This window comes from Diabrotica virgifera, chromosome 2, assembly GCF_917563875.1.
Source record: "Diabrotica virgifera virgifera chromosome 2, PGI_DIABVI_V3a".
Taxonomy (NCBI): Eukaryota; Metazoa; Arthropoda; class Insecta; order Coleoptera; family Chrysomelidae; genus Diabrotica; species Diabrotica virgifera.
In genome coordinates, this window is record NC_065444.1 from 29,246,925 (window position 1) to 29,391,103 (window position 144,179).

Below are 144,179 nucleotides of genomic sequence, written 5' to 3' on the forward strand. Positions count from 1 at the left end.
AGTTTTATTCCTTGATGACGTGTCACATCAGAGCTCTGATTGAATTCCATAATCCATTTGGTTCATTTGTAAGGCACTCACTAATACGCTAAATAAATCATCGTCGATAATACTGAGCAGATTGAATTATCTGAGCGGTATAAAACGATAGCAAAAAAAGCCGGTAAAATGCGGCCTTTTTACGAATAGCGGGAGCGTCGATAGATTAGAGATGATTCTCGTTAGGAAGCTTTTGACGATCTGCCCCGGCGAGGGGTTCAAATGCGAGTCTCAACAATAACCTGGAGTTTCCAGAAAGGTTACATAAATACTACTTGAATTTTAAGTAATCAGTAGTACAGGGGCGTAACTAATTATTTTAGTGAGCCGTGTATAATATATCTATTGTACATATTGCCGGGGGCGACAGGCGAGAGAGATGGCCTATATCACCTCGAAGAGAGGGGATTGGCAAAGATGTGCACAACGATAAGAAATGTTTGAAGAAATTAGAGTTTATATACACAAGGGGTAACAACGATAAAATGGAGGAAAACGATAAGTTTTCCCCCTAGGGATAGATTTTAATCTTCCAGGGGAATCACAGCGATTTTCGTAATACCACGAAGAAAATCACCGTGAGTAGTGTGAATCTTGACAGTACGAACTAGACCATCCTTACCAGGCAATACATCTATTACCCTGGCAGTTGGCCATAAGAGTGGAGGAGTACCATCCTCCTTCAACAGAACCAAATCCCCGATCTTGACAGGGTCAGTAGGGTCGGTCCATTTATTTCTTTGCTGCAGGAGGCAAAGATAGTCTTTTTTCCACAATTTCCAAAATTGCTGTTGAATTTTACTAATACGCTGAAAAAGATTCAACCTATTTTCAGGTATCTCTGAAACACTTGGTTCAGGGGGCGCGGTTAAACTTCTTTGAACTAAGAAGTGAGCTGGAGATAGGAAAGCGAAGTCATTGGCGTCAGACGACATCCTAGTGATGGGTCTCGAATTTAGAATAGCCTCGATTTGGCATAATACTGTGTTAAACACTTCAAAGGTGAAGTGGGAATTTCCTATAATTCGATAGAGGTGATACTTCACACTCTTTATTCCTACCTCATGGAGGCCGAATTGATGGGGGTTGCGGGGAACACCCATCTTGAAAGTTATGGAGTTTTGAGTACAGAATTCCTTAATCTGTTCCGAATTATTTTGATTTAAGAAAAAATCATAGAATTCGCGCATTTCATTTTTTGCCCCATGGAAATTTGTGGCATTGTCGCTCCAAATAATACTGGGCGTGGATCTTCTGGCAATAAACCTTTTCAGAGTAAGAATATAGGCTTCTGCGCTTAATCCTGTGACGAGTTCGATATGAACACATTTAGTGCTCATGCAAATGAAATAGGCTACGTATGCTTTGTAAAGCGGTGCCTTCCTCAAATGTGAGGACTTAATTAAGAAGAACCCCCCATAGTCCACTGAGACGACTTGGAAGGGTCTAGTGGGGAGTACACGATCGGGATGCATATCTGCCATCTGTTGAACAGAATTGGGTGTCATGAATCGGAAACAGTTTACACACTTACGAATTAAGCGTTTAATCTGTCTTAATCCGTCAATTGGCCAGTACTTCATTTTGACATACGAAAGTACTGTTTGCGCGCCTGAATGTAATAACTTATGATGAGCTTGAGTCAAGATTAGTTCTACAACTCGACATTTAGAAGGAAGTAGAATGGGGTGTTTTTGATTATACGATATGGGGGCGTGTCGGAGACGTCCTCCCACACGAATCAGCCCATCATTATGTTGTAGGAAGGGGTTGAGTTTACGAATGGCTTTATTGGTCACGAGTTTAGCATTTTTCAATTCAAGAATCTCTTTTTTAAAGTAGATACTTTGGATATACCTGATGATCGCGTGATCAGCGATCTCCATTTCGGGTGGCGTCAATATATCCGTATCTCGTGGAGAGTTATTTATTTTCTTTTTAATATTACTGATGAATCTAAAAAGATAAGCGACAATTCTTTGAATTTTACGAAAAGAAGAAGATTTAGCGAATAGATTTTCAAAGGTGTCGTTGAGTTCGTGATTTGTTGCTATGTTTGAGACAACTAACTTCCTTAATTCAGGAAGATCATCCTGAAAATGAGGAATTTGATGAAGAGAAAAATCGATGGGATTGTCTCTAATAAAGCTAGGTCCGCATAACCAGTCTTCGGTGGTCTGGGGATTATCAAAGACATTTATCCCTCTGGAAGCGGGGTCAGCGATGTTTTCGTGACTTCTGACGAAATGGAAATCACAAGGAAAAGTTTCCAACAAGGAATTGACCTTTTGAATTCTGTTTTGTACAAAAATGTTCCAAATGTGTTTTTTAGAAAGTATCCAAGACAAGGCAATTGTAGAGTCAGCAAAGAGATGAGATGAAGATATACTCAAATTTTTCTTGAAGATGTGAAAAAGTCTATGAGCCAGAGTGACTCCCAACACTATTCCACAAAGTTCCAATTTGGGGATGGTGAGTTTATTTTTTAGCGGAGAAATTTTGTTTTTAGAAGCGATAAGCCGCGACGATACAGAAAAGTCTGAGTATGTCGCTTTGAGATACACACAAGTGCTGTATATTTTTTCCGATGCGTCGGTGAAAATAATTAATTGAACATCAACAACTTTCTTTTGTAAAAGTAAGCATCGAGGTACCTTGACCTCTTCTATAGTTTTGAATGTCGATAAGAGGTTTTGCCAATTTTTCATAATGATGGGTGAGTCAATGGGTTGATCCCAGTCCAGTTTCTGGGACCATATTTCCTGTATCAAGAGCTTAGCGTTCACAAGGACAGGGGATAACCATCCTAGCGGGTCATACAAAGTAGCAATGTAGGAGAGAATAGTACGTTTAGTAACAACATTAGCCAATTTGAAGATAGGAGTTTTAAACGAAAAGTGGTCGCGTTCTGAATCCCAGAATATGCCTAAGACTTTATCAGATCCCGTGAAGTTAAGACTGACTTCAGAGACGGGATTTAAATTGTGTTGAGACAGAAATTCTGAAGAACTGCAGTTCCACTTGTGGAGGAGGAAACCATGGGTTTCTAGCAAAGAAGTTAATTGTTCGAAAAGACAACTTAATTCATGAAGACTGTCAGCACCGCTGATCAGGTCATCCATATAGATAGATTCTTGCAGAACACTAGTAGCAAGTTCGTGGGTATGTTTGTTGTTGTCAGCGATGTGCTTGATAACTCTTTGAGCGATAAATGGGCTACTTGGGAGCCCGAAGGGTAATCTTTGAAATTGATAGCACCGTAAAGGCTGCTGAATATTGTCCCTAAAGAGAAAATTTAACAGAAATGTTTCAGTGGGACAAATGGCGATTTGTAGGAACATAGCCTTGATGTCGCCTACTAGTGCGAATTTAAACTGACGAAACTTAGCGAGAATGTCAAAAAGTTCATGTTGGACGACATAACCTTTGTCTATGACGTCACTGAGGGAGATTCCCGTAGACGATTTATTGTTTGGATCGAAAACTATACGAGTGGAAGTAGTAGAGTTGGATTTGAAAACGGGAAAGTGAGGGAGAAAGTAATTAGGTTTACCTGAGTCATTTAGCATTTTTAACGGCACTTGAATTATTTGTCCGTTATTGAGATATTCCGATATAATGTCCTGATATTTTTCCAATAAATCAGGGTTGAGTTGAAAACGTTTCTCGAGACTGAGAAAACGTCTTTTTGCCGAGAGAAACGAATTTCCCATGTCTATATCTTCGATAGGGAGTTTGAGATTGAGTGTGGACTCATATCGTCCATTGGGGAGAACATTAACATGTTTTACAAAATTAATTTCAGCGGGGTGATCATTAATGAGATCGGTGTTCTGAGGAGCGGCTTCTTCCAGCTCCCAGAATTTTTGTAAATGATCGGATAGTTCCTCGTTGGACACTACCGGCTCATTTACGGCGGAAGGAGTGTTATGAGAACAACAAGTAACGAGAGAGTTTGAATAAAATTCCAAAGCCTTTTTAGTATTTTTCGACTTAAGAGCAAAGTCTGGAACTGACCCTGATATCGTGTACCCGAGTAGAGTGCGTTGAAGAACGGGAAGACCTTTTCCCAAACGAATTATTTCAGGTTGAATGATATCGTTATACAGGTCTGCACCGAGCAGGATACCAATTGGGGATGTTACATGGAACATCGGATCACCTAATGGTATCTCTGAGGGTATGTTTAGTTTGCTCGCCGAAATAGAAATTTGAGGAAGCGGATTTGTTATCTTTGGGAGTACAGAGCACGAGATGTCAAAAGGAACGTCGTTAGCGACAGCGAAAATTGTTGTATCTACAATAGATTGAGACGAGGATGAGGTGGAGTTAATTCCATTGATCCGTAATTTTCCATCTCTAGTGGTGAGTGACAGTTCCTTTACGAGGTCAGCACTAATAAATGAAACCTGTGAGGCCGAGTCTAAAAGTGCCTTTGCGAAGACCCTCTTGCCGCTAGGAGCGACAAGATAGACCTGGAGTGTGCTTAATAACACCAAATGATTATCAAGCGAGGCTGCAGATAGAGCCATTGAATGTGGAGTCGAATTTTGAAGATTAACTTCCGTTTCAGGAGCTCTAACATGTGAGGGCCCCTGTTGTGAATTACCCTGTGTATGGGAGTTATTTGAGATAGCGGTTTTATTATGATTATTTGAGTTGTGTTGGCCAACAGCCGCGGAAGGGTTACTATGACCCGTTTTGTCGAAATGGAGCAACGTGTGATGACGAGATTTACAAACTATGCAAGAGAATTTGGATTTACACTGATCGAGCATGTGAGACCCAAGACAATTAATACAAAATTTATTTTGTTTGACAAAACTAAAACGTTCTTTAGAATTCAACTGCTTGAACTGAGGACAAGAGTAGATCGAGTGAGAGTCGTTGCAATAGGAACATTTCTTAGGACCTAAGCGAGGCGAAAGGTTACTGGTAGAAGTGTCTGAGGCTAGGTGTAAAGAGTGTCTGGAAGTAGTAGTCGATTTTGGTTTTGATTGAGATTGAATATTCTCAAGATGAACAACGCGTGTCTCGATTTCCCCTAGAAAATGGACAAAATCAGGGGTAGCTTGGCTACCACCGGATTGGAACTCAAGAGCCCTAATGGTAGGTGCGTCGAGTTTCTGAGTAGCGATATGTATGAGAAGTAAATGCAAGAGATCTGAAGGGGGCCTATTCAAGTTCAATAGGGCCTTGAAATTATTTGACATGACCGTATGAAAATTTCTTAATTGTGAGTGATTTGCGTTTCCAGAAATAGGAGGCGCATCAAGAATTTGAGAGATGAGAGTTTTGATAAGCGATTTAGAGTTGGCGTACCTTTGTGTCAGGTTATCCCGGGCTATTTTGTAATTGTCACCTGTGAGTGGGATATGCTCGAGAAGCGTCAAAGGCTCGGAAGTTAGAAAACTTTTGAGGTAAATGAGTTTTTCCAGATCACTTAATGTAGTATCAGATCCTATTATTGTATCAAAGGTCTCAATGAATGAATTGTATTCAGTAACTAAGCCACTAAATGGTTTTAACTGAATACGAGGGAGGTTTACTGTTCGTTGCCTAGCCATAGACTGTGAGGTTAGAGAAGAATTAGGGTCAAATTGGAGGGAGGGGGTAGCAGTCACATTAGAACTTTCAATGACCTCTAACCTTTCTTCCAATAGAGAAATTGTATCCAAATATTTATCAAAAACCACAGAGGAATCAGTAGAGGGGGTAGGTTCCTCGGGGATCGTCTCCAGCACATTTTGAGCATCGCGGAAAAGTCCGTAAGAATGTTTGAGTTGTGAAATTATTTCACGAATTTTATATTTGTTTAGAGAATTAAGAGTTGTGGGAACCGAATCAGCCAACTTGGTTATATCAAGTTTTGCGGTGAGCCTCTGTCGGTTATATTTTGATCGGTCAGCCATGTTGCGAGAATGTGAGATTAGATAGATTATTTGCAAATGTCTAAACCTATAAATCGATGCGAAAATGAGAGAATATGTACAATATATTATATATTACACGTTTAATAGTGTGAGATTGGCTTAATAGTATCACCCTGTATGAGCGCAGATTAGTATATGAAATGCAAAACTATAAAATTTCAAAATATATGCAATTTTCCAAAATGGGTATTTTTCAGCAAGTGTGAGACACCCTTAACAAGTATTTAAATTAATTAAATTGAAGGAAAAAACAATTATTTATTTTCTATAGTTTTCTAGAAGTGTAAAATGAGCTTAAGCGAAGCTAAATGTAGCAAAAACTTACAATTTATGCAAGAAAACAAAATTATTTTTAATAATTTTTGTAACCTGTGAACCAGGCTTAATCGGATTCAAAATTATAAATTTAATTTAAATCAAAAGGTTGAACAAACAATGTTAAAATTATAACACCCGTACTATCAGCCAAGAAATGAGTACACTTTTTGTATACTATAAACAGAAAAATATATTTACGAAAATAAAATAATGTAATATATGCAAATATTTTTTCATACAAACAAAACGACTCCTTTATTTGAACAAAGCAAGTAGTTTCTGAAATTGCACGTGTAGACCGGGCTTAACAACCTACCAGCTATTGTAGAGACGTGCTGGGTTAAATACTGAGAATTTGAGTGCAGAAAGAGAGGAATATTTTATTTTTGTGCCGGGGCGGCGTGGCTTGGAAATTTCCAAATGCAACAGAAAGACACTATAAATGAAAAACCGTTATTCTCAGAATAGAGATTATCAAAATATGCAAATACGAAGGACCTTGAGGATTTAATTAATAAATAATTAATATGATACGGCTCGATGGAACAGAAATGTTTAGGCAATACGTAAAGTATCCTTAACAATAGTAACCTATACTTATTGTACGGTTATAGAGTATATTCCCATAGGTAAGCTGGTTAAGAGTAGATAACGATTTTTCATATGTAATTTAAAGTATTATCTGCATAAATGGCACAAAGAATATTTGCTACGAGAGGTATATGGTTCAAAATGCATACAGTATCACGACTAATAAGTTATGTTCACATACATGTAGAGTACTTACAGTTTTATTCCTTGATGACGTGTCACATCAGAGCTCTGATTGAATTCCATAATCCATTTGGTTCATTTGTAAGGCACTCACTAATACGCTAAATAAATCATCGTCGATAATACTGAGCAGATTGAATTATCTGAGCGGTATAAAACGATAGCAAAAAAAGCCGGTAAAATGCGGCCTTTTTACGAATAGCGGGAGCGTCGATAGATTAGAGATGATTCTCGTTAGGAAGCTTTTGACGATCTGCCCCGGCGAGGGGTTCAAATGCGAGTCTCAACAATAACCTGGAGTTTCCAGAAAGGTTACATAAATACTACTTGAATTTTAAGTAATCAGTAGTACAGGGGCGTAACTAATTATTTTAGTGAGCCGTGTATAATATATCTATTGTACAGTAGATATAAAAACATCGTTTTCTAATTTTACTGAACAAGCTTTGTAATTGGGTGATGAGAATTAATTGTTAGTTTCGATTACTGACGTTATACATCATTAACTTTTGATATCATTTCAGATTTATGTAAAACACTTAAAACCAGTATGTAATACATTATAACCAAAATAAAACTCATTCTAGGAAACTGACAAACTAATTTCCGGCACATCCAGGAATGATTCTATTTTCCGTATACTTTCCTTTCCTTTTCCTTACACAAAATCCGACAAATTTAGATTTGACAAACAGTCTAGTAAATTTAGGCATCGTTTCACTTTTTGCAAACATCCATTGTAACTTTACAAACGTCACATCTTTGCCATTTTATTTTTAAATATTTACTTTATTCTATTTTCTTTAAGATTTCAATTATTAATTATCTTCTGTTTGTTTTACCTGTTTTCTTCGTTAAAAACTCGTTGGCGCCCTCTTTTGTTATCCTCTATTTACTATATCTATTTTCATTTAACATCTATTTCAGCACACTGAACGTACTTCATATATCCTTACTCTCTAGATATCTGTCTTTAAATACGAAACATTATAGTGACAGCTTTGCGCTGTCATATTTCAATGACAGTTACAATAATGGAGAGAGGGCAAAATTAATTTATTTAAAGAGATGAGCTTTATAGACCGGGCAGTATCGTCGCCCCCGCTAGCGCAATTATTCCGATTCGATTTTTTTGCACAAACTTACTCAAAAAGAGGTCCTTGTAACATATCCACAGAGTAGAGTGCAAGTTATGTGATTTCCACATTGCATCTCTCATTTTAAAAATTATTTGCTCAGTCATTTGACAACCGATTTTAAAAATTTTTATATCGCTGGATAAATAACCGTTTTTTCAAGTTTTTAGGTAAATGACCATTTTTTATGTCGCTTTTAAATAAAAAATGGCGGATTTTTGAAAAAAAAAGTTGTTGACTTTTTTTATTAAAACACCCAGTATATTTTTTTGTGTCTTGAAAAAACGGCCATTTACCTATCCAGCGATATAAAAAATTTTAAAATCGGTTGCCAAATGACTGAGCAATTAATTTTTAAAATGAGAGATGCAATGTGGAAATCACATAACATAATATCATTTTGCTCAGTTATGTTATTTAGGTATGTGATATCCACGTTGCACCACTCATTTTAAAAATTAATTACTCAGTGATTTGACAAACGATTTTGAAAAACTTTATATCGCTGGATAGGTGAATGACCTTTCTTTTAATTTACAAAAAAATATACTGGGTGTTCCATTAAAAAAAAGTCAAAATTTTTTTTTTTCAAAAATCCGCCATTTTTTATTTCGTATTTAAAAGCGATATAAAAAATTCAATCTATTCAGACAAAACTTTTACTAAAATAAAACATTTCAGCGAAAACCGCATATTTCTATCTTGAACCGTTTAGAAGTTATAGGCAGTTAAAATGGGGGAAAATATAAGTGGACACCCGGTATAAGGCAATAATTGCGCAATAGTGAAATTCACAGAACGACAAAGGTACCTACAGATCACGATATATTTAAGAGCGTAGGCGCAAATATTCTACGGTCCCTACTTTTTCTTTCTTTACACAGCAATTACCTGTAGTAAATTCTCACTGGTATGGAGATGTAGACATTGGTAGACAATAACATTGTCAAGATTAACTTAGAAATGAGTAAAAGTGATTGTTTTAATAATACATTGTTAATATGGAACGCTTAGATAAATATTAAATCTACTATATACTCTTGTATATTATAAATATACAAGATCTTCAGACACTACTAAATCTAGTCAGTAAAGCAAGCTATCGGAGAGGCCTTAAAATCAACATTTCAAAAACAAAGTGGATGGTAGTTGGAAAGATTAATATAGATCAAGGTCAGCTTTCTCTTGATGGAGAGGAGTTAGAACGGGTAAATCATTTCAAGTACCTTGGCAGCTGGTTAAATGTAAATTGTGACTCTGATGAAGAGGTAATAACTAGGATCGAAATATCACGGAAGGCTTTTATGACCTGGAAACCAGTTTTATGTAATAGAAACCTGTCGATGAATATTCGAAAGAAGGTGCTGAAATGTTATGTGTTGTCTATCCTATTGTATGGTTGTGAGACATGGACGTTAAAAACCACAATGCTAAACAAAATAGAAGCATTCGAATTGTGGTGCTATCGACGAATCCTAAAGATATCGTGGGTTTCGCACACTTCCAATGAAGATGTTCTTCAAATGATGAATTCGGAACGTCTGCTCATAAGCATCATAAAGAGGAGAAAAACAGAATACTTCGGCCATATAATTAGAGGACCTAAATACCATCTGCTTCGCCTTATAATACAAGGAAAAGTGGAGGGAAAGAGATGGATTGGTCGAAAGAAACTTTCATGGCTGCGTAATATTAGACAATGGTGTGGCTGCACAGTAGAAGAATTATTTCGCGCAGCAGCCGATAGAGAGAGATGTCAGGAAATTGTAAACATGATGACGGCCAACGTCTGCATACAGACACGGCACCTAAAGAAGAAGAAGATAGATATTGAACATCTTTAACAATAAGATACTTGGATTACAGAATATATCCTGGTGTATTCTCTGCCGGGATCTTCCATAAATTATAATACATAATAAATAACTTTTTTGTTAATTTCACATCTTAAATCAATTAAGAACTCCAAATATTCCTGTTCAACTATTGAAATATTTAGTAACCTTGTTTGTCACTGTCTTGTAACCACATACTGTTCGACTTAATACGTATGACAAAGATAGCGTTGTATGACTTGGTGTCTATTTTTTTCGAATCCTGAAATAACTAATAAATATTTTTGAAAATGTTAAACGCAGAATGAAAAACTACTTTATTACGGAGGTTCGAAAGTTCCGTAAATTAAATAAAGTTTCTTTTGAATGAGATATTGGAAATTAAAAATCACACTATATTTTTTCTCTTTTTTTCAACCCTGTAACTTATTAAAATAAACATTAGGTATAGAAGTTTTCAGGACTTTCAGCCCTCAGTAATAACGTAAGCTTTCATTCTGCGTTTAAATTTTTAAAAAATACTTATTAGTTTTCTCAGGATTCGAAAAAAATGAATGCATTTAAAATGCATTTGACCCGAAATTTGCGCCTATCCCCTTAATTTCTAGTAAAATAATTCAATGCTAAAAAAATAATGAAATAACGACGCCACTGGAATTGTGGAATTTCCAACAGTTGACAGTTTTAAAATCAGTTCTTGCCAATAAATCACCCTTTCCAATACATTGTTGCACTATAAATACCTATTTAAATAATTTATTGTTTACTACCATTTTTAATAATATGTATCTTTTCTATTTTCTGTATGTTATAATTTGTTATAAATTTACTATAAATCAATATATCATATACCTCATTGCAATAATTATATTTACTTGGAATTGAAATTTTAAAAAAATTCATTGTAACGAAGTGTAATGAACACATTTAAATAGTTAATGGATGTAGTTAGTAGATCCAATGTCCATGATTCTTTGTCATTGACGGGTTTCAAACTAAGCTGTCTATAGATAGGGTTTTACACGGAACATGACATTCAGTGTTTTTTTTGCAATAATCAAAGTGTAATAAAAGCCTCCGATATGAGTAAATTAAATAATAGAGAATGTTATTTTAAAGGACTTTGAATTCCCTCGACCTTGTTAGAAAAATATACAAAAATGTTTGCACATGTCAATTATTTCAATATTGGACTATTTCAAGATTGGACTAGAATATGGTGCGGCTGTATTTTCGTTTTGCAACGAAATTGAAAATGGTTATTCATTTTTGATTTACATGTTTACTCTCATTGGAGTACGAAGGGAACCATTCTCGTTGGACCGTTACCGCCCTGACCAGATGGGACGTGAATTATAAATTGTAAAATTCCCTCATCTTCCTTAGTCTCAGCATCCGTATGGACTGCAAATTGTAGAAGCCTCGGAGGTGTAACCAGAGAAGGTTCCCATTGTTTTCAGTCTGGTGGGATGTAGGGTAACATTATGTTATTCTATATGCCATTAGACTGAAAACTTAGTCTTTTGCTAGCAGTTGCCGCTAGAGCATCTATGCTATTTCGTTCGTTGCAATCCGGGACTGCACGCCGGGGTTTGTTTTGGTTGGATCAGAGAGAGCAGCATATATGCCTCCTGATGAGAGACTAATAAGTTTCGAAACCGGTAGAGGTGCTTGCTGCACTCTCTGATTGGACTAGAATATAATGCTGCTGTATTTTCGTTTTGCAACGAAATTGAAAATGGTTATTCATTTTTTATTTCAATATCTTAAATGCTCTCCATAGAGACGAAATAATTGTATGATTACTAAAATACGTGCCAAACAATTCAGTTTTTCACTCCACTCCTACTTCTTCAAGTGCCATCTCCGTGACGGAGGTCGGCGGTCATCATAGCTACTCGGACTTTAGAGACGGCTGCTCTGAAAAGTTCATTTGATGTACATTCGTACCATTCTCTCCGGTTGCTTAGCCACGATACTCCGCGTCTCCCTGTGCTTCTTTTTTCTTGAATCTTTCCCTGAGTAATCAGTTCGAGCGTTTTTGGAGCAAATTGTGTCTCTCTCCACGTGTAATATGTCCACGAGATATTCCAATTTCTGGTTTTGATTGTATTTAAGACTTCCATTTCTTTATTCATCTTTCTCAGAACCCCTTTGTTTGTGACGTGTTCTGTCCATGATATTTTCAGAATTCTTCTATACTCTACTCGACTGATTCAAGTTTTTTCATTGATGCCGCATTCAGGGTTCAAGCTTCCATTCTGTAAAACAAAGTCGAGAAAACGTAGCACCTAGCCAACCTTACTCTTAGCTCTAACTTCAGATCTCTTGTGCAGAGCACTTTTCTCATTTTGTTAAAATTCCCTCTAGCCTTTCGTATTCTAATATTAATTTCCTGGAAGTAATCATTCGTGGAGTTGATCAATGTTCCAAGATATGCATATTGGTCTACTCGTTCGACACTGGCTCCGTCTATGAGGAGATTCTTGTTCTCTTTGCGTTTTAGATATTCTCATAAATTTTGTCTTCTTGACGTTCACTGTTAGACCGTATTCTTGACTATATATCGCTATTCTGTTCACCAGTCTCTGAAGATCTTCAATATTTTCGGCTAAGATGACAATGTCCTCCGCATATCTAATGTTGTTAATTGGAACTCCGTATACCTTTATTCCAGTTGTTTCACGAGCTTTTTAGGGTTTTTTCGAGTAGGCATTAAAAGAATTGGCAACAATACGCATCCCTGTCTCACCCCATGTCTACTCCACTTCAGGCCACTCCAAAAGAGAGCGTTCATGTGTGGTGTTTTTAACACATTCTTTCAATTAAAAGTTTATTTATGTTATAATATTAATAATGAGATTATCTAACAATAAAATACGGAAAATTTTTGTTTTAAATATTTTCAATATTTCACAATCTCCAGCAGGCAGCGTGGAACAACACACCTATAATCCAAAGAAAAACAGTAGGAAACAATTACCCCAAAGAAATTAGAGACTTGATACAGGAAAAAAGAAAGGCTCGGAAGGTATGGCAAAGAACTCGAATTACAGAAAATAGAAATATGCTAAATAGGCTCACACAACAGCTGCAAAGAGAAATCTCGAAAATTAAAAACGAATCAATCAATAAGTACCTGAGAGAACTAACTGATGATGAATGCACCGTTTACTCCCTCCGGAAGGCAGCCAAAAAGATAAATAAGCCAGTTCAGCATATACCTCCTTTACGAAAAGAAAACAGAAGATAGGCAAGAAATCCCAAAGAGAAAGTGGATGCGTTCACTGATTATTTAGAAAACATGTTTCAACCAAACCCTGGGGAAACTCATGTACTGATTCTGTTAACATACAACTGACTACTACAAAAGAAGTTCAAAAATTAATCAAGAACATCAATACAAAAAAAGCGCATGAGTTTGACCTGATCAATGGTGAGATACTAAAAAAATTACCTAGAAAAGCCATAGTAAACCTTACTACACTAATAAATGCATCCTTTAGGCTTAGATATGTTCCCATCCTTTGGAGAACTGCAGAGGTTATAATGATACCCAAAGTAGGACAAGATAACCATGAATTAACATCATACAGGCCAATCTCCTTACTATCCATAATCTCAAAGGTGTTTGAAAAATTACTACTACGAAGAATAAACCATATAATTGAACAAAAAAATATTATTCCAACACACCAATTTGGATTTCGTGATAAACACTCCACAATTAACCAGATCCATCGAATAGTAACTGAAACTGAAATAGAGAAAGCATTGGAAGGGGACAAAATTTGTTCAGCAGTATTCCTGGATACCGCAAAAGCATTTGACAAAGTATGGCACGACGGTATGTTAATGAAGCTAAAGAAAATATTTCCCATACAACTATTTAGAGTTAAAATGGAAAACGAGTACTCTGAGTTAAAGCAAATAAATGCAGGGGTTCCACAAGGTAGCGTTCTTGGACCAACACTATACCTTTTGTACACATCTGACATTCCGGAGAGGGAAAACATCCACCTGGCCACATTTGCTGATGATACAGCAGTCATGACAATAGGAGCAACTATAGAGGAATCTACGATTAACTTACAAAATGCAATTAACGGCATAGAAGGCTGGTCCAAAAAATGGCGTATAAAGTTTAATGAAGAGAAGTCAGTTCATATTAACTTCACTAACAAGAAAATCAATAATCTTCCAATTATCCTAAACAACAACGTTGTTCCTAATAAAAAAACAGCGAAATACCTGGGTTTAAATCTCGACGTCAAACTAAAATGGAAGGAGCACGTTAAAAAGAAAACTGAACAGTTGAAGATAAAGTACAAAAATATGTATTGACTAATAGGTAGGTACTCTCAACTTTCCATCCAGAACAAAGTACTAATTTACCAACAGATATTGAAACCGGTGTGGACCTATGGCCTACAATTATGGGGCTGTACCAAAAAAAGCAATTACCGAAATTTAGAAACGCTCCAGAACCGAATATTAAGGAATATTGTATGTGCTCCTTGGTATGTTCGGAATGACGATTTGCGTAGAGAGGCTCCATAAGCATCCCAACCATGAAGCACTTCAGCTTCTTGTCAACGAACCCCAGATGCGAAGGTTCAAGAGGACTAAACCGTTCGAGCTCGTGTAGTATGTGAAGTTGTGCCGGGCTTAGTTAGTGTTGTGCATTGTATTGTAGCCACAACAAAGACGTGAGTAATTAGTGAAAAGCAGAGTCAGTGCTGTGCTGTGTAGCCACAACAAAGAAGTGGGCATTTCATGTAAAAAAAGCTAGAATGGACCAGGTGACATCTAGTTTAACAAACATTTTTAGGGAAATTAGGTTAAAGAAAAAATACTGATTATTCTTGTAGATTAGGTGTATTTATATAGTTTAAATAAAAAAAATTTCACAAAATTGATTATAAATTAATGTCACTGCAGCTGTTTCGGCAGAGTGTCTTTCTCATGTGATTTGTTTTAACTATACGTCGACACTTTAAAGTCTCTAACTGAATAGGTTGAAGAGTGGGGAGCTGTTTTTATAATACTGATACCATCAATTTCATATTTTACACCTGATTAGTTCTTTACTGATTACTATTGTTTTAGTTTTCTGAGATGAAATTGTCATCTTAAATTCTTTTGCTCTTATGTTAAATCTGTGGACTAATCTTTGCATACTTTCTTCATCTTGGGTTATCAATATTGCGTTGTCTGCGTACCAGAGTATTTTTACTTCTTTGTTACGTATTCTGTATTCTCTTTCTTTAATGACGCTTTTGATAATTTCACCCGTGATTAAATTGAAGAGCAAAGAACTCAGTGAGTCCTCTTGTCTTATTCCGCTGCCTATGTCTGTTGGTTCTGTAAGTTGTCCGTCTATTCTGACTTTCATTTTGTTGTTTTGGTAGACGTTTTCAATAGTTTTTATGATATCTAGGGGGACTTCTCTATTATACAGAAGATGGATCACATCTTTGAGTCTTACTTTTCAAATGCTTTCTTCAAGTCAATCAGACATAGAAATGCTGGTCTATTATACTCTAGTGATTTCTCAGTAATTTGTTTAATTACGAATATTGGATCTGTACCGGGTGTCCCAATAAGAATGGCTCTCGGCCATACCTCAGGAACCGTTTGTAGTACAGCTTTGAGAAAAAAATATTTATAAAAAAGTTGTCTCGGGAACGCCTGGAAATTATTTTCATAATTGTAGGTTCACCGCTAGAGGGCGTAATTGAATATCAAAAATTAAAAAATCAAAATTTTACCAAATTTGCCTAACTAAAGGGCACTGGAAAGCCGATCATTGTATTCTTCATAAAATTCTGCGCATATTTTATTTCACAAGTTTAAGTCTACCTTTGCAAATAAGAGGTGGGGGTGAGTGGGAACCTTGGAATTGAACCATTCCTTGGGGAGGACTGAAAAAATGGCTGTAAGTCCGGTTCTGCTTAATCGAATGTTGCAAACTTGGTCTTGTTGAAAATAGTCTCTTTTTCGTCAATGTAAGAGTTATTATTTCGAAACAGCTTATTAAGTAACATGCCAGCTAGGAGGCGTTATTTAATTATTTTCAGAAATCTAGTTTTCTATGGAAAATATTAAATACAAGTATGCATTTTTAATCCTTTATTACAAAATTAGATTAAATTAGCAACAGAATAGAGAAAACCGCATGTCAATACCTTTTTTCTGTCTCGAGATATCTTAAGAAACGTGTAAATTTTAAATCTAACCGTTACTGTCACCTATCACCAGTAAACGAAGTTAAGGAAAGGTAGTGTGCTGTGGAAAAAACAAAGAAACATTTTCCAGATCGATCTCAACGTATATAATTAATTAAAACAGCAATAAGACAAACAACACTATAAATAATAACAAAGAAATAAAAACAACTACTTAGTGACGACTTAAATGTTCAAATTATTGCCCATCATTTTTGATTCAAGCAGTTACTCTTTCAAGAGTAGATTGAACAGCAATCTTAATTTCTGCTCTCGAAATGCTTTGAATGGGGTTTCGTATTCTCTGGATAAGTTTTTCTCGAGTAGGCTTAGCTGCAAAAACAAGGTCTTTAATCCGTCCCCATACCTAAATAAAAGTGAAATACCAAACCGTCCCCACAGTGGTAGTCAGGTAATTGGACCCTTTCTTTTCGATAATGCTATTATTGGTGAACGCTATCTAATTTTTTTAAGGAATGCATTGCCTCTTCTTCTGGAAGATGTACCGCTAGCAGTTCGTAGGTCCATGTTGTTTCAGCACGATGCGCGATGGTTGTCCCGCGCATTTTTCCAGAGTAGTAAGAGATTTTTTAGATGAGTTATTCGCTGATAGATGGATAGGACGTGGAAGCATATTTTTTGGCTAGCCAGATCACCAGATTTAACTGTTTTAGACTTTTATTTATGGGGGCGGATTAAAGACCTTGTTTTTGCCGCTAGACCCACTACTCGGGAAAACATGATCCAGAGAGTAGGAAACGCCATGCAAAGCATTGCGAGAGCAGAAATTGAGACTGCTGTTCAATATAATCTTAAATAGTAAATACTTGCATCGAAAATTATGGGTCATAATTTGAACATTTAAGTCGCCACTAAGTAGTTGCTTTTATTTCTTTGTTATATTTTATAGTGTTGTTTGTCCTATTGTTGTTTTAATTAATACACGTTGACATCTAAGAAATGTTTCTTTGTTTTTTCCACAGCACACTGTCTTTCCTTAACTTCGTTTACCGGTGACAATAACAGTTATGTTTAAAATTTACACGTTTGTTAAGGTATCTCGAGATAGAAAAAAGGTATCGACATGTGGTTTTCGCTATTCTGTTACTAATTTAATCTAATTTTGTAATAAAGGATTAAAAATGCATACTTGTATTTAATATTTTCCATAGAAAACTAGATTTCTGAAAATAATTAAATAACCCCTCCTAGCTGGCATGTTACTTAATAAGCTGTTTCGAAATAATAACTATTACATTGACGAAAAAGAGCTATTTTCAACAAGACCAAGTTTGCAACATTCGATTAAAAAGAACCGGACTTACAGCCATTTTTTCAGTCCTCCCCAAGGAATGGTTCAATTCCAAGGTTCCCACTCACCCCACCTCTTATTTGCAAAGGTAGACTTTAAACTTGTGAAATAAAATATGCGCAGAATTTTATGAAGAATACAATGATCGGTTTTCCAGTGCCCTTTCGTTAGGCAAATTTTGTAAAATTTTGATTTTTTAATTTTTGTTATTCAATTACGGCCTCTAGCGGTGAACCTACAATTATTATGAAAATAATTTCCAGGCTTTTCCCGAGGCAACTTTTGTTATAAATATTTTTTTCTCAAGGCTGTACAATAAACGGTTCCTGAGATATGGCCGAGAGCCATTCTTATTGGGACACCCGGTACATGATCTTCCAGTATGAAAACCCTGCTGTTCTTCTGCCACTTCTTATATCGTTTTCATATACCAGATCAATGAATTAAAAAAAATATCTGTTAGTAAAACTACCACACATTTTTGGAAGAGTGTATTTTTAATTTAAAAACATAATAATTATCAATAACATTCTTGATCACAGTATACTTTTATAAAAAATATATTTACAAATTATTGTTGAGCTAATGTTTATTTGCTGCTCTCGGCTTTATTTAAACACAGACTTAAATAAGAAACATAGAGCAGGGCACTTAGCACAAAATAAATCGATTTTTAAATACAGCACATAGAGACTTGCAACTTTTTGCATTGTGTTCAGGATAATGCTAGGAAAAAAGTCTACTATAAAAAAATGGGAGGAAATACATACAAGTTGAGTCCGCGAGTCTTTACCCGTGCGTCATCATTTAAAGCATACGAAATAAGTCGGAAATTTACTAAACGCAACGGCACGTGGATATTATTCCGATCACGGGTTATAGTATAAAATTTGACGTTGTCAAATAAATAGAATGTCAAATTTAAGTTTTGCTTTAAAATTTTGGTGCATAATTACAGCTACATTTGAAGTAGCTTAATAAATTATTTTATTATCACTGATTAATAAATAAATAAACAATTTATAAAAAAAATCGATAACATATTTTCTTTTTGTTATTTTATTCACTTTGGCGGAACCTTAAACACAAGCATTCAACTGTGTCAACAATGCGGTTAGATTTGTACGTTGTCAAAATTTATCCTAAAATAACATAAACTTATTACAAAATTTCTAACTCCAATATAAAATTAGTGGTGAATACAACTGTTTGTATACTATAAAAAACTTCAAAATGCAAAAATTCGACAAAATAACAGCAAAAAATTCAACAAGCTGACAGCCACAAAAGTAAACAAACCAAAACGTCAGAAATTGTACTTAAAATATGTGAAAACATCCCCAATCGTCTTTCTTTGTACCTATCTCTTTTCAATGCACTGAGTCTAAATCGTTCATAAAAATAACATGTGTCTTTACTTAATAACAGGCGGCAGCTGGTTTGTCATTAATTTCATGCGTGGAAGAGAATGATTCTAAATAAAAAGTATGTGTTTTATCTCGCCAGGTATTATATAATACCTGGTAATATATAAGGTTTATATATAATGACGCACGGGTAAAGACTCGCGGACTCAACTGTAGTTACATTTTAAAGTGCATACAACGCATCTAAAAGTTCATAAACATGTCAAAATAAGTGTACCTATTAAGGTCCAGATTTTGTTACTCGGCGGTTTTTGGGTTCGCTGAAGACGAGTACATCATCAGAAGAGACTACCGGAGTACCTGGTGCCCAAGCTCACTGCTAAAGCACGTCAAATGAAGTTTCGAAGGTTTTCAGCATTAAATTGATGAAAACAGATTACTCGGGGGTTTTTGGCGTTGTATGACGTTGTACGACAAAGATAGCGAATTTTCGATTTGGAAAATATCACCACGGACATGGTGTCCATTTTTTTGAATCCTGAAAGCACATATGTAACCACGATGATGCTAAGGGGAGGGGGGTTACAACTACTTGATCGCTTCTGGGGGGTATGGAATAGTAATGGTGTTAAGCTCAATAGAGCTCAAAGTACATTCAAATGGGGGATATAACCCTCAAATTCCCCCCCCCCGGTTACGCCTATGCCTGAAAGAACTAATAAATATTTTTGAAAAATTTAAACGCAGGATGAAAGACATTATTAACGAAGGCCGAGAGTTCCTTAATAAACAAAAAGTTTCTTTTGAATGAGATATTTGAAATTAAAAATCACACTACATTTTCTCTTTTTTTTTACCCCTGTAACTTATTAAAATAAACATTATAGAAGTTTTCAGGACTTCCATCCCTCAGTAATAATGTAATCTTTCATTCTGCGTTTAAGTTTAAAAAAAATACTTATTAGTTTTCTCAGGATTCGAAAAAAAAATGAATGTATTTAAAATGCATTTGACCCGAAATTTGCGCCTATCCCCTTAGTTTCTAGTAAAATAATTCAACGCTAAAAAAATAATGAAATAACGACGCCACTGGAATTGTGGAATTTCCAACAGTTGACAGTTGTAAAATCAGTTCTTTCCAATAAATCATCCTCTCTAATACATTGTTGCACTACAAGTACCTATTTAAATAATTTATTATTTACTATGATTATTTATGTCTTTTCTATTTTCTGTATGTTGTAATTTGTTATTTTACTATAAATCAACGCCGACTACCGGAGTACCTGGTGCCCAAGATCACTGCTAAAGCACGTCACCTGAAGTTTCGAGGATTTTCGGCATTAAATTGATGCAAACAGATTACTCGGGGGTTTTTGGGGTCACTGAATAAGAATATGTCATCAGAACCGATCCTCGGTGTAACTGATGTCCAAAAATCCTCCAAAATCCAGAAGATAACATGTCTTAGCAGTGACCTTGGACACCAGGTGCTCCGGGGGTAAGTTCTGATGGCAAATTCGTGTTCAGTAACCCCTAAAATCCCACGTGTAATTTGTTTGCATTTTACTGGCAAAATCGCTCGAAACTCTAGAAGACGGCGTGGCACTAGACACCAGGTGCTCAGGGTGTCAGTTCTGATGGCGTATTCGTGTTCAGCGACTCCAAAATCCTCCAAGTAATCTATTTGCATCAATTTAGTGCCGATAACCCTCGAACCTTCAGATGACTTGCCTTAACAGTGACCCTGATCACTAGGTGCTCGGGAGATTGGTTCTGATGGCGTAGTCATGTTCAGAGACCCCAAAAATCCCCGAGTAACAAAATTTGACCCTTAATATGCTTATTTTGACGTTTTTTGCACTTTTGGTGCATTTTATGCACTTTAAAATGGAATTATGCATTTTAACCCATTTTTCAGAGAAGAACATCTAACAGAAAAGAAAGATATAAGAAAAAGTTGGATGAATGACAATATACTACAACTTATGGAAGAAAGAAGAAAATCAAAAAACGACAAAATAATGTACAACACGATTCAGAGACAAATAAGAACTGAAATACGAAAGTCCAAAGAAAATTGGTTAAAATCACAGTGCGAAGAGATAGAGTCGTTAGAACAAAAACATAATACGTTTTACATGCATAAAAAGGTGAAACAAGCAGCTGGTCTTTAGAAATCCAACACAGCTAGCAAATTGCGATACCAACAGGGGAATATCACCACAGACAGAAATCAAGAAATCTGCATATGGACAAAATACATACAGGAACTCTTTGATGATACTAGATCTGAACAACCTCCATCCTACATATGTGATGACCACTTACCAATCACATCAGATGAAGTGGAAAGAGCAATATCACAACTAAAAGATGGCAAAGCTCCTGGACCTGACAATGCATATGCTGAACTTATAAAACTATTTAACACCTACTGTACTCAACGCCTAACCGAAGTATTTAACGACATATATTTAAGCGGAGTAATACCAAGAGCATGGTTTAAGTCTACGTTTATTGCTTTACCAAAGAAAACAAAAACTGTATACTGCAGTGATTTCCGAACCATCGCATCAGCTTAATGCGCCACATATTACAATTATTTCTAAAAATTATACATCAAAGGATATAATATAGACTGTGCGAAGAAAAAATCAGCCGAACACAGTTTGGTTTTCGAAATGCAGTGGGTACAAGAGAGGCTCTATTTAGTATACAAGTGCTATTTCAACGATGTAGAGACGAAAAATTCCAATATTTATGCATGTTTCATTGATTACCGTAAAGCGAACGATACAGTAAAGCACGACAAGCTGATGGAGATATTAACCAATATTGGAATAAACACCTGTGATTTAAGGATTATCAGCAATCTGTACTGGAATCAAACATCATCTAGCCGAACACAGTTTGGTTTTCGAAATGCAGTGGGTACAAGAGAGGCTCTATTTAGTATACAAGTGCTATTTCAACGATGTAGAGACGAAAAATTCCAATATTTATGCATGTTTCATTGATTACCGTAAAGCGAACGATACAGTAAAGCACGACAAGCTGATGGAGATATTAACCAATATTGGAATAAACACCTGTGATTTAAGGATTATCAGCAATCTGTACTGGAATCAAACATCATCTATCCGGACAGAGGCAGGAGAATCCGACGATATCAAAATCAAACGTGGGGTCCGTCAGGGATGTATACTATCCCCACTGCTGTTTAACATCTACTCTGAGGAAATCTTTCAAGAAGCAGTTTCAAGCAGCATGAAGTTGAAGCCGGAATTCGAATTAACGGAGAATGTATCAATAACATAAGATACGCAGACGACACTGTGGTATTCGCTGACAGTTCTGAAGCCCTCCAGGAGTTACTGAACAGAATCGCAGAAGTCAGTCAGAGATACGGACTTTCACTAAACACTAAGAAAACAAAATGTATGATGATCTCTAAGAATGAACAGCACTTTGCACGAATCATTGTAAATGGTCAACAAATAGAAAGAGTAAAAACATACACCTACCTTGATGCGAACGTCAATGAAAATTGGGACCATTCCATAGAAATTGAATGTAGGATAGAGAAAGCAAGATCTGCATTTCAAAAAATGGCAAAATTATTCAAATGTTATGATTTGTCGATACCCATAAAAGTCAGATTAATTCGATGTTATATCTTTTCTATACTTTTGTACGGAGTTGAGTCGTGGACTCTCACAAACGCCACCTGCAAGAAAATTGAAGCTTTTGAAATGTGGCTTTATCGTCGAATCTTGAAGATATCTTATACCGACCACATTACTAATGAGGGTGTTTTGATGAGAATGCAAAAAGAAAAAGAGCTGTTAATCAAAATAAAAACAGCCAAAATCGAATACCTCGGTGACATCATGAGGAACAGTGAAAGATATGGACTGCTGCAACTAATCTTGCAGGGAAAAGTAGAAGGAAAGCGAGGACCAGGAAGACGAAGGATTTCCTGGATGAAAAATCTACGTACGTAGTTCAACACAACCACTACAAATCTTTTTTTTTACAACATCCGAAACGGATAGGCTACAAGAAGAAGAACCCATTTTTCTATAGTATACTTTTTTCTTGGCATCATCCTGAACACAATGCAAACAGTTGCAAGTCTCTAAGATTTATTCCGGTGTTTTTAGTGCTAAATGTCCTGAGTAAAAAGAGTAAAGTTTAAAAAGTTATGTTGCCATTTCGTATGAATTATTTGATTTTACACGGAGATACATTTCAGTAAATGAGTAATTACTTCAATATTTTTCAGACTTTCTTTCTTTAATCAAGATGATGTATAGAGCAGTGTCCGAGCATTTTCTCTTTGAAAGATTGTTTCTGTAAATCTCTTTATTAGAATATTTACGTCTGTTATTTTAAAATTACTCAACAGTTTTTGAAAGTCAAATGAAATCATATCCGAAAACTTTTATCTGTACTCAATTTGATTGAATAAATTATGCTGCATTCTAAAATGCAATTGAATGCGTTCTTATTAAAATTAGCGAATGGCAAATAAGCCTGGATCCCACGTACCAAAAAAAGTTTATTAATAGCAAGCTGAAAATTTGTCAATAGCTTAACGGTGTCTACTCGGACAATCTTTGATGTACGAGAACACTGGAACAGGAGAAGTTTTAATTGTGGAACAGGTTATAGGTGTCGAACGTCAGATTACCAAAATAGTCTAGTAAAATAAAATTACACTACATGTAAATCAAAATGTAAATTCGTACAGGTTGAAACAAATTTTATATCAAAGTTTAGGTGGGTACAAAAGATATTTTCAAGAAAGTATCCAAATCATACAAGGGGATCATTATTTAAATAATTAAAAAGGGGTCATTTTTGCAAAAGAAATATTTTTTTAACTGCTGAGGTCATTCAATTACCAATGAAGATCTATGGGACTTTTTCCTCCGAAGTTGAAGAGCAAGTCTTTCACATAAGTCTTACTAAATTAAATTTGACCCCCTATTTATTTAAAAAATTGTATATAAATCTTTAAAAACAAATTTTCAAAAAATTATTTTTAGCGTTTTAAATAAGCACTATAAAATATCTTATTTTACAGACTAAGTTGCACTATGTTATCAGTATTAAGCAAAAAAAAAATTGGTCCAAAAATATTTAATATTTTTTGAGATATTGAATTTGTTTATTAAATGTTACTCTATTTTCTATTGCAAAAACGCGGTTGTTGCCAAAGAAATATTCACCTGTATTAAATCTTATTATTTTTATTTTTATGTATATTTTTGATAAATGTATTGATAAATTCAAATTTAATGTGGCTACTTAAATAAAATGTGGCTACTTACTGAGTTGCAGGGTGTTTTATTTCAAAATTTAAAAATTATTTTTACCAATTACTTTCAAACTATTTGACGTATCCTTATCATACTTGGCAGAAAGTGTATGTACTATACAGTCTACTAAATTGTGATAAATAAAAGTTTCTAGCTACTACCAGAGGCGTACGACAGGGGATAGTTAATGGTTGACCCTTCCCAAATTCTACGCCACTGAGGGAATTACTATTTTAGCGAAATTTTTCGATTAGTACTTTCTGTGTAAATAATATACTCTTTACTGGTAACGATTAAGACATTAGTTTTCGAGATATTGGACGTTAAAAATGAAACGGCATAGTTATTTTGATTCATTCATTCATTCATTTTAAACTTCCAATATCTCCCAAACTGATGGCTTTATCAATACCAATAAAGTTATTTACATACAAAATATTGGAGAATCGAAAAATTTCGCTAAAATAGTAATTCACTCAGTGGCGTAGAATTTGGGAAGGGTCAATCATTCACTATCCCCTGTTGTACGCCTTTGGCACTAGCTAGAAACGTTTATTAATCACAATTTAGTAGGGTGTATAATAGCCACATTTTCTGCAAAGTATGATAAGGATACGTCAAATAGTTTTAAAGTACTTCGTAACAATAATTTTTAAATTTTTAAATAAAACACCCTGTAACTCAGTAAGTAGCCACATTTTATTTAAGAGATTTTAGTTAAATCTTAATATTTTTAGGTCTAGAATCTACAGCTCAGAGATTTAATATTCTTAATAAAATTTAACCCTAAAAGGGCCCGTAGTAATGTAACTCCAAGAAAAAAAAGAAGAAGAAAAAACGACAAAAAAATTTTGTTATTTAGTAAGAAATTCCCAGGAACTTAATTATCGAAACGACATTTCAAAATACTTAATCCCCGCGACGTTATTACAAAAAAAAATTATAAACAAATTTGAATAATTTTCAAATGACATTTTAGGGGGGAGTTTAATTGAAATTTGAATTAATCAATACATTTATCGAAAATATATTTATTTGGAAACAACCGCGTTTTTGCAATATAAAATATAGTAACATTTAAAAACAAATTCATTATCTCAAAAAATATTAAATATTTTTGGACCAATTTTTTTTTGCTTAATACTGATAACATAGCGCAACTTAGTCTGTAAAATAAGATATTTTATAGTGCTTATTTAAAACGCTAAAAATAATTTTTTGCAAATTTGTTTTTAAAGTTTTATGTACAATTATTTAAATAAATAGGGGGTCAAATTTAATTTAGTAAGTCTTATGTGAAAGATTTACCCTTCAACTTTGCAGAAAAAAATCCCATAGACCTTCATTAATAAGTGAATTACCTCAGCAGTTAAAAAAGTATATTTTTTGCAAAAATTACCCCTTTTTAATTTTTTAAACAATGATCCCCTTGTATGATTTGGATACTTTCTTGAAAATATCTTTTGTACCCACCTAAACTTTGATATAACATTTGTTTTAACCTGTACGAATTTACTTTTTGACTTTTTTTAATTTTATTATGTTAAAACGTCCCATGTATTTTGTCGGACAGAACTTCCAATTGATTTGTTAGCCTTTCATTAAACTCTCATGCAAAAATCGGACTGCTATTTACCACCAATATAGTTCCTGTCATTTAACATATTCTACATGTCGGACTTATCAAAATGCCCAAATTTGTCGGACAACATTTTTTCATATTATGTATTTAGTACCTACATTATTTCACGGTTTTTGCTGTAAATTTTAAAAAACCGCTTGGATTGGCATGACATTTGGCACACGCATAACTAACATGTCAAAGAAAAAAAGTGATATGGTGCCGATGTGTGCTTTTGCCCTGTGGGTGAGTTTCACCCCATCTCGGGGGTGAAAAAATATATGTCCAAGATAAGTCCCGAAATGGATAAATTGACTAATTTTAAGCAACTTTTCCTCTAGAGTTTTTTCACAAAATCAATACTTTTCGAGTTATTTACAAGTGAATATGTTCATTTTTCAACAAAATAACCACGTTTTTAGACGGTTTTTAGCAAATAATTCAAACAATAAGCATTATGTCGAAAAAATATTCTTAGCAAAAAAAAACGTTGATATAGGGTGAGGCAGCTAAAGGGCCTATTAGAAATATCTCGAGAACTAAAGTAAAGAAAATTATGAAAATTGGAATATAGGAGTTTTGAGGTGTGAACTATTTACTGAAAATATTTTGGTATCTTTGCTACTTCCAGTTATACCGGAAGTTGATTGTAACTTCGTTTTTTTAAATGGGACACCCTATATATTTTTACGTTTTTGGATTCTCCTCGATTTCTTATTTCTTAAAATATAAGGTTTTGTAATATTATATAGAGTAGATTAAAAGATAATTACGTTTTTTTATTAATTTCGTAGCAAAATTTACACCCTGTAGAATTGTAGTAGTTTTTTATCAAAATCCCCTTATATGTTCAAATGATTTTTAATATGGTCTACTATTGTTACCAATTATTAGTATAGCTAAATTTTGAATTTTAGTATACAGGGTGGGTCGAAACTCGGAATGTGTATTTTCTGAGTTTTCTTAAATGGAACACACTATATTTTAGTATTGTAATGAAATGGTATTTTATGGTACTTTTTAATTTCTTAAGCATTCCCTATACCCAACTGCTTTAATTTGTGCTTAATTGTTAATCGCACCAACAATCTTAACTACGTAGATATTTTGATAGCTCAACCATTATTGGCAATTTTAAGTATCAGTCTCAATTAGTATGTATTTATTTCCGAAAAATTATTTGTGATTGAATATTTTTACGGCCAACCTAATACAATTTTAGGTATTTTGTGTTGCAATTCCTGTTTGGCTTGAATCACCAATAACTCACAAATTGAAGCAGCTAGGTATAGGGATTGCTTAAGAAATTAAAAAGTATCCTAAAATAACATTTCATTACAATGCTAACATACAGGGTGTTCCATTTAAGAAAAATTCAGAAAATACTCATTCTGAGTTTCGACCAACCCTGTATACAAAAAAGGAAAAATTTAACTATACCAATAATTCTTAACATAGTAGACAATATTAAAAATCATTTGAATATAAACAGAGTTTATTATGTCAAACTACTACAATTCTACAGGGTGTGCATTTTTCTACGAAATTAATAAAAAAACGTAATTATCTTTTAGCCACCCCTGTATAATATTACAAAAACTTATATTTTAAGAAAAAAGAAATCAAGGAGAATCCAAAAATGTAAAAATATACAGGGTGTCCCATTAAAAAAAACGAAGTTACAACCAACTTCCGGTATAACCGGAAGTAGCAAAGAGACCGAAATATTTTCATTAAATAGTTCACACCTCAAAACCCCTGTTTTCCGATTTTCATAATTTTCTTACTTTGAGTTCTCGAGATATTTCTAATAGGCCCTTTATCTGCTCCACCCTGTATATTAGGTCTCTATACCTAGCAAAAACAGAGTTATAGCTAATGAAAAATAGGTTCATATTCGAAAAATTCCAAATAGAATAATTCAATGTGAAATATCCAAATAATGAAGCATTCTTGGGGAAAACATATTACAACTTTCTTAAAGTGTTTAAAAAAAGCTTTATTTCTGTTTTTATAAAAAAATTCTAGCATCAAAAATGTAAGCAAGTTACGCTCAAAATAAAGTTGGTCCCTTTTTTTTTGGCAAAAAAAATCAGGAAGATCACCCCTAATTAGCAACTTAAATGAAATTAATCGATACCGCTTCACAAATTACTTTACTTATGTTGTGTTTATATGATCTGTAAGTTTTATCGATTCAATGTGCTTATTTTTGAAAAAATTTGGTTTTAAAATAAAATTTTGAAAAATTTTAATTTTGAAAAAAAATGGTTTTTTCAAAATACTTTAAAAATTGTTAGAGATACAAAAAACCTTAAACAAAGAAAAGTCGTCTTTACTTTTCTGAATATTTTGTATTTTTTTGTTTTTCTGTAAAACAAAAATTGGTTAAGATTCGGTGTTTCCAAATTTGCATACACTCATGATAAGTGACTCGTTCAAGCCCTTTTAACTACAGCTCTTTCAAAAATAAGGACTTTGAACCGATGAAACTTACAGATCATATGATCAATATATACGAGATTAAAACACTTGTGAAGTGGTAACAATTAAGTTCATTTGAAATGCTAATTAGGGGGTAATTTTCTTGATTTCTTACCCAAAAAAGGGACCAACTTTATTTTGAGCACAACTTGTTTACTTTTGATGCTAAAAAATTTAAAAAAAAACAAAAATAAGCATTTTTTAAACACTATCAAAAAGTTAAAATGAGTTTTCCCCAAAAAAGTGCTTCGTTTTTTGGTTATGGCACGTTAAAATATTCGATTTGGAATTTGACGAATATTAACCTATTTTTCATTAGCTATAACTCTGCTTCTTCTAGGTATAGTGACCTAAAATATACACCATGTTTTTCACATTTTTACGTGCTATATTTTTGATAAGAATTTTTTTTTTTCGACCAAATACTTACTTTTTGAGTTATTTGCGAAAAGCCGTCTGAAAACGTGGTTATTTTGTAGAAAAATTAACATATTCACCCGCAAATAACTCGAAAAGTATTAACTTGGTGAAAAAACGTTACAAAAAACTCACCACTAGGGCAAAAGCACACATCGGCACAACATCACTTTTTTTCTTTGACTTGTTAGCTATGTGTATGCCAAATTTAATGTCAATGCAAGCGGTTGTTTAAAATTTAGAGGTTTTGCAATATTTTACCTTTAAAAAACGTACTAATTATAAAAAGTTTGCTATTGAATAAACTTAAAAACAACCTGCTAATGTTCACGATCATAAACTTGTCAGGATGACACGTTCCACAATTAAAACTTTCCCTGTTCCAGTGTTCTCGTGCAACCATCCCTGTTCCAGTGTTCTCGTGCAACCAAGTTTGTCCGACTAGACACCGTTAAGCTATTAATACATTTTCAGCTTGCTATTAATCAACTTTTCGTTGGTACGCGGGATCCAGGCCTAAAAACTCTTATACAAAATTTTTTAACTTAGTACTTAATAAAAAACATTATTTTAGTAATACATATGACTAAAGTCGGTTGTTCTCTCTTTCCATAGCTTTGGTGTTTCTCACTAATGATGTAATTGTGGGAATATGTACGTCATCCCCTGTGAATACCACGTTGTCGTGTCCAGTTAAGTTCTTTGGTGGAGTGGGTTCCGGTTTCTTTGGTCCTTCCATAAGGAACGTCGTAAGAAGGAACAAAATTGAACCTAAACAGTATAAATATTTATCAAAAAACTATGGTCAAATAATATGTAAACCTACAAGAGATTAACTGAATATTTGAACAGAGGCCGTCAGAGAGCAGTGAGCGTATGCAGTGAACGGAAAACCTATGTCGAACAGTGGACGTTGGAGCTTGTTTCGTATGTGTAGACATTTAGGTATTTATATTCTATTCGTTTAATCCTATCACGTGATATGTAGCACACCTCAGTGCGTTAAGCAGTTTTATTGCTATTATTTTAAGGCATTATCACAAGCAGTCATGTTTCATTTATCTCTACCATCGTATTATATTTGTTAATACTCTGGGCTAATTAGCAAAATACAAGGAAAAGTTATTTACCGGCAATTTTATTGCTGGAATCGAATCTTATTATTGTATATATTAATAATATAGATATGCAAAGTCCGCAGATAGTGTGCTACTTTTTTTATAAACAAAATGGCGCCCGAAAATCGTGTTTTTTCAATTTTTGCTCTATAACTCCAAAGATTTTAACTTTAGACCAAAAACACTCAAATAAAAATTCACCGCAATTAAATTCTGCATAGAGACGTGTTTTTTTCGATTTACTTCGACGAAAACTTTCCCCGGAAAAAGCGGGTTTTTCCAACAAAATCTTTAATTTTCAACTAAACTTTTAGATAAGTAGTTGTTAATCAATAATTAAATAACTTGGTAACGTAAAAGCCCTTTCCGTATATATTATAATTCCAGAAGTCTATGGAAATTGAATGAACAGTTTAGCAACAATTAAAATGTTAATTAAAAATTTACGGTCACTATAATAACGACAATAATTATGATGCATAATAATAACTATGATTTTTTCATAAAAAGACACTATACCTATCTAATGCACTTTACAGAATTGAAATTGGAATATTTAAGCGGCCTCAGGAATATTTTAAAATTATAAACAATTTTTTGGTTTATAAACAAATAGAATATTTGGGGAAATATTAAACTAAATTAAATTGTGAAAACGGTATTCGAAAGACAGTGGCAGGACGCTTCTTTTAAAAGAAAAAACGTTTAATTGTGACGAGTGGTTCCTGAGATACAACCGGTAAAATTTGACAGGAATTTACGGCAAAGATATAAACAATAGGATCATAATTTTCAAACCATCACCTTTTTATTTTTGTCCTCTTTCTCCACACGAATTTTCATATCTTTAAAATCCTCATAACATATATTATTATAATAAAAACTATCGATAATACGTGTGAAAATTGCCAAAAATAGCAAAATTCCAATCAAAAATTAGGTTGAAGAAAATGTAACCCTCAAAGTTCAAAATCGGTATACGTTAACAAAATGCATTTTATCGGCTTCCCATGGAGCAATTTCCTTCATTCTTTTTTTGTTCCCTAAAAACTCGAGTAGAGCCATCGAACCAACGCATTATTAAATGTCAAACTTGCTTTTGTTTTGTTATAATAGATTAATTTATTTGTAAGAACAGAAAATTACATATTTTTTCCAGTTGTAGGCTTTTTTTAGATAAACTTACTACAAGTGTACCTTTTAAAGTTAAAAACATAAATATTCTCATTTGAAAGCTGTATAATAATTTAAACAATTTTTATTTAAACAAATTAAAATATTGTGTTATAATAAATAAATTAATTTATTATAACAAAAGAAAAGCAAGTTTGACATTTAATAATGCGTTAGTTCGATGGCTCTACTCGAGTTACTTGGGAACAAAAAAGAATGAAACTGTTCCATGGGAAGCCGAGAAAATGCATTTTTTTAACGTATACCGATTTTGAACTTTGAGGGTTACATTTTCTCCAACCTAATTTTTGATTGGAATTTTGCTATTTTTGGCAATTTTCACACGTATTATCGATAGTTTTTATTATAATAATATATGTTATGAGGATTTTAAAGATATGAAACTTGGTGTGGAGAAAGAGGATAAAAATAAAACGGTGATGGTTTGAAAATTATGATCCTATTGTTTATATCTTTGCCGTAAATTTCGGTCAACTTTGACCGGTTGTATCTCAGGAACTACTCGTCATAATTAAAAGTTTTTTCTTTTAAAAGAAGCGTCCTGTCACTGTCTTTCGAATACCGTTTTCACAATTTAATTTAGTTTAATATTTCCCGAAATATTCTATTTGTTTATAAACCAAAAAATTGTTTATAATTTTAAAATATTCCTGAGGCCGCTTAAACAGTCCAATTTCAATTCTGTAAAGTGCATTAGATAGGTATAGTGTCTTTTTATGAAAAAATCATAGTTATTCTTATGTATCATAATTATTGTCGTTATTATAACGACCGTAAATTTTTAATTTAACATTTCAATTTTTGCTAAACTGTTCATTCAATTTCCATCGGCTTCTGGAATATAATATATACGGAAAGGGCTTTTACGATACCAAGTTATTTAATTGTTGATAAAGAATTACTTATCTAAAAGTTTAGTTGAAAATTAAAGATTTTGTTGGAAAACCCCGCTCTTTCCGGGGAAATTTTTCGTCGAAGTAAACCGGAAAAAACACGTCTCTATGCAGAATTTAATTGCGGTGAATTTTTATTTGGGTGTTTTTTGTCTAAAGTTAAAATCTTTGGAGGTATAGAGCAAAAATTGAAAAAAACACGATTTTCGGGCGCCATTTTGTTTATAAAAAAAGTAGCACACTATCTGCGGACTTTGCATATCTATATTATTAATATATACAATCATAAGATTCGATTCCAGCAATAAAATTGCTGGTAAATAACTTTTTCCAAAAATGTCCTATTCTCCGATAATCAGCCCAGACTATAAATCCTATTATTTGAGGCGCCGCGCTGTACGTCATGATTGGACTAATAATAGAGAAGATACGCAACTAAGACCCTTTTTGCATACTGCTGTATTTGATTTTTATACATCATTGTATCCAATCATCGTTATTTACCAGTTATTTCCATCTTCTTCTGTTTTGCACCTCTGCTATCCAATTAGTCCCATCGCGTTGGGGAGCTTCACTTCGCTTGTCTGTCCGTAGTCTCCACTCAAGCAACTTTTTTATCCATCTGTCGTCTGTCATTCTTGCAACATGTCTCGCCCATCTCAATTTTTGCCTTGTAATACGTTCGAAAATATCTTCCACTCCGGTTCGTTTATGAACTTCCTTGTTTCTTACTCTATTTCTTAAGCTTATTCCAAACACTGATCTTTGCATGTTTTTATGAGAGTTAAGGTTTTTGCCCCATATATGAGGACTGGTAAAGAGCACTGGTTAAAAGCTCTCCTTTTTAAATGGATTGGGATGTTTCTTTTAACCCGCCAGTGGTCGCTATATGAGATTTTATCTCACGGTTTCAGAAAATTGCGCACAACTTTTTTTCTGGGAAATTATACGCGCTGTAGTTCCTTCTAGTCTCCTAACTATCCTCCCTCGACAATCTAATAGACTCGTCCGCTCAGACAGTGACTCGGTTTTCTTAGTATCACCATATTGTTGAGTCAGTGCGCTTCATGTGAGAGATTCTCTCATCAAGTCACCACCGGCGTCACCAACTGTGTATAAAAAATAATTTTATTTTTCCCCTTAAAACCTAAAATAATATGCTTTTTTGATGTAATAAAAGGCGCCGTGGATGTGGTCGATGATATGAAAATCTTATATTCTCTTGCACGGGTTAGTTTTAGATGGTCACTTACCATATATTTTTCAATGTTAAATATTGGCGGTATCAATAGTCACATTTTATATAAAGATAATAATAATAAAACAGGAAAACGTCGTGTCTTTTTAAAGCAAATGGCTTTATCGTTGAAGAAACTTCATCTTTTTTGTTAAATTTTGTAAAGGCAAAAGTTGGATATGTGAGAGAAAATCTCACGCGCGACCACTCGCGCAACAACCTGCCTAGCGACCATTGCCGGGTTAAATACGCCTTCCAGTTTTCTGAATGCAGCCCAACTTAAACTTATTCTTCTGAGTATTTCATATGTTTCGTTGTCTCGTGTTACATATTTTTTCACAAGTTCTATGGGTAATGTGTCGATTTATATTAGCTCACTGGAGACGATTTTTCTTCTTCTTCTTCAGGTGCCATCTCCGCTACGGAGGTTGGCAATCATCATAGCTATTTTAATTTTTGAGGCAGTAGCTCTAAATAGTTGTTTTGAGCTGCATCCAAACCGTTCTCTCAGGTTCTTCAACCATGAAATTCGTCTTCTTCCGATGCTTCTTCTGCCATCTATCTTTCCTTGTATTATGAGTAGCAGGATGCCATACTTGTAGAGATACTGTAGTTTCCTTTCTTTAATTGTAAGTTCAACTTCGTTCTCTTTACCTATTCTTCTCAGTACTTCATTGTTCGTCACTCTATCTGCCCAGGAAACCCTCATAATTCTTTTATAGGTCCATATTTCAAAGGCGTTAAGTCGTCTCATTCTCTCTACATTTAACGTCCATGATTTCACTCCATAGTATAGTACACTGTATACGTAACATTTTGTTAGGCGTACTTTAAGAGCTAATGTTAAATCTTTGCTACATAGGACCTTTTTCATTTTCATAAAATTAGAACTTGCTTTTTCGATTCTGACTTTGATTTCTGCAGTGTAGTCATTATTTTCTGTTATAAGTGTTCCTAGGTAAGTGTACTTTTTTACTCTTTCGATCTGTTGGCCCTCTACTGTCAAGATATCGTTAGTATTATGGTTGTTTTTACTAATTTTCATAAACTTTGTCTTTTTGATATTGAGAGAGAGTCCGTACCTACTCCCTACTACACCTTACTATTTTACTCATGAGTCTTTGCAGTTCTTGTAAACTATCGGCTATTATTACTCTATCATTTGCATATCTGATATTGTTAACTAAGACTCCATTTACTCTTATGCCGACTGTTTCATCTTCCAGAGTTTCTCGCATTACCTCTTCAGAATAAGCGTTAAATAATAGAGGTGATAGTATGAAGTCTTGCCTGACTCCTCTCTTTATTTCCATTTTTTCAGATGTTTCTTTTTCAATTCTTACTATTGCTCGCTGATTGTAATAGAGGTGTGTTATTAGTTTTTAGTTTTTAGAATTTCCATGAGTCGATCATGTTTTACTTTATCAAACGCTTTATTGTAGTCTATAAAACAGACGTAAAGAGGACGGTTAACATCGAAAGTTCTCTGTGTCAGTACGTTGAAGGAGAATAATGCATCTATGGTACTCATACCATTGCGGAACCCATATTGAGTGTCACTAAAATCTAGCTCCAGTTTAGCGTGTATTCTGGAGTGGATAATTTTCAGCAGAATTTTCAAGGTATGTGACGAGATTGATCATCATTTTTCTTCTTCCATAATTTATCTTTAAACTGACTCTCTGTGTAACTTGCTGTAGTTGTTGCACCATAACTCTAGCTCTCTAACTTCTCCTAATAGGTACGTCTGTTCTGAGAATAATGTTATCGACATATCGAGATGATTTGGGCATGGAATCATACATGCCCATTAAACCGGCGCATTAAGCACAGAGTCATCTTCTCTCTCGCTCATGCATTTTTCTACCCAGAAAAACGATTATTGTGAGAAAAGGATAACTATTTTTAACATAAAGTGATAGTCCAATTATTGTCATTGTTTATGACTTTGTGTTGACGTTGATAAGTGAGAATTTATATTTTGATACTAGTTGGGAAGTTATTGGATACTTACTGAAGGCGTAGGCTCCAACGTAGAACACGAATAGACTCTCCCTATATCCTATAGATTTAGAAACAGGTTCCACCGCAATAGGAAGATTTCCTCCAATGTTATTCATGACGAAAAGGAATACTCCAATAGTCGTTGATCTTACATGTAACGGAACAATCTCTACGACCATGGCAAAAAGAATTCCAAACCACATTTCAGCTGAAAAGTATTTATTAATAAAATAAATTTAAATGTTTGAAAATTAAAGACAGTTAATATTTTTTCCTACGAGAGTGCAAAAAAGTCTACTTTTCCGCATTGATTTTCCGCATTACTTTTCCGCACTGAATTTACATACATATTTTTCCGGTAACAGATCAAGATTATTGATAACGTCGAGAATAGATGGGGGTAGTTCTTCGTCACTTGATGCCATCTAAATCACTTAATTATTTTAAAATTCGTAATGATAGGGGAGCCCAAGCGGGGATTTTTGCAGTTACTCGAGCGCATCAGATTAGCATATGGGGAGAAACCTGGTACCCTACAGATGTACCTCTACCATATATTGGCTCTTAACACAGGGGAGTTCGTTGAGGGAGACGCGAAAAAAAATCTATCCTTAAAAAAACTCGAAATTGTCAGATTAAGATAAGGTAAGTTAAGTACATGCAAGAGAGTGTATATCAAAAATCTGACGATTTCAGCCGGGCGTAAGGAAATGGGCGAGTCCCAAAATTTCACAAGAAAAAAGCGAATATTTCGCGAAATTAATGACAGATCGAAAAACTAAAAAATACGTGCTCAATATTTTTTAAAAATCTATCGAATGATACCAAACACGACTTTCCACGGAGAGAAGTGGGGGGTAAATTTAATAAAGTAAAAACTGTAAAATACACTTATTCAATATTTTTGAAAAATCTATCGAATGGCACCAAACACGACCCCCCACGGAGTTGGGGTGGGGGGTTACTTTAAAATCTTAAATAGGAGCCCCATTTTTTATTGCACATTTGGATTTCTTACGTAAAAATAAGTAACTTTTATTCGAAACATTTTTTGAATTATAGATAGATGGCGTTATAATCGGAAAAAACGATTGTTGTAAATGAAAAATTAAATTAAAAAAGGCAAGCGCCCACCAAAATGGAATACTTTACTTAAATTTTTTTGGTTTTAGGACCTACTCTTCACAACCCAATAGGTCCCCATAACGCTCGAGTGACTGCACATTTAGCATACTTTGCTCCCCTACTATAAGAAAAGATGCGTGGAAATTTTAAAGTGTGTGACGTGCTTTTTGACAATAATTGCTTTGTTTGACATCGTTGCTAATAGTCCAGAAAGCCACTGCGCATCCGCTAGGAAAAATATTCTAATTCGGATTTTTTGCACAATTTTACTCAAAAAGGACCCCTTTTAACAAATTTGCATGTTGCCAGGACCAAAAGTTGGTCAAACATTTTTTAAACGTTTTTTTTGTTTGTGTCCTAAAATTATTTTTTTGCATGGAACAATTTTTTTTTAGGTTTTTTGGATCATTCCAAACAGAAAAGGTCTTTAGTAACTTTTCTCTTAAGTTGATAATTTTTGACATATAAGCGATTAAAAATTGAAAAATTGCGAAATCGGCCATTTTTAACCCTCAAAAACTATGTGAAAAACTGAAAATTTGAATGTTACCAAGGTAGGTAGATATTACTTAAACATCGATTGATGAAATCCCGAAGAGTTTTTTGCAATACAATATTCAAAACTCCTTTGTTTTTTAATTGCTAATCAAGCGTGCGCGACACTATTTTCCACCGTTGCATGTGTAAGCAGTATGGTGCAAATAAAAGGATTAAATTCGTTATTTCGTAAACCGGCAACTTTAAGGAAAAATTCCGAAACAGGTCGATTTTCATTTTTAAGTTATGATATTGTGACATATTATATGGTATACTAGTGACGTCATCAATCTGGGCGTGATGACGTAATCGATGATTTTTTTAAATGAGAATACGGGTCGTGTGCTGGCTCATTTGAAAGGTTCTTCAATTCTCTATTCAGTAATATAAACATGTACACAATTATTTATACAGGGTGTACAAAAAATTTTTAATAAATTAAATCATTTGGCAAATTGCCAAAAAAATTAAATTATTGGACACCCTGTATAAATAATTATGTAAATGTTTATATTCCTAAATAGAATTGAAGAACCTTTCAAATGAGCTAGCACACGACCCCAATTCTCATTTAAAAACATCATCGATTACGTCATCACGCACAGAGTGATGATGTCACTAGTATACCATATATATCACAATATCATAACTTAAAAATAAAAATCGACCTGTTTCGGGATTTTTCCTTAAAGTCGCCCGTTTACGAAATAACGAATTTATTCCTTTCATTTGCACCATACTGCATACACATGCAACGGTGGAAAATAGTGTCGCGCACGCTTGATAAGCAATTAAAAAACAAAGGAGTTTTGAATATTGTATTGCAAAAAACTCTTCGGGATTTCATCAATCGATGTTTAACGAATATCTACCTACATTGGCAGCATTCAAATTTTCAGTTTTTCACATAGTTTTTGAGGGTTAAAAATGGCCGATTTCGCAATTTTTCAGTTTTTAATCGCTTATATATCAAAAACTATTAACTTTAGAGAAAAGTCACTAAAGACCTTTTCTTTTTGGAATGATCAAGAAAAGCTAAAAAACATTTATTTCATGCAAAAAAAAATAATTTTAGGAAAAAAACAAAAAAAACGTTTAAAAATTTTTTGACCAACTTTTGGTCCTGGCAACATGCAAATTTGTTAAAAGGGGTCCTTTTTGAATAAGATTGTGCAAAAAATCCGAATTAGAATATTTTTCCTAGCGGATGCGCAGTGGCCTTCTGGACTATAAGACTTTAAAATATTTAAACCTGTATTGATATACACCATTCATTACTGCACAACAGGTATTTAGGCACCGCATTGACTTTAATTCGGGATTATTATAACTTATTAGCGTTATATTTCAATTCAATTAATTGATTAAGATTTGGTCATTTTTTAAAAGCTCGTAGAAAAAATATTGTTCCCAACTCTTGCGGAAAGTCTCTTTTCCGCACTCGATTGCTTGCCGAACTCCGCTTCGCGGCGTTCGGCAAACTGCAATCGCGTGCGGAAAAGTATGACTTTCCGCACTAGTTAGGAAAATAACTATATTTTGTTTCAGAGACAACCACCATGCGTTTACGTACGTTTCATCCTATTGGGATCTTCAGAACGACCACGGTCTGCTCTGAATCAAAACAAAAACCAACGGTCTAGTAAGCAAAATTCCACGAAATAATTTTGAATTTTGGTTCCAACGTTAGAAGTTTTAGATCTTCGGTTTTTTAGACTTCTCGTTGTTTTAATTGTTTCAATTATAATTTACTTACCGAAAAAGTAGGAAATGCCTAGAGTAATCATAGCTCCAACCGGAGTACAGTAGACACTGCCAAAGGCAAAAGGTGTAGCTACGATTTGACTAACTGCCAAAACTACACATCTTGAACGGATGCCCATTTTGGCGACAATTTTATCCGATACTACTCCACCAACCACGACACCAATGGAACCTATGACAATTGTTACAGCAAACAACCACCAACCTAAACAGAAACAAAACAAACTTAACAAAAAAATTTGACAATACTAATATCAATAGATAACTATATAATTTACGGGTGTCCTACAGTCCACCTCCACCTACACGATCTCCACCTTTTCGGTCGGTCCATTTCTCAGCATTTATGACTATATATGTGATTATTCCTCTGATTCCTTCTCCCCATTCCGATTCTGGTCCTACTCTTCTCCTTATATATAGTATTACTTCTCCATAAAATATAGTTGAAGGCCTATTCTGGCCATCGTTCATTCTTTTGGTCATCATATTTCTTCGCATTACATGCTCGTAGGTACTATAAAAGTTATTCGGATTCTATTGTATCTACAGTATTGTAAATCCTTCCTATTCTTCTTCTTATTTCGTCATTTGGGATGTGCTTAAGTCTGGATAACTGACATGCTCTTCTTAGATGGTCCATTTCTACTACTTCCAGTTTTTTTTTTCTTTTTCATCGTCATTTGCCAACATTCAAATCTTTACCTCAAAACTGGTTCTAAAACTGACTTGTAGATTGTCATATCTTTTTTCATTCTCAATTCTAAGATATTCCGGTTGTTAATGTTGATGGTGAACCCCCAGTCTTCGTATTCTCGATTAACTTTCGAATCATATAATTCATGTCTTCCTCGTCATTGGTCATAATCAGTTCACCGTCTGCGAAAAAAATATTTGTTAAGTACTTGTCCCAAGTTCTATTCCCATCCTTGTGCATTTTATTCTTCAGCCGTTTAATGCTTTCTGAGTTGGAGATAAAGAATATCCTTGTCTTAATCCTTTTGTGCTGCTCAATCATAGGTATACTTTATACATGCTCTAATATATTATAAAAAATATCAGTATATAGGTCCTCTCATGATATGACCGAAGTACTGAACCTTTCTTATTTTTATGATGTTAATCAGTTGTCGCTCTTTTTGAATGGTCTCCAGCACACGTTTGTTAGATATATGTGCTGTCCACGGGATTCTGAGCATGCGACGGTAACACCACAACTCGAACGCTTCTAATTTAATAAGATTTTTTATTTGTGATGTCCAGGTTTCACATTCATAGAACAAAACGGACCAGACGTAGCACTTCAATACTCTAATAGTCCAAGTAATGAAGCTTACAATAGGACAAAACCTCGCAATTTTTACAGAATGGATCGATTTGCTTGAAAATTTGAGAATAAGTAGTGGATAGTCCAAGGATCAAAATCTATATCATGCTGAAAGGCGCTTTTACCATGGGGGTGGTTACCACCCCATCTCGGGGGTGGAAATTTTTAATTATATTTTAATCACAAAAGTTGGTTAAAACGTTCATTTTAAGCAAAAAACGTTCTATACATTTTTTTGATAAAATTGATGGTTTTCGATTTATTGGCTTTCGAAAGTGTTAATTTTTTATCGAAAAAATCAATGATTTTAATAAGCTTTCTGCTAATAACTCCAAAAGTGTTCGTTTTATCTAAACAATTTCACTTAACAAAAATGTACCTTTTGAAAAAATACACAAAACCGTTTTTTAAAATTTTCTTTAATACCAATAGTAATCGAGCTATACTTTACTATATGTTGGCCTTTCTTCGTTAAATGCTAAATATGGTAGTTTCAAAGTCAAAAGACTGGAAAACTATGCATTTTTCAAGGACAACTTATTCAAACTAATTTAAAGTACTTAAAAATATCTATCTCCAGAAATAAAAAAAAAGTATCTGGCTCAAAAATTAAGTGACTTATAATGAAAAGAATGTCAGTCCCTATTTTTTTCAGCAAAAAAGTGATCGCAAGCAACCCCCCAATCACCACCCTAATTAGAATTAGTCATTGACCTTATTTGGTCTTTTTTATATATGTTTATTAATAGTTTCTAGAAGTTTGACAGGCTTAGAATGATTAGTTTTTAAAAAATGGAGTTAAAAGCGAATAACGAATTTTTGTAGTTTGGAAAACAATGGCCTTTTCTTCGGAATACCAAGATAAGCATCAGATATTCGAAAAAATGTTTAAATATGAAATTGTAGCTGATTAAATTCCCAAGAACTTGGTTTTGAAAAAATTTTTTCTACGGCAAAAATTGAGTGAGCTATTGAAAATTAAAACTTGTAATAACATGAAAAAACCACCTTGACCAACCCTATCAAAGTCACCTCTTTTTGCGACTGAGAACTTTAAAAATATCTAGTATTAATAGGCTTATAGATCCTGTAAAAACCTACAAAATTATTTTTTAAGCAACTTTCTAGGATAAAAAATAAAAAGTTACGGTTAAAAAATCAACATATTTTTTTTTTGAAAAAAACAAGGAGAAATCCAATTGGAAGCATAATAATGTAAGTTAGTTGTGTTTTTGGCCATTGGCCTTATTCATTCTTATTTACTCGTATTTATGTATTATTAATAGATTTTAGAAGTTTGACGGGCTTAGAATGATTAGTTTTTAAAAAACTTAAATTAAAAGCGAATAACGAATTTTTGTTGTTTGGTAAAAAATGCCATTTTCTTCAGAATAGAAAGATTAGCATGAAAAATACGAAAAAATGTTTCGATATAAAATTCTAGGTTATTTAATTCCTAAGAACCTGGTTTGAAAAAAATTTTTCTACGGCAAAAATTGAGTGAATCGTAAATGAGTATATCGAAAAACGTTGATTTCTTCTATACAAAACTAACACTTTCGATATCGAATAAATCGAAGACTATTAATTTTTATCAAAAAAATGTATAGAACATTTTTTGCTTAGAATGGATGTTTTTATCAACTTTTGCGGTTAAAATATAATAAAAAATTTCCACCTCCGACATCATATAGATTTTGATCGTTGGACTATCCACTACTTATTCTTAAATTTTCAGGCAAATCGATCCATTCTGTAAAAATTGCGAGGTGAAAATACAATACAATACAGAGCGCCAGTTAATTAAGCTTTCTCGTTAAAGTTCTCTTCTGGTCAAAATTTCCTCATCACTTTCAACCCTGCAGTAAATCCCGCTACCCAAATATCTAAAGTGTTCCTCCCTTTCCAGGATTTTGTTATCTAATTTTAGTATTGAGTCTTCGATATTAATTTTTCCGACCACCATCCATTTTGTTTTCTTAGCGTTGATTGTTAAGCCCTTTGAAGTACATTCGTTGTTTACAGCGTCCAACAGGGTTTGAAGGTCTTCTAGACTTTCTGCTATTATGGCGGTGTCATCTGCGTATCTGATCTTATTAATAATTTTAGCACCGATTTTAACACCTTCGTGACCGTTATTTACCGCTTTCTCAAAAATTGTTTCGGGGTAGGTATTGACCAATATCGGTTACACAACACATCCCTGTCTAACATCACGCTTAATAGAATCTTTAGCTGAACTTTTGGATTCATCTTAATACAAGTGCTCTAATTATTGTAGTAAAGGTTTATGAGCAATTTAATGTCGTACGTGTCCAAACCAATTAAGTCGAAGCATTGAAATAGTGAGGAAGTAATCATGAAAAGAGTAAAACTAAATAATAATGAATGTTTACCTAAGTCATAATCCGGAAAATAAGTTTGGTAATAAAGATCGCAATTATATGCAAAACACATTCCTCCACAATGTCTAATAGAAGCTGCCAGACATAACAATATAACTCTTGGATCTGCAATAACATTCCATATCGTTATCTTCTTGGCGTCTCCATTTTGATTTGCATCTTCCCCAATAGACGTACGTGAGGGTTCTTTTAATGTGAACCAAGTTAGTACAGCCAAAATTAACGCTACTATTCCAGCACCGTAGTAGGTCACTCTCCATCCTAAACCCCAAGTGTTCATTGGTGGAACATATCGTCCAACGGGAAAAGCGATGCCTAAAACATGTTTTCAATTAGATAAATAGATAAATACTCCAGTCGTCAGGAGCAAAAATACCACTGAACCTCTAAAAATCATACGAACAAAAAACAGCTAAATTCTGCTCACAATGTCAATTTTGGGACCCAAAAAATGATGCAAATCGGTTTGCCCCAACCCACTCTAAATAATACCAAACTCGAGTAAATTAATCAAATTGTTTACCTTGGATATGAGCTAATTTGGCTCTTCTTCTTATACTTGTTGTAGATCTGTCGATCTGTTAATTCCGACGTTGAAGTATTTCTTGAGAGGTCAAAGAGGCCAAATATCTTTTTGGTGATCTCCCCGGTGGACGCTTGCCAGCTGGTTTTCCTTCTAGCGCAATTCTTGGTAGTCTGTGCTCCTCCATTCTTTTCACATGACTGAACCATTCCCTTTGTCTTTACCCCCATATTGCTGATATGGGGTAGGTAAATATATTCCCTGATGATGTTGTTTCGTATTCTATCCCTTCTTATCTTCACTGCTATTGCTCTTAGTGTCTTCATTTCGGCTGTTCGCAGTATGCTTTTGGTTTTATTGGTGTTTTCTCTTGATTCAATACCATAGATCATAACAGGTCTGATGCAAGTTTTATAAATTTTAACTTTGCTGTCAATTCTCATATATGGGTTATTCCGGACCCCATCTCTTAAACATCCAGACATGACTGCGGCCTTGTTTATTTGTCCTCTTAGGTCTCTGGCTGGGTCATGATAACTTGATAAATTTAAGCCTAGATATTTCATTGGTTAAGCTGTTCTATGGGTTTCCCTTCTACCACGAGCGTGCATCTAATTGGACTTTTAGCAATGGTAATGCATTTTGTTTTCTGCGTGGATATGTTCATGTTAAGTCGTCGACATGCCTGGTAGAATCAATAAAATTGCCTTTGTAGATCATCCTCTTCCTCTGCAATCAAGGCTGCATCATCGTCATAGCACACTATACTGATTCTACTGTGACCCAGTCTGTATCCTAGTTGTAGCGATTATACATCTTCTATTATTTCGTCCATTAGCATATTAAATAGAAATGGTCTGAGGCTGTCTCCCTGCTTGATTCCCCTTGGTGTCGGTATGTTGGCCATAGTGGTGTCGTTAGTTTTAATTTTTGTCGTGTTTGTTATTGTTCATTTGTTTTATGACTTCCACAATGTTTGCCGGTGTCCTTTTTTGCTTAATTTTCTGCAATATATTGCTAAGTCTGACTCTGTCAAATGGTTTTCTTAGGTTTATGAAGCAAATATATGAGGGTTTGTTATATGCTATCGACTATTTTTTCACTTGTTTTATGACAAATATTGCGTCCGTCATCGAGATGTCTTTTCTAAATCCTTGCTGTTCTTTTCTGTTATCTGTAATTCCAATTATTTATCCCTGAGTATGCCTATGAATAACGTCATTGTCGTATTTAAGAGAGTTATTCCTTTGTAGTTGTCCAGACATGTTTTTGCCCTTTCTTAAAAATCGGTATTGTGATACTGGTGTGCCAATTTTGTGGTAATTCTGCTCTGTCTAAGATTTAACAATATTGTGAGACAGTTAGTGAGTTCCTAACCGCCGTATTTTAGCAGTTTGTTCGGTATTCTATCAGTACCTGGCGATCGTCTATTTTATAAGATCTTCATTCTCGCTGCTACTTCAGTTTCTTTAGTGATATAAAGTCTTCTGATACCAGTTAATTGTAACGCAGAGAATCACGATGAAATTGATCACGTACAGATTCTTGATAATCGATATTTTCCGTTTACCCCTTCGAGGGGTGGTTTTAGGGAAAAGTCCAGGGCAGAAACGGCAAACTTTTTTGGATCGTATTTGGGGTCCCAAAATTGACTTTATCAGCAAAATTCATGCGTGTTCGTGTGACTTTTAGAGATAAAATGTCTTGTGACTGAACTAAAGTTAAAACAAATATTCTAAATATCTTACCATATCCTCCGTAAATACCCCAATTAAAAACGGACATTACTAAAGCTCTTTTTTCTTCGGGAAATATATCAGAAAGTATACCAGTAGCTAAAGGATTGCATCCTGATTCTCCGGCTGCCATAACCATACGAAGAAGAACTAGTTGCCAAAACTCGTTAACGCTTCCACTGAGTATGATAGCGATACCAAAGACCACCGTACAAATTGCTAATAGTCTTACCCTGCAACAGACAACAGGTAATTTTATGTAAGCTGCCACATTAGATTTTTTATATTATCAACATGAACCAATTTAAGATATGGCCGATAAGTTTTGTGCCAAATATTCAACAGTCCTGCTTCTTTTGGCATACCCTGTATCTATTCTATCTCTATTTGATTCATGACATGAAACGATACTCAACGTTAAAATAGACAAAATGCCCTCACTGCCAGAATTCAATTTTTTCATTTTACTACGTTATGTGTGATTAAAAAATACGAGCAATTTTAACTCTCCCCGCCCGCTCCCCTCCCCTTCACTTTTCCTCCAAAACGTCATATATTTTCAGTAGTAATTGCACAAGAGCTCTAAAATTATTGAATTTTTCCCGAATGTCACTTTGGCAGTTTTAATTTCACGAGCCGAAGGCGAGTGAAATTATGTCAAAGTGTCACGAGGGCAAAAATTCTATATTAATTTTAGAGTTCGAGTGCAATTTGTTGCGATTATTTCATGAATAAAACTGTGCAAAACCAAAATTTTATTGTAATTTATATATGTAAGTGCCAATTAGTGAAATTAAACACACAGTTGTTATAAATATGTATTTGACGGTTGAAAGTCATCACTTTTATAATTTTTAAAACATTTGTCATTAATGTCACTGAATGTATTTTTTCGTAGCAACGAAGGGCATCTGACGTAATATGCTTAACGACGGGAGATTATCAAAAATTATCACCTTAATTTGCATGTCTGTAGCTTTCTATTGGTCAGAATCTCCTATGAATGAAATAATCGTTTTAATTTGTTTTTTGCTGATGTGCGGCAGTTTCGTGCAAATTTATAAGAATTGTGGATTTAATGATAGAAGCATATATTATAGTATAGTATAGTTGATCCAAAAGATGGCATAACCCAGACATCCAAAGTGAAAGATATCCTTCAACACCAAATTTTTCTATATGGTCCACACAATGTCCAGAAAAAAGTCACGCCATTTTGAGCATCGGGTTTGGGGGGGAGAGGGGGGGAGAAATCTGTAAATTCGTAGCTTTTTACGTTTTTCGTCAATATTTCTAAAACTATGCGGTTTAGCATGAACAACATTCTATACAAAATTGTTCTACATTAAATTTGAAATAAAAAAGGTCCTATGCATAATCTTTCTAAAATGCATGGTTCCAAAGTTACGGAGGTAGTATAGTATAACTGGTTCAAAAAAAGGCCTAACCCAAACATTCAAAGTAAAAGTTTTACTCCAACACCAAATTGTTCTGTATGGTCCACATATTGTTCAGTAAAAAGTTACACCATTTTGAGCGTCCGGTTTGGGGGGCAGATGGGGGAGAAGTCGGTAAATTAGTAGTTTTTTACGTTTTTCGTCAATATTTCTAAAACTATGCTTTAGCGTACACAATGTTGTATACAAAAATGTTCTACATGAAATTTAAAACAAAAAATTTTGTATACATAATTGTTATAACATCAACGGTTCCAGAGTTACGGAGGGTGAAAAGTCGAGGTTTTCGATACTTTTTATATTTTTGGGCAATGTATGGTATAACTATACCAAAAACCCAGACATCCAAAGTGAAAGTTATCCTCCAACACCAAATTGTTCTATATGGTCCACATAATGTCAAAATGTTTAGAAAAAAGTCACATCATTTTGAGCGTCGGGTTTGGGGGGGAGAGGGGGGAGAAATCGGTAAATATAAAAAGTATCGAAAACCTCCACTTTTCACCCTCCGTAACTCTGGAACCGTTGATTTTATAACAATTATGTATAGAACCTTTTTTTGTTTTTAATTTTATGTTGAACATTTTTCTATAGAACATTCTTTACACTAAAGCATAGTTTTAGAAATATTGACGAAAAACGTAGAAAAACTACTAATTTACCGATTTCTCCCCCATCTCCCCCCCAAACCGGACGCTCAAAATGGTGTAACTTTTTACTGAACAATATGTGGACCATACAGAACAATTTTATATTGGAGTAAAACTTTTACTTTGGATGTCTGGGTTAGGCCTTTTTTTTGGACCAATATACTATACTACCTCCGTAACTTTGGAACCGTTCATTTTAGAAGGGTTATGCATAGGGCCTTTTTTATTTTAAATTTAATGTAGAACAATTTTGTATAGAGGGATGTTCATGATAAACCGCATAGTTTTAGAAATATTGACGAAAAACGTAAAAAACTACGAATTTACCGATTTCTCCCCCCCTCTCTCCCTCAAACCCGACGCTCAAAATGGTGTGACTTTTTCTGAACATTATATGGACCATGTAGAACAATTTGGTGTTGGAGGATAACTTTCACTTTGGATGTCTGGGTTTGGGTGTAACTATATCATACTAATAATTTGGACGACATATACTACACATACAAAGGTTCAAATTTAGATATGAGGCCATCTCAGATTTTGCCTTTTACAAAAATGGCGGACATTCAAAAGGGCGACTATACATATGTGATTAATAGCACGATAACTTTAGAAGTAAAAGTCCGATTTCAACCAAATTTGGTATATAGGTTCTTTTTTTAATGTATAAGATCGAGATCTTGAACCGGGAGAATCGGTTTACCACAAGTTGTGTTTTTCCTGATTTTTTATGTAAAAATATGTTGTTTTTTTTAATTCTTTTACCCTGTATACATTACTTACTTACTTACTTAGTCCTAAGCCTTTCTACCTTTAGGTGTAAGGCTGGTGGAGTTGAGTTTGGCATTGTAGTCTCCATGCTTTCCGATCTTGCGCTAGGTTTCTTGCACTTTCCAATGTCAATCCCTTCTTCTCGACTTCTTTCCTGATTTCATCTACCCACATAACTCTTGGTCTCCCTCTTTTGTTTTTCCCCTGCACTCTCGTTTCGAACACTCGTTTTGTTAGGCTCTCGTTCGACATTCTACACACGTGCCCGAACCATCTAAGTTGTCCTTCTACTATTTTTTCATTGATTGGTTCTAGTTTTAGGTTTTGTCTAATTGTTTCGTTTCGTATTTTGTCTGTCCTTTTTCTGTTTGCTATTTTCCTCAGGAACCTCATTTCCATAGCATTGACTCTGGATTTTTGTCTCCCCGTCAATGTCCATGTCTCGCTGCTATACATGATTGTTGGTCTAACTACTGATTTAACGACTGCCGTTTTTACTTTTTCCGGTATCCCTTTTTTCCCAAAAAATGTTGTTTTCATAGTGTTAAATAAGCTTCCTGTTCGTCCCATTCTCTCGTTTATTTCCATGTCTTGTTTACCATTTGATTCGATTATTACTCCTAGGTATTTAAAATATTCCACTTGCTCTAGTTGTTTCCCGTCTAATTCTATTGCGTGTGTCTTCCTCGTATTTGAAATTATCATTGTTTTTGTTTTCTCTGTATTAATTTTCATATTTATGTTTGATAGTTCTTGTTCTAGGATTTCAAGATTGTTCTGTAAGTCTTCTCTGTTTTCTGCTATCAATACCATGTCGTCTGCAAATAGTAGCTCCGATAGTTGAGTCTGTTTCATTTGCCAGTATCCTAATGTTAGTTTTCTCATTCTTCTCTTGGCTTTCTTTATCGCTTCATCCAGTACCACTGAGAATAGCAGTGGACTCAGCACGCATCCCTGTTTGACGCCTTGACTTGTAGAAAATTCTCTGGATTCCTCGTTATTGGTTCTTACTGTATTTGTATTATTTTTGTACATATCCTTTATTACTTCTATTATGTGTCTGTCGACTCCCCTTTCTGTTAGTGTCTTCCAAACGTCCTTTCTTCGGATTCTGTCAAACGCCTTTTCCAGGTCAATGAAGCACATATGTATCTCTCTATTTTTCTTGATTACCTTCTCACTTACTTGTCTTAATGTGAATATTAGGTCTTGCGTGCTTCTGTCCTTCCTGAATCCACACTGTGTGTCTTCCATAGTTGTTTCTATTTGTGTTTTTATTCTTGTCTCTAGTATTCTTGCTAATACCTTCCCAGGGATACTTGATATGGTGATACCTCGGTAATTATTACAGTTTCTCTTGTCTCCCTTTTTGTGTATTGGTAATATAATGTCTTTCTTCCAGTCCTTTGGTAATTCTGCTCTATTTATGATATCATTCATTAGTTCTTTCATGCTATCCATTCCCTCTGTCCCCATGAATTTTATCATTTCCGGGGTGATATGATCCTTGCCTGGTGCTTTGCCCAGTTTTACTCTTTCTATTGCTTTCTCTAATTCCTCTCTTGTTATGGATTCCACTTGTTGTTCTTCATTCCTTTCTTGTATCTCCCCTATGTTGTCCTTGTCTACATGAGTTAGCTCTTTGAAATGTTCTCTCCATCTTTCCATTATTTGTTTTTCTTCTGTTAGTACGTTTCCATTCTTGTCTTTTATATTCGGCATCGTGTGCTCTTTCTTTTGTCTGAGTTGTTTTAATGCGCCGTAGAAGAGTTTTTGGTTTTCCCTATAATTTTTTGTCATTTTTTGTCCAAATATCTCCCATGACCTTTCCTTTCCTGCTTTCACCGCTATTTTAACCTCTTTCCTTTTTTCTTTATATGCTTCGTAATCTTCCGGGTGTTTTGTGCTTAGGTATCTTTTCCATTTGTCTTTTTTGTTCTTTATTTTCTCTCGTATTTCTTCCGTCCACCATTCTGTTCTCCTCATGTTAGTGTTTGCTATTTTTGCTTTCCCGCAAGTTTCCTCAGCTGCTTTGATTATGCTGGTTTTTAGATATTCCCATTTTTTTTCTATATTTGTATTTTTTGCCCTACCTTTCAAAGTATTATCTAATTTTTCTTGGAATTTCTTCTTATATATTTCCTCTTTTAATTTGTAACTTTTTATTTTTTCATTTACTACCTTTCTTCTCTTTTCTTCTTTTTCCTCTGTTGTTCTCATTCTCATTATTACTAGATGGTGGTCACTACCAATCTCCGAGCCTCTTTTCACTTTCGTATCCTGTACTCTTTTCCATTTGTTGCTGCTTACCAAAAAGTAATCTATGATTGATTTTTCGTTTCTGCTGTCTTGTACTCTCGTGTATTTGTGTACTTCTTTATGTTTAAATTTTGTATTTGTTATAACTAGTTTATTCTCCATACATATTTCTATTATTCTTTCACCATTTCTGTTTAGCATTTCTTCTCCTTCTTTTCCCATGCACTCCTCTATTCCGCTGTTGTTGTTTCCGACTCTACCGTTTAGATCTCCCATTACAATTATGTTTTCTTCCCCATTATCAATTTGCATTTGGAGCTCCTCGAAAAATTTATCTTTCTCTTCCTTTCTTGCATCTTCATTTACTCCGTAGGCTGTTATTATTGTCCATATTTCTTCGTCCATCAGTTTAATTTTCACCGATAATATTCTCTGGTTAACATATGTTTCTTCTATAACGTGTTGTAGTCTATTCGGTGCAATTATTATCCCGACTCCTTCTTTTGCTCTCTCTTTTGTATCCGCTCCTACCCAAAGTAACCAATATCCTTTGTGTATTTTCTTAAGACCTTTTCCTTTCATCTTCGTTTCTGTTATTCCTAGTATTTCTATTTTTTGTCTTATCATATCTTCTACCAGTTCTTCCTCTTTTCCATTGATGCTTCTCACATTCCATGTTCCCATTTTTATCTCTCCTTTTTTCTGCAATCTAGCTTTCCCCTTTTTCCTATTTTCATCCTTGTTTACCTTTGCATCATCTTTTTCCCTATCGCTTTTCCCATTCATTGCCTTGGTTGTCATTGTTGTGGGTCCGGTCTCATTATTTTCTTTTAGTTTTTTGAAGTCCCTTCCCCGATATTTCTGTGAGTTAGTATAAGTTTCTCTTTATTATGGTCCCATTTCCACTCCTTTCCATTAATCTCCAGTTTCATATATCCTATCTTCGTAGTATTACCTTTGTCTTTTTCTTCTTTTGCCATTTTCCTAATTTTTGCTTGTATTTCCCTTTCCTTTCTTGTTAAATCTGATTCTATATACACCTTTTGTCCCTGTAGATTTTTCAGTTTTCCTTTGTTTTTTAGTACACTCATCTTATCCGTTAGGTTTTCCATTTCTGCTACAAAGATTTGGTCGCCGATCTTCACCGCTCCTCTCAGTCTGACCTCTAATTTCAGATTTCTTCCTATGAAGTGTTCTACTGACTCCTTTACAGGCTTTCCGTCGGTAGCATCTAGTGTTAGGCCTTTTAATACTATATTATTTCTCCGTCTATCTTTTTCCAATTGTTCTATTCTATTGTTTGCCATTTTTAAACCTTCTTCCAATTTTTCGTTTTTTTCTTTCAGCTCCTTAATATATTCCATCGTTTCTTTTTGGTCTTTCCGTATGGTTCTTATTTCTGCCATCATTTCATCATTTTTCCACATAACTTCCCGCATCATTTTTATCATCTCTTCATTTGTGTCGTTGCTTTTATTCGGTGTTCGTCTCGTCAGGTTACTCTTTTCAAAATATAATTTATCTTCTTTATATTTTTTCTTCTTAGATTCTTCGTCGCCACTATCAGATAGTTCTTCATTCTTTCTATAGGTTTCCTTTCGGATTGTTCCTGTTCCGCCACTGGCCATTTTAAATTAAATGTTAACCTCAGCACTAATATAAATATTATTATTATACACTTAGAAGTTTATTTTTATTTCGCACAAGAACGCTTTTTAAGTTTAACGATTATCGATAACGATAGGTCTTTTAAAAAACCGGTGTTTTTATTGTGATAGGTTTCGAATTCGAAATTACCTTATCGCCAATACACCTGCCACACGACCTCTCGCCTCGCTTGCCAAACTCGAACCGCCGTATACATTAATTTATCAAAAAGGTAATACCGCATTAAAAAGAACGTAAGTGTGAAAAAGAGAGTGAAAATGAATTTTTTTTTAAACAGGTGCACCTATAACTTTTTTTGGAGATGGCTGAAGGTCTAATTTTTTTATTATAGTTATTTTATTAAAAAATATATTTCTGTTTTTTTTTCATATTTTTCCGTAAGATTAGTCACCTTCAGAAACCCGAAAAACTTATTTTTTTAGGAGTTTTGGAGGATTTTCTCCATTTTAGCAAAATAGTTCAAATCAAGGATTTTTTTTATAGGTTATACATATTATAATTTGAAGTAAATGAATCCTTTAACATAATTGGGCAAAACACCTGTAAACCCCAAAAAACTATGGTTTTTCAAGGTTTTTGCGATTTCTTGCGTAGATAATCATATTCTATAATATCGATAAAACCAGAATAAATTTTTTTTATTTTTTACGTTTAATGTAAAAAATATTGTAATGTAATAAACTGCTCGTCAAAAGTTAGGGATATAGAAAATTCTGCTGAATTTTTATAGTAGATTTTTTCGTGAACAGATTAACGGATTCCGCTAAGTTTTTTTTTTATTATTTTAGACTTTTCCTTAGTATTTACACATTTATGCAAAGGTTTACTCAAACCTTTTTTTGTACTTATACCGGTTGGAAGAAAACGAAATGTTTTTCGTATGATAAGCTTGAGACGCCCTGTAGGAAGGAGTACAAATGGGAGTATATATCGAAATCGTATTGTAGTCTTACGTTTTGTGAACATTTTGTTTTTTGAATGTTCCTAATATCTTTAGAAATAAAAAAATAGACGGTTTTGTAATTTAACATGTGTTTTAGCCGAAACAAAAGTTTGAGATACCTTGTAGGGAGAAAAAGGCACAAAGGTGAGTATACCTCGATATTTTGTTGTAGTATTATATTTTGTGAATATTTTATTTTTTTAATTTCTCTGATATCTTTAATAATAAAGAAACTAGACGATGTTACTCTTTAATATGTGTTTTAGCTGACGACATGCGTCACATCACACATGTGAAACATAGAAAAACAATAAAGAGTAATACCGTCTAGTTTCTTTGTTATTAAAGATATCAGAGAAATGAAAAAAATAAAATATTCAAAAAATATGAGACTACAACATAATATCGGGGTATACTGACCTTTGTGTCTTTTTCTTCCTACAAGGTGTCTCAAACTTTTGTTTCGGTTAAAACACATGTTAAATTACAAAACCGTCTATTTTTTTTGTTTCTAAAGATATCAGGGACATTCAAACAAGAGCATGTTCATAAAACATAAGACTACAATATTATTCTGATGTATACTCACATTTATACCTCGTTCTACCTACAGAGTGTCTCAAACTTAACACAAGAAAAACATTTTTTTCTTCCACCCGGTATAAGTACAAAAAATAAGTTTGAGTAAACCTTTGCACAACTGTTTAATACTAAAGAAAAGGCTAAAATAAAAAAAAGCGGAATCCGTCTGTTCCCGAAAAAATCAACTATGAAAATTAGCAGAATTTTCTATATCCCTAACTTTTGACGAGCAGTTTATAATAAGACTTATTGCAATTTTAGCCCACCACCCCCTTACCCTATCCCCTAAAACGTAATTTTTTGTTTTTTTTTCAGTGGGTTTCAATAATTTAAAAAATTCAAAAATTCATACGCATAGTTGAGTTGCAAAAAAACGCATTTTCTTTTTTTTTTGAGAAATTGTCTCTAGAAACTTACCTATTATATTTATCGGCTAAAAAACCCATAATAACTCCAACAATTGTAAAAACAGCAATAAAACTTGGTCCAGCAAGTATCTGGTAGTCCAAACCTAACCCATTATAAGTCCATTCACAGTACCTAAAAATGTAATATTTTATAATAAAAAATACTAAAGTTTTTATTTGAAGATGTTTATTCAATTTTACCTTCACCTTGGTAAACTGATGCCAGCAATTTATTGTGTATTAGTAAATTTTGTTACGAAATTGTATATAATTGCGGGTATTGTATCGTAATAAGCCAGATAAATACGCGACAGGTTTTTTGAATAATAGACCTGCATGAAAGAAAATAGTAGATATTAAACAATTACCCAATATAAAGTTACCGGTGTGGGACAACATATTTCTTTCTAGTAGGTCATGGTTAATATGTAAACAACGTCGAGTATTAAATACCAAAATGCTTGTCACAATAATTAATAATTACGTCCAGGTCAAATAAAGATGTAATTTATTAAAGCAGTTATAGTTTTTAATTACCAAATAGTAGGGCCGCCGAGAACGATGAGCGGGCCCCGGTAAAAAGTGAAGGGCGGGGCCCCGGTAAAAAGTGAAGGGCGGGCCCCCGGCAAAAGTGAAGAGCGAAAAAAATTGTTTAATTTTTATAGAAATAAAATTATTAATAATAAATAATAACAAACATTTCAAATATAAATTTTATTAAATTTCGATTATATTTATAATAGTGAAAATATTTATAATACAGGTGTTTTTCGAGTTTTCTGATCGGCAAAAATGTCTCTAATTTTCGAAAAATCGCATGATTTGACCAAATCACTTTCAATTCACAAAGTTGATAGGCAGCTAAACGATACTATTTCATTGTAGCTATAATTACATCATAGCATTTTTTATGCGAAAAAGAAAACTAAAGGATCTTTCTGCTTCTGCGACTGTCACCGGTAATGTGCAAAATATTTTTAACGCAATAACGATACAAATTTGAGATGTTTAATTTTATTAAGCAAATCTATTGAATAAAGTTGAGATTCACCAATATTATCGGTGTGTATCGCTCTCAAATGAAAAATTTCATCTATCAATTCTTCACTGATGACTTCTTTATAAAACTTGCGCAATACATAAGTAATTTATGTAATATCATTTTGTTTAATATTGTCTTCATCTTCATCTCGGAATATCCATAAAATTGTAAACAGCGAATGAATTTTATTTTCCGCAATAAATCTTCTGGTTAAATTGCTTATTATATGACAATATTAAATATTTCTCGGCGAAATATTGCGTCGGGCTCAAAATTATCAGTCGCATCACTACTAGGCCCAGGCAATCATCAAAAAATCTCACTGGCTTCTTGCGCCGTTTTTCTTTATTTGATGTAAACACTGGATATTCCATAATTGCTGGTAACTAATTTAGATTATTCAACACAGATTCTTCTGATTTTTTGTAAATCTTCTAGGGGCCTTGATATATTTTTAATCTCCATATTCCTACCATAGTTTTATCTGACTCCACTGTAGTACTTGACTCCTGTGATTTATTGCTCTTAAAATTTTAAACCAAATCGATCAAAGGTCATAATATTAAATGTAGCCGAGTATTACGGACGACGCATTATGGACACAAAGTGAAGAGCAAAAAAAACGGGAAAAATTACGTCTTTGGTCTGGTCGACGCCGGGCCCCTTACATCGCCGGGCCCCGGTAAAATTCTCGGCGGCCCTGCCAAATAGTCCATGTGGTGAGACCGCTCCCGTCTGAAAAAATATCTGATTCGGTTTCTTTGTGAATCCCTATTCAAAAATGTCCATTTTAAACAAATCTGAAGGGTGCCGGGCGGAATTTTTGGGCAGAAATTGTTTAAACAATATTTTTATACAAATACAAAATATCACCTTTTTTGACCCGAAGAATATTTTAATTAAAAAAGTGCGCGCCGCACCACAAAAATATGGGATGGACACGCATGATTACCAATTAAATAACAACGGTGTAAATTTAAGTTAGACCCGATTAGTCTGCAGAATCTTGAAAATGAATGTTTAAACTATAGTTCAAGTACTTGGAAACCTCAAGAATACTAATTTAAATATGAGTTTTTAAGCCTTAAAAATGCGTATTTTCGCATTTTTTAGATTTTAAATCGTCTATAACTCGAAAACAATCAATTTTTGAGAAAAATCACACGATACCTTTCTTGTTTAAAATGACCCAAAAAACCTAAAAAAACATTCCTCGGGTCAAGAAAAGTTGATCTTTTGTATCTGTTTAAAAAAATTGTTTAAATAATTTCTGCCCAAAAATTCCGCCCTGCACCCTTCAGATTTGTTTAAAGGAGATATTCTGCCCAAAAATTCCGCCTGGCACCCTTCAGATTTGTTTAAAGGAGATATTTTTTAATAGGAATCCACAAAGAAACCGAATCAGAAATTTTTTCAGACGGGAGTGGTCTCACCACATGGACTAAAAGACAACAAAGTTATTATCTTCAAGTATTAAATACGACAAACGCCAAAAGTAAGCCAAACTTAGAAGTAATAAAAATCTATCCACTATTCACCCAGGCCCTTAATAGTACACATAATTTTGGATCATTTGCTGAATATTCCACAAAATACATTTTTCTTTACCTTCATTATTCAATAACACTAGAAACTAGACGATACGGTGGTATTCGCTGACATATCTGAAAATCTCCAGTAGTTAATGAATAGAATCGGAGAAGTAAGTCAGAGATATGGACTTTCACTAAACATTAAGAAAACAAAATGTATGATGATCTCTAAGAAGGAAAGGCAATTTGGACGAATCAGTGTTAACGGTCAAAAACAGAGCAAAAACATATACCTACCTATATTGGTACAAACGTACAACAAAGAGAAAGAAAGATCTGCATTTCAAAAAATTGGCTAAGCTATTCAAAAGTCATGATTTATCAATACCAATAAAAATCAGGTTACTACGTTGCCACCTGCAAGAAAATTGAGGCTTTCGAAATGTGGCTTTACCGTCGAATCCTGGAGATATTTTATACCGACTACGTTACTAATATGGCTGTTTGATTAAGAATACAAAAAGAAAAAGAGCTGTTAACCACAACAAAAAGAGCTAAAATCGAATAGAATAGAATAAAATAGAAATATGCTTTATTGTCACTGAAAATTTTTTACAATTTTATGGACAAAGCTTACATACAGTCAAAATAAAAAAAAATATCCATAACAAATAACAACTACAATTTACTAAAATTAGATAAATCGGCAATATACAGTATATAAGACATAAAAGCAAAGACAAAAACAATTTATTGCAAAATTTATATAAATTGCAAATTGAACATACTTACAACAAATAAAATACAACATTAGGAACTGACAAGTTTAAGCTACTACGTATGAAACCCAATTTTCTTAGTTATTCATTAAGAAATTCTTCTATTGAATAATATTATGGTCTTTTAGATAGATAGGCTTTTGTCATTTTACGGAACCTTGGGAAAGATGTTGCAGATTTAAATTGTAAAGGGAGATGGTTTAAAGTTTTTTTTGCGGAATATAATATAGATTTCTTTACTAACTCAGTGGATGTGATCGGTAAATAAATATCAAATATTGAATTTCTGGTGGAGTAAAGATGATTGGGCCTTGCTGGAAAAACATGAAGGTGTTTACGAATTAAACAAACCGTTTCTAGGATATATAAAGATGAAAGTGTTAAAATTCCGTGATCTCTGAAGTAACTTCTGCAATGAGTAGATCTTCTGAGGCCAAACAGATATATTATTGCTCTTTTTTGCAATTTAAAAATAACATCAAATTGAGCAGCTGTACTAGAACCCCATAAAAGAAGACCATATCGAAGAAGAGACTCGAACAACGAAAAATATGTTATCTTAGAAGATGCTAAATTGAGTTCCCTTGAGACAGATCTTATTGCATAGCAAGCTGAGGCGAGTTTCTTACTTAACGAATCGATATGAAGGGACCATTTGAGGTTGCTGTCTAATACCTCGGTCACATCATGAACAGTGAGAGATATGGACTGCTGCAACTAATTTTACAGAAAAAAATATCAAGAAATGCGAAGGATTTCCTGGTTAAAAAACTAACGTACATGAGTCAACACAACAACAACAAATATTTTCAGAATAGCAGTGTGCAAAGTACAGAGTGCCATGAACGGTCACCAACATTTGAAACGAATAGATACTGATAGAATGGTATCAAATATCAACACAGTTTGGAAGATATCTGAACTATTTTTGAAATCATCCTACCCATCAAAAATGTAATACAATAATTACAATGAAAAATAGAGTAAGACATATTAGTGAAACAGTTCACGAAGAGAAACTTAAACTTGTCATTAAATATCTTTAAAAATAATGGATACACCAAACAAATCCTTTAGAAATTGATCTTTATCTCAAACCATTTTGGCGGTCCCACTGATATCGGACCAGTACAACCAATTCAATATAAAAAAACTGCCATTAATGAAACATTTAACCCCTTTGGTGACTAGATTATGTAAATAATGTACTAATATCACAATTAATATCACAATTGGTAAATATAATATAGAATTAGAAAACGGACCATTCTTTTCAAAAGTAAACGACAAGACCCCAACTTTTTATAAAAACCAATGTTATCTACAAGTTGCTTTCTTCGGATTATTAGAGTTGTTATATTGGTTAAATTCACAATGCCTCAAATAAAGAATAACACAACACAAAAGTGACTAGGTATACAAATAAGAAAAATACGTGTGCGTCAGTTGACCATGATTTGGAAAGGGTCGCCCACGTTTTCTCAACTGTCATCAATACGACTAACTTCACGCGTAACTTTGATACGAGATTATAAAAAAAAATATGCATTGAAATCCAGATCCCGTAATTTTTTGAGCGTTCTAAAGTGAGTACAAAGACATTTTCTTCTTATGGTGCCTATCCGTTACGGATGTTGGACACTAACATGGCTATTCTGACTTTGTTGACTGCTGCCCTGAAAAGTCCGGTAGTGGTTAAGTTAAACCATTTTCGCCAATTGAAACCTCTATACTCTGGGTATAGAGATTTTTGAAGAAAAGAATGACGAAATATGGGGAAAATGGGAGAGAAAGATTTAAGACAAAAATGAAGAGTGGCTTAGCTCAGAAGGAAAAATCAAAAGGGCAGAGAGACACTAAATCTCAAGTGAGTATTCGGGCTAGCTTCAATACACCGAATATTGGCTTTAGAAATATAAAAGAAAAGATTGGATAATGAAATGATAGTAACTAGGAAGAAAATGAGACCTGTGAATACAAAAACTAATACAACTAGGTAAGACCACTGGAGATAGACCGAGATAAAGGGATGATAAAGAGAGAAGAAAATGGGCGCCAACTCGGACAGCTCAACTTCTGGGACACAGTATTTGAAAGCTCACTCTACTTAACTGTAGCGAAAAAGAAAAAAAAACCTAAGTTTTGGGTCCAGAATTTGAACAGCTCGAGATTTTTGAAGTAACGAACGACAGGAACTAAATGACACTGGTTACAACCACCTGAAATACAAAAAAACTAAATACTAACTTTGTCTTGCTATATTATATACTGGTGATAGAGATTGAAATGAAACAGCTACCTTAATACGTACAAATATATTAATAATAAATATGTTATATATTAACAATTTACATATAACACAACTTAATAACAGTGATAGTGGATGGTGAAAAGATCAAATAGGACCGCAAAGGCCGCTTAACTAGCAAGTATCCACTATCACTGAGCCAAGCAAAGGGGGTCTAGGACATTTCGGCGTCGCCGTTTCGGCGTGGCCATTTCGGCGTGGCCGTTTGGGCGTAGAGCCGTTTCGGCGTAGGCCGTTTCGGCGTCGGCCATTTCGGCGTCAGAGATTTTATTTTAGTTGACTAAATACCTACATTGGAGTCTATTAGTAAGACATTAGATTATACCTACGTTACTTTTTTAGAAATTTAAGAGGCTCTTGATTTATATCTATACCACACTAAAAAAATATATTAAATGTTATTTTTTCCAACTTTTGTAAATGTAAGCTATTTAATTGCACATAATTAATTAAAAAATTAATATATTATATATATTATATATTATACAGTACAATTTTCAAAGGAGGAAGACCTAACCCTTCGGTCCAAACCTAACTTTCGGGTATTATTTTACATCTTCTAAAATTAAAATGTCGAAAATTGTTCTCCTGACTCTACATTTTTTGTTAAAGAAAATTTCAGACTATCATACATTAACAACTATTTTTTTTCTCTCTCACTTTGCCAAAGTATCTGTCGCCGAATCAGCCGGCGCCGAATCGGCGGGCGCCGAATCGGCGGGCGCCGAACCGGCAGGCGCCGAAACGCCGACGCCGAATCGCTGGCGCCGAATCGCCGGCGCCGAAACGGGCCATCCCCATGTAGGGTTATAAAAATATACATTCTGCAAATATTTTTGCTTAAAAAAGATATTTTAACAATATTAAAATTCTCCGTCTATATACCATATAATGTATGTCTAATTAAAGTTGAAAAATGTCAGTTATCATCTAATTAGCTCTGGGACAATTAAGAGAACAGCAATTATTATTAATATGCATTAATAAAAAATCCAATATAGGTATTTGCAGAATAAAATATAACAAAATGTTTATAAAAGAAATATATTTAGTTTATTTTTCTACTTGACCATTAATGTTAAAATTGTGTGACCAATGAACTCCAATGTATTTAAATAACTATATTAAAAGATTTTTTTCCAAAAAATTGCCTGACCAATAAACCTCAATGTAGGTATTTAGTCAACTAAAATAAAATTTCTGACGCCGAAATGGCCGACGCCGAAACGGCCTACGCCGAAACGGCTCTACGCCCAAACGGCCACGCCGAAATGGCCACGCCGAAACGGCGACGCCGAAACGTCCCATTCCGAAGCAAAGGTATCAATAGCAAAATCCAAAATCAAAAGTCCGTTAGACATACATACTCCTTTTTTTGTAATTACAGCTTCAATTTACCGTACATTTCTCGTGGACTCTGCCGATAAGGTAGAGTCGTGTTGAGAAAACCTAGCGTGCCCATTTGGAAACTGTACACCATTTTGACTATTTAAATGTTAGAGTTTTACAACTAATACCAAATGTGCATGTAGTTTTTCCAAAAAGACTTTGTAATTCGAAATTAAAACACTTATTCAACTAAAACTACAATACAACGTAACATATAATGTCAACGTGACATGAAATGTCACGGTTTAGTTAGCTATTTAAAGCACAATGCTATTTAAATGCATTTCATTTTTTCGAATCCTGAGAAAACTAATAAGTATTTTTCAAAAATTTAAACGCAAAATGAAAGATAGCATGATTACCGAGGGCAGAAAGTCCCTGAAAACTTCTATAATGTTTATTTTAATAAGTTATATGGGTAAAAAAAGAGAAAATTTAGTGTCATTTATAATTTCAAATTTTTCATTCAAAAGAAACTTTTTGTTTATTTTAAGGCACTTTCGACCATCGGTAATAATGTAATCTTTCATTCTGCGTTTAAATTTTTTAAAAATACTTATTAGTTTCCTCAGGATTCGAAAAAAATAGCAGTTTTCCCTCATTTAAATAGAATTGGACCAAGATTTTGCGCCTACCCCCTTAAGGACAATCGTTATAATATATCCGTACTTGCAACCTTTTTCCAGTAAGTCCTGTTCGATAAAGATACCAATAAAAACTTGACTCTGTGGGCAAATCTCAGAGTTCCACACGCCTTTTTTTTTGTTAATATTTTTTTCATACTGCTCAAGAATGATCATTAATCAAATTTTTTTATAACAACATGCCCTATAAAACAACTACTTTCTGAATGGTTGGACTCAAAAAAATATGGCGACAATGAAATTGATATATATCTCAAGGTTTAGTCGATATTTTACATAATTGAATGTCATGTTAATTAATCTAATATTAGATTCTTTCAACATATTGCGAAGACAGGTTAGTACCTACTTTTACTTTAATGTTTTTTTATTTCAAAATACCATATATTTAAATAATAAAATTTCCAAAAAATAAATTAAACAATAGTACATTGTTTACCTGGTAGGAAAAGCTTAACATTCCTGGACGACTGTGAAGATTGCTAAGTCGAGGCGCAAGCCGAGACTTAGCAACACAGAGTCCAGGAATGTGGCTTTTCCTACGAGGTAAACATACTATTTTTCCGCAAATCGTTTAAAATTCGACAGATATTGATTGATTTAAAAAAAACGCGATAATTTTATTCCCAAATAAATGGTGCTTTGAAATTCCTAATAAAATTACTTGGGTTACTATGGAAACGTATTGAGGTTGAATTGTCAAACTTGACAATGTTTTCTATCATTTATGTAGAACACTAACAACTGTACGGAAATATCATTTCCTTACAGTAAGGAAATGACATTTCCTTACAGTAAGGAAGTCCTGACTTTTTCTTCAAGAAATTTTGACAGGAATGTCAAAATTTCCTGGCGATTTGCGGAAAATAAGTTTATAAATTAAATAAGACTGCAAAATAAAAATATTACAAAATAAGTTCTCAATCCAGTAGCACAGAAAACGACAATAAATATGGTCTCATACCACTAGATTGACAACAGGTGGAAGTTCTCTGGTTACTACCCCCGTGACTTTCAAAAATTATAAGCCATACGGGTGCCGAGACGAACATTAAGATGAGGGAATTTTAAATAATTCACGTCCCACCTGTCAGCGTGGTAAAGTGCCAACGAGAAAGCTTCCTAAGTACTCCACAAAAGAGTAAGTGAATTAAAAATGTATAAACATTTTCAATTTCTTTGGAATCCGAAAATACAGCAGCATTATACTCTAGTTAAATTGGAGAGTGCAGGAAGACTCTATACCGGTTTCGGGGATTTTTTCCCCTCATCAGTAGACACATATCCTCTTCTCTCCAATTCAACCAGGTACCTTGCTTTGGTAAAAATATTACATTTATACAAAATTTCGAATTAGGTACTTTGCAAGAAGTATAAACAGCTATAAAGCTAATATAAAAACAATAAAGATTTAAATGTATTTTGAAATGTTTGAACGATTGCATTTCTTTTCAATTCGAACTCCCCCATTGTTCTACATGTGTTTCAAGTTATTCAACTCTCATCAGGAAGAAATGCAATCGCTTATTTGCATTTCAACGTATTTTACCTATATGAAGAGTGCAAAAAGAGGTGTTTTTCAAGGATAAACTGTAGATTTTTTGTTGGAATAAAAGATTATTCCTAACATCGTCCAGCTTCCAGTAATCTTGGGTTTGCGGTTCTTCTAATTGGCTGTCTAAGATGACTCTCCTCACTTTTTGATGCTTCGTAAATCTACTTTGTTAGTGTTATAAAAGAGCCAATCAAGGATAGTCTAGTGGCTTGTATTGGGTCTTGGAGGTAACAAGAAATGCCGATAACATTGTTGCAGCAAAACTCTGAGAAATGCCCACAAGTTTTACAAGCTAAAAGCAAATCCTACTTTCACGTTCACCCATTATTCATGGTTCACTCCATGAGCTCTAAGCAATGCATGGGGTACATTAGGTGTACTTCATGTAGCTAATGAAAGAGGGTGCTAGTCGAATTTCCGGAGCCTTAAAACTGAAACAAATCGGCTAAGGAGATAAGCCCTAAAAGAAAATTCTGGTCCTCGAAGTGAAGCTAGGACAAATAATCCCCGGATAGATAATCCCGGACAAAAAGTCCCCACAAATTATCCCCGGACAAAACATCCCCGGACAAAAACTCCACAAAAAATATCCCGGACAAATAATCCCCACAAATTGTTTTGGACAAAGTATCCCCACAAATAATCACGGACAAAAAGTCCCCGAGAAATATTTGCTGCCGAATAGTTCTCTAAAAGTTTTCCCGAAATTTTACCAAATTTAGAATTCCAATTACATGCTGAAAACATCAAATTTTACATGACAAAAGAATGTGAGTTTTATTCAAAAATCGTGGAAGATATGCGGAGGCTAAGGCCCCCGTTCTCACGACAGGCGCTTAACGCGCGTTTTGATAACGCGCGATTACAATTACATACATTTTATTTGAGACCGTTCACATGCCAACGCGCGCTTTAATGACCTAAAACGCGCGTTAGCATGTGAACAGTCTTCAGTAAAATGTATGTAGTTGTATGTAGTTGTATGTCATGAGAACGGGGCCTTAGCTCATTCTCTATATCTTCCACGATTTTTGAACAAACTCACACTATTTGGTCACGTAAAATTTGACGTTTTCAGCATGGAATTGGAATTCGAAATTTGGTAAAATTTCGGGAAAACTTTTAGAGAACTATTTGGCAGCAAATATTTCTTGGGGATTTTTTGTCCGTGATTTTTTGTGGGGATATTTTGTCCAAAAAAATTTGTGGGGATTATTTGTCTGGGATTTTTTGTGGGGATTTTTTGTCCGGGAATTATTTGTCCGGGGATTTTTTTGTCCGGGGATTTTTTGTCCAGGGATAATTTGTGGGGATTTTTTTCCGGGATTATCTGTCCGGGGATTATTTGTCCGGACCCCCTCTAAGTTGGTGGTTGGCCAAAGATACGGGCAATCAAAAAAGATTAATGATATTGGTTTCTTTACTTGGTATGTTCGTACGATTTATAGTGCATTTATATAGTACATATCAAAATCACTAGATGAATCATCAGCAGACATCATAGTGGGGCTCAGATTTTATCTCTAGGTACGTTACATAATTTTAGTCTAGGTGTGTAAATCTTCCCTAACTGCTAATTTTCGCTATTGGATATATTGAGGTATTATACTTAGGATACTTATTAAGGGCGTAGGGCTATTAAGGGCGTAGGCGTAAAATTTCGTCCCAATGTGTTTTAAATGCATTCATTTTTTTTATAATCCTGAAAAAACTAACAAATATTTTTGAAAAATTTGAACGCAGAATGAAAGAAAATTATTACCGAAGGGCGAAAGTAACTTAAAATAACCAAAAAGATTCTTTTGAATGAGATATTTCAAATTAAAAACCACACTAAATTTTCCCTTTCTTTTTCACCTCTGTAACTTATTAAAATAAACATTATAGAAGTTTTCAGGGACTTTCGGCCTTCGGTAATAGGTAATGCAATCTTTCTTTCTGCGTTTAAATTTTTCAAAAGTACTTATTAGTTTTCTCAGGATTCGAAAAAAATAAATACATTTAAAACACATTGGCACCAAATTTTAAGCCTACGCCCTTAAAGTCTTCAAATTAAATATTAATTTTAGTTCAATTATATTTTTCCTTTAACTCTTATTTTTAACATGTTTGAATTTTGGTATTTTAACATTGAATTTGTTTGAAACGTTTTGCAGTTTATCTTTATGATAGTTAATGAACTTGTTTTATTTTCTTCTTCTTCATGTGCCATATCAGAATTATCTGACGTTGACGATCACCATTGCGGAGGCTTTTCGATCTCCTGAAACATTGAATAATTGTCCTGCGTTTGATATCTAAGTTTATTCACGTTTTTTAAGGCTATGGGTACATAATTCGCAAATATTTTACGTGTATCCCTACTTTTTCTGTCTTTACACGGCAAATTACGTGTAGTAAAATTCACACTGGTGTGGATATGTAAACATTACTAGAATGTCATTCTACTTGAAAATGTCATAATTAATTTAAAGAGATGGCTTTTGAATGTTCTTGGATAACTGTTATTTTTATAATTGCAAATTATTAATTCAGTTAATAAATGTGATAATTTTTTCACTAACTATGTTTTCAGTGATTGTAATAATTTATTTGTACAACAAAAACTAATAATCAATCGAGAAAAGAGGAAAAGTGTTAAAGTGATTTTTTAATATGTTGTTATTTTGGAACGCTTACAATTTTGAACATCTCTAACAACAAAATACTTGGATCACAGGATATATCTGATGTATTCTCTGCTTGGATCTTCCACAAATAATACACAATAAATAACTTTTTATTAAGTTCACGTCTTAAATCAATTATTTATCAAATACACTATATATCAATAATATTTAATCAATTTCTCAAAATATTCCCGATGCAATGTCAAATATTTAAAATTGTCACTGATTGTCAGTGTCTGACTGACAATATGCTGACAATATTATATTCGGTTGAGTGCGTTGTAAGACAAAGACAGATTTGGAAAATATTACCACGGCATTGTGTTCATTTTTTTCAAATCCTGAAAAAACCAATAAATATTTTTGAAAAATTTAAACGCAGAATGAAAGACTAAATTATTACCGAGGGCCGAAAGTCCCTTAGAATAAATAGAAAGTTTATTTTGAATGAGATATTTGAAATTAAAAATCACACTAAATTTTCTCTTAGTTTTTTCACCCCTGTAACTTATTAAAATAAACATTATAGAAGTTATCAGGGACTTTCGGCCCTCGCTAATAACGTAATCTTTCATTCTGCGTTTAAATTTTTCAAAAATACTTATTAGTTTTCTCAGGATTTGAAAAAAATGAATCCCCATTTGAATAGCATTGCAGCCGAAAATACGTACCGATCCTCTTAATCAAGACCAAAGTCTCGACCAAAAGTGTAAGATGGCTGACTGACTGTGTTTATTCCGTGGCTTGTTTACTCTCTTGATAAACTGTGTTCCAGTTTCTTCCATTCTGTTCTATTTCTGGCTCCATTTTGACTTCATCCTATATTACTCAAATTTTTTCGTGCTCTCCCGTTGTAGTTCTTTTCCTGTTTCTAGTCCTCCTTCTTTTCCCATCTTGTTGGCGTTTAAGTGCTTGTCTGGTTATGTTGTATCACTAATCATAATATCACAGTTGTATCGTTATCAGTCATCATAAAATATACAAAAAAAAAAAAGAATGTGTGTGTACTTGTACTGTAAGAAGTTATACTTCTATTATTATGATTTCAACGAAATTAATATACTTAACAAGCTACATATTTGTATTTTATTTAAATATTAAACTAACTTTCTTACCTACCACTTTTAAAAAAATTTTTATTAAAACGATACCAAAAATAAAAAAAAGAATATGAATCGTCCGGGATGCGAATTTACAAAACCTATACCATTTCAGTCATAGCAGCGACTGAATTCGAATAGGGTTTGTATGCAGAATATTAGTTACATATCCTATACCATTTCAGTCATGACAGCGACTGAATTCGAATAGGGTTTGCATGCAGAATATTAGTTACATATCCTATACTGTTTCAGTCATGCAAGTAAAACTAATCAAATATTTACTTAGTGCATTTATTGTTATATCATAAAATTTAGATATGTTTTGAAAATTAAAATTAATAATATATATTTCGATAATATTAAAAATTAAAAACAAATGAGTAATTACTAATGTACGAATATATGTATACAGTATGTCCCTGTAAGTTGGAACCATATGGAAAACAGGTCGATTTTTATTTTTAAATTATAATTTTTTTGGCATATATTTCATAGGTACTAGTGACGTCGTCCATCTGAGCGTGATAACGTAATCGATGATTTTTTTTTAATAGGAATATGGGTCGTGTGGCACCTCATTTGAAAGGGTGTTTAATTCTCTATTCAGTAATATAAACACAAATATCATTATTTATACAGGGTGGACAAAAAACAATTTTTGAATTATATTGATTGACGAAAAAAGAAGAATGTATGCAATTTACTTCAATCAAAATACTTTCTATCGCTGTCAGAAAATAGAAAAAACTGTTTATTTGGCAAATAAACATTGGTTTTTTGCTTAAATTAAATGTTCAAACTGCCAAGAGTTACGTGGGAGGCTGTTTGTGATTTAATTTAAGCAAGGCGGAATGTTTATTTGTGAAATAAACATTTTTTTCTCTATTTATTGATAGCAGTAAAATGTATTTTGAGTTAAATAAATTACATACATTCTTCTTTTTTGCGTCAATTAATTTAATTAAAAAATATTTTTTTGGTCACCTTATATTGGTATACATAATGATATTATGGTTTATATTACTGAACAGAGAATTGAACACACTTTCAAATTAGTTGCCACACGATCCCTATTCCCATTTAACAAAATCATCTATTACGTTATCACGCTTAGATGAATGACGTCACTAGTATGAAATATATGCCAAAAAATTGTAATTTAAAAATAAAATCGACTTGTTTCGGGATTTTTTCCCAAGTCGTCCATTTTAGATAAAATGAATTTATTCCATAACTTAGCCCCTCTCTGTATAAAGATACTTTACTCTTGACAGAAATTCATATTTTTTGACATCTCTCATATACTATTAATAAAACTTAATATCAGATGATTGCATCTTCGGTTTTAGACCATGCAGAACTTTTTATGAAGAATATCTTTTTTGCGTAAAATCGTTAATAAAAATTTTTTCCATATGGTTCCAACTTACAGGGACATACTGTATATATTCATACATTAGTAATTATTCATTTGTTTTTAATTTTTAATATTATCCAAATATATACTATTCATTTTAATTTTCAAAACATATCTAAATTTTATGATAAATAAATCCACTTAGTAAATATTTGATTAGTTTTACGTACATGACTGAAACAGTATAGATATTTGCTCAATAATAATCAAAAATTTCGTTTGCAAATCTTACACCACTACAGTTAATTTCTAGACCGAAATAGTATAGGATATGTAACTAATATTCTGCATACAAACCCTATTCGAATTCAGTCGCTGCCATGACTGAAATGGTATAGGATATGTAACTAATATTCTGCATACAAACCCTATTCGAATTCAGTCGCTGGCATGACTGAAATGGTATAGGTTTTGTAAATTCGCGTCCGGGATTTGAACCCGGGACCTCTCGATCTCCGGTCACACGCTCTACCACTGCACTATGCTCCCTTTGCTTTGACAGGTTACAAGATTTCTCGTACATACTGACAAATTTAATAGACCAAAAGGGAAGTATACGAATATACTTTAAATATACTTACAATTATTATAAAATATCTTATTCCCGAGGAAGACAAATCCAAAGACACAAAAATTATAATAAATAATACATTTAATAAAAACACTAATATATCCTTTTAATGACTTATTTGCGCTGACAGCGCTAATAGGTACATACATATCTTGAAAGATTAGCAACGAACTACATACCGTCTGTGTGTGCAGGCGCCCGGCATTATAAAATTTCACTCTCGATCGTAAAGAAGAGTAACTTCAAAAACATACAAAATTTTAATAATTTATCGCATATTATCTACCCCAAAAATCCTAGATATGAACATACTAGACCTAAACCTGTTATGTTGTTTATGAATAATTTAATTTACATTACCTTGTCCCATTTAGTACAAAGGAAGCACAAGTTTCTGAATCGTTGGCAGTTGAACATAATACTGGCAGTTCACTTAAATAGACATCTGTTAAATTTAACTGGCAAGCTATATCTCCAAAATGCAAATCTTGAGCTATCGCTTTACTAGTAACTCCTATAAGATAATGACCCAATTCTCCACAAATATATCCTATGGAGACTATGGCCAATACGTAAGTCGGATAAAAAGAAGCCAGCTTTTTTGTTAGTTCTATCATTTTTTATGGGTGTGATGATCTGAAACAAAAAAAACTGTAAAAATATCGTTGAAGTTACCCTTTAGAGTTCATTCATATGAATAGATATATAATACCCTCCCTTATTCGAATAGATGGAATGACAAATGACGTGTCGAATGAGAGCTTATAACCTAAAGCTCCATGGAAGAGCAATAACCTTTTATTTCGACAATACAGTTTACCCTTGAAGCACACCATTTTTCGCACTCTTCCAGTTTCCAGTAAGCTTGGATTTGCAGTTGAGCAAAAATGAATGAGCAAAAACAGGACCACAAGAATATTTTGATGCACATTAACAAGAGAATATACTTCTTCTTCTTCTTCTTGACTGGCTTATAACTATAGGTGACTCTTCGCTGCACCCATTAAAGCTTTCCATCATCTACTATCTTGCGCTTTCATTTCCCATGGTTGTACCCCAATCCTAGGTAAATCGGCTTCAACGTCATTCTTCCATCTTTTTCTGGATCGGCCTACTGTCTGGTCTCTCAAAAAAACTCTATTTAACACTCGTCTTCCTCTGATCTTACCACCTGACCTGCCCATCTTATTCGGTTAGCTTTTATATGTCTGACGATTTTTTCAGTACCATACAGAATCAGTAATTCAGCATTGGCATGAATCAGTAAGACAGCATGTCTTATTCCACTAATTCTCCACTTACCTGTCAATTAATCTCTTTGAGGGCCAAATATCATTCTGAGAACCTTCCTTTAAAATACCAGCAGCTTAATTATTTCTCGCTGATAAAGAGTCAATTTTCACTTCCATACAGTGGGCCGATAGATCAGCGGGCCCTGGTTCCAGTTGGGATGCGGACCCACCCGCCCAATAAAATCTCACATTGTATAATACTAGTATCGAGCATCTAGCCTATTGTATTGGGATTATTTTTATGACCCACCCTATAAAACTTGCATTGAGTATCTCAGATTCCGAATTTCTGCAACTTTGTAGTTTACCTACAACTTATTCATGGATCGTGCTAATATAAAATAATACAAGCGATTGAGTTAGCACGTGTAGGCAGGCACCGGTGGTTAGTCTTTAAACAAAGACTTCAGCAAGCAGGTAAAATGAGCAAGAAACCTTACAAAATCGTTCCCTATGTTTCTTATTAAATTTTGATTTCAAATTTTTCGATGAATAGTTATTCTTCGTTTTTATTAATAAGTACCTATAGACAAAAATTAAAAATTTTTAAGCAGTTACATTTCGTAGTGTGTACTTGTGTAGTTCAAAATGTCCCCATCAAATTAGAAACAAAAGAAGCAAAAAGCGCTTTAGAGAGGGCCCCTGCGGGGTCCGGGCCCTAGTTCCGCGAAACCCGCGGAACCATGCTCAGTGCGCCACTGCTTCCATAATATAACATCTGATCGAATAATTGACACGTACAGCCTTAATTTAGATTTTCCTTTTAGCAGCTAGATCCTAATAATGATGATTATGGAGTATAATGCTATATTCCCCGCAGCAATCCTTGCCAAGACCTCTTTTTCTATGTGGTTGCCATCTGTGATTACCGCCCCAGATATTTAAACTACTTTGATATTGAAACTACTCATTAATAGTTTTTTTCTGCACAACTTTTGGTCTTGGATTTTTGTTTACTAGCATATATTTCGTCTTCTCTTCATGTACTTGAAGGCCCACACTACCTGTTTCTTCATTGAGTTGTGAAAATACCTACCTCACATCTCCTGTAGAATGGACGACTGCACCTAAATCATCAGCAAATACCAACTATAGTTTTGATCCTCGTGCATTTCCAGCAAGCATATAAAGAAGCAGACTGTGGCTAATAGTCTAAGAGCTACAGCCGAAAAATCATCGTCATAAGTAATATGGAGTTTGGCATCTATTGTGTATTGAAAATTATGACCCCTTTCAGGCTGACACCTCAGTGGATACAGGAAGTAGCAATAAGGGATGAAAGGGGAAAGTTAGTGAAGTCTTTAAAGGTTTTCACCTCCTATTTTGTTAAACCTCCATCGATTTGCATGAAAATTGGTGACTAGTTAGAGCATACCCCAAAAAATAAAAATAATTTGGTGCCAACTTGCACTTTTACCCTGGGTGTGAATACCACCCCTTCTAGGGGTTGAAAACTATTTTATTAAAAATAACCCCACAAATCGATAGAGGGACAAATTATAAGTAAAATTTGTTATATTATGTTATTAAAATAAATCAATACTTTTTTGAGATCAAAAATTTTTCTGTTTAAGATCACATGCGTGAAGTTACGGATGATAAAAAGAACATATTAGTTAATTGTATGTTACTAAAATATTATTTTTATATTATTTCGATATTATAAATTTAGCAAAAGTGTATTCGAATATGTCAAATGTACCCATTATTGGACACCCCCCCCCCGTTTCTGGATATATGCAGTTTATATTGATAGAAAAAATTCAATTAAATATCGAAATAATATAAAAATAATATTTCACTAACATACAATTAATTAATATGTTCTTTTTATCATCCGTAATTTCAAGCATGTGCTCTTAAACAGACAAATTTTTGATCTTTAATAACTCAAAAAGTATTGATTTATTTTAATAACATAATATAACAAATTTTACTTATAATTTGTCCCTCTATCGATTTGTGGGGTTATTTTTAATAAAATAATTTTCACCCCCGAGAAGGGTAAAAGTGCAAGTTGGCACCAAATCATTTTTATTTCTTGGGGTATGCTCTAACTAGTGACCAATTTTCATGCAAATCAATGGAGGTTTAACAAAATAGGAGGTGAAAACCTTTAAAAACTACACTAACTTTCCCCTTTCATCCCTTATTGCTACTTCCTGTATCCACTGAGGTGTCAGCCTGAAAGGGGTCATAATTATCAATACACAAAAGACACATTTCACATGCCAAACTCCATATTACTTATGACGATGATTTTTCGGCTCTAGCTCTCCGTCTATAACAATAGAAATGGGAATACCAAGGAAATTAGTGGAGCTGACTCAAATGTGCTAGACAGAGTCGTATGCAGAGGCAATAATAGGAAACAGAACATCGATGGCATTTAGTATAACACCAGGACTTAAACAAGGAGACCCCTTATTACATTAAATGAATCGTATAGTATAATTATTCCTGCAAAAGTTTGCACTTTCAATTACAATTAGAATAACAACAGGATTTCACGTAGCTGCCACGCCTGATAATATATAAGCCAACTTAAAATTCGACCTCGATAATAACAAGTCGTATTTTTTCTTTCCATTCTTTTTTTAATAATAGGTATATCCCAGCTCATTAACGTATTTATGTTCATTGAATCTCATAAAAACGTAAAAAACTCAAGCATGTGTCTGTCTAATGATACCAATTAGATTAAGTCAATGTTAAAAATAATAAAAAGTCTAGTGGAGAGAGAAATGCAAAGGGTCGTCAATATACAATGTATATTATTTTTTATTACCTATACAATAATATAAATTAAAGGTAGGACTCATATTCTTTATTTATATTCATTCTGGAGAACCGTGAGGCATAAAGTAACATATAAACGACATTTCAGTGTTTTCATTCAGTTAAAGAAAAGAAAGAAGCAAAGTTTACCCTCCGTTAAGATAGGCAAAAATGCCTTGACCCGCATAATTCCATTTTTTTCTCAGTTTTTTGCGTTTTATGTGATTAAAGAAAGAGGCTTAGCGCTTACCCGATTCAACCCTCCACCACGCCCCCCCCCCCTTTCCCCAAAAACGTAATTTATTCGATTCTATGTTTCTGTTTTGTGGGTTGCAATCAATTTAAAAATTTCAAAAAATTCGCATGCATAGTTGAGACTTTTACAAAACATGTCTATTTTTTATAGACTCATAGGTTGACGGTACATAACCTCAAAATGCAGTTTTTTAGAAAAAAGCGTATAACATTTTTTTATATTTTTTATTTTATTTATTTAGTCAAAAACTACCTATACCTACCTATGTAAAAATTTTCAGATATCCGTAAGGTCTACCACCTTCAAAAACCCGAAAAATTTGTTTATTAGCTGTTTGTAAGGATTTTCCCTATTTTATAGACTTCAAAATCAAACCAATCAACCAAATCAAGGTTTTTTACAGATCATTATAATTTGAAGTAACTGAGTTCTTTAGGACACTAAAAATTCAAATGTAATGTTCAAACCCCCCCAAAAACGTGGGGGTTTTTTTGTTGAGATTTGGACGTGTTTCGTTCAATTTTTGAATGTCCTAAATGACTCAGTTGCTTTAAATTATACAGGGTGTAATAAAAATACAGGTCATAAATTTAATCACATATTCTGGGACCAAAAATAGTTCGACTGAACCTAACTTACCTTAGTGCAAATATGCACATAAAAAAGTTACAGCCTTTTGAAGTTACCAAATTAAAATCGATTATTTTCAATATATCGAAAACTATTAGAGATTTTTTATTGAAATTGGACATGTGGCATTCTTATGGTGGTAGCATCTTAAGAAAAAATTATAGTGAAATTTAGACACCCCTTAAAAATTTTATAGGGGTTTTGTTCCTTTAAACCCCCCAAACTTTTGTGTACGTTCCAATTTAATTATTGTTGTAGTACCCTTAGTTAAACACAATGTTTTAAAAACTTTTTTGCGTCTTAGTACTTTTTCGAAAAGTCAGTTTTTATCGAGATATTTTTAATATTTGTCAAATCCACCACTTATTTGTATATGGTTAAGTACGATTATGGAGACTTAATAATAATATGAAAATTTATTTATGGTTTACATTTTTAGGTATACTTTGAACCATGTTAAAAAAGAAGCCACATCTCGATAAAAGGTGCCTTATCGAAAAAATACAAAGAGGCAAAAAAGTTTTAAAAATACTGTGTTTAACTAATGGTACCGCAGTAATACTTTAATTGGAATGTACACAAATATTTGGGGGGTTTAAAGGCACAAAACCCCCATAAATTTTTTATGTAAACATATTAAAACAGAAGCCGCATCTCGATAAAAACTGCGTTATCGAAAAAATACTTCTGAGGCAAAAAAGTTTTGAAATCTCTAATAGTTTTCGATATATTCGAGAAAATCAATTTTCATTTTGTAACTTCAAAGGGCTGTAACTTTTTTATGTGCATATTTGTATTAAGGTAAGTTAGGTTAATTCGAACTAATTTTGGTCCCAGAATATGTACTTTAATTCATGACCTGTATTTTTGTTACACCCATAATATAATATCTAAAAATAATCGTGATTTGATCTATTTTAAAGTCTATAAAATGGCGAAAATCCCCAAAATCTCTAAAAAACCAGTTTCTCAGGTTTTTAAAGTTGGCGCACCTTATGGAAAAATCTTTAAAGAAATAGACTGGAAAGTTTTTTGGAATTTTTAAATTGATCCCACATAAAAGGAATAAAAAATTACCTTGCTGCTTACAATTGCACTGAACCTTATTTTTAAATCACATAGAACGTAAAAAAATTAAAAAGAAAATAATTCTGTGTGTGAGAGCATTTTGCTCATTTTAATGAGGCCATTGGTAGGTTTTACAGATCAATATAGAAAAATACTCTTGATCAATTGAACTGAATAATATTAAAACTACTATGGGATGGCCGGATGAAAAGGAAATAGAGGCATCTTCAGAAACTGCAACATTTTTAAAAGGCGTGCGACATGTCAATTTTTTTATTAAATGGGTTATGTTTCCGATATTTTGGATTATTTTGCTTGGGTCTTAAGCCAAAAGAAAGCCTTAGCATCGGTAATGAATATATTAATCAATTTTAACCAGATTTTAACCAATTTCAACCAGTTTTTATTTTCTGAATGTCAATACTTTTCGACTTGCTCGCAAGAGAAAATGTTAATTTTTTAACAAAAAAAAAAAAACACTTTTTCAATCGGTTTTTGCGAATTACTCAAAAAGTATATTTTATAAAAAAATTATCCTTTAGGGGGTAGACTCAAAATCTTGGTCCAATACTATTAAAATGCATTAATTTTTTTCGAATCCTAGGAAAACTAATATTTAAGTATTTAACTTATTTTAACTAAGTATTTAAAAAAAAATTAAACGCAGAATGAAAGATTACATTCTTATCAAGGGTCGAAAGTCCCTGAAAACTTCTATAATTTTAATTCAATAAGTTACAGGGGTGAAAAAAAAAAGAGAAAATGTAGCGTGATTTTTAATTTCAATTAAGTATTTAATTCAAAAGAGACTTTTGTTTATTACGTTAACTATTACATTTCTCAAAAATATTTATTAGTTTTCGCAGGATTCGAAAAAAATTAATGCATTTAAATAGCATTGGACCAAGATTTTGCGCCTATCCCCTTAACAAAAAATGTAGCTCATATTAAAAAATAATGGTGGACTTATGCTGTCTGTAGTCCAAATTCAAGCAAAAAAACAACTTATTTGGTTCTTCTTTAAAAGCCTAAGGCATTTAGGTAGATTTGGATTTAGGTACCTTTTATATATTGTTTTCACTTGCCAATAAGTCAGACCAAAAATGTGTGGGATAAAAATTCCTTAAAATTGGTTAATATATTCATTTCTGTTGTTATTTTTAATAAATAAATTAACCCCAAGAAACGGTGACACAACCGCCACCCCAGGGGCAATGACCCTACGGCCCACAGTCAACTTTGAAGTTAATTGAAGTTAAGGTTAAGTGGAACCTGTAGCCAAATTTTGGAGTAAATTAGTACAGGCTCAGAAAGTTATGTGAAAAAATGTCATTAACGGGATTAAATAACTTTTTTCGGAGGCTGATACAGAAAAAATGAAAGAAGACAAAGTGCGACGGAGACAGAACGTGATTTAAAATCAACAAATTACGTAAGGTAAATCCTTTAATATACTTATCGCTCACTTTTTGTTGTTTTTTATAATAAAAGTATTTAATTAGTCTGAGAGAAGATTGTAACATTAGATAATAAATATAACCATTACATATCATGCTATTAATTAAATTATAGGTTTCATTAAATTCTTTACTAGTGTAAAATAAGAAAAAATGTAATTTATTCGGTAAATATGTTAAAAAATTGATTAATGAACCATCACCACCTCCTACTAATCACATTTTCTATATACAACGAATATAAATTTGTCTTTTTCAAGGTTTTCTTTGATCAATCACATCCTGTTTAATATATTGAAAGCAATTATGCGCGTGCCTCTGTTGGCTTAATTATGTGCAATTATTTGTCTTTTTTCTTCTTAAGAAAACAATAGAAGAAACATTAAAATTTTCCTCTTAAAGGAAAATTGTCTCTATAATTATCCAAATAATCGATCTGATATTTTGCAGGTAATTATTGTTCTCTTTATTTATTTACATTTGGTTAATCAGAGATTGAAACCATTTTTCTCATTTTTGAAGTATTAAATGAATATTTATGTTTATCTTTAGAAAAAAAATTTAATGAAGAATAATGAGCAATAAAATCATAAGCGTCCAATCAACGGAAGTAAATTTAATAAATAGTTTTCCGGGTTTGACCGGATCTGATTCATTGGTAGATACAGTTAAGCATTTCTCTCACCTCATGGTCGAATCGCGCCTAATCCTTTCTAGTTTATATATCATTCAGTAAATTATACAAAAAATATTTAATACGCGAGTAGAATTCATCTAATACGCATGTCTCATTCATCCATGCTTTCATCATACCAGCATTCCGCCAAAAATCACTGTTATTAATTTCTTTAGGAATTCTAAATTCTAGGAATAATTAAAACGATCGAAAACATCTACCAGAACAACACAACAAAAGTAAAAATGGACGATGATTTAACTGATCCAATTGAAACCGGCAATGGGATAAGACAGGGGGATTCCTTGAGTCCTTTATTGTTCAACCTGATCATGGACGAAATAATAAAAATAGTAAGAACTAAAAAAGGATACCAAATGGGAGAAAAACAACTTAAAATAATCTGCTATGCGGGCGATGCAATACTAATCTCTCAAAGTGTAGATGTTTTACAACGTATGCTCCACCAATTGAACATAATCGCCAGAAAATTTAACATGTTAATTTCCTCCCAAAAAACAAAATGCATGGTTATAACAGCAGATCCAATAAGATGTAAATTGGAGCTGGAAGGTCAGATAATAGAACAAGTGATGGAGTTTAAATACCTAGGCATCACACTATCTAGCTACGGAAGGCTCGAAACAGAAGTGGAAGATCAAGTGAATAGAGCAAACAGAGCCGCAGGTTGGCTGAATGACACAATATGGAGAAATAAAAATATCGGAAAAGAAATGAAAGGCATAATTTACAAAACAGTCACCAGATCAATAATGACATACGCGGCAGAAACACGAGCCGACACAGAGAGGACAAAAAGATTGTTCGAAACAGCGGAGATGAAAACCCTTCGAAAAATCGATGGTAAGACTCTATGGGACAGAACTAGAAGTACAGATATACGACGGAGATGTAAGGTGTATTACATTAAAAACCGGGTAAGAAACAGAAGAATAGACTGGAATGACCACATAATCCGAATGACAACTAATAGGATAGTCAGGACAGCGAGAGACGGTTCCCCGATAGCAAGACGATCAGTGGGAAGACCACGAAAACGATGGAACGACAACTTACTACAGGCACATTAAAAAAACAGACAGAGTCATATCTATACAAAATGAAGAAGAAGAAGATGAAGAAGATTAATTTCTTTGTTTCTTCGATTATGAAAAAAACAGATATTATACCCTATTGCAAGAAGCCAAGATAAACTCTCTTCAGGGTAGTGATTGGTAAGGTTCATCCCACATAATATGATATATAAGAAATTAAAATAGAAGAGAGCCAAGGATATCGTTTTACAAATAAAGATTAAACTACAAAGAACTACAAAAGAATCCGTATCACTGTCTTTGGTGGACTTAAAATGCAAGAAAATAAAGAAATTTGTAGGAGGGAATATTTATTCATCGCTAAAACTGATGCCGAAGTTCCAAGACTAAAAAGAAAATTAGTACGATGTACTTACTAGATGCCAAATATATTTGTTCACAGAAAAAATTTCTACTATCATCAATATACAGAGAGCTCAGACCCGTCGATTGGTATTTCAAATTGTCCTTTTTGACATACAATAATAATGTATACAGGGTGTCCCAATTTAGAGATATGACGTCATCGTTGATTTTCTTAAATGGCAACACTGTCTTTTTGATAGCTATTTTGATAGGTGTGTAAAGTTATACACAACTGCAAAATATCAAATTTTTATTCTCCACCATTTACAAGATAATAGAAAATAACAAAGTTATGTCTGTAATTTGGAATAAATTCAATAATTAAAATACTATTTGTTTTTTTGAAAAATGCTCAGACCCGTCGATTAGTATTTCGAATTGTCATTTTTGACATACAATAATAATGTATACAGGCTGTCCCAATTTAGAGATATGACGTCATCGTTGATTTTCTTAAATGGCAACACTGTCATTTCGATAGCTATTTTGATAGGTATATTTTGATAAGTTATATACAACTGCAAAATTTCAAGTTTTTATTCCCTACCATTAACAAGATAATAAAAAATAACAAAGTTATGAAAAACAAGTAATCAAATAATAATTGAATTTAATTATTTCAATTAAGCAAATGTTCATAACGTTGCCCATTGACAATTTGACAATAATTGAGGGCAACATGTATTTGCTTAATTGTAATAATTATTAAATTCAATGATTATTTGATTACTTGTTTTTCATAACTTTGTTATTTTTTATTATCTTGTAAACGGTAGGGAATAAAAATTTGAAATTCGGCAGTTCTGTATATCTTTACACACCCTATCAAAATAGCTATCAAAATAAGAGTGTTGCCATTTAAGAAAATCAACGATGACGTCATATCTCTAAATTGGGACACCCTGTATACATTATTATTGTATGTCAAAAATGACAATTTGAAATACTAATTGATGGGTCTAAACAATTTTCAAAAAAACAATTAGTATTTTAATTATTGAATTTATTCCAAATTACAGACATAACTTTGTTATTTTCTATTATCTTGTAAATCGTAGAGAATAAAAATTTGATATTTTGCAGTTGTGTATAACTTTACTAGTCCAGAGAAATAAGGTTTTTCTCGTGACACATCCCCCTCCAGGCCGAAACCAAATTTTTTGAGTAGTATGGACATCTATATTATTAACCTATATGTTTCCTGCAGCCGATTTTGATGATATACATAGTTATAAACAAATGAAGATCGAAAAACGGTAAATTATCGCTTTTTTCGTCTATTACCAAAAAGTTAAGCACTTTAAACAAATTAGAGTAAGAAACTCATAAATCGTATAAAAAACTTCAATATGGCATTCGCTGAATATGTCCAACCTTATTGGTTGCTTAGAAAATTGCAAAATAAATCATAAATATTGAGTTTTTATAAATATTCGTAACTTAGGTAAAAATTAACTTAGAATCTTCTTATTACGCGGAATGCCGAGAGTTCTTGTACTTAAATTATATTTTAAATTTCAAAACAATTGGTCAAATAGTTTAAAAGTTATTTAATTTATTTTTCCCAAATTCATTTTTTTTGCAACACTATAAATCAGAAAATTATGAGGTTACAATAATACTTCGGACAGTTTATGAAAGAAGAACATTTATACTATTACCTTAATTAAAAATAAATGACAAAAAATAATTTTAAACAGTGTAAAATTATTTTGCAAAAACATGTCCATTTTTTGCTTACTTATAAACAATTAGAATAACTTTTTAACTGTTACCCGTAGAAAAATTATTTTTTTGATATTTAGAAAGACTGAATTTTTATACACATTTAGAAAGAAAAACAACTGTTCTAGGACATTTAGGGACAAAGTTAGCCCCCCCATTTTTTTATTTCACATGTTTTTGCAAAATTATTTTGCAATATCTATAATTCTTTTTTGTCATTTTTTTAAATTCAATTAATACTGTAAATTTTCTTCTTTCATAAACTATCTAAAATATTACTGTAACTTCATCATTTTCTGACTTACAGTGTTGCAAAAAAAATTAATTTTGGATAAACAAATTAAATAACTTTTAAACTATTTGACCAATTGCTTTGGAATTTAGGGTGTAATTTAAGCACCATAAGTCTCAGCATTCCATGTAATAAGAAGGTTCTAAGTTAATTTTTACATAAGTTATGAATATTTATAAAAACTCAAAATTTATGATTTATTTGGCAATTTTCTAAGTAACCAATAAGGATAGACATATTCAGCGAACGCCATATTGAAGTTTTTTATACGGTTTATGAGTTTATTACTCTCAAATTTGTTTAAAATGCCCAATTTTTTAGTAAGAGACGAAAAAAGCGAAAATTTACCGTTTTTTGATCTTCATTTGTTTATAACTATGTATATCATCAAAATCGGCTGCAGGAAACATATAGGTTATTATTATAGATGACCATATTACTCGAAAAATTTGGTTTCAGCCTGGAGGGGGATGTGTCACCAACACGATATTTTTTTTCCTTATTTCTCTGAACTATACACACTATATCAAAATTGCTATCAAAATGACAGTATTGCCATTTAAGAAAATCAACGATGACGTCATATCCATAAATTGGGACACCCTGTATGCATTATTATTGTATGTCAAAAAGGACAATATGAAATACTAATCGACGGATCTGAGCATTTTTTAAAAAAACAATTAGTATTTGAGATATTGAATTTACTCAAAATTACAGACTCTCTCTGTATATATATTCGGTTTCATAACGTCTTACGACGTCGACGTTGTCCGACTCCCAAACGCCACTGTATTCTGTCCTGAGTTAGGTCTTCATTGAGATTTCGAGCGCTAATCGCTTTCCTAACTCCCAGATTCCAGCTCTGTGGTGGTCTTCCTCGATTTTTCTTCTCTGTTTCATAGTTTTACAAACATCATAGTTTTTTTAGGCAATCTTTCGTCCCCCATTCGGCTCACATGCCCATATCATATGAGCTGTTTTCTCTCAATATCCTCAACTATAGTGCCCTCTACACCCATTTGTTGTTTTATTACTTCATTTCTTATTCTTTCGGCTCTTGATATTCTCATCGATCTTCTTATCGCATCCATTTCCGTGGCTTCGACCTTTTTCGTATATTTCTCGGTTATTCTCCATGTCTCGGCTCCATAAAGTAGGCTAGTTTTAACCATTGTCTCATATATGTTTCATTTTCTTTTCTTTGATATTTCTTTACTCCATAGAACTCCGTTTCGAGCTATAGCTCTTCGTGTTTGTATGATTCGATGTTCTATTTCTCGTTCGTCTTTTCCACTACGGTCGAAGATGACGCCCAGGTATTTATATTCGTCACATGGATTTATTTTTTGATTGTCTTCGATATCGAGTTGTTCTGCTTCAGCGCTAATTGAGAGGTATTTTGTTTTTTCTAAATTGACATTTAATCCCCATTTCTGGTACTCTTCAATTAGTCTTCTAAGCATATATTCCATGTCGTCTTTGTCATTTGAGATCACCATCTGATCATCTGCAAACTGTAAAGTATATATGCAATCCTGATCGTTCAATTGTATACCCATTCCTTTGACTTTCCTTTTCCATTGTTTCAGAGCTGCAGAGATATAAATCTTAAACAGGGTCGGAGAGATACAACATGCCTGTCTGAGACCCTTAGTAACTGCAAATAAGAGGTTTCCGAATCTCATTTGGGAGTTTGAACCGTAATATAGATCTTTGAGAGCATTAACCAATGTTTGATGTATAATTGATGTGCCCAGGACTTCCCATAGTTTATTTAGCGGGACTGTGTCATATGCCTTCTCAAGATCTACAAAAGTCATATGTAACTCTCTATTTGTCACAACTTTCTTTTCTATAATTTGTTTAAGGCAAAAGATGTTATCTGTACATGAACGACCTGCTCTAAATCCTCCTTGTTTTTCGTCTTCGGACGATTGATAATCTTCCTCTACTATCATCAATACAAGTGTATAAAATGTGTTCTAAATAAACCCATAGCTGACTGCTCGAGTAAAATTCGACCTGATCAAATAAAATCTGTAGCTATATACCCACTTTCTGGTAATACTTAGCAAATAATTACAGATGAGGCAGTGTGCGTAAACAATTGTAGGATGCAAGATTTCCAACTTTAAGAAATAAATAGCCACAGCACGTAGCTGGACATCCAACGCAGTACAGACCTCAGGCAAAGCTGTATATATAGAACATAAATGACTGGACACTGAAAAGAAAAAAAGAATGGTATAGCCATATAAGCAGAATGGGAGAAGGAAGACTGGTAAAAATAGCACGAGATAGATCACCAAACGGCCGAAGGACAGAAAGGCCAAGGAACCTATGAAGTGACAACCTGTTTCATGTTCAATGACCTTAAAAATCCCCCGAGTAACAAAGTCTGCCCTTAATACACTGATTTTGACATGTTTAAGAACTTTTGCGTGCATGCTATGAACTGTAAATGCATTTATTATGCATTTCCACTCAGTTTTGCATTCTAAACTTTTTTCCTGGCGTCATCCCGAACACAATGCAAAAAGTTGCAAGTCTCTAGGTGCTGTGATCAAACCAGTGCCGGATTTACCACTAGGCCAATTAGGCCGCGGCCTAGGGCAGCAAGCAAAAGGGGCCTTGTAAAAAAAAATTTTTAGTAAAAAAATTGAATTTTTATTTTCCAAAATTAATTGATAATTACGGCTACTGTATATCGAGAACATTACTTTTGTGTATAAACAATACAATCTAATTAAAATAGCCAACGTTTATATCAAAAAGAAATATTTTAAGGCTTGCCAGGGTATAGGAGGCTACAGATTGGAGGTGGATTGTGAAAAGTTCTTAGTCCAGAAAGCCACTGCGCATCCGCTAGGTAAAATATTCTAATTCGGATTTTTTGCACAATCTTACTCAAAAAAGACTCCTTTTAACAAATTTGCATGTTGCCAGGACCAAAAGGTGGTCAAAAATTTTTTAAACGTTTTTTTCCTAAAATTATTTTTTGTGCATGGAAAAAACTTTTTTTAGTTTTTTTGGATCAATCCAAACAGAAAAGGTCTTTAGTGACTTTTCTCTAAAAATTATAGTTTTTGACATATAAGCGATTAAAAATTGAAAAATTGCGAAATCGGCCATTTTTAACCCTCAAGAATTATGTGAAAAACTGAAAATTTGAATGTTACCAAGGTAGGTAGATATTCTTTAAACATCGATTGATGAAATTCCGAAGAGTTTTTTGCAATACAATATTCAAAACTCCTTTGTTTTTTAATAATTGCTAATCAAGCGTGCGCGACACTATTTTCCACCGACAGTATTGTGCAAATGAAAGGAATAAATTCGTTACTTCGTAAACCGGCGACTTTAAGGAAAAATCCCGAAACAGGTCGATTTTTATTTTTAAGTTATGATATTGTGGCATATATGGTATACTAGTGACGTCATCCATCTGGACGTGATGACGTAATCGATGATTTTTTTAAATGAGAATAGGGGTCGTGTGCTAGCTCATTTGAAAGGTTCTTCAATTCTCTATTCAGTAATATAAACATTTACATAATTATTTATACACGGTGTCCAAAAAATTTTTATTAAATTAAATTATTTGGCAAAAAAAGAAGTAGAAGGACACCCTGTATAAATAATTATGTAAATGTTTACATTACTGAATAGAAAATTGAAGAACCTTTCAAAAGAGCTACCACACGACCCCTATTCTCATTTAAAAAAAATCATCGATTACGTCATCACGCCCAGACGGATGACGTCACTAGTATACGATATACGCCACAATATCATAACTTAAAAATAAAAATCGACTTGTTTCGGGATTTTTCCTTAAAGTCGCCGGTTTACGAAATAGCGAATTTATTCCTTTCATTTGCACCATACTGTCGGTGGAAAATAGTGTCGCGCACGCTTGATTACCAATTAAAAAACAAAGGAGTTTTGAATATTGTATTGAAATAAACTCTTCGGGATTTCATCAATCGATGTTTAAAGAATATCTACCTACCTTGGCAATATTCAAATTTTCAGTTTTTCACATAATTCTTGAGGGTTAAAAATGGCCGATTTCACAATTTTTCAATTTTTAATCGCTTGTATGTCAAAAACTATCATTTTTAGAGAAAAGTCACTAAAGGCCTTTTCTGTTTGGAATGATCCAAAACTAAAAAAACTTTTTTCCATGCAAAAAAAATTATTTTAGGAACAAAACAAAAAAAAAACGTTTAAAAAATTTTTTACCACCTTTTGGTACTGGCAACATGCAAATTTGTTAAAAGGAGTCCTTTTTGAGTAAGATTGTGCAAAAAATCCGAATTAGAATATTTTCCCTAGCGGATGCGCAGTGGCTTTCTGGACTATCCAGGAATGTGATGAATTGATGTACAAGCAAGTACAACAATTTATTATTGATGAACAATTTTTCAAATTTGAGAATGCTATTCTACTAAACATGTGGTAAGATATTTTACCACGTTTTGAAAAGAGTAGTAGAACATTGCAAAAAACTGCTACAGACTTGAATATGACTTGCAATAAATAAAGGATTACCTACGTCCTACGTATTGAGTCTGAGAGACAACTTTGATTCCTATGAAAAAAGAGTTGTCTAGAATTGAAACCTCTATTCTTAAAATTAAAAGACTCCCGAAAAGAAACGCTCTCCATGGCGAAGACAAAGCTGAATCCAATGAACCCCACTTTAATCTCAAAGAAGACAAAGATTGTACTTTCAATGTTGTAATTGACAGGCTTTATTCAGAATTGAATGAAAGGTCCGAAGTTTATTTCAGTCTTAATGAACAATTTGGATTTTTAATCAACTTATCGTCAATTTCTAATGAAGAAATCAGGGCAAAAGCTTCTATTTTCGCTAAAAAGAATCGAATCGACATAGATGATGACTTTGGAGAAGAGTGTGTACAGTTCAAAGGCTTTGTTGAAGGTATATTTGATGAAGAAAAAGAACCTCATGATAACAAGATTACCAAGCCTCAAAGGAATAGACTCTTGGATTATCTGAAACTCATTCGTGAAAAACAGTTAACATTATGTCCGAATATGGACACAATTTTGCGCATTCTACTATCCATGATGATATATCTAATGCATCTGGAGAAAGATCATTCAGCGTGTTAAAAATAATCAAAAACTACTTGAGGAACTCGACTTCTGACGAAGATTATAGATTGTCTAGTTTGGCTAGTTTTGTTTCAAATGCTGAGCTTTCTCAAGCCTTAGATTTTAACGATTTGATTAAAGATTTTTCTACGAGCGTGCAAAAAAGTCTACTTTTCCGCACGCGTTTTAGTTTGGAAAGTTTTACTTTTCCGCACTGAATTTACATACATATTGTGCTTTTAATGCCCAATTGCTTCGCATGTCTTAGATGATGAGAATATATGGGGGTAGTTCTTCGTCACTTGATGCCATCTAAATCACTGAATCATTTTAAAATTCGTAAAAATGTGTGACGTGTTTTTGACAATAATTGCTTTGTTTGACATCGTTGCTATAACTTTAAAATATTAAAACCTGTATAGTCCTGTCGCCAGGGGGGGTACAACGGCCTCGTTAATTCAGATGGACTTACTCAAGTTTTTTTTATGTATTTTGACCCGTAGAACACGAATTTTTTGGGTAACAGTTGATCCGGATGTCGATAAGATTGTTATAGACCAAGAACTTGAGGAATCAAATAACAGCAATTTTTGGCAAAACAAAACAATATTTTGTATTTTTTGGGCCATTTTAAGTAAAAAATATTTCTACAAGTTTTTTCGTAGGATGCACAGTTTTCGAGATAAACGCGGTTGAACTTTAAAAAAATCGAAAAATTGCAATTTTTGAACCCGAATAACTTTTGATTAAAAAATAAAATAGCAAGTCTGCTTACCGCATTTGAAAGTTTAAGTCAAATTATATCGGTTTTGATTATTTGCATTGGTAAAAATTTATTTTTTTATTGTTTAACAAAGCTATAAACACGTAGGGTTTCCCGTGCTTTTAAATGCGTTTTAACGCATGTAACGTAGAAATAGTCTTGATTGCACTAGTACCTATTCTACCTACTCGTTCGATTTTAAATGAGAAATCATAGAAACATCACTCACGCACTAGTTGTTTGTAGCTTTGTTTAGCAATAACACAATAAATTTTTAGCAATGCAAATAATCAAAACCTACATAATTTGACTTGAACTTTCAAAGGCGCTAAGCAGAATTGCTATTTTATTTTTTAATCAAAAGTTATTCGGGTTTAAAAATTGCAGTTTTTCGATTTTTTGAAAGTTCAACCGCGTTTATCTCGAAAACTGTGCATCCTACTAAAAAACTTGTAGAAATATTTTTTGCTTAAAATGACCCAAAAAATACAAAATATTGTTTTGTTTTGCCAAAAATCGCTGTTATTTGATTCCTCAAGTTCTTGGTCTATAACAATCTTATCGACATCCGGATCAACTGTTACCCAAAAAATTCGTGCTCTACGGGTCAAAATACATAAAAAAAATTTGGGTAAGTCCATCTGAATTAACGAGGCCGTTGTACCCCCCCTGGCGACAGGACTAGTATTGATATACACCATTCATTACTGCATAACAGGTATTTAGGCACCGCATTGACTTTAATTCGGGATTGTTCTAACTTATTAGCGTTATTGTTTAATTCAATTAATTGATTAAGATTTGGTCATTTTTAAAACGCTCGTAGAAAAAATATTGTTCCTAATTCTTGCGGAAAGTCTCGTTTCCGCACTCGACTGCTTGCCGAACTCCGCTTCGCGTCGTTCGGCAAACTGCAATCGCGTGCGGAAAAGTATGACTTTCCGCACTAGTTAGGAAAATAACTATTGCAGTCGAAACAGCTAGAAAAGTGAGTGTTTAGAGTTTATATATGAGATTTATTATGAGTATGGAGTGGGGTGTCAATGGTAATCACTAATCCAACTTTATCCAAATTAAGGACATGAAATTGACCTTTTTTAGTATGAGAAGAATGTGAGAATTGATCGATCCTGAAGTTTATTTGTTGTATTCTTAATATTTTTCAGCACCGTAGCCTATTACTATTACAGTTCATATTATATTTGTTGTTCTTTTACTTATAATGTTTTTTCAACTCAGCTTTTTTTAGTCTTTTGTTGTCACCTGCACTTTTCCCCCCGAACGAAACAAATATTTAATTTTAAGAATTAACTGCAATGCTAATTTCTGATATAATAATTTTAGCAATATTAATAATTTTACAAATAACTGCTGTTAGCTAACTTTTTGAATTAGGTATATATTTTCTATAAATATAGAAATTGTTGTTAGAGCTGTTTTGAGGATTTAGCCAAATTTGCAAACCAAGATTATTTAATTAGTGAATACAACATTTCAACCTATTTATGTACCGTATTCAAATAGATTATAGGTATTGGCATACTGGCAAACATTATACTGGCATTTCTATTCATTTATGTTATGCTTTGTATGTTGTACCAATTTTAAAAAGTAAACTTAAAATAAACGTTATGTATTAATATAAAACGTGCTTTATGCTTTAATTAGGTAATCGTGAAGTTATCGGGGGCCGCTCGGGATAATTTGGCCTAGGGCCGCAAGTACCCTAGATCCGGCACTGGATCAAACATCGATTTATTTTTTTCTAAATTCCCTGGTCTGTTAGTATTTCTTTATAGAATAAAAATAGATCATAGTCCTTATTATACAGGGTGATTGATTAGTGGGGTAAAGCTCCGTAGATCCGTTATAGTAATAGATAGCAATAAAAGTTAATAACAAAAATTGTAGCCAAGTTTTAGCTTCACATTTCAAAATTAATTAGAATGTTACAGGGTTTGTTCGATAACATAGTGGCAGACCAAACTATGTTTTTTTTTAAATAGTATGTATAAATAGTTTTAAATATGTATTTTATTTTATATTCGAACTCTTCTTAACTTCTTCATTACAAAAATATAAAGGTTTGTTATGTTATACATAGTATTTACAAAGTTATAACCAATTTTATATGAAAATCGTAACAAGTTCAACTCACTGTATAAATAAAAATAAGCACAAAAGCAATGGATTATTGATGCCACATTTTTTATTTATTGTCGAAATTTATAAATGATTGATATTGCTAATTTTCTTTATATTGAATACAGTGAGTCAAAACGCAAGTACATTATTTTCTCGTTAATTTTAAATGGATCACCCTGTACATTATATCACTATCGAGAAGTACTATTATATATACACCAGTATTTTAGGCGTCAACGCCCTTCCGGTATGGATCTATGGGCGAGTATCACCAAGCTGCAAGCCCTTATCCCTTGCCGTACTGCTCCCTCATAGGCCGATCAGATGCCCGCATATTCCAGTCCAAGCGCCAGATTCATATTTAGAATTTTATATTGACGCGTTAGCTTTTTTTGTTTTCCGATGGCCTGGCTGGGCTTGAACTCACATACCTCACGTCGAAGTGAAGTGCGGGTCAGCCGCTAGTCGCACTGAGATATCCGATCGACGAGAAGTACCATTACCGTACTTTAATTTTTATATAGATAACATTCTCTATGCATAAATTTATTAATTTTCGAAATATTTTCATTTTTCAGAGCCAATAATTTCATTAATAATGACAGTGCTAAATCTTTCCAAATTTTAAGTAGGTAAGCCATGACTGAATTGTCTAAAACTGACAATTTACGATTACTAATATTATCAATCTGGTAATAAATGTAGCAAATAAAGAAAGAAAAATAATTTATTAGTTACAAATTTTACATAAAAAACACAAAGAGAAAATACAACATTTTGTAATTTAAATTAAAAACTACTTTTGTATGTAAATGTAACAATGTAAATACAACATTTTTTAAAAAATTAAAAGCTACTTTTAATAAAATATTTTAAATATTTAATTACATAAGTTGTTCAAAATGACCTCTTAACACATTTATGCATACCTAAAAACGGTCATTAAATGAATTACTTACACTACGAACCATTTGTAAATTAACACTTCGAAATACACTTCGTATTCTATTTTTCATCTCATCTCTTGTTGTTGGGGGCATTTTATAACCTTCATTCTTAAAGTAACCCCAAAAAAATCAGTCCAGTTTATTAAATTGTGGTAATCTGGGTGGCCACGCGACTGGTCCATTGATAAATGAAAATATCTCGAAAACTAATAAATTTAGCCATAGGGAATGTTGTATACAAATTAAAGTACGGTAATGGTTCTTTTCAATAGTGATATAAAATACAGGTTGTTCCATTCATAATTACTGAGAAAATAATGTACTTGCATTTTAATTCACCCTGTATTAGAAATAAAGAAAATTAGCAATATCAATCATCTTTAAAAATTTTGACAATAAATAAAAAAATATGGCATCAATAAACCATTGCGTTGTGCTTATTTTTCTTTATACAGGGAGTTAAACTTGTTACGATTTTCATACAAAATTGGTTATAACTTTGTAAATACAGGATCTCTCTACATTAACAGGATCTCGAATATAAAATAAAATAGAGGGTATTATATACAAAAAACATAAGTTTGGTCTGGCACTATGTTATCGAACACCCTGTAATAATATAACTAATTTTGTAGAAGCTCAATATGAAGCTCAAAGTTGGCTACACTTTTTTAAAACTTTTTTCGCTATCTATTACTATAACCGATCTACGGAGCTTTACCCCACTAATCAATCACCCTGTATAATTGTTGTCAAAAGAAACGAATATCCGTTATCAAAAAATGAACTCTGAATAATACAGTATTTAAGAATTTAATGTTGATTTAAAAGTAATTTTAAGTAAGGCATGAAAAAATAATTTTTTTCATGACAAACATCAACTAAATAAATCATGCTCAGTTCTACGAAATCCTTTATTTCTTCTTTTCAAGATCAAGTCCTCAATAAATTTAAATTATTTGTAATTACAATAATTACGTAACCTTTTTATGGTAGTTATAGAAAATATGCGTTAAAGTTTCATTAAATTACATCATTAATCAATCGCAAATAAAATAATAGTGAATAGTGGGATAATACTAATAATTCTCTTGTTTTCACGTTTTTAATTAACGATTTCTCGACGCGTCAATTAAATAAATATAACTGTAATATTCATAATTTATCGCGTACTATGTTCATGAATTGACTATGACTTATTCAATATTTATGGTGATCATGTTATGAGGATACTTTGCGTCTCATCTGGCAAAGATACTCCAACCTCACAACAATGATGCGGAAGAACAAATATTTGAAGAACCTGTTATGCAGACCAATAAGAATATTTCTTTAGTAACTCCAAAAGAAGTCTTGAAGGAAATAAATAATTTAAATCCTAAAAAAGCTCCTCGATTCAACTTGATAACTGGAACAGTATCAAAGCAGCTCCCAAAAAGCACTTGTAATATATTCCTTTACATTGGAATGTAACGGAAATTATCATGGTTCCAAAACCAGTTAAACCTACACATAATGTTTCCTGTTACAGACCAATATCTTTACTAGGTACCTGTTTTATTAAAACTTCGAGAAATTATTCCATATAAGATTACAAAGAATTATTGAAGATAAAAAATTATTGCCCAACCACCAGTTTGCAAGCATTTCACTATAGATCAACTGCATAGGGTGACTAACATGATAGAAAATCCTCTAGAAGAAAAAAGTCCGTTTTGCTATTTTCATCGATATAGCTGAAGCATTTGATAGGGTATTTCAACTTGTCTTGAGTAAAATGTCTTTAATCTTTCCTGTAGGCCTCACTTGGCCAATTCTTACTATTTCAGACCCCGAATGGCTATTAGGTTTCCGAAAGGAGACGGGTCACTATTTTCTACTTCTATCACTTCTTTTATAACTACTTCTCACCGAATGATTGCCGGTATAAGCAATCTCCCACTTACTGACCAACGGCTTCGGGCGGATAAGTTGGTGAGTGTTAGGGCACTCTGTTGTCCTGAGACCGAGAAATCGGTCTCAAAGCCGGAGGAACCAGGAAATGGTCAACGGCATCAGGATGTAGAAGGCCAGGAGAAACAACTACATTAAAGATCCTTGTGGATATCTCTAGTACAGCTTTCCAAGTAAGCTCATACTTTCTTCTCATTACTGACTCTTATCTGTTCTGCGGAGCTTAAGGCAAATATATCCAACACATGCTATCCTGCAATAAATACAATTTAGATTTTACCACCTACAAAGCAGACTTTTTCTTTGGGTACCGTCACGGTCACACACAACTATCACTGGAAATGAAAAAGTGGATAAATTGACAAAAAAAGCTGCTACTGACGAGCAAACTGAAATGATGACAATTCCATTCACTGATATCTAAAAATAGCTCAATATTAAACAGCACTGTGTAAAAAATTGGCAACAAATATGAAATTCTAATAAGGCTCAACTTAAAAGAAAAAAAAATGTATAAACATTTTCAATTTATTTGCAATCCGAAAATGCAGCAGCATCGTACTCTAGTTAAATCGGAGAGTGAAGGAAGAGTCTATACCGGTTTCGGGGATTTTTCCCCTCATCAGTAGTTCCATATCCTCTTCTCTCCAATTCAACCAGGTATTTCGCTTTGGGTCTTTCCGGATTGCAAAGAAAGAAATGCCGCGGATATCGTAGAGATATCTATGATATATATTTTGTTAAACTTAAAAATGTTAAAGCTAGGATTGGCACTAAACCTTAAATTCCAGGAAACAGAAGGCAACACGTGATTATACCCAATAAGAATTGGACACAGCGTTAATTCACCAGCTTATCATAACAAAAGAGCTACCACCTGAATGTTCCTACTCTAAGTGTCCAATCAGTGTCCAACGTATATTGATTGAATGTCCTCTTTATTCCTACGAAAGAGCCATCAACAACATATCAGAAGAGCCAAATAAACTTAAAGATATTTTAAACTGTATTGTATCAAATTCAATCAAATTCCTTAAGAGATGCATAACCGAAATACAGGGTGTCAAAGTTAAACTTTTATTTTATTTATTTTTGAATATTTCCTGATAGGCATGGGATAACAACACGAAATTTGGTAAGTGATGCTGGTACTGTAAACCCTACTAAATTATGTTAAACAAACGTTTCTGTCTCCTACCAGAGGCGTACGACGGGGGAACTTGAATCTTTGACTCTTCTCAAATTCTACGCCACTGGCGGAATTCCTATTTTAATGCAATTTTTTGATTCTCCAATACTTTTTATGTAAATAACATACTTTTCTTTCATAACGATGAAGCCATTAGTGATAAAGCCATTAGTTTTGAGATATTTACAACTAAAAACGAAGGAGCATAATATATATAATATATATATATATATATATATATATATATATATATATATATATATATATATATATATATATAATGTTCTTGAACTCCTAAGTGGAGCATAGAGCTTCAGTGAAAACGCGCCATCGGGTTCTATTTTGCGCTAGGGCCTTCACCTCATTCCAAGACTTTCCTTGACTTCTTATCTCGTCCATGATGGATCTTCTCCAAGTTTGTGCTGGGCGACCTCTTTTTCTCTTTCCTTGGGGATTCCACTCTAGGGCATTTTTTGCAATACTGAAACTATCTTTTCGGAGTGTGTGACCTATCCACCCCCACTTTCTGTATTTTATTTCATTTTCTACCCTCTTTTGTTGGGTCAGGTGTAGCAGATCTTCGTTTCTGATGGTGTTTGGCTAGAAAATACGAACAATTCTTCGTAGACATTTGTTAACAAAGACCTGCAATTTGTCTGTAAGGTATTTTGTCACTTTCCAGGTTTCACATCCATAGAGTAGAACAGACATAACATTTGACTGGAATATTCGGATCTTTGTCCTTGTAGTATATTCTCCAGACCTCCAAAAAGGGTAAGCATGCTGAAAGCTTGTTGAGCTTTTCGTATCCTCATACGAATATCGTCTTCTGTACCTCCGCTTTCTGTTATGACACTTCCAAGGTACGTGAAGTTCTCCACATTTTCAATCTGCTTGTTGTCGATATTAAATAGCGTGTTGTTCCTTGCATTTATTCTCATCGACTTGGTTTTACCAATATTGATTTTTAAACCTATTTTATTGGCCTCAGTGGATAGTGTTTCCAATTGGTCGGCCACATCCTGGAACCTTTGTCCTAACAGGCAGATATCGTCGGCGTATTCCAGATCACTTAGGCGTGTGGTTAACGTCCATTGTATCCCTTTTGTGTCGAAGTCTATTTTGGAGAGAACATAGTCCAGAGCTATGTTAAACAGAAACGGAGAAAGCACACATCCCTGTCTGACTCCAGTAAGTACGTCAAATTCGTCACTGTTGACCCCATTGTGTGTCACGCTGCACGTCGCCTCAGTGTACAGTGACTTTATAATGGAAATTATTTTATGAGGAATGTTTCTTAGCTCTAAAATTTTCCATATAGCAGCATGAGACAGGCTGTCAAAGGCACGTTCGAAATCGACAAAGACCATCTATAGAGGTGTGTTCCATTCAACCGATTGTTCCATTATTACCCTCACTGTATTAATGTGATCTATGCAGGAAGATTCTGGTCTAAAACCTGCTTGATTCGCTCGAAATTCAACCTTGTTTGTTAATCTTTTATGTATGATGATCGTAAAAATTTTATTTATGACGGTAAGCAAGGTTATTCCTCTCCAATTTTTGCACAGTGTGAGGTTGCCCTTTTTTGGAAGCTTAATAATATTACCTTTTTTCCAGCCCGCTGGAATGCGGTTTGTTTCCCACACCTCTCGGATTATGGGGAGCAAAAGTTCAGCGGTTAGATGCGGGTCAGTTTTAAGTAGTTCGGCAGCAATGTTATCGATTCCCGGGGACCTGTTATTTCTCAGAGATTTGATAGCTGTTATTATCTCCATTTTGGAAGGGGACTCGCAAGATATATGCAAGTCTACATTCTGCGGGTTTTCGACAATTTCATCCGCGTTATCCCTGGGCGTGCCTAGCATCTCCTGAAAGTGCTCTTTCCATCTCTCTACTTGATCATCCGTTGTAGTAAGTAATTCACCTGTCTTGGATCTTACAATGTTTGAACAGTTGGGCCCATTTTTTGTTAATCGTCTGGTAATTTGGTACAGCTCTCTAGTCCTAAGGAGCATAATACGTTAATCAAAATACCTGTGCCTTTTCATTTTTAACTTCAAATATCTCGAAAACTAATGACTTTATCGTTACGAATGAAGAGTATATTATTTGCATAGAAAGTATTGGAGAATCTAAAAATTGTGCTAAAATATCAGTTCCGTCAGTGGCGTAGAATTTGGGAAGGGTCACCCATTCACTTTCCCGTGTCGTACGCCTCTGGTAGTATCCAGAAACGATTATTTAACATAATTTAGTGGGATGTACCGTACCTACAATTTCTGGTGAAACAAGTACACTACCTACAAGTATGACACGGATATGTTCTTAAAATTGTTTTAGAGAATTATTATTTTTTTAATAATTTATTCTTTATTTCAAACTTTAAGTGGAAACAGTAGCGATCAACAGGTAGCAACAAACGCGTTCCAAGATTGCGGCTGTAATTTTGAATATTTTGTCGAGATATTTGGCACACTTATTCGTAATATAATAAAGAATGGCGGTACAGAGCCCAATTTCAGAAATATGTTATTATGTGGAAATTACTCTATAACTAAATAAAATATTGCAAAAAGGAGCCTGTACCGCCATTTTGTGTCACATTGGAACTACCAAAAATCGATTTTTATATAACAAGAAATCCAACGTCACTGACTTGGCAACATTTTGCGCCAATGTGTATAAATATTATTGTTTTTGATAGTATAAACGTCACTGTCTGGGTCGAATTACCGACGCACTGTTGCCTCACTTTTGAAAGTTCGCAGAACTTTCGCAATCTTGGACCGCGTTTGTTGCTACCTGTTGATCGCTACTGTATCACCTTAAGAAATATTTGTGCCCGGTACTTTAAAAATATTTGACGTATCCTTATGAAACTTGGTAGAAAGTGTAGGTACTGTGCACGCTACTAAATTCTATTAAACAATCGTTTCTGGTTAATACCAGAGGCGTACGACAGGGGAAAGAGAATGGTTGACCCTTCCCAAATTCTACGTCACTGACGTAACTGCTATTTTAGCATAATTTTTAGATTTTCCAATACTTTCTATGGAAATAATATACTCTTCATTTGTAGCGATAAAGTCATTCCTTTTCGAGATATTTGACGTTAAAAATGAAAAGGCACATTTATTTTGATTAATGTATTATGCTCCTTCGTTTTTAGCTGTAAATATCTCAAAAACTAATGGCTTTATCGTTATGAATGAAGAGTATGTTAATTACAAAAAAAGTATTGGAGAATTCAAAAGTTGGACTAAAATGGAAATTCCGGAAGTGGCGTAGAATTTGGGAAGGGTCAATCATTCACGTTCCCCCGTCGTACGCCTCTGGTAGTAGCCAGAAACGTTTGTTTAACATAATTTAGTAGAGTGTACAGTACAAGCACCACTTAACAAATTTCGTGTTGTTATCTCGTGCCTGTCAGGAAATATTAAAAAATAAATAAAATCAAAATTTAAATTTGACACCCTGTATTTCGGTTATTATCAACTTTCGTACTAAGGTAACTTAGCTTGAGTCGACCTATTTTAAGCTCAGGAATCTAAGGTTAAACTATGGCCCATTATTTACCAAACACCCTGTATAGCATTTTGTAATTTGTAATTCGGAATTAGTATATTTAGTAACTCTAAAATCTGTAAAACTCGCAATTTCAAAAATTCTAACAAATATCATTTATATTTTTATTTTTTTTTCAATTAAAAAAAATTCTAATTGTTGAAATTTATTTTGATCCTCACGTAACACCCTTAATTATTATAATTATCATAAAATAAAAATAAGGATTTCATGCCAGAAGTATGCTACATGTCCATTTTCAATAAAAAATTTGTAATAAAAAATCTAAGGGCTGTAACTTTTTTGTGTACTCATTTATACTAAGGTACGTTAGGTTCAGTCGAACTATTTTTGGTCACAGAATCTGTGATTTAGTTTATGACCTGCCTTTTTGTTACACCTTGTATTATTTTGTAATTTGTAATTAGTAGGTATATTAATTTGTAAGATCTGTAAAATCCGATAAGAAACTTTAATGGTTGTTGATACGGCAATTCTAAATAATAAAAAAAGTTCTAAAAAATATTTATAATTTTTTTCCAATTTAAAAAATATTTTTAATTGCTGAAATTTATTTTGATCTTCAGATAACCCCTTAAATTATTTTTAAAATATAGAAAATATTATTAAAATACGGGAAATCTTAATCACAGAATACTTACAAAACTGTGTGTCCAATTAAGAAAAATAAACCAATTCACCCCACCACGAAAACTGCCGAAAAAATTCGAAACGGCTAAAGTCACTTCCACACCCCGAAGTCTACTTCACCGCATGTCCGTTAGAAAAGAAACAAGTGCTGGTAATGACGCTGGACTTCAACTTTTTCTTACATTCACAACATTTTTCCTGCATCTCCCACTTCACGAAGTGTACTTAAAAAAGTCCTTGCTATTGACTATTAAGGAAGGTCGCCAGTGCGAAGAGATTTACCAATTGGTTCCAGTACGGGGAAATACTTTTAAAATACTCCCATTGATTGAGAATCTTATTTTAATAATCGGTAACTAAAGAACAATTATTGATTTCCGATTTATCTGTTTAGTCAATAAATATAGATAATTATACAATGTGTTTATATAAAACAATCAATAGAGAATACATTTGGGAAGTACCTATTAAGTATGATCAAATTTCATGTTTTGATGAAAAAGCTGTTAATTTTTTTAGTACGTTCTTTAACGGTAAAATATTGCAAAACCTCTAAATTTTAAAGAACCGCTTGGATTGACATAAAATTTGGCATACATATAGCTAACAAGTCAAAGAATAAAAGTGATATTGTGCCGATATGTGCTTTTGCCTTGGGGGTGGTATTCACCCCCTCTTGGGGGTGAAAAAATATTCGTCCAAAGTAAGTCAGGAAATGGATAAACTGACTAATTTAAAGTAACTTTTTTTCTATAGAGTTTTTTCACTAAGTCAATACTTTTCGAGTTATTTGCCAGTGAATATGTTCATTTTTCAACAAAATAACCACGCTTTTAGGCGGTTTTTCGCAAATAACTCAAAAACTAAGTATTTTGTCGAAAAAAAAACATTCTTAACAAAAATATAGCCTGTAAAAAATTTTAAAAAATGATGTATATATCACGTCTCTATACCTAGTAGAAGCAGATTTATAGCTAATGAAAAATAGGTTCATATTCGTCAAATTCCTAATGGAATACTTTAACGTGAAATAACCAAAAATGAAGCACATTTCGGGGAAAACTCATTACAACTTATTTAAAGTGTTTTATAAAAAACATTTGTAAAAAACTTCATTTTTGTTTTATAAAAAAAATTGTAGCATCCAAAGTAAACAAGTTACGCTCAAAATAAAATTAGTCCCTTTTTTTTTGGTAAAAAAAAATCGGGAAAATCACCCCCTAATTAGTCTCTCAAATGAACTAAATCGTTATGACTTCACAAGCTTCTTGACCCGTGTATGTATTGTTTATATGATCTCTAAGCTTCATCGGTTCAAAGTCGTAATTTTTGAAAGGGCTGTAGTTAAAAGGGGTTGAACGAGTCACTGATCACGAATGTATGCAAATTTAGAAACACCAAATCTTAATCAATTTTTGTCTAACAGAAAAACAAAAAAATACATGATATTCAGAAAAGTATTGCTGACTTTTTTTGTTTTTCGAGATTTTTGATATCTCTAACAATTTTTAAGTTATTTTGAAATAAAGCATATTTTTCAAAATTAAAATTTTTTAAAAATTTACTTTAAAACCAAATTTTTCAAAAATAAGCACATTGAATCGATGAAACTTACAGATCATATAAACACAATATAAGTAAAATAATTTGTGGAGCGGTAACGATTAATTTCATTTAAGTTGCTAATTAGGGGGTGGTCTTCCCGATTTTTTTTGCCAAAACAAAAGGGACCAACTTTATTTTGAGCGTAACTTGCTTAAATTTAATGCTAGAAACTTTTTATAAAAACAGAAATAAAGCTATTTTAAACACTTTAAAAGAGTTATAATGAGTTTTCCCCAAAAAGTGCTTAATTTTTTGGATATTTTAAGTCTAAATATTCTATTTGAAATTTTTTTTATATGAATCTATTTTTCATTGGCTATAACTCTGGTTCTACCAGGTCCAGAAAACTAACGCGTACACCATTTTTTTACTTTTTTCAGGCTATATTTTTGCTAAGAATGTTTTTTTCGGCAAAATACTTCCTTTTTGATTTATTTGCGAAAAACCGTCTAAAAATGTGGTTATTTTGTTGAAAAATGAACATATCCACTAGCAAATAACTCGAAAAGTGTTGACTTGGCGAAAAAGCTCTATAGACCAAAAGTTACTTAAAATTAGTCAGTTTACCCATTTCCGGACTTATTTTGGACATATATTTTTTCACCCCCAAGAAGGAGTGAAAGTCACAGCCAGGGCAAAATCACACATCGGCACAATATCACTTTTTTCTTTGGCATGTAAGCTATGCGTATGCCAAATTTCATGTCAATCCAAGCGGTTCTTTAAAATTTAGAGCAAAAAGCGTGAAAGAATGTACTATTTTTCATTTTTATATTTTTAATTAACACATTTTTATTTAGCTTTACAGATCTAGGATCTAAAAAAATCCTCCTTTTAGTTATATTAGGTCTGAGGTCTTTTCTGGGTTTGAAATAATGATGTCAGAAATAGAAAAGAATATATTAGTAATTAAATTTTACGTCCCCATAAACGAAAATAATGAGGAAAAGAAGGAAGATTTCTATGTACAACTCAAAGAAAAACACGATAATGTGAATCGTAAATATAAAAAAAGATATAAAATACTAATTGGAGACAAGACCACCACGGTAAGGAACGGTAAGGATATGATAATATATACAGGACATAAATCAGTTATGAGAAAGGAATGATTAGGATAAAGAAATGATAATGAAAGTCGACCGATACAGTTTTGTGAACAACATGAGATTATAGTAGGAGGAAGTATAAAGAACGTCAAAAATATACACAAGGAAACGTGGAGGTCTCCAAGAGGCAGATACAGAAATCAAATCGGCCATTTTCCGATGCAGTCAAAATGGAAAAGATGGCTACAAGATGTTAGTAGCCTTCAAGGAACAGATGTGGAACCAGACCACATGCTAGTCAGGGCCAAAATAAAGATGAAATTAGTCAGAGACAAAAACCAGAAGGTAAACAGAAGAAGAAGATGCAATACTCTTAAACAAAAAAAGCAAGAATCGAATGCACAGAATGACTGAAAATATACCGAACAGCAGCTCTCAAAATAAGGAAACAGTGGAGTAAATATGGAAGAGCTTTAAGGATATAATGTCAAAATCAGCAAACCAAATGATTGGGACAAAAAAAAGAGAAAAGGATATATAGTCCGAAAAACATTACAATTACAAAAGAAAAAATAAAACAGAAGAAGAAATGTTACAAAAGGAAGCAACCAAATAAGGGAAAGTGATAGAAAGAAAATACAGCATAAGAAAAATATAGCAGTTAAAAAACAAGATAAAAGGAATTACGTAAATGATATGCTGAAAATGTCAGAAATGGCCTGAGAACACAATACACCATGGTACAAATTTTACAAGGAAAACACTAAAAAGTAGTGAACGAATCACAGAAAAACAAGGAAATAGAATGAAATACTGCAGACATTATAAGAACATTTCGAAGAGATTAAATTTACTCGAAATACGAGATATACCAGATATAGATATCGAAAATAACATACAGGAGTTAAACGTTAGTAGGCACAGAAATACAAAACACTCTGAAACAAATGGCGAAGTCGCTGAAAGTGACAACTTACCGATATACATGTTACACAAACTCTTTAATAAGATATGGGGTGACGAGGAGCTACGCAAGGGATGGAACGAGGGTGTAATCATTAAAATACCAAAAATAGGCTTTCTAAATTAATACGAGAAGTAACGAGTGATAACACTGCGGAGTACCACACTTACAGTAATGTCCACGATCATATTGAACATACTGAAGCCAGAGCTAGACAAGAAACTAAGAAGCAAAAAGCAAGCTTTCACGCTAAACACTCTATTATCGACCACATTTGTACTCTAAGAATTATTTTGGATCAAGGTAACGAATGGCAAAAAAATATAAATATAATGTTCATTGAATTCGAAAAGGCCGTCCATAGTATAAACAGAGAACAAATGTGGCAGATTATGAAACTATATGAACTGCCGATGAAATACACCAACCTGATCAGATTATTGTATACGGAATGTAGAGCCAGACTGGAACATGCGGAAGAAACGGTGGAAGAGATAGCTTATACAAAGCGGAGTTATAACGGAATCATAATGGAATCACAACGAATTGGAGCATGAAGAAAGTAAGCGATAAAAAAACATGTATTAGGTGGAATTTACATAACCAGTTGGGGGACTTGGAATTTGCAGTTGACATTTGCCTCCTAACCGAACACCAACCATATGCAGAAGAAGATCGACAGGCTTGCAAAATATTCCAATGTAATGGACCTAAAACTAAATACAGAAAAAAACGAAAAAATTAAAAAACAAAAGCAAAGAAACTTAAATTTCTGGGATTAGGGATAAAGCAGATCTGGGATCAATTATGGAAAAAATGCGGTAGTAGATCAGATATAGAAAAAAGAAAACTAAAGGCACAAAGTTGGAATAAATTCATTATCTCAAGAATGGACGAATTCGGAGAGAAATCCTGAGAAAGGTCGATTTTTATTTTTAAATTATGACTTTTTGGCATATATATCATACTAGTGACGTCATCCACCTGGGCGTGATGACGTAATCGATGATTTTCTTAAATGAGAGTTGTGTGATTAGGGCTCATTTGAAAGGTTATTTAATTCTCTACTCAGTAATATAAACATTAACATAATTATTTATACACGGCGTACAAAAATTTTTTTTGATTAAAATAATTTCCACAAAAAGAAGAATGTAAGCAATTTATTTAATTCAAAATACATTTTACTGCTGTCAGAAAAACAGGTAATAATGTTTATTTCACAAATAAACATTGCTTTTCGCTTATAAATGCAATGTTCAAACTGCTAAGAGACAGGTGGGTGGCAGTTTTAACATTGAATTTAAGCGAAAAACAACGTTTATTTGTCAAATAAACATTTCTTTCTGTTTTCTGACAGCACTCAAATGTATTTTGAAATAAATGAATCACATACATTCTTCTTTCTGTCTCAATTAATTTAATAAAAAAAATTTTGGACACCCTGTATAAATAATTATGTTAACGTTTATATTACTGAATATAGAAATAAATAACCTTTTAAATTAGCTATCACACGACCCCTACTCTCATTTGAAAAAATCATCGAATAAGTCATCACACCTAGATGGATGATCTCACTAGTATGATATATATGCCAAAAAGTAGTAATTAAAAAATAAAAATCGACATGTCTCAGGATTTCTCTCCAAATTCTCCTATTCTCGAGATGATGAATTTATTCCAACGCAAACGTCCTCACTGTATACATATAACAGAATTACAGTATATTATTGTATGGCGCAGAATCTTATAGACAGGAATGAACACTACTAAAAAGTTACAAACCTTTATAAATAGATCGTTAAAAAATCGTAAAAATATATTGGCTTGATAGGTACAATAAGAAACACAAAACCATGGGCAATAACAAAACAAAAGAAAATAGTAGTCACGGTTAAAAGAAGGAAATGGATCGGACATACACTTAGAACAGTTGAAAGTAATCTAACCAGACAGGCACTCGAATACCGACCAGACGGAAGAAGAAACAGGAGAAGAAGAAGAAGATAGCAGCTATAGAAGAATTGTAACAAAAGATCATGAAATAATGGGTCTGACATGGTGAGAAATAAAGAGGAATGGAAAAGACGTGTAGAGGAAACTTCGCAGGAATTGATTATTATTTTTGTCTGTTACCGATTAATCTAGTGTCTATTCATCAACTTTTGTTCTATATTATTTACAAAATTAACCAAAATAATATTAGAAAGTAATGTTCAGATAATAAATAAAACAGGTTTATTATGGGTTCTGTTTATTTTCATACTCTTAAGACCTAAAATTTAAACGTATGTAAAAACAATTTTCATTTTAGGCAGCTGCTTTGTGTTTGAGTCGTTTTATTGTGTCGTTAATAGCAGACATTCGCCACAGATGCTGCAATAAATGGGTTTATAGGGATCATTAATGTCTTTTAGTGTTTATTAGAAATACAAAATTTAGTTATTTAATAACAAAAAATCCAAATCTAAAGGTAAAAGCAATTTGGAAACTGAAAATAAAGTATCGTTTTACCACAATAGATTAAATCAAAAATAAAATAGATGGGATTTCCTATACGTCTTTAGTAATCTTAAAGTTAATTAATGTTATAAAATATTAACCACAACGGACCAAAAAGATGTAAATCAAAACTACTATTTGGATAATAGTCTGGGCTGATTATCGGAGAATAGGCCATTTTTGGGAAAAGTTATTTACCATCAATTTTATTGCTGGAATCGAATCTTATTATTGTATGTATTAATAATATAGGTATGCAAAGTCCGCAGATAGTGTGCTACTTTTTTTATAAACAAAATGGAGCCCGAAAATCGTGTTTTTTCAATGTTTGCTCTATAATTCCAAAGATTTTAACTTTACACCAAAAACACTCAAATAAAAATTCACCGCAATTAAATTCTGCATAGAGACGTGTTTTTTTCGATTTACTTCGACGAAAACTTTCCCCGGAATAAGCGGGTTTTTCCAACAAAATCTTTAATTTTCAACTAAACTTTTAGATAAGTTATTGTTAATCAATAATTAAATAACTTGGTAGTATTTAATAACAAATTGCTCGGTGGAATGCAGTAGGATGTGGATACCCATACTGAAAGAGGAAGTCAATAGAAAGAAAATACCACAATTAGTAAGTCAATAGTCGAGTTAGTACATATTTTATATTTTAGTATTACTTATATACCCATGTATTATTGATATTATTTATAATTTAAACAAAATTATAGTAAAGTCAGAATTTGGTATTAATTTTGAGAGTAAATTAAATGCAAGACCAAATACTTACGATGTCGGGATAGTATCACGAGGTTTTTCCTGGTTTTCCCTCGTGATTTACTATGAGATCTCTAACGCGAGAATTTTAATGTCACCGTTGCATGTGGTTGTCTTTTTAAAGACAGATCACATGCTATAATTTTTTGTGACGGATATTCTTGAGTTGGGGTTGATTTCATGTAATCGAATGAACTATCTTTCAGTAAAGTCGTCCCAGGAACGCAACTCATAAATATTGGCAATATCATTTTAAAGTCTTCTACTTTAAAATGTATCATATGTATCTGAATTGCCGATATAAATGAGTCAAATTAAATAAATTATTAGAAGAATTTTTTTACTAAGCAACAACATTTTTGTTTATATTAATAATATTTTGTATCTTGACAACGGCACCCGATTTGGGCGTCGAAACGTTAATAAAAATAATTTTTTAATAATATTGTGGCTTATTTCCCATTCTAAATAGTTAAAACTTGGTAGTGTAAAAGCCCTTTTCATATAAATTGTAATTCCAGAATCCGATGGAAATTGAATGAACAGTTTAGTAACAATTGAATTGTTAATTAAAAATTTACGGTCGCTATAATAACGACAATAATTATGATGCATAAGAATAACTATGATTTTTTCATAAAAAGACACTATACCTATCTAATGTACTTTACAGAATTAAAATTGGACTATTTAAGCGGCCTCAGGAATATTTTAAAATTATAAAGAATTTTTTGACGCTTCTTCTAAAAGAAAAAACGTTTAATTATGATGAGTAGTTCCTGAGATACAATCGGTCAAAGTTGACCGGAATTTACGGCAAAGATATAAATAATAGGATCATAATTTTCAAACCGTCACCTTTTTATTTTTGTCCTCTTTCTCCACACCAATTTTCGTATCCTTAAAATACTCATAACATATATTATTATAATAAAAACTATCGATAATACGTGTGAAAATTGCCAAAAATAGCAAAAATTAGGTTGGAGAAAATGTAACCCTCAAAGTTCAAAATCGGTATACGTTAAAAAAATGCATTTTCTCGGCTTCCTATGGAGCAATTTCCTTCATTCTTTTTTTGTTCCCAAGTAACTCGAGTAGAGCCATCGAACTAACGCATTATTAAATGTCAAACTTGCTTTTGTTTTGTTATAATAAATTAATTTATTTATTATAACACAAAATTTTAATTTCCTTAAATACAAATTGTTTAAATAACTATACAGCTTTCAAATGAGAATATTTGTGTTTTTAACGTTAAAAGGTACACTTGTAGTAAGTTTATCTAAAAAAAGCCTACAACTGGAAAAAATATGTAGTTTTCTGTTCTTTTAAATAAATTAATCTATTATAACAAAACAAAAGCAAGTTTGACATTTAATAATGCTTTAGTTCGATGGCTCTACTCGAGTTATTAGGGAACAAAAAAAAATGAAGGAAATTGCTTCATGAGAAGCCGAGAAAATGCATTTTTTTTAACGTATACCGATTTTGATCTTTGAGGGTTACATTTTCTCCAACCTAATTTTTGATTGGAATTTTGCTATTTTTGGCAATTTTCACACGTATTATCGATAGTTTTTATTATAATAATATATGTTATGAGTATTTTAAAGATATGAAAATTGGTGTGGAAAAAGAGGACAAAAATAAAAAGGTGATGCTTTGAAAATTATGATCCTATTGTTTATATCTTTGCTGTAAATTCCGGTCAAATTTGACCGGTTGTTTCTCAGGAACCACTCGTCATAATTAAACATTTTTTCTTTTAGAAGAAGCGTCCTGCCGCTGTTTTTCGAATACCGTTTTCACGATTTAATTTAGTTTAATATTTCCCGATACATTCTATTTGTTTATAAGCCAAAAAATTGTTTATAATTTTAAAATATTCCTGAAGCCGCTTAAATAGTCCAATTTTAATTCTGCAAAGTAAATTAGATAGGTATAGTATCTTTTTATGGAAAAATCATAGTTATTCTTATGCATCATAATTATTGTCGTTATTATAGCGACCGTAAATTTTTAAATAACAATTCAATTGTTGCTAAACTGTTCATTCAATTTCCATCGCCTTCTGGAATTATTATAATCTATACAAAAGAGCTTTGACATTACCAAGTTATTTAATTATTGATTAACAATTACTTATCTAAAATTTTAGTTGAAAATTAAAGATTTTGTTGGAAAAGCCCTTCCGGGGAAAGTTTTCGTCGAAGTGAATCGGGAAAACACGTCTCTACACCGAGAGAACAATTTCTTTTCTCCTAAAACACCGATTTCTTTGAGCAATATATCTTAAAAGTTAACATATCCTATTACCTTAAACATACCGGTTCACATATAAAGAAACGAGTTTTTTAAACCCAACTCAATAATTTCTTACAGATAATTTATTCAATACTAAGAAATCCATTAATGGTTACATTTAATTTTCTTATCCTAAAGTGTTTATTTCTTAAATTGAAAACTACAAATATTTTGCAGTATAAGAAATATAATGTTAAGTTAATCCATATTTATATTTATAAACAATAAATTTTCTTGCAATCAAATAAATATTTTAAACCACAAGAAATAATTCTTCGGAAATACCCTCTGTAGTAACTGTGGTTATAAAATAAAAACTTTGTCATTAATGTCGAAATGTTACTTGCAAAGAGATTTTCTTCCACAAAAGAATTGCGCAGATTAACTATTTATGATTTAGTCGTCAGTGTTTGTCAAGATGGCGTGATATGTTCATGTTCATATAGATGGATGTTGGATTTATTGGTGTTCTTTAAAAATTGACGGATGTTTTGAAGGTACGTACATATAGGTATTAAATGAAAGTAAATTGAGTAATTTAAGATGTAATAATAATATTGTTGCGTATCCGAATGGTTAAAAAAGAAACATAATAGTGTCTTTATATGCTTTTTAGGTATAATGATGTACGACTCTGAAATAAAGGAGCTTATTATTCTAACTGGGAAATATGCCACAATTTAAAGCTGGGACAAAATGATATAATATATAGCTTCAGAACAATATTAAGAAAGGAGTTATTAACCAACTGCGGGGCCTTCCAGAAATGGTAGAACTTCATACATGTAAGTACCTTTTTAAAAATACTTATGTATCAACTATAATAGGTTTCTTGAATGTATCGTCTTCTATAAAAATATACAATACAACGCTATATCAAACATGGCGGGTGCAACGCTGAGGATGTTTTCTGTTAATTTATTTGAGATAAAGAAATCAGTTAGTCTAAAAGAAATATATGTTTATGGTTAAGAAATGTTATTGCCGAAAACCGTGAATTAGTTAATATGTATTAAATGACTTAGATGTAAACTAATAAAACTTTCCCGTAATAAAATTTCTTAATGATTAGGTATGCTGTCTCTTTTAGATTATAAAAATTAAGAAGATTACATATTATTATATCTGCTTCAATGTTTTACATTGGTTGTAATTTCCCTCTTGTTTTAGCTAAACAATGTTTATTGTGTGACTTAATATTATACAGATAAATAATTATTTAATTATAATTAATATTTCATTAATAAAAAGAAAAAAATAAACAAAGATGTGTAGGTTAAATAATGCCATGTTTGAACTAAATATGATTGATTATTATTAGTATTAATAGTTCTTATGTGGGGTCGTGTATTTGTTTTTTTTTTGTATTTCCTAAATTTGTCAAAATAAATATCTATATCTTTATAAATTATTAAAATAAGTTTACTCTTTCTACATAACGATTTTGTTTTAGTAAATGGCTGATATACAAAGTGCTATTAACAAAAGAAGGAAAATTTGAGGAAGTTGGATTTGCCTCTCCATCCTTTTATTGTTGTGTAGAAGCCAGTGGTTTAAGAGTGGAGAAAATATTTGTATGTAATAATAACACAATGATTTATTTCGCCGTATGTAATATCACTTTATTTTCAAGAAATATTAACTTAACTCTAAATATACGTTTATCTCTGCGAAATATATTTCTTAACATTAAATACATTAGTTATTAATAGTAAAATAATAATATTCCTTATTAAGAAATATTATTGCTCAGAAAGAATAGTTTTGTAATGAGTAGAAAATATATTTTTATGACTAATAAAATTAATTAACATCAAGTGTAATTTCTTAGTGTAATTTCTTAGATCAAAGATATATTTCTTAGGCAATATGCCAAGTCGATCTTTCTTAAATATTAATAAAGTTTCTTTATGTCAAGATTTTTTTTCTCTCGGTGTATGCATAATTTAATTGCGGTGAATTTTTATTTGAGTGTTTTTGGTGTAAAGTTAAAATCTTTGGAGTTATAGAGCAAACATTGAAAAAAACACGATTTTCGGGCGCCATTTTGTTTATAAAAAAAGTAGCACACTATCTGCGGACTTTGCATACCTATATTATTAATACATACAATAATAAGATTCAATTCCAGCAATAAAATTGCTGGTAAATAACTTTTCCTTGTATTTTGCTAATTAGCCCATAGTATAATACCACATAGTGTTTTCTGTGTTCAATCTCTAATATGTGCAAATCAAAATTATACATTATTATTTCTTAAACTAAAATAAGTAGGGATAGTTTTTGAAAACTTAAAAAGACTTAACATCTTACCAACAAATTTGAATACTGTAGTCTACATTCAAGTTTCATCTAGAATTAACTAGTTTTCAATCAATTCTCAAATAATATCATTATATAAACGATCAATATAAAATGATTACTTCAATATTTCGGTATATTTTAATTAATATTATAACTAATTGTGACCAGTACTCTATGACCAGTACTAGAAATTCGCAATTAATGAAATCGATTTATCTCTGGAATATAAATAAATGTACCAGTTTTCGTCTTTCTAAACAGTTTTTTTTGTGATTTTTTTTTTAATTCAGAAAGCGAAAAATTTTTAAATCGATTTTTCTAGAAAACGGTGTTTTCTACAGATTTAAAATAAGAGTACCTTTTAGTACTAGAATACTTCAGAATTTAATATCCAGTGTCAGAAATGCATAAAAGTTAAAGATAAAAAAGTTATGCGATAAAATAACCGTTGCCCTACCCAAAACGGAGGCCTATGACCGGTACTAGAAATTTGCAATGTATGGAATCGATTCATCTCTGAAAAGTAAATACTTATGCGTACCAATTTTCGTTTTTCTAAATAGAAGCGTTCTGGAGGTATTTAAGAAAAACTAATTTCATGACGCCATCTTCAAAGAGCTCTAGCTCCCTTAGGAAGCATTTTCGGACTAAGTGAATTGGGTTAAATTATCTTAAAATTATCTGAAGAATCTCCTGTCTTCGTTTGTCGGTAGAGTTTCTGGACACCCTGTATACATGTCTCTTAATACGACAAGCGCATTAAGAGTTAATTACGTTAATAACTTATTAACGTAATTTAAGTTGTTGCCATATTATAACTAAATTTACATTGAAAACAAGAACTTTTTGCTACGTACAAGTTATTTGTTCGTCGCAGCTGAGCCCATTGTAAAATTTTTTATATGTTTTATTGGTAGTCCTGTCGCCAGGGGGGGTACAACGGCCTCGTTAATTCAGATGGACTTACCCAAGTTTTTTTTATGTATTTTGACCCGTAGAACACGAATTTTTTGGGTAACAGTCGATCCGGATGTCGATAAGATTGTTATAGACAAAGAAGTTGAGGAATCAAATAACAGCGATTTTTCCCAAAACAAAACAATATTTTGTATTTTTTGGGTAATTTTAAGCAAAAAATGTGTTTACAAGTTTTTTCGTAGGATGCATAGTTTTTGAGATAAACGCCGTTGAACTTTCCAAAATTCGAAAATTTTGAATTTTTGAACCCGAATAACTTTTGAATAAAAAATAAAATAACAATTCTGCTTGCAGAATTGGAAAGCTCAAGTTAAATTACACCGGTTTTGATTATTTTCATTGCTGCAAATAAATTATTTTATTGTTAAACAAAGCTCTAAACACATAGTGTTTCAGCGTTTCGACGCGTGTCCGCTATGAATTCTACGTAGAAACTGCCTGTTTGCAAGTGCTTGACTTGTTCTCTACGTGGTCGCGTTAAGTAGAACACGAATTTTTTGGGTAACAGTTGATTCGGATGTAGATAAGATTGTTATAGACAAAGAACTTGAGGAATTACATAACAGCGATATTTCGCAAAACCAAACAATTTTTTGTATTTTTTGAGTCATTCGAAGCAAAAAATGTTCTTACAAGTTTTTTCGTTGGATGCATAGTCTTCGAGATAAACGCGGTTGGACTTTAAAAAAATCGAAAAATTGCAATTTTTGAACCCGAATAATTTTTGACTAAAAAATAAAACAGAAATTCTCCTGGCAGAATTGAAAATTTCAAGTCAAATTATACTGGTTTTGATTATTTGCATTGCTAAGAAATAATGTTTTTATTGTTAAACGAAGCTATAAACAAATAGTGTTTTAGCGTTTTACGTGTGCCCACTATGCAAGCTACGAAGAAATTGCCTGTTTTCAGGCACTTTTAAATTGGAGATGCATTGAAAACATCAGTGAATTCAATTGTCGAGTAAGTAATTTTTATTTGTTAATAAAAAACAAAAAACAAAAATAATTACTGTTTATTTGTGCAAATATTTTTTTTCATGCAAGCACAAAAGGAGCAGCAAAGTATTTTCAACCTGCGGCAGTTACATCTTGGACCGCAAACTGAACAGTTACAACCAGCTGGTAACTTTTCAGCTGGAGGAATCAAAATATGTACTTTCTGTGGCATTAATAAATTATCGTCCATAAAAAATCCATATGATGTCGGATCTAATTCATCCATAGCTGAATTTAAAACATTTGTCTGAATGTATACAACATAAAAAGCTCTTAAAATGTGAAGTTTAATTGAATTGGAAGTGGGTGGCAAATTTTCTATTACTGAATTTTTGTGTTTATAAATCCAAACTCTTAATTCATCGAATGAGGTACAATTGCAGTCTACAGTCTTGGTAATGTTAACTAAAAATTTTTCTGCATTCTTCGTGCATTTTTCTATACTAAATGGAGAACAGTCTGTAAAATAATTGATAAATTAAATATATGAAAGAATCATTTGTAACATAATTGGTAAAAAGTAAGTATATCTACATAGTACATATATATACCTCTTGCAAAATTTTGTAAATATTGGGTGGGATTTTCTTTTAAAGCTCTAGCTTCTGTGCCCACTTTACTAGTATAATCACCTCCTTAGACCAGAGAAATTAGCAATTAAATGGCCTCTTTCGTGACATCCGTTGATACAGCTATCTAAGAACTGCTTTGGGTAAATTTAGTTACAACAATATCCAATATAAAAATTATGCAAAAGATTTACCGTACTTTTTAACTTATAAACAATATATAAACAATTAAAAATCGCTGTTTGATTTTAAATACAAAAGGTGGAGACCGGTAAATTATATGAAATAGTGACATAATTTTTCTGAAGAAGCATAGAAAATTCTTTAAAATGAGAGTTTGCAAAGTTATTTTTGTTAATTTGTTGCTTAGTTATTATGAAAAGAGTTCCAAAAGTCGATTATTTAAAAATGATTAATAACTTTTCTGAAAATAAACAAAAAACTTTAATTTTGCGTCAAAGTAGGAACAATATTACAAGCATTTTGTGATTAAAATTTCAAGACGGTTCACTTAATAGTTATTGCAAAATTCCATTTGTTATTCCCAAAAAGCTTTTATCTACAACGTCATTATGCGTAAACTGTTAGGTTTACGTAAATTCTAAAGGCACAAAATCAAAGAAAAAAGATCATTTTATTAAAATGAATCATTTAATGGTTAAAAAATGTATGCTAAACATTGTAAAATATTTTTGAAAAAGTGGTATGAATTTAAGTTTATAAACAATTAGAATAACTTAGACGCATTGACATGTAGAAAGTTAATATTTTTTGTTTGGCATGTTGGAATTTTTATACAAATTAAAACAAAAAAATAATGCCCTTGGGCCCTTAAGGCCCGAGTTAACCATTTTTTTTCAAAAATTCACCGTGGCTTTGTTTATAAACATTAGGAAACTTAAAAAGTAACATTTAAAAGAATAGAAGTTTAAGTATAAACAAAAAAATCAAGACGATTCTTCTGAAAGTGAGCCGTCCATGATGCGCCAAAAATACAAGGTTCAAAAGCAAAGCGATTGTTTGATTTTACTGTCAAATAATGAATTCAGAACTACACATTTACAAAAGTCGCAATAACTTCGGTTCTAATCAACGAAAATTGATGTTCTTTTTTTTAATTTGGGGTGCCTCGGTGCATAGATTATAAAAATACGATCAGCTAATTTGTGATTTGTTTATTTAAGCCAGCATTTTGTTTAAACCATTTAAAATAAATATTTTTTTGCCAAATTTGACATTTTTATTATTATTATTAATATAAAATTTAATGTAATGATAGGTAACATAAATATTTATGTATTACGGTTATAAATAATATTATTTAACCATAAATTTTACAAAAAAAATATTAATTTTTATTTAAAATCAAATGTATGCATTGTTAATTTTTCTTGAGGTATGCTTAGGTATATTTTTGTGACAATTACTTTTCTTGACTAAACCCTACAAGGCTACAAATATTATAAACTTCGTATAATTATAAAATATGTTAAAATAAAATTAAGTTTGTCAATTTTAATGGGTTCATTATAATATATAGGTATAAATTGATAAAATTTGATATTTGATAGTTGCATCTTAGGTTTCAGACCATACAGAAATTTTTATGAATAGTACCTTTGTTTTATTATTACTTAATGAAAAAATAATAAAAAAATGGGTGTCGGTTTCAGATTTTTAATTCCAAACAACTTTTCATAATAACAGTTTTGGTATTGTGAAATACTGTAAAGCGGCATTTATAATTTTTGACATAACTGCTATAAAATTGACAATAAAACATGTCGTGGTTCCAGGTTACGTAGATACAATGCATGATACAAAGAATACAGATTCGTTCTCATTGTATCATGGATACAATGTACATATAATGTATATTATTTATTTTTAGCACATAAGCAAAACGCTCGGATAGGTCGATTTTTAAAATAATCATATTATATTGTAGCATCAATGTTTCGAACTTTACGCGATCACTCTTCAAGTGGCAGACATAACTTTAATTGTTGTAAGTAGGAAAGTGCATCATGTAGCATGTCATTTAAAAGCTTTTCAAATATTGATTACAGAAATGTAAACCAGTTAATTCTTTTTGAGAACGCAGGCGCAAACTTTCGGTTAATTATATTTAAATCCATTAATTTTTTTCGAATCCTAAGAAAACTAAAAAGTATTTTTGAAAATTTTAAACGCAGAATGAAAGACTACAATATTACCGAGGACCAAAAGTCCCTTATAATAAACAAAAAGTTTCTTTTGAATGATATTTTAAAATTAAAAATCACACAAAATTTTCTCTTTTTTCACCACTGTAACTCTTTAAAATAAACATAGCAGTTCTCAGGGAACTTTGACCCTCGATAATACTGTAATCTTTTATTCTGCGTTTAAATTTTTCAAAAAAAAACGTATTACTTTTCTTAGGATTTGAAAAAAAAATGAATACATTCGAAAAAAAAATTGACCGAAATTTTGCGCCTACGCTGTCAAACACAATTAAAGTATTATACATTTTTGTAATCAGTATTTCAAACGCTTTTAAATGAGATGTCATATAATTTTCTTTCCCATTTCAAAAAATCATAGTTATGACTGTCACTCTGTCACCTAAAGAGGGATCTCGCAAAGTTCGAAACATTGATGCTATAATATACATACTATGAAATTTTAAAAATCGACCTTTAAAATAAATACGTTAATAAGGGGGGCAACAATTATTCCAGTGCACTGTACGTATTGTACACATACAGTGCATTCATAAAGTGTGGAAACGGTCTATTATCTCATGACTTTATTATTTTCAGAGTTAAAGCTCTGACAAGTCGATTTTTATTTTTACATTATGATTTTTTGACGTATAGTACATAATAGTGACGTCATCGATTTGGGCGTGATGACGTCATCGATGATTTTTTTAAAAGGGAATAGGGGTCGTGTGGTAGCTCATTTGAAAGGTGATTCAATTCTCTATTCAGTAATATAAATATTAACATCATTATTTATACAGGGTGGCCAAAAACAATTTAGGAGTTAAAATATTTGACGCAAAAAGAAGAATGTATGTAATTTATTTAACTCAAAGTACATTTTACTGATACCACATAATATAGAAAACGTTTATTTCATAAATAAACATTGCTTTTCGCTTAAATTAAATGTCAAACAGCCACACACCTGCCTCTTGGCTGTTTGAACATTTAATTTAAGCGAAAAGTAATGTTTATTTGTCAAATAAAAAACAGCGAGATTTTTTTTAGTTAATTTATTTTATTTTATTCGATTCGACGCAATTTTATTCATTGTATTTAATTTTACCTAATTTTATTCAATTTGATTTAATTTTACGTAATTTTCTTTACTTTTATTATTTTATTTTATTTTAGTTTATTATGCATGTGATTGCATTTACAGTGTATGGTCGCACGATCGTTTCATTTTGTCGTTTCAATCCCTCTTATTTTTTTCATACATGTACGCGATCTACCGCTCCATCCGTAGTTAGCTAGAAAGCTATGCTACCAAAAATAATAAGCATAATTTAAGAAAAATCGAAACACATGATTTTCAAATAAAAATAGTTATTTTCCTAACTAGTGCGGAAAGTGATACTTTCACGCACGAGACTGCCGTTGACCCGAACGACGCGATAGCGGAGTTCGGGCAAGCAGTCGAGTGCGGGGAAGACACTTTCCGCATGAGTTAGGAACAATATTTTTTCTAGGGCCGTACGTTTGGAAAAAAGCCACAAAAAATAGAGTTACACCAAATTTTTGTTTAGAAGTGAAAATACACAAATTAATTCTTTGACAAGGTTGTCAAAACCACACTTCCAATATAGTGGGTTACCACGACGACGATATGGGTTTCCATGACGACGATTCAATACCATGGTAATTGTCTGCTGATCTGACTTTTAAATATTATGTCAAAATAATTGTATTTCATCGAATTATCGCACTAAAACTTTTTGTTTATTATAAGGGACTTTTGGTCCTCGGTAATATTGTAGTCTGTCATTCTGCGTTTAAATTTTTTAAAAATATTAATTAGGTTTCTCAGGAATCGAAAAAAATTAATGGATTTAAATATAATTCGACCGAAAGTTTACGCCTACGCTCTCAAAAAGGAATTAACTGCTTTACATTTTTGTAACCAATATTTGAAAAGCTTTTAAATGATACGCCACGTGATGCACTTTCCTACTTAAAAAATCAAAGTTGTGTCTGCCACTTGAAGAGGGATCGCGTAAAGTTCGAAACATTGATGCTATAATATACTATGATTATTTTAAAAATCGGCATGTCCGAGAGTTTTGCTTATGTGCTAAAAATAAATAATATAAATTATACATTGTATCTACGTAATCTGGAACCACATTTTTTTATTATCAATTTTATAGCAGTTATGTCAAAAATTATAAATCCCGCTTTACAGTATTTCACAATATCAAAAACTGTTATTATGAAAAGTTGTTTGGAATTAAAAATCTGAAACCGACACCCATTTTTTTTATTATTTTTTCATTAAGTAATCATAAAACAAAGGTATTATTCATAAAAATTTCTGCATGGTCTGAAACCTAAGATGCAACTATCAAATATCAAATTTTATCAATTTATACCTATATATTATAATGAACCCATTAAAATTGACAAACTTAATTTTATTGTAACATATTTTATAATTATACGAAGTTTATAATATTTGTAGCATTGTAGGGTTTAGTCAAGAAAAGTAATTGTCACAAAAATATACCTAAGCATACCTCAAGAAAAATTAAGAATGCATACATTTGATTTTAAATAAAAATTAATATTTTTTGTAAAATTTATTGTTCAATAATATTATTTATAACCGTAATACATAAATATTTATGTTACCTATCATTTCATTAGATTTTATACTAATAATAATAATAAAAATGTCAAATTTGGCAAAAAAATATTGATTTTAAATGGTTTAAACAAAATACTGGTTTAAATAAACAAATCACAAATTAGCTGATCGTATTTTTATAATCTATGCACCGAGGCACCCCAAATTAAAAAAAAGAACATCAATTTTCGTTGATTAGAACCGGAGTTATTGCGACTTTTGTAAATGTGTAGTTCTGAATTCATTATTCGACAGTAAAATCAAACAATCACTTTGCTTTTAAGCCTTGCATTTTTGGCGCATCATGGACGGCTCACTTTCAGAAGAATCGTCTTGATTTTTTTTGTTTATACTTAAACTTCTATTCTTTTAAATGTTACTTTTTAAGTTTCCTAATGTTTATAAACAAAGCCACAGTGAATTTTTGAAAAAAAAAATGGTTAACTCGGGTCTTAAGGGACTAAGGGCATTATTTTTTTTGTCTTAATTTGTATAAAAATTCCAACATGTCAAATAAAAAATATTAACTTTCTACATGTTAATGCGTCTGAGTTATTCTAATTGTTTATAAGCTTTAAATCATACCACTTTTTCAAAAATATTTTACAATGTTTAGCATACATTTTTTAACCATTAAATGATTCATTTTATTAAAATGATCTTTTTTCTTTAATTTGGTTCCTTTACAATTTATGTAAACCTGACAGTTTACGCGTAATGACGTTGTATATAAAAGCTTTTTGGGAATAACAAATGCAATTTTGCAATAACTATTAAGTGAACCTTCTTGAAATTTTAATCACAAAATGCTTGTAATATTGTTCCTACTCTGACGCAAAATTAAATTTTTTTGTTTATTTTCAGAAAAGTTATTAGTCATTTTTAAATAATCGACTTTTGGAGCTATTTTCCCAATAACTAAGCAACATATTAACAAAAATAACTTTTCAAACTCTCATTTTAAAGAATTTTCTATGCTTCTTCAGAAAAATTATGTCACTATTTCATATAATTTACCGGTCTCCACCTTTTGTATTTAAAATCAAACAGCGATTTTTAACTGTTTATATATTGTTTATAAGTTAAAAGGTACGGTAAATCTTTTGCATAATTTTTATATTGGATATTGTTGTAACTAAATTTACCCAAAGCAGTTCTTAGATAGCTGTATCAACGGATGTCACGGGAAAATCCTTAGTTCTCTGGCCTACCTGTGAGGTGATGCCAACTACCAACAATGCAATGCCTGGTAATGCATGTACCTATAAACGAGTTTAAACAAGTGAAAATTGTTTACATATTAGGTTTGTTCTAGTATGTAATTTTGTATGGTTTTACACGAGATGCTTTCAGTACATCTCATATTTAAAATCAAACGTAGCGCGACCACGTAGAGAACAAGTCAAGAACTTGCAAAACTACAGGCAGTTTCTAGGTAGCATGCATAGCGGACACGCGTCGAAACGCTGAAACACTATGTGTTTAGAGCTTTGTTTAACAATAAAATAATTTATTTGCAGCAATGAAAATAATCAAAACCGGTGTAATTTAACTTGAACTTTCCAATTCTGCAAGCAGAATTGTTATTTTATTTTTTATTCAAAAGTTATTCGGGTTCAAAAATTCAAAATTTTCGAATTTTGGAAAGTTCAACGGCGTTTATCTCAAAAACTATGCATCCTACGAAAAAACTTGTAAACACATTTTTTGCTTAAAATTACCCAAAAAATACAAAATATCGTTTTGTTTTGGGAAAAATCGCTGTTATTTGATTCCTCAACTTCTTTGTCTATAACAATCTTATCGACATCCGGATCGACTGTTACCCAAAAAATTCGTGTTCTACGGGTCAAAATACATAAAAAAAACTTGGGTAAGTCCATCTGAATTAACGAGGCCGTTGTACCCCCCCTGGCGACAGGACTATGGTTTATTTTTAAAATCCGGTATAATACCCCACTTCTTCTGCTATTCCTGGTACTTCTACTAAAGTCTCGGAAAACGAATTTCTCATTTCTCAAAGATTATTACCGGAAAATAAAACTAATAGTTGGGGAGGAAAGTATGCTAAATTTGCAGTTACTCGAGCGTTATGGGGACTTATTGGGTTGTGAAGATTAGGTCCTAAAACCAAAAAAGTTAAGTAAAGTTTTACTTTTAGGTGGAAACTTTCCATTTTTTAATTTAATTTTCCATTTCCAACAATCGTTTTTCCGATTAAATGTCTCGAATAAGAGTTACTTATTTTTACGTAAGGAATCCAAAATCTACAATAAAAAATGAGGGCTCCTATTTAATATTTTAAAGTAACCTCCCACCTCACCCCCGTGGGGGGTCGTGTTTGGCAACATTCGATAGATTTTTCAAAAATATTGAATAGGTACGTATATTTTGCAGTTTTTCGATGTGATGTTTATTTCGCGAAATATCGCGTGGTTACTATTTAAAAATTTTAATTTACCCCCCCCCCCAAACTTTGTTTTAAGTTATTGTTTTTATCGATTAATTTAGCTAAAACAGGTTCATATTTGGCTAGTAAAAGAACCACAGTCAAAAAAAAATACCTTTTTGGGATTCACTTTCATCTAAACTACCGATATGTCCACTAAACGCTAAATTGCACCCGGAAAGAGTAAGAGTTGCGTCAATTATCTGCTTCATTACTTCCTTCCAAATTCTCAATTTTTTTTATGCTTATTAGGGAAATATATTTTGATCTCCTTTAAAAAAAGTAGCAGTATTAAGCTTGAACCCCCCCCCCCCCCCCCCCGCCGCCTGCCCCCCACTGCTCTTAGCTCATTCTATACATGGTAGAGTGGGCAAAGAAAGAGAGGTGATGTATACCATTAAAAGGAGAAAATTAGAATATCTCGGACACATAATAGTCGAGGAAATGAAGCTGAAAAAATGGCAAAACCTCGCAATTTTTTCGTCCAGCATCGATTTGTACAAAAATTTGGGATTAGGCTCATTTCACCCTCTAGTTCATTTTCTATATTGAGCCGTTGTACGCTTTTGGTTTTTTAAGGGTGAAAACTACCCCTAAAAAACTACTTGTAAAAAATTATAAAACAACATTTTAAACTTTAATATTATCAACATTTGGGTCTTATTAGTTACATAATGATTGTTTTATGCTTTAAGATATACTATCATAATATTTCAACCCTTAAAACCACCCTTGTTGGAGCTATATATAAAAAATTACTTATCCTAAATGAATAATTTCGGCTTGCATCGATTTACATAAAAATTTGGGATTAGGATCATCTCACCCTGTACTTCATATTCTATAACATGCTCAAGGGCGTCGATTATTTTTAGGGGTGTAAACTACCCCTTATTATCAAAAATTATATAAAATCATTGTAAACTTTAATATGGGTAATATTTGGTTTTAATTGGCTAAAATTAATGATTGTTTTATGCTTTAGGATATAATATCATAATATTTCAACCCATAAAAACCACCCTTAAGAACATTACAATTTTTATAAGTAGATAATTTAATAGATCTATACAGAAAAAAAAGTAGAATTAAAGAATTACAAAAACATTTATTTACCAAAAAAAAAGAAAAGTCATCTTTCAGTATACGAACCAGTTCTTTGGTATTATACAGTTATACGTGCATTGAAAATAAGCGGACTATTCGAATATTTCGAAAAAAAATTCGTTTTTTAAACATAGCTCCTTTATTTTTGGCGATAAAAAGTTTCTTCAAAGATGATTTTGTAGAATTTTTGAAGAGCTATAAGACTGTTTAAATTAAATTTCGTTAGATCCCTTACTTTTTAATTGGGGTGGGTTTAAAGGGCTAGAATAAGGAGGTGTTTGCTCGTAAATAAAGGTTTTAAACCGCTATATCTCGCTAACTGTTCCCTGTAATGAAAATATATGCGCAATATAGTTTTAGCTATTAAAAAAGCTACAATTTAGTAGTCTATCATTTTTTTCGTATCTCGAGTATTTTCGGAGATTTTTGGAAGCAAATGGTAAAAAATACGAAATTGCAAAAAATCCTTTTTTAATTTCAACTCTAATTTTTCTAAAATTAGGCCTTTTAAATAGGTCCAACTTCTTGGGTGTATTGACAATATAAATATACAAGGAATTACAGAAAGGTTAAGACCAATTTTTAATTAGGAGGGTAGTTAGGGGGATATTTTCACTGATTTTTTCGTAGAGAAAAGCAGGTACCGACCTTTTTTTGATCATAAGTCACTGTATTTTCATGTTAGAAATTTTTTATTATTATTCTTTGAAAGGTTTAATTGTAAACTTGAAAAAAGTTAATTTAAGTTTTCCTCGAAAATGCAAAGTTTTCCCGTTAGTTGGCTTTGAATAATATAAATTATGCATTTGACTAAAAAAGGTAACCTTTAACATGCCGTATCTCGGTTTCTATTGGTCTTAAAGATATTATAGAAAAAGAATTTAGTTTTTGTTACTAAAAGATACAATTTTGTTATCTGCAGTTTTTTTTATTAACTGCATATTTTTCGAGGTATTCTCAAAAAACCCTCTAAAAAAGTCGATTTTTTCGACGAAAAACTGTTACTTTCAAGCGCGAATAACTTGAAAAATATTAGTTTTACGAAGAAAATGTAAAAAACATTTTTTTCTTAGAATTACTTTTTACATCGATTTACATGGTTAAAATATACTAAAAGATTCCCACCCCCGAGATGGGGTGGCAACCACCCCCAAGGTTTTAGCGTACAGCGGCATGATATAGAAAATGATCTACGGACTATTCCCTACCTTCTGTGAAAATTTCAAGTAAATCCATGCTGGACGAAAAAATTGCGAGCCAAAATGCTTCATTTCCTCGACTATAATGAGAAGCGGCACTAAATACAGATTACTGAAGGTAATCCTTCAAGGTAAAGTATTTGGAAAGCGAGGAATTGGGAGAAGAAGAATATCATGGTTAAAGAACCTGAGGAAGTGGTTCTCCACAACAACACTAATCTATTTAAAGCATCAGTTAATAAAATAATTATAGCCAGAATGATCGCCAATATTCGAAACGAATGGGCACTATAAGAACAAGAAGTTTGTATAAATTTTCCACAAAACTCTGAGTCGAAGCCCGTCCTGAGCACCAAGTGTCTCGGAGACCATCGCCGCCACGATATTCGAAATCAACGACCCCAACAAGCCACGAATAACAAGTTTTCATCGATGAGCATTGATAAGTAAATGCTTAAAGTATGGAAAATTTTACCCTAAAATTTTCCATACCTAAAATTTTCCATACTCTAAGAGTAAATGTCATGAGACGATCGCCGTCATGATATTCATGTTCAGTAAGCCCAAAAACTCCCGTGTAGCAAAATTGAACTCCTTTCTGTCAATTAGTTCCGAATCAATTTATCGTTTTTCATCACTTCAAAACGCACTTTAGAAAATGCATGTTCATTATTCAATAATGCCATTTTGATTTCGTCATCACATCACCATTTTTATTTACAAAGTTTTCTAAGTATGTTACGAATAGCAAAAATTTGGTGGGTTTTGGACTTTTTACTGCTTTATTGCATCGCATACTTGGAGAGAATAAAGTTCGAGTTAAAGAATTACATGATATAATATTTATAAAATTCCAATTTTCAGTTTTAATGATTCACTACATTTCTATTTGGGTTTTAAAATACAGTTAAAACATTTGAAACGTGACGGGGCTTTCCATTTTAAAAGTGCAAGTGGATAAAATATCGACGGTTCATTCTTGTGTGAAATATAATTGCTAGCTTTAGTAGTTGAGTGAGGTGCGGCATATTACTTACATTGAATAATAGAATGGAACTTAATGAGATTTCAATTACAGTATTTATGATAAGCGAAGAATATAAAACGACTTAAAAATATGTAGACATGTCTACATTCAATTACTTATTTGCTGTAAGGTGTTATCTTATAAAGATTTACAATTTTTTTTTTAATAAAATGGACACGGTACAATATAGCCATGTTGACAATAACGCCAGTAATATTTATTGCCAGATATTGGTTTGGAGATGACATTAATCCACAGATCAAAAACTGTAGTTCCCAGTATATTCCCAACAAAAATTATATTTATGATTCAAATCAGGTGAACAAGGAGGCCATTCAATGCTACTGCCCAACTTTTACCTTAACCATTTTTTTCGTATCTCTTATGATAAATTAGTAGTACTTCCTAGCAGTAATGTCTCACCATGTATGTGTGTGTGTCTACTGTAGAAATGTAAAATAATCCGTTTTGATTTTTTACCTAATGTAAACTAAGAGGATAACAATAATAAAGTATATAATTAATCATATTTTCTATGCGCTAAAAAAATATTTATCCAGTTATGGTAAAAAATGGTGAAGATGCAGCCATTTTGGCTTGCTTAACTTGACATTAGGTTTTCTCCTAGACGAGCGTAGCTATACTAAATTTAAAATCAAGATGCAGTAGAAATAAACAAACCAAGACACGCTAAATGCTACTGGGAGCACTACCGAATCATAATTTACAATGTATAATCATGATTTGGGATTTACAATGTATATACATTGTAAATTATGATTCGGGATTACTGCATCTTGATTAAAAATTTAGTGTAGATAAATACGTAGCGGATTTTGAATATACTGGGTGCGGGATAAAGTATGGAACTAACCAAATATATTTGAAGTAAAGAAGACGTCATTTATGAAACTTGCATGCACAATGCCACATACTGCATCCAATGCCATATTTTTGTTACTCGACTACTTCCGGCATCACTGGAAATATCCCGGTCTCATATATATGAGACACCCTGTACATTTTCGCAGATAAAAAAATTATTCTTAATTCAGAAATACCAAGTTTGGTAAAAGAAATTGATCAAGGAGGGAGAGGTAAAGGAAGCATTAAGAAAATTAAAAAATAGAAAATCTCCAGGAGAGGGCAGAATATCGAACGAACTCCTAAAGTACGGAGGACAAGATCTAACTAAACAACTATTAAAACCAGTACAAAAAATAATAGAACAAAACAGAATACCACAAGAATGGAGATCAAGCATCCTATTACCTCTCTTCAAAAAAGGAGACAAATCGGACCCGGAGAATTACAGAGGAATTAACTTATTAAACACAACATTAAAATTAACAACTAAAGTGATAACAAACAAATTGAATGAAATTATAACATTAGCAGAAGAACAACAAGGTTTTAGGTCGGGAAGGTCATGCACTGACGCTATATTTATAATGAGGCAAGTTCAAGAGATATCATTGGAATACAACAAACCGGCATATTTATGTTTCGTGGACCTTAAGAAAGCATTTGACAGGGTCACATTAAAGGACGTTATCCACTTGTTATACTCGAGAGAGGTACCTCTGGGAATAATTAAGACGATCGAAAACATCTACCAGAACAACACAATAAAAGTAAAAGTGGAAGATTAACTAACTGACCCAATTGAAGCCGGCAACCGGCAATGGGATAAGACAGGGGGATTCCTTGAGTCCTTTATTGTTCAACCTGATCATGGACGAAATAATAAAAAAAGGAAGAACTAAAAAAGGATACCAAATGGGACAAAAACAACTTAAAATAATCTGGCTATGTGGACGATGCAATACTAATATCTCAAAGTGAAGATGATTTACAACGTATGCTGCACCAATTCAACATAATCGCCAGAAAATTTAACATGTTAATTTCCTCAGAAAAGACAAAATGCATGGTTATAACAGCAGATCCAATAAGATGTACATTGGAGCTGGAAGGTCAGATAATAGAACAAGTGATGGAGTTTAAATACCTAGGCATCACACTATCTAGCTACGGAAGGCTCGAAACAGAAGTGGAAGATCAAATGAATAGAGCAAACAAAGCCGCAGGTTGCCTGAATGACACAACATGAAGAAATAAAAATATCGGAAAAGAAATGAAAGGCAGAATTTACAAAACAGTCATCACACCAATAATGACATACGCGGCAGAAATCCGACCCGACACAGAGAGGACAAAAATATTGCTCGAAACAGCGGAGATGAAAACCCTTCGAAAAATTGATGGTAAGACTCTATGGGACAGAGCTAGGAGTACAGATATACGAGGGAGATGCAAGGTGGATAACATTAATAACTGGGTAAAAAACAGAAGAATAGAATGGAATGACCACATAAGCCAAATGACAATAAATAGGGTAATCAGGACAGCGAGAGACGGTTCCCCAATAGGAAGACGATCAGTGGGAAGACGACGAAAACGATGGAACGACAACTTACTAGAGGCACATTGAAAAAACAGACAGAGTCATGTCTATACAAAAAGAAAAAGAAGAGAAGAAATTGATCAAAACGAGAACCAAATCACTTTTAACCCTAAGATCAGGTACATTTATTTCCCAAGGCCGATGAAAATAATAATTTTAAAAAATCTAATCGAGAAAGGTTGGGAATCGATTCCATAGATTATGTAGAGAGGTCTGGTCTTAACAACCAAATTTCCTGTTTAACATCTACCCGTCTACAACCTGCAACATAATCCTAACACGTACAAAACACTGCACAACCAAGAAAGTGTCATGCACCATAATTAAGGAATTTAATTATCTTTTATGACACCTTTTATGAAACTATATTAAAAATACCAAAAACATTATACATAAAATACTGTTTTCATTTTTATTTTCCGGTCAAATCTTCATCAGATAAACGAGGTCGTGGTAAATAATTACCATATCATTGGAAATTCAAATATTGTTTATACTTATCCGCGCAATGACAAAATATGTGCGTGAGTCTTGTGGGATTATAAAAATTTATTCATTTTCATACAAATATTAAGGAAGAACTGATACTTAATTTAAGTTCTTAATCGTATACAATTAAATAGTTAACAGCCTTGGCAATAAGAGCAGCAATTAGTGTTCTACGAGAAGGCCGAGCGTTTAAATAAAAGCACGCAATTTTTATTAAAAACTATATATATAAAAAATTGTATAACTGATGTTGAGTAAGCGGTACAATCGTGAATCCCTAAGCCCTAAGTTATAAAGCCTAATTTTTCTACATACATTGAAATGAAGGAACAGTAGCTAGTTTTGACAAAGGCATACTTTGCTGTAAGTCAAATGAGGTTACATACTAATTTTAACTTGTTTGTAATACATCGTTTTTTCAGTTTTTAGCAACGTTTTAGCGTCCGCTTGAGTTATGTGTAGATTAAATAAAGTAAATATTTTTTACTCCATTAAAATGTTACATTTTTTAAGCCATACCTTGTATTTGTTAGAAGATCAATTTTATTTCTTTATTGTGTAGGGGGGATCAGTAGAAGCCTTAAGTTCAAGTTTTTGGGGTCGCCACCCTTGTCCCCCGGCTGCCATCTTGGAAATGGGGTTCAAAGAGGTTTCGCGCTATATCTCGTAAACTAGCAACCCTAAGGAAAATCTAATTAAACATAAAATGTAGCAAATTAAATTTTCTACAATTTTGTTTCTATTACTTTTTATCGTCAAGTGACCAACAAAAAAGATATAAACAAAAATATGTAAAAATTTTTTCATAAGTTTCCTTTCAGAGGTTATAACTTTTTTTCAGTTCATTTTAAAATAAAATAACACTATATCAATTTTATGGAGGGTTTTTCAGCAAACAGTTTCCACTATAAAGTTGTTTAATTCTATTTACGTATATAGGTTTTACAGCGCTCCAAACTTGACCAGATTCTCGAATGCCCATAGGAATACAATAAAAACAAAACAAACAAAAATCTGAAATGATTTTTTCAATTCAATGATTTTTTGAGATTAATTTTTTAATCTACCCAACTATTTATTACATTCAACAGATATTAACATAAATGAATCATTTTTTCATCTATTTTCTCATATTTGCCTTTTTCTAACTTTTTAGTAATATCTCGTAACATCTCATTTATTGCTGCACAAATCATCATAACTTTATATTACTATAAATTTAATTTCATGTACAGTTAGTTACCTTCACCTTTGAATTTAATTCTGAATTATCTATTAATGATTTTATTGTTTGACACTTTTAAATTTTAGCAAATTTTACCTATTTACTATTGTTCAGTTTAATTTCAATGTCTCCAACAAATCAAAATTAAAACATTTTCACAATCACACCATAAATAATACACAACTGACCAATTCTGGTTTTAAGAAAATTGCACAACCAATCTTACATCCATCAGTTCTTGAACATCCAGAACAACATCTAATAATCCCAATTAAATTAAAAATATACACTTTAAAAAATTTAAAAATAACATCACTTTATATATAACTAACAATTTTTGGTTTCACGGTTTAATGTCGTGTTCCCTTACTAATCCCCTCAAGATCCTGCCAATTATTTTGTTTTGTTTGTACATTACAATCAAATCTGTCCCTCTACCATCCAGTGGCGGCTTTTGGGGGTACGCAGGATAGGCCAGGCCTACCCAATAATTATAAGAGCTTTAAAATTGAAAAAGATATAAATATTTAAAAATTATGTTAAAGCATGTAAATAACTTTTAAATGTACTAAATCACTAAATACATCAGCGTCCGTTAAGACAACTTTGTTATATATTATGTATTATCACAGAAAGCATCAAATTGTATTCAGGCATTTTAAATATCATTAATAGGCCCGCTCGGAGCTGGCCGACCCGGTCACATAAGATCTCCGTACAAAAAGCGTTTGAAGTTAAACAGCTTGCCGGAGAATGATTTTTATATTGACGTGTTATGCTTGGTGTATAGGCCCGATTGAAACGGGCCTTCGCCAAGCCTCGTTGCCACTTGTAACATAATTATCGAATTGTAACTGACAGCACGAAGCAAAGAGAGAAGAATAAACCTGCTCTATAAATAATAAAATATGTAAACTATTTGTATATTTTAGTTCATAATTTTATTTAGTTTTAAAAATATAATTAAATGTAAATCTGTTACAGTTACCTTCTAAGTCTTTTTATACATAAAAATAAATTTTTATTTGCATAGTATGTATTATGCATACCTATTTGTAATTTGCTGTCGTGGCCTACCCAAAATTTTACCCCACCAGCCGCCACTGCTACCATCTCTCCCTTTGGCATAATTTGGAGAAAAAGTATGATATTGAATACTACTATATTCTTCCCTTATACCGGAAAGTAAGTGTACATTTTATACTTATACTTGACATACTTTAGTTGCCACTACATTTGAATGCTTGCATGTATGTGAGTGTGAGGGTTGTTAAACCATATTTACGTACATTTTAGTATTTATATGTATGCATAAATATATATACTTTAATATTGGCTTGATCTTTACCCTTTGATTTCAACCAGACCACTTAACTAACTCTGGTTTTTTGTTATTTGTAGCATTTAATTTTACTTTTACCGTGACCTGAAGATGCTGTGAATATTGTAGACAGCGAAACCGGTCGTCAGTTGTAAAATAAATTGTTTGTGAGAACGTCTCTTTTTTCTTTACTCCAATTATATTAATGTTTATATTATTAAATAGATAATTGAATAATCTTTTAAATTAGCTAGCACACGACCCCTATTCCCTATTTAAAAATAAGGGTTGGGGGAAGCGGTAGGGAGGGGGTTGACAAATCACAGATGTGTGTACCGTAAAATGTGTCCCCCTTAGATCAAAAATCGATCTGTTTCTTCATTTCCTTAAAATCTAATAAATACTGCCAAATATCGAGGTGGACTGTTTCTTTGGCCCAATCTGTATTCTGTATATTCATTTTCTTTAACTACAATAGAATAATTGTCATATTGCAGTTAGATATTCATTCTTTATATTTTTGCCTCTGCTGTAGTGACATTGATGTTTAGGAATACATTTGAACAACTACACGGCTAGCACAACGATTTCCCGTATCCCGTAAACTAAAAATCGTCTTCGCTTTTTTGCAGTGTACTGATGTCCCCAATTATAGCTTCTTTTCCTTTAATTTCGATAATAGTTTTGCTCATTTCTCATTTCTTTGCCTACATCTGGTTGGTATTTTGTCCTTTAGATATAGCTCGCTACTTCTGAAAAGCCTAGGTATCGGTTCCTGATCACTATCATCTATGTTTACATTTAAACTGCTGTAATAGCCCTTAGTTCAGCACATGTACGTGAATTAAACACCATTTTAATGTGTCTTACCACATTTTACGAGCTAAAGTGAACAGAAACGCTTGATATATCGCGATACAGCAATAACTCCGTCACCTTGTGCAATAATCACCAAATAATTTTTCTGTGGCTTAACATTATGTAGCTTTCTTTGTATAGGTACCTAGATAATGCAATAAAAATAAAATAGAATTCTGTAAAATTGTGGCTTACTATTATGTTGCAATAAGCTCTTTATTATTGTTATCCTCTTGTATTAAGTTATACACTTATTGGTAGTATTGTTTAAATTATTAAATTAAAAGTAATGTAGATGTGCATTTCAGTAACGCGATTATCGGCTACATACTTTGTACGCATTATTGCTACCTGTATCTAATGATTAAAAACTGACACAAGGTTGTAACTTGGATTTTATTTCAAAATAAGTTATTTGATACTACAAACAATGCAACTAAAAGCAATGATAATATGACTGCCTTGTAGTATCTTTCCAATTACCCTTCGAATAAAAAAATAATACAAGACTGGCATTTAAATCATAACCTAAATTTTCTTTAATTTTTTTTTTTTGTTCTTTTAGGTTGTTAGTATTTATTGTTTGGTACATTCATTATAAAGGTGGAGTGGAGTGGAGTTAATCTATGAGTGAATAGTTCAATTATAACAATTTTTTGTAATCTACTTTCTCTAATAAAGAACCATTTCGTAGGTATGTCGTCTACGGTTGTCTATATTCTCCTTTATTTTCAATATGAATTTGTCTTATATCACTGTATTTGTTTTTTACATCAACTAAGGAATGATTCTTCACACTGCTGCTGTAGAATAAAAGGCTGCTCCAAATAAAATAAACTTTATTTTTTCAAGAAAATTATTATGAACGCATGCATATTATTAAAAAAATTGTGGAGGTGCTTACAAAATCTTCTATAACTGACTAAACTTCCCATATTTTTTCACGGGGATATATTATGTATAGGCATTGCTTCAGAAAGAAACTATTTTTCCTTTTCAAAATTACGTTTGGTAGAAGTCTTTAGGATTTCTATTATCTGACATACGATTTTTCAAAGTTTGCCACTCACACCACTTTTGGACAAATTTTCCTTATTTTTTGCAAACATTGTTTGCAAACAAAACAAACACTCGAGCGCTTTGGGGACCTATTGGGTTGTGAAGAGTAGGTCCTAAATTAAAAAAAAGTAAAGTTTTCCATTTTAGTGGGCGCTTGCCATTTTTTAATTTAATTTTCCATTTCCAACAATCGTTTTTTCCGATTATAGCGCCATCTATCCATAGTTCGAAAAAATGTTTCGAATAAAAGTTGCTTATTTTTACGTAAAGAATCCAAATCTGGAATAAAAATTTGGGGCTCCTATTTAAGATTTTAAAGTAAACCCCCACCCCACCTCCGTGGGTGGTCGTGTTTGGTACCATTCCATAGATTATTCAAAAATATTGATTAAGTGTATTTTGCAGTTTTTCGATCTAATATTTATTTTGCGAAATATCGCGGGATTTGTATTTAAAATTTAAAATTTACCCCCTACACCTCTCCGTGGGGTGTCATGTTTGGTATCATTCGATAGATTTTTGAAAAATGTTTAAAACGTATTTTTTTGTTTTTCGATCTAACGTTCATTTCGCGAATTATTCGCTTTTTTGTGAAACTTTTTAACTCGCCCATTTCCTTGCCCAGCTCAAATCGTCAGATTTTTTAAATGTACACTGTTTTGCATGTACTTAACTTACCTTATCTTAATCTGACAATTTCGAGTATGTTTAAGGCTAGGTTTTTTTTTCGGGTCCCCATTAACGAACTCCCCTGTGTTAAGAGCCAATATGGTAGAGGCACATCTGCAGGGTACCAGGTTTCTCCCCGTATGCTAATCTGACGCGCTCGAGTAACTGCAAAAATCCCCGCTTGGGCTCCCCTACCCTACCATTATGTAGGTATATGCAGTAGTTCATTTAGTACAAAAAAAAAATTAATCAAGATTGTAATAGAACGAAAAATATAGTCCAATTTTGCACTCGTTATTTTAGATTCATCGAAGTTCTTGAACGAAAATGGCGAAGAAGAAAAATTATCCACCTTGTGTATTTATTGTACTACATACATTTTTCAAAATTAAGCTCTCATTAAGTAGGTCATATTTGTATTTAAAGCCAATCTTGAAATTAAAAATGTAATGAAATTAACCTTACTTATATGTAAAACAAATCAGCATGCTAGAGTAATTAATGTAGAATTTCCTCTGCATAAAACGTAAATTTTAATTTAACAGCAAGTCTAGTATGTCTGTGTATGTGCCCTTACTTTCCATAGTTTGCTAATAATAATGTCAACATAAAGTATTTGATTTAACAAAAGTACGAATAAATACGCTTACAGGTACACATGGGTGCCGGGAGCGGGGTGCAGGGAGGTGCTATTTCATTCCTGTCAAGATAGAGAGGACATAGCTATACATACTGCGCGCGTAAATGATGGGAAACATATACAGAGAGTCTGTAATTTGGAATAAATTCAATATCTCAAATACTAATTGTTTTTTTGAAAAATTCTCAGACCCGTCGATTAGTATTTCAAATTGTCCTTTTTGACATACAATAATAATGTATAGAGGGTGTCCCAATTTGGAGATATAACGTCATTGTTGATTTTCTTAAATAGCAACACTGTCATTTTGATAGCTATTTTGATAGGGTGTGTAAAGTTATACACAACTGCAAAATATCAAATTTTTATTCTCTACCATTTACAAGATAATAGAAAATAACCAAGTTATGTCTGTAATTTGGAATAAGTTCCATAATTAAAATACCAATTGTTTTTCTGAAAAGTGTTCAGAGCCATCGATTAGTATTTCAAATTGTCATTTTTGACATACAATAATAATGTATACAGGGTGTCCCAATTTAGAGATATGACGTCATCGTGGATTTTTTTAAATGGCAACACTGTCATTTTGATAGCTATTTTGATATGGTGTGTAAAGTTAAACTGCAATATTTCAAATTTTTATTCCCTACCATTTACAAGATAATAAAAAATAACAAAGTTATGAAAATCAAGTAATCAAATAATAATTGAATTTAATTATTCCAATTAAACAAATACTCATAATGTTGCCCTCAATTATTGTCAAATTGTCAATGGGCAACGTTATGAGCATTTGCTTATTTGAAATAATTAAATTCAATTATTATTTGATTACTTGTTTTTCATAATTTTATTTTTTATTATCTTGTAAATGGTAGGGAATAAAATTTGAAATTTTGCAGTTGTGTATAACTTTCACACCCTATCAAAGTAGCTATCAAAATGACAGTGTTGCCATTTAAGAAAATCAACGATGACGTCATATCTCTAAATTGGGACACCCTGTATACATTATTATTTTATGTCAAAAATGACAATTTGAAATACTAATCGACGGGTCTGAGAATTTTTCAAAAAAAAAATAGTATTTGAGATATTGAATTTATTCCAAATTACAGACTCTCTCTGTATATATCCGTGTCATTTCGCATGATATAGTAACAAAATGTTGGTTATGTATTGTTGTAAAATTTTATGGGTAAATTTTAATTAGTAAATTTATATCAGAGACCACGAGATCATAGATTTTTTCATTGAGCTGTATATGACCAAAAATTTTAACTATTATAATTTAGCTAGTAACCAGTGTTTTCGCGGAAAGTGAAATCGTTAACTGATTTGTTGATGGTTCTTTGAACGGATATACAATTATGCGGTAAAAATTAGAAAGTACATTTATTTCGCGTTGGAATCGACAATAGGACATTTGTAAATGATTCGTAGAAGGAGAGACAATAAAAAAATTTATTGAGTTTAGAATATAAGGTTTTTTGTTTAGCATATTGAAACAACGAAAAGTAATTTGGTATCTCCTAGAATTTAACAAAATGGGAAAGTTGTATTCAAAATAAATGGGTTCTTAAGAAATGAAAACATAGAGGTAGTGGGTAGACAGGATGTTTGTGATTGGCGGAGAATAATGGATGGAAGGGATGAGAGTGTTGAGCCTGATTTTGAGGAGAGAAAAAATGGTCACTGTGTAATTAATATCTAGAGAGGACAGTCCAGTTTTTAAAAAGTGAGATGTCGGTGTAAAGTGGTGAAATTGGCCTTTGAGAGCAGATCGTGGTGAAACGAAATCGTTGACCGAGTTGAGAAGTTAATTTTCCTTGTGTCCGAGGAGATTCCTGTGTTCTGTCTAGAACGAGTAGCGGTGGGTATCAATTTGCACAAGATATCGAACAGAGAGAAAACTGAATAGAGATTTCGAGCGAGTCCCGTTGTTTGTTTGTTGGTGAAGCAGTTTGGTGAAAATATAATTAAATGTAAATCTGTTACAGTTACCTTCTAAGTCTTTTTATACATAAAAATAAATTTTTATTTGCATAGTATGTATTATGCATACCTATTTGTAATTTGCTGTCGTGGCCTACCCAAAATTTTACCCCACCAGCCGCCACTGCTACCATCTCTCCCTTTGGCATAATTTGGAGAAAAAGTATGATATTGAATACTACTATATTCTTCCCTTATACCGGAAAGTAAGTGTACATTTTATACTTATACTTGACATACTTTAGTTGCCACTACATTTGAATGCTTGCATGTATGTGAGTGTGAGGGTTGTTAAACCATATTTACGTACATTTTAGTATTTATATGTATGCATAAATATATATACTTTAATATTGGCTGCTCCAAATAAAATAAACTTTATTTTTTCAAGAAAATTATTATGAACGCATGCATATTATTAAAAAAATTGTGGAGGTGCTTACAAAATCTTCTATAACTGACTAAACTTCCCATATTTTTTCACGGGGATATATTATGTATAGGCATTGCTTCAGAAAGAAACTATTTTTCCTTTTCAAAATTACGTTTGGTAGAAGTCTTTAGGATTTCTATTATCTGACATACGATTTTTCAAAGTTTGCCACTCACACCACTTTTGGACAAATTTTCCTTATTTTTTGCAAACATTGTTTGCAAACAAAACAAACACTCGAGCGCTTTGGGGACCTATTGGGTTGTGAAGAGTAGGTCCTAAATTAAAAAAAAGTAAAGTTTTCCATTTTAGTGGGCGCTTGCCATTTTTTAATTTAATTTTCCATTTCCAACAATCGTTTTTTCCGATTATAGCGCCATCTATCCATAGTTCGAAAAAATGTTTCGAATAAAAGTTGCTTATTTTTACGTAAAGAATCCAAATCTGGAATAAAAATTTGGGGCTCCTATTTAAGATTTTAAAGTAAACCCCCACCCCACCTCCGTGGGTGGTCGTGTTTGGTACCATTCCATAGATTATTCAAAAATATTGATTAAGTGTATTTTGCAGTTTTTCGATCTAATATTTATTTTGCGAAATATCGCGGGATTTGTATTTAAAATTTAAAATTTACCCCCTACACCTCTCCGTGGGGTGTCATGTTTGGTATCATTCGATAGATTTTTGAAAAATGTTTAAAACGTATTTTTTTGTTTTTCGATCTAACGTTCATTTCGCGAATTATTCGCTTTTTTGTGAAACTTTTTAACTCGCCCATTTCCTTGCCCAGCTCAAATCGTCAGATTTTTTAAATGTACACTGTTTTGCATGTACTTAACTTACCTTATCTTAATCTGACAATTTCGAGTATGTTTAAGGCTAGGTTTTTTTTTCGGGTCCCCATTAACGAACTCCCCTGTGTTAAGAGCCAATATGGTAGAGGCACATCTGCAGGGTACCAGGTTTCTCCCCGTATGCTAATCTGACGCGCTCGAGTAACTGCAAAAATCCCCGCTTGGGCTCCCCTACCCTACCATTATGTAGGTATATGCAGTAGTTCATTTAGTACAAAAAAAAAATTAATCAAGATTGTAATAGAACGAAAAATATAGTCCAATTTTGCACTCGTTATTTTAGATTCATCGAAGTTCTTGAACGAAAATGGCGAAGAAGAAAAATTATCCACCTTGTGTATTTATTGTACTACATACATTTTTCAAAATTAAGCTCTCATTAAGTAGGTCATATTTGTATTTAAAGCCAATCTTGAAATTAAAAATGTAATGAAATTAACCTTACTTATATGTAAAACAAATCAGCATGCTAGAGTAATTAATGTAGAATTTCCTCTGCATAAAACGTAAATTTTAATTTAACAGCAAGTCTAGTATGTCTGTGTATGTGCCCTTACTTTCCATAGTTTGCTAATAATAATGTCAACATAAAGTATTTGATTTAACAAAAGTACGAATAAATACGCTTACAGGTACACATGGGTGCCGGGAGCGGGGTGCAGGGAGGTGCTATTTCATTCCTGTCAAGATAGAGAGGACATAGCTATACATACTGCGCGCGTAAATGATGGGAAACATATACAGAGAGTCTGTAATTTGGAATAAATTCAATATCTCAAATACTAATTGTTTTTTTGAAAAATTCTCAGACCCGTCGATTAGTATTTCAAATTGTCCTTTTTGACATACAATAATAATGTATAGAGGGTGTCCCAATTTGGAGATATAACGTCATTGTTGATTTTCTTAAATAGCAACACTGTCATTTTGATAGCTATTTTGATAGGGTGTGTAAAGTTATACACAACTGCAAAATATCAAATTTTTATTCTCTACCATTTACAAGATAATAGAAAATAACCAAGTTATGTCTGTAATTTGGAATAAGTTCCATAATTAAAATACCAATTGTTTTTCTGAAAAGTGTTCAGAGCCATCGATTAGTATTTCAAATTGTCATTTTTGACATACAATAATAATGTATACAGGGTGTCCCAATTTAGAGATATGACGTCATCGTGGATTTTTTTAAATGGCAACACTGTCATTTTGATAGCTATTTTGATATGGTGTGTAAAGTTAAACTGCAATATTTCAAATTTTTATTCCCTACCATTTACAAGATAATAAAAAATAACAAAGTTATGAAAATCAAGTAATCAAATAATAATTGAATTTAATTATTCCAATTAAACAAATACTCATAATGTTGCCCTCAATTATTGTCAAATTGTCAATGGGCAACGTTATGAGCATTTGCTTATTTGAAATAATTAAATTCAATTATTATTTGATTACTTGTTTTTCATAATTTTATTTTTTATTATCTTGTAAATGGTAGGGAATAAAATTTGAAATTTTGCAGTTGTGTATAACTTTCACACCCTATCAAAGTAGCTATCAAAATGACAGTGTTGCCATTTAAGAAAATCAACGATGACGTCATATCTCTAAATTGGGACACCCTGTATACATTATTATTTTATGTCAAAAATGACAATTTGAAATACTAATCGACGGGTCTGAGAATTTTTCAAAAAAAAAATAGTATTTGAGATATTGAATTTATTCCAAATTACAGACTCTCTCTGTATATATCCGTGTCATTTCGCATGATATAGTAACAAAATGTTGGTTATGTATTGTTGTAAAATTTTATGGGTAAATTTTAATTAGTAAATTTATATCAGAGACCACGAGATCATAGATTTTTTCATTGAGCTGTATATGACCAAAAATTTTAACTATTATAATTTAGCTAGTAACCAGTGTTTTCGCGGAAAGTGAAATCGTTAACTGATTTGTTGATGGTTCTTTGAACGGATATACAATTATGCGGTAAAAATTAGAAAGTACATTTATTTCGCGTTGGAATCGACAATAGGACATTTGTAAATGATTCGTAGAAGGAGAGACAATAAAAAAATTTATTGAGTTTAGAATATAAGGTTTTTTGTTTAGCATATTGAAACAACGAAAAGTAATTTGGTATCTCCTAGAATTTAACAAAATGGGAAAGTTGTATTCAAAATAAATGGGTTCTTAAGAAATGAAAACATAGAGGTAGTGGGTAGACAGGATGTTTGTGATTGGCGGAGAATAATGGATGGAAGGGATGAGAGTGTTGAGCCTGATTTTGAGGAGAGAAAAAATGGTCACTGTGTAATTAATATCTAGAGAGGACAGTCCAGTTTTTAAAAAGTGAGATGTCGGTGTAAAGTGGTGAAATTGGCCTTTGAGAGCAGATCGTGGTGAAACGAAATCGTTGACCGAGTTGAGAAGTTAATTTTCCTTGTGTCCGAGGAGATTCCTGTGTTCTGTCTAGAACGAGTAGCGGTGGGTATCAATTTGCACAAGATATCGAACAGAGAGAAAACTGAATAGAGATTTCGAGCGAGTCCCGTTGTTTGTTTGTTGGTGAAGCAGTTTGGACGAGAAGGACCTTTCGCTACATCCTAGGAGCAAGTGTGAGAGAATCGAAGGCTGCGCAATCCAGGAAGAAGAAATAAATAAGAAACAAAAAGGTTATTCAGAATTTTTGTGAAACGGAGAAAGTTTGTGTTATATCCACACCATATTTGTTTATTTTTTGTATTGAGCATTTCTATAGCAAAATTTAGTCATTTCAAAATTTCAGGAAGAGATAAGTAATCAATTCAAAAGGAGAAAAGTAAATTTTGGTATTTTTGTAAGAATAGTCAAACGAATTATTTAAATAAAATTGTTGTTAAAACAAAGGAGATATCAGAATTAAAGCTTAATTTATTAGATGAGAAAAAGTTGCAACAGAATTAAATTTTAGTATAATTTTTAAATCTTATATTTATGGTGTATTGGATAAATAAAAAATATTTATAACATTTATATGTAGGGGTCGCCAACTTCTTGAAAATTTCAAGATCTTATCTTGATCTTGTCTTGATTTCAAGACAAGATCAAGACAAGAAGTAATTTTAGATTTCAAGTCAATACAAGAAATTTTATATCAATACCAAGATTTCTTGTCAAGAAAACAACTAATGGGCTTGCTCTTTTTGTCATTAAAGTAAAAAAAACTTCAAATTTCACTCATTAAATCATTATTGTCCGGTTATCGTCTTAATTATTTTAAATGTACTAATATCCGTCGAGTAATTCTGAATGATTAATAGGTTATTAAAACATTTTATCTGCAGCGGTTTCTGGAATATCTTAAAAATATCGAATTTCATTAATAAAATGCACATATTCCACCGATCTTCGCTTCGACCATACAGATGTTGCTGGCGTTCCGAGAAAATCCTTGGCCATTTTAGATAATGACGGGTAGATATTTTCGTGTCTTCTCCGCCAATCAATTATATTCTCAGAATCTTCTGACCTAGGCTAATTTATGTATTTTTCAATGTAATACTTCCAAGATTGTAAGTTATCGTTGTCAGCGTTCTTAAATAGGTAAGTAATACCTAAATCAAATTCGTTATCTTCTTTTTTCAGACTAAGTGCTGGCTCTGGTATTGGATTCTGTAGATCATTCTGGGATTTAATAAAATAGTAAGCTTTAAATATTTCTTCAATTTTTTGTACTGCCTCTAATTGTGGAAGCTTTCTCCAAGATGAAGAGGAAAGTGCCTCTACTTTATGCCGAGCACCCAAAATAAGAACTATACAGTATATCCAATTAGTTTTGTTATAGTGTTTCAGTATTTTATCTCTCGCCGCTTGAATGAAGTAAATTAATTACTCGTCGGTAGTGTCTCTGTCAATTTAATTATCAAGTTAATGAGCCCAATATTTCCAGTTTGTCTAAAAGTAAGTTTACTTCAATTACCACCAATGGGAGTGTGCAACAGTGGCGGCTTGTCCTATGAAGCAGGTGAGGCAGTGCCTCATCAGTATATCAATCGACTATTTACGTTATTTCGTTGTTTTATAATCAGTTTTTTAAATATAATTTAGCTTTTTAAAATTTCCTAAATTCCTTTATTTTTATGAAAAAAATTAAAATCGGTACGGTCCTGACTCTTTATCTTTTTATCCGTCTTCCACGTGCCAGTATTATATGCATTTATGCATCATGCATCTCATTCCAACTTTCTCAAATCATTACAGTTGAAGCTAGCCTCACACCATCTGCAACAGTATGGGTCAACGCCAACAGTAAAACCGGCAAAATTTGAAAAATGTACCACCGAGTCTAGGAACAAAATTCATCCATCCTTGAGGCTGGCCTCAGGCTCCGCGGAACGGAATAGGAATAGCCGAACGGCCTCAGGCTCCGCGGAAAGGAATAGGAATAGCCGAACTGCACCGACTACAAGCACCAAGTCGATTGCAGATCATGGCTTTCTATGCATATGCATACGCGGTATATACGAATGGTATATTTTAGAAGTTTATGGATATGTATTTAAAACATTGTTAATTTTAAATCATTGTTCATTATCGCCTAATATATTGTTCTAAAGCTATTTCTTTGTGGCATTTATGTAATTTATTATTCTAAATGGAAAATAAGCCACAATTTAACTTAAAAAATGATTTTATTAACGTTTCCACTTCCACATCGGACGTTTACATAAAAAAGTAGTTTTTAAGTGTTTCAAGAATGTTGTATTTTGTGTTTGTGTTTTTTTTTGTAAAATATATAACTAATAAATTATTTTTTTTATTTTTTTGTTACATTTACATACAAAAGTAGTTTTTAAGTGTTTCAAGAATGTTGTACCTATGTTGTGGTTGTGTTTTTTTAGAAAATGTTTTTGAACATAGTTATTCAAATCAGAGTGAGCAAAAGATTTAAGCGAATAATATTGCAACATGATTTCCACAGCCTTAGCTCATTCCCCATATCTTCCACGATTTTTGAAAAAACGCACTCTTTTGTTATGTAAAATTTAAAGTTTTCGATATGGAATTGGAATTCAAAATAACTCTATGCACTGAGGCTGAAAGCATTTGAGTCGATCGCATTCACTGGAAAAGTTTTAGAGAACTAATCGACAGCAAATATTTCTTGAGGATTTTTTGTCCGGAATTCTTTGTGGGGATATTTTTAATAAAACATTTTTGTAGATTATTTGTCCGGGATTTTTTGTGGGGATTTTTGTCCGGTGATTTTTGTGGGGATTTTTTGTCCGGGGATTATTTGTTTGGGGATTTCTTGTCCAGGGATAATTTGTGTGGATTTTTTGTCCGGGATTATTGGTCCTAGATTAGTCCTAGCGTTATGACGTCACAAAATCGACCTTCTGGCCATTAAAGAGAAGCTAACCATAATAATAAAATTCCTCAGGTGTAGTGTGCCTCACCACCTTCTACTATCACGAGCCGTCCCTGGTGTGCAATATTTTTCCCCTTCGAGCCTTCGAGTACTGAAGAAAGTGTTTTAAAGCTTCGCAGATACTGACAAAATTTACTGATCAGAACGCAATAAAAAGTTTAAAATGCCTCTACTTTATGCCGAGCATCCAAAATAAGAACTATACAGTATATCCAATTAGTTTTGTTATAGTGTTTTATCTCTCGCAGCTTGAATGAAGTAAATTAATTATTACTCGTCGGTAGTGTCTCTGTCAATTTAATTATCAAGTTAATGAGCCCAATATTTCCAGTTTGTCTAAAAGTAAGTTTACTCCAATTACCACCAATGGGAGTGTGCAATATTTTTCCCCTTCGAGCCTTCGAGTACTGAAGAAAGTGTTTTAAAGCTTCTCAGATACTGACAAAATTTACTGATCAGAACGCAATAAAAAGGTCGCCGGGGAATCACCGGACCGGGTAGTCAAGAAATTTCAAGATCTTGAAATTTCTTGAGTCAAGACAAGATATTAAATGTCAAGAAAACGTCAAGACAAGATTTTTTTAAATTTCTTGATTTTTTCTCAAGACAAGACAAGAAGTTGTTGTCAAGACAAAAATTCCTGTCTTGTCGACCCCTATTTATATGACATCGAATGTGTTTAATTTCCCTGTTTTGTCCCTGGATAATGTAAACAACTAGAGATACTAGAAGCCACAAACCTAAGGTAATGCATTAAAATTAAACTAGTCCTGAGAATAAAATTTATTAAAGAATTCAATTTAGTTTTGGTTTTGTATTACATAAGTAATAATTAAAATAATTAAGTAATTAATCAAAATAATAATTTGCTGATCAATCTTAAAAAAGAGATAAATAAAGAGCTTAACAGTATATTAGCTGAACCAGTGATTTAAAATGTTATACCTATTTTCGACATTGCCAAATGGACAATTTCTGAGATATGCAACATATAATCTGTTAATAGCCAATATTGACCATTAGTATGCAGAAATTAGGAAAAAGATTTTAATTTTGTAATAAATATTGCTGCATAAACAGAAAACACCAAAAAAATTCAAGGTGTCTTCAATATTTTCAAATTTTATACAAACTAAGTTCTCAATCTAATAATACATAAAACGACAATAAATATCATTCTACATACCACCAGACTGCAAACAATGGGAAACTTCTCTGGTAACAACCTCCGAGGCTTTTAAAAATTATAAGCCATGCAGGTGCCAAGGCGATCAGAAGATGAGGAAATTTTAAAAATTGTAATTCACGTCCCATCTGCTCAGCGTGGTGAATCTACAGCGAGAAGGTTTCCTACGTACTCCAAAAAGAGTAAATAAATTAAACATTAAAAATGTATAAACATTTTCAATTTTGTTGCCGCCCGTAAATGCAGCAGCATTATATTCTAGTTCAATCAGAGAGTGCAGGAAGAGTCTATACCGGTTTCGGGGCTTTTTTGCCCTTCATCAGTAGACACATATCCTCTTCTCTCTGACTGAACTAGGAGACTTCGACGAGTGCCGTCCCGGATTGCAACGAACGAAATGGCTGAGGTGTCGTAGCGACATCTGCTAAGAAACAAACTAAATTCTCAATCTAATCTAAGCTCCGGGACAGCACACGTCGAAGTATCCTAGTTCATTCAGAGAGAAGAGGATATGTGTCGCGAGGATATGGGTTGCAACGAAATTGAAAATGTTTATACATTTTTAATGTTTAATTTGTTTACTCTTTTTGGAACACATAAGAAACCTTCTCGTTGTAGTTTTACCACGCTGAGCAGATGGGACGTGAATTACAAATTTTAAAATTCCCTCATCTTCTGATGGTCTTGGCACCCGCATGGCTTAAGGGCCCTATTCACATGCGTATTTGTCCGGCGGATATGTACGGTGGACAGATACTCCGGACAGATCTTCATGTGTGTATCCGGGCGTACGCCGTATGTGTCTTGCTCGCCGTCTGTGGTTCAAGACGACGACCACAGACAGCGAGCCAGACATATACGCATGTGTGTGAACGTTCAAGGATTTGTTCGCCGGATGAGTTAAATTTGTGTCAATTTTCATTCTAACCACGGTAGTAGGCGTGTATTTATATTACATTAAAATGACATTTTCGGATAATAAAGCATTTTGGGAAAATTTTATTTCGTTATATAAGTTGAAGCCATGCTTGTGGAATGTAAAAAGTAAAGAATATTCTAACAGGCAACTGCGAAACAACGCATATGAAGAATTAGTGGAAAAATGACAAGAAATTTGTCCAGATGCAGATATAAAGTATGTAAGAAAGAAAATAGATTCCTTGCGTGCTGGATTTCGACGTGAGTTAAGATAAATGAGTAAGAGTAAGAGAACTGCTATAAATAGCTATAAATTTATGCTATAAATATTTCCCAACAAGTTTCAGGTATTATTTGTCCAAGAAGCTGTGGGGAGATTGCACAACTGAATTTTAAATCTTCACCACTTCGTCCAGTTGTTAAGTATCGTAGCGTGGCGATTAATCGCTCTCTGCTACTTACTGATTCTCTCATGTGTGTGTTATTTCTTTCGATTCTAGTACCAACATATCCTAATAATGTTTCAAATGCTTCATTATCCATTCCCGGAAAATTGAGTAAATCTTCGGGTTCGCTTGTTTCGAGTTCTCTAATTAAATTCATATGTGAGTACTTTCTTCTTTCCAATAACCATCGTTTGGCCATAGTCTTTTCTTTTTTTTATCATCAAATAAAACCATATATACTCCAATTATTGCTAGTTGTCTTTTATTATTCATAGCACAGTGGAAAACAGATAATCACACAACGCGGGAACAAGTACAACTGAGAGATTTGTCCGTGAATGTGTAGCATCAACGAATTTGTCTGGAGACACATCTGCCTGTATATAGCTAACAACGGATCTGTCCGCCGTACATATCCGCCGGACAAATACGCATGTGAATAGGGCCCTTTATAATTTTTAAAAGCCTCGGAGGGTGTTACCAGAGAAGTTACCCATTGTTTTCAGTCTGGTGGTATGTAGAATAATATTTATTGTCGTTTTATGTATTATTAGATTGAGAACTTAGTCTGTATAAAATTTTAAATCGCGGGTCTATCTAATGCACATAACCCACTTTTTGTTACTGTATCATACGAGGTGTCACAGACAGGGACCCGTAAGGGCTGCTGGCGTCTGTGTGCAAAAAAGGATTTTGGCGCCCCTTAGGCATTTTGGTTCATGTTTATTTATTGATTTTTTAGAAGGTAGGTCGATAGGTAGGTTCTTGAAATAAAGCAAAAAACTGAAGTTGAAAAGTCATAATAAGTTTTAATGAGTTTTCCCCGAAAAGTGCTTCATTTTTTTGGTTATTTCACGTTGAAATATTCGATTTGGAATTTGAAGAATAAGAAAGTTTTTCTCATGAGCTCCAATTTTGCTTTTACTAGGTCCATAGACTTCATGAATGCACCATTTTTTTCGTTTTTTTATAAGCTACATTTTTGATAAAATACTTAGTTTTTGAATTATTTACGAAAAACCGTCTAAAAATGTGTTTTTTTTTTGTTGAAAAATAAATATTTTCACTCGCAAATGACTCAAAAAGTATTGATTCAGTTACAAAACTCTATAGAACAAAAGTTGTTTAGAATTAGTCAGTTTATCCATTTCTGGACTTATTTTAAACCTATATTTTTTCAACACCGAGAAGGGGTAATATTCACCCCCCAAGCAAAAGCAACCAACGACACAAGTCCAACTTTGAAGTGGAAGGTAAGGGTAGAACCTACATCCAAATTTTCGTGTAATTCGTTGGTCACCCTGAAAATTACACGGTATCGTCGTATTGCACGTCCATTTACTGGGATATAGCTACAATGGAAAATTAAAAAATAGCTGTTGTAGTAGCGATATTTTCTGAGACTTTGCTGTTGCAAACTCATTAATTACATCTCTAACATTTATACCATCAAAAATTTCTTGTTCAATTGCTAATATTGCTAGACCAGGCAATCGTTCTTGAAGCATTGTCCAAATGATTTTTAACTTTGAAAAATATCGCTCGTCAGCAGCTAAAGATACAGGTAATGTCAAAAAAATTCTTAGTGAAATGCTTACGTTTGGAAGGTTGAAGATTAAATTGTTTTCAAATATATATTGTAAAATACTTAAGGGGTCAGTATCATCAGGTAATGAAAATAATTTTTTAATTTCATTAAACAAATCATTGCAGTCTATACCTATCCTTATTATCCTGATCTGTCAGTCATTGTTTAAGAACAAAATAACGCTTTAAAGATCGCTGTCACTTAATTTAAATATGTTTCGTGTGTATTTAGTATTATACTTAATCCTATTTAATTTCTCAACTTTTGTTTTAAAATTATTTTTTTTTTCAAATTATTTTTAAATTTTTGACGCCTGGGTTTTGGCGCCCCAAAATGATGACGCCCGTGTGCATTGCACACTTTGCACATATGGTAGCGGGGGCCCTGAGTCACAGATATCTTTACGTTTCCATACTTTACGCGCTCACTGTATAAAGTTATATACATATTTTATATTGACTAACACTATATGTAGGTAGATGCAGATGCACCTCCCTGAAAATAATGCTGGCGGCACCCATGCACGTACAGTTTATGAAAAGTAAATGTTTCAGATACTTTAACCTTGGTAGTACCACTTGATCTGCATATAGTTTTTATAACCTATTTGTTTATTTCGACGTGGGCGTTGTTTTATTGTTTGACGTAACGTAACGGATATCCGACTTGCAATAGATCAGCCACATATTTCTACAACATTCACTATTTACTCATTATTTTTAAATATTCGAAAATTCCATCAAAAAGCATACAAAAAAGAAATTTAGTATAGTATAGTTGATCAAAAAGATGGCACAACCCAGAAACCCAGACATCCAAAGTGAAAATTATCCTTCAACACCCAATTGTTCTATATGGTCCACACAATGTCCAGAAAAAAGTCACACCATTTTGAGCGTCGGGTTTGGGGGGGAAGAGGGGGGAGAAATCGGTAAATTCGTAGTTTTTTACGTTTTTCGTCAATATTTCTAAAACTATGCGGTTTAGCATGAACAACCTTCTATACAAAATTGTTCTACATTAAATTTGAAATAAAAAAGGCCCTATGCATAATCTTTCTAAAATGAATGGTCCCAAAGTTACGGAGGTAGTATAGTATAACTGGTCCAAAAAAAGGCCTAACCCAAACATCCAAAGTAAAAGTTTTCCTCTAACACCAAATTGTTCTGTATGGTCCAGATATTGTTCAGTAAAAAGTTACACCATTTTGAGCGTCCGGTTTGAGAGGAAGATGGGGGAGAAATCGGTAAATTAGTAGTTTTTTTTTAAGTTTTTCTTCAATATTTCTAAAACTATGCTTTAGCGTAAACAATGTTATATACAAGAATGTTTTACATGGAATTTAAAACAAAAAATGTTCTATACATAATTGTTATAAAATCAACGGTTCCAGAGTTACGGAGGGTGAAAAGTCCAGGTTTTCGATACTTTTTATATTTTTTGGGCAATGTATGGTATAACTATACCAAAAACCCAGACATCCAAAGTGACAAGGGCGGATCCAGGACCGATTTTCGGGAGGGG

The 144,179-nt window shown here is 32.7% G+C and overlaps 1 protein-coding gene across 1 annotated transcript; it reads right to left on the minus strand.

Annotated features, from left to right (window-relative positions):
• Window positions 1–26,590: 26,590 nt before the first annotated feature.
• On the minus strand, window positions 26,591–96,545 carry LOC126880021 (uncharacterized). The gene is made up of 8 exons (XM_050643546.1): window positions 96,387–96,545; window positions 68,760–69,035; window positions 53,401–53,523; window positions 44,666–44,886; window positions 42,386–42,709; window positions 38,655–38,867; window positions 35,247–35,444; window positions 26,591–29,561 (listed from the first exon to the last, which is right to left on the minus strand). The coding sequence occupies exons 2-8, from the start codon at window positions 69,014–69,016 to the stop codon at window positions 29,377–29,379; spliced, it is 1,521 nt and encodes a 506-aa protein (XP_050499503.1). The 5' UTR covers window positions 69,017–69,035; window positions 96,387–96,545; the 3' UTR covers window positions 26,591–29,376.
• Window positions 96,546–144,179: the final 47,634 nt, after the last annotated feature.

Bases quoted from the DNA above. Each gene is read 5' to 3' on its own strand.
- LOC126880021 (XM_050643546.1), bottom strand. From the start codon at position 69,016: ATGATAGAACTAACAAAAAAGCTGGCTTCTTTTTATCCGACTTACGTA. The intron at 53,524-68,759 runs GTAATGTAAATT...TTACATTTTTAG, and splicing joins TTTGTACTAAATGGGACAAG to GTACTGTGAATGGACTTATA. The intron at 38,868-42,385 runs GTAAACATTCAT...GTTTCTGTTTAG, and splicing joins TTTTCCGGATTATGACTTAG to GTTGGTGGTTGTTTGCTGTA.